This window comes from Poecile atricapillus, chromosome 1, assembly GCF_030490865.1.
Source record: "Poecile atricapillus isolate bPoeAtr1 chromosome 1, bPoeAtr1.hap1, whole genome shotgun sequence".
In the NCBI taxonomy this organism is placed as follows: Eukaryota; Metazoa; Chordata; class Aves; order Passeriformes; family Paridae; genus Poecile; species Poecile atricapillus.
In genome coordinates this window covers 136,478,845-136,580,674 of record NC_081249.1, presented here as the reverse complement: position 1 = coordinate 136,580,674, position 101,830 = coordinate 136,478,845, and the positions used below count along the sequence as shown (strand labels likewise).

The following is a 101,830-nucleotide window of genomic DNA, read 5'->3' as shown; positions in this document are numbered from 1 at the left end:
TTCTTTTGGGTACTCATGCTTTTTCCAGGGAGCTGTAGCTGATCATGTGGTGAACCTGGAGCCTGAGTTATTTAGAAATGACACTGATTCTTTCATGAAATGCCCCCACCTTATCAAAAGTTGAGAGGGGTGGTGAGGTCCTATGTCTCCTTCCACTCTCTGCTGAGCCTGCCAACACAGATCAGCAAGGGTCAACTGCAGTAGGAGGCCTGGTAATGCAGAAATCTGCAAGTTGGGAGCCATACAGATTTTCCTGGCAGTGGCTTGCTGGCATATGTACAGGAGCTTTTGTTAGCTGTCAGCCTGAATGGAATGTCAATCATTCCCTTGGAGCCTGATCTTCAGATCACTGCTCTCTGAGAGAGGGCTTTTGCCTTCGTCCTCATACAGCAATAACTCAGGTCTTTGGAAGCTGGAAGCCTTATTTTTTTGTTAAGAAGCCCTTGTGATATTTAGTCCCCATGTGATTTTCTTTTTCAAACTCTACAGAAAAGTTTGAGCCCTTTGCAACTGATATGCTACCAGGGATTTTTATGGGACAGTTTGGATCAGTTACCATGCTCTGGGTCATCTGTCACTTTTGCTGGCAGGAGCCAGATTTCCAGAGTGGAAGTGGGATGAGTTGCTAAGGGATGTCTTGCTCTCTATATCATTTCTGCATTCACTGATGTGCAACAGATTTATCTGTGTAGTTCAAGGCCTCTCTGAACCAGATGAGTTTGTACTGAAATTTCAGACCATCCCACATGTTCTCCTGGAGAAGACCCTGAGATTATTGGTGTTCTTTTTAAAACAGTCTTCTTCTTCATCAGCTAGTGCTGATTTTCTTCCCCTCAGCATCAAAGAACAATTGCTAACTACATCTCTTTCTTGCAGAAATTTCAAAGCAGTGTTGCATAGCATGATTCAGGCATGCACACATGGTAGAAATAGATAGAATTAAAGACATTGGTGTTTATCCAGTTAAACTACTGGTTCCTTTTCCTTTGACTGTTTTTTAATAAATATACTGGTCACAGTATTATATAATGTAATTATATACATGAAAATATAATTTTAATATACTGGTCACACATTGTCTCTAACCCTGCCATGCAGCCCTCCTTCTCATCATTATGCTCAAGCTGCTGAGCCTTTTCTTTTCTTCTGTTAAGCCCCTCACTAAATTCTGGTTTTCCTTGTACTATAAGGAGATGTCCTGAGCCTTGGTTCCTATCTGCAAGAAAGTAAAGCTGATGTGAAGCAGAAATAAAATAAAATAAAATAAAATAAAATAAAATAAAATAAAATAAAATAAAATAAAATAAAATAAAATAAAATAAAATAAAATAAAATAAAATAAAATAAAATAAAATAAAATAAAATAAAATAAAATAAAATAACCCTGTAGACTGGAGAGGAGGATAGAATCCAGCCTTCCTAGAATCTCTCTGCTTCTTAGTGCTCTTGACGCTCCATTGTATGCTCTATTCCTACTCAAACTTAGTAAAGCTTGCTTATCTTATCCCTTTCCATTACAGACAGCTGTTTTCCTCTGTGGCAGCCTCTTCCTGATGCTCTTGTGCAGTGTTTCCAACTCCCCCTTCATCCCTTTCTGTGATTACCTCAAATCCACTCTGCTGCAGTAACCAAGTCCATAGGAGACCTCAGCCTTGATGTTATTCATAGCAAAGGTGGACACTGTCCTGCACTGCAGCTGCCCATTGTCAGAGCTAAAGATCCTGAGTTATAGAGCTCCCTGGGAGCTTATGGTGGTACCAGTACACATCAGGTAAGATCCAGGTTAGCTATTGGAAGGTTTTCTTGGCAGTTAGGCTCTGCTCTTGTGTCACTATCCTAGACTGTCCTGAGAGATAGTCCTCCCACACAGTTGCCTTCAAGAACAGCAGAGGCCTAGAAATCATCCCTTCAGTCAGAGACGTGACATAGTTGACCTCTCCAGGGTATTTCTACACCTATTTCACACAAATTCTCTTCTTGCTGACAGTTGCCCCTTTCCTTATTACAGACCTTTCCCACACTGAAGCCGTAAAGTTGACCACAGCATCTTGGAGATTTTGTCTGCATTTTGGGCATCCCCTTTCTTCTGCTGCTTCTCCATCAGGGAAGGTGAAAAGCAGAAAAGGACTCACAGACACTTGAATTTTTCAGGACTGGTGAAGGTCAATTGCATGTTTCTAGGTAACTTCTCAGGCAGATGCTCATGGGCTCATGGGCTCAGCAGTGGTGTGACTCTGTGTGTGTGTGTGTGTGAGTGTGTGTGTGTGTGTGTGTGTGTGTGTTTGTGTGCAAATCACCCAGATACTCCCTGAGGGCTTTCAGGGGACCAGTGCTAAACATTTCAGAAGTCTGACCTCCTGCAAGATTCCTAAGCTGAGATGTCCAAAGCAACATATTGCAAATTTCTTCTCTGGTTTCAGACTCGTGACTTTGTGTTTCCTGCTTTCAGTCAGCAGACTTCAGCTGGGGAAATATTGAGGTTAACATACGAGGACACTGATCACAAATGTTACATGAATCCAAGTGATTGATGGCATTTCAGCCATTGACTATCATAGCTTGTGTTAATCTACAGATGTTGTATTAACTCTGAGCCATTTCCCAGTTCTCATTAGCAATATGCTTTGATGGGGTAGAAGGTGTTAGCTGTATTTTCCCTTCAGTGAGCTGTTTAATCATTGGAGCTCACTAGCAGTGGGATTTGGGGGACTTACGTGATCACAAAGTGAATTAAGAGTAAAACAATACTCTCCCTCTGGCTTCTCTGGGACAGCACACAGGGGAGGAAATGGGTTCAGAGCTGCTCTCTTTCCCCATTTAAGCAGCACTGGTGTGCTCCAGTGAGGACTAAGCAGGAAGCTGCTGCCTCCTTAGTTAAGATCTTGCTGGTTTTTGGGAGCACACTCTCAGACCAGCTCTCCTGCAGATCAGCACATGCCAGTGAACTTGTTGTAGCATGTTTAGCTGCACGTTCTTGTTGGCTTACTGAGGTCTGATCCAAAGCTTACTGCAGATACAGGGAAGATTAATGTACTTCTTCAGTGGCCTTTGGTCTTCTCTGTGGAGGCAAAAATACAACTGTGATAGATACATGGGTGAGTGAACCCTACATTACCACCACATTTCACTCTGAGGAGATGGCAAAAGGGATTCTGCAGCCCAACCTTGTGCATCCCAGAGCAGTAAAAGCAACATGAATCCTACTTAATAAGTAATTCAAAAGCACTTTCTGGTTTGTGAATCATCTGCATCCCACATTTTCTGAGACTCCTGGGTAATGAGACAAGAACAGTGCACCTTCTGTAGTCATTTCTACCTGCTCACTGGGCTGCCAGGCTGCTCTGGCCCTAATTTTGAGCTGTTCTTTTAAACTACTTTCTGCCACTAAGCAATTCTCATCTAGAGATCTCAGACATGAAGTAATCCTCCCAGCTTTTCTAATAAAAAAAGCTAACTACCATTAAACCTGTTTTACAGGTGGGTAGGCTGAGCTCCAGTCTGCCTGAGATCACAAAGTGTTATTTAGGACCAAACTGGCTGGGCTGACACATTCCTGCAGCAGGGATGACCGCTTTTCTTAGAGGAAAAGAGTGCCCAGGCAGAGGGAGGGCTGGCCTCTGTTTATGTGCATGCTTTGCACATGACTGTGAAGCACATAAGCCTCACTGGCTGCGTGGCTGGAATCCAGGTGTCCCTCAGACGAAGATGCAAGTGTAGGGTAAACTAAAATGCCGTGCTTGGCTCTTTGTGCTGAGCCATCCGGCAGGTGGGAATGTACAACTCTGCCTGATTGCTTATGCCTGAGTCACCTCCTTCAGCATTTGCCATTGCCTAGCATGTTAGCATGCTGCCTGCTGGATAATAAATGACTTCATCTGCTGCAGCAGTGAGGATACTATTAAAAATTAACCCTGGGAAATGGTCCTGCATATTTTTTTCAGTCAGACCAGACAAGGGGGAAGAAGAGATGAATGCTGTTGAAATGGGATTTGCAGAAAAGGCAAGTGGTAAGTTTTTAGTAATGGGGATGGTTCGGGCTTCAGTTTAATCACTGCAGATGTTGGCAATCGATGATCAAAATTCAGAGGGCTTAAGGCACTTGATAAAGTTAAAAGCAGTGCAGGTAGAAAAGACTCAATAGGCATATTGCAGAGGAGGTTAAAGAATGGGATAAATGGAGATTACTGTGCTGACATGTAATTTATGACCTGTTTGCAGAAATAAATGGATTTATCACATGGATGTTATTACCACTTGTAAGGAATGATGCCTGTAGATGAAACACTCTCCCATTTTGGTTTATGTATTGCACACTTTTCTCATAGTGTCACACTTAGAACCACACCCTACCTATAGCAGCATGCAGAGTATATTTACAGAAGTGAAGGATTTGTATTAAATATCTCAGGAAACAGAGCAACTGGCAGACAGACATTTCATTTTCTTGGCTTCTCTTGCCTCCAGCACCCACACAGTATCCATCAAATTGTCTGGAGTCAAATCCTCACAGGCTGCATTTGAAGCTTGGGCAAGGAGCCAGCCCGGTTTAGAGAGCAAAGTCCTGTCTGTCCGCACGCACTTAGCACTGTCTGTGTGCTGCAGTCTGGAGCAGGGGAGCTCAGCCTTAGGCTCAACAAAAAATACCCCTTTAACTCCCTTTGAATTGTTCCAGGAAAGGGATTTGGTCTGAAGCCTGCAGACGCATGTATTAATGGTTCCATTGTTGACACGAAAATTGCACCTTGTTCTGAGACGTCATTCAGCTGGCTTTGGTACAGCAGCAAGCAGCACGTCCCATGCTGAGCCCATCCTGAGGGACGGCCCAGCTCCTTGAGCTGCTCCATTCGTGGATGGCTGGTACCTATAGATGGTCTGGATGGCAACGCAGGCTGTAGTGCCAGGTGCACTGACTGTGCAAGCAGATCTGCCCTCTGGCTGGCATGCTTTCTTCCAGAAGCATATTGTGGCTGTTGATTTCACAAATGTACTGTGATATGACAGCACCTATCCAAGGGCCAAGCTGAAGTCTGCATGTTTGTCCTGAGTCACCTGCTCATCTCCACATGGCAGAGGTGTTTTAAAATGTTGGGCTTAAGCAACATTTCCTGCTGTAAAATGGAAAAATGATATAAAGTTCCTTCATAAAAAGTGTTACAAATTTGCTGGATAAAAAGTACTCAGATATTGTCCAAACTGGAGACAATTCTTACTCTAAGATCTTTCCTTACCTGTGATATTTACGGAACCATGGTTGAAATATTCCTCAGGCTAATTCCTGCATTTTATTTATTGTCTCTCTCTCTCCATCCAGAGAGAGCTTTGTCATTAGCCCTAGTCCCTGATACCTACATACAGCTCTTTCTGTAGCCAAGCATGCTGCTGGAACAAGGACTTTATTTTCATGATTATTGACCAGGAGTTATCACAACAGTTGTCACCAACACAACACCAATTTATAAACATGGTCTTGGTGGAGGTTTTGGAAAGCCCAATAGCTTAGAGTTAGTTTGGCACCTCTTTGCGGAGTAGACGGTGCATGTTGAAATCACTTCCTTTAACTTCAATAGATTTGAGATCACACCCATGGTGGGGTTATTTATTTCCCTCCCCTTCACCCCCACACCCCCTGCCCCGTCTCTATATTTCACTCTCCAGGTTGCCAAGGGCTGTGTGTGTTGCTCATGTGTTGTGAGCTGAGTATCTCAAAGAAGAAAGAAGTGACCTGTGCAAACAGCTGTAGACATACGTCCAGCAGCCCAATTCTCTACAAAAGGAAATTGTGATCTACGCCTGGAAAATGTGCTTCCACAAGCCAGGAGCTAACCAGTAAACAGTGAATATATAGTTGCATCCTAGACACTTGTGCTTCCACTGGCTTTTAAGGAGAATGACAAGGAAATGCCTTTTTAACACCAGCTCAACTTGTAACTTGATCTGCTAGTGCAGGGAGGGATCAACTGATAGCTTAGATATTAGCCAGCTGCCAGTGTTTGGTACACAAGATTACTTGGAATGGTCTTGGAACGGGTTAGTACATCCACAGCATGGCGTAGCAAGTGACCATTGTAGGGCAGGATAGGGGAAGCTTTTGTGTATTCCAAGGAAGAGAGGTTCTGCCAGTGGTGATGTCAAGAGTTGCTGGGGAGACACACATTTCACTTTATCAAAAATCCATCTCCATTTCTTGCAGTGGGAAAGTCTAGGAGTGAAAGGTCTTTGCTCAGACTGTGAAGGAAGTGAATGAAGATGTCACTACAGGAGCTCCACAGTACTACAGGAGCTTCATGGCTCCTACAGATATCAGTAGTTTGTGGATATGGGAGGATTCTCATTCTGAATTTCTGTCTTCTGAAGGGATTTGCTCAGCCATATGCCCACCACCCAGCTCAGGCACTAGGAGTTTCTGTTCAACCAATATAAGTGTTAACCCAAGGTCTCTTTTAAGGTGTTTCAAGAAAAGAGGATGAAGTGCTCAGCCAAAAGTACAGACATTCAGGCCACAGAGCAGTGATAATGTGCAGGTTTTCATGGCCAAGGAGTTGGCCTACAAACATGACTGGAGTCCCCTGTGGAAGACAACATGCCATGTTCACTGTCATGTACTGTCACCAGACAGTGGGGCTGCTGACAGATCCAGCCTTGAAAACTGTTGAGCAAGGCTATTGAGGCAGGTGTGAGATTTGTGTGGACTGGGATGTGTTTTATGGTTTTCAATACTTGGAAACACTACCTGAGCATCTGTCTGGGTCTCAGCCAGCATGCTGAGTTAGATAATGAAGCTGAATTTTTACTGAAACTTCTAGACAGTGCATAAAACATACAGAAGCATACCAATAATACATCTTTTTTCATCACTAATCTAACTTAGCTGCTGGAATGTAAGTACACAGTCCTTTTTCTAAGCACATATTATGCAGAAGCAGAGCCAAGGCTGTAAAGAGAGTGCCTGGAAATCAGGTCTCTCCTGTCATTTTGGGGACAGGGAAACATTCTTCATTCCCTATGAAGATGGGATTCCTTCTAGTAGTCTTGAGGAAGTTATACATGACAATGACCCAAATATAGATTAATCCCAAGGCTTTTCAAAGAGGCTATCCATGGAAAAGGCAACCGGAGCTGCTTAAATTATAGGGAAAATCCAAGTATGGTATGGTGGTGTCTTGCATCTCAACTCCCAGCTGCCTGCAGCAGAAGCAGAGGTGTAAAGTCAAGAGTCCCTTTGACAGAGCAGAGAGGACCATTTTTGCCTTTGCTCAGTTCATTCACTGATGCTGAGCCAGAAGGAAGCACAAATCACCTCGTAGAGATGAAACAACCCTGGGGATGGGCAAGTCACTTGAGGCAGAAGGAAGACTTCGGCTCTTAGAATGTTAGGACAAAGCCGTGTCTTCCAGGCTACCGGTGCTGGCCTTAGGATTACAGGGGCGAGCACAGGGATGGATGCACAGTGCTTGTTCCAGCCTGCAGAACTGCCTGGCCCCATTTATCTACCTGCTGATCTCCTCCTTCCACATCTGCAGACTGCACTCCAGCCACCCTATTTCCTGTCCTGCAGGACAGGGATTTGTTGAGGACTTTTGTTGTTGTCTGCAGCATAGCTCACAATGGTGCTGTTGCTTTGATGGCTGAAAGCCCCGGTGTACATGAGTTGCATTCAGAGTAAGCTTGGAGCTGTGCAAAGTGCATGCAAACTGGTGCTTTGACCTGATTAAATTTTGTTAAAGCCACAATTTCACCACTGCTTCACATCATATGTTGTCACAGTGATGGGAAGTGAAAATAACAACGCCTTCTGATTTGCTGACAATTTATGGTGGCTTTGCATTGGCACAAAAAGTAAGTACACATTGGAAAGCTCCTGTTTTCCCTCTCTGAAGACAACTAGATGAATTTCCCAGCTAAATCCTGCTTGGAAAAACAAACCTAAAAAGCGCAGTGAGGCCACGGGTTCCTTTACACTGCAGCAAGCAATGAAAAAGAACAAATGTTGCTCCTGAAAAGCTATGGAGAAAAAGTCACTGACTGTAACTCCTTTCCAACATCAATTAATTTTCCCCTTAGTTTAATGTTGAAAACAAAGTTGTAACTCAATCATTGACCATGGAATTCGTCCCAGAAGAAACGCAAGGACCACCAACAATGTGGTCCAGGTGTGGATTATAAGTATCATCAGGAAGAGACATTCTGTGTCCCAGGGGCATTAGTCCCGCAGCCAGTGCTCTTCCTTTTATATTTTGATTTTAAGCCTGCCATTTTTAAGGCTTCTCAGCAAGACTCTCTCTTGCAGAGGATTCCTACCACAACAAGCACAGTGATACACTTAAACTGAATGAAGCCTATGGTGGTACTATACTTGCAACAACACTGGGGTTTGTACCCACCAATTCTTTGGTAAAAACTACCATCTGGCAGCTGCAGAGAAGCTTTGGACTTGTCCCATACCATGGGACAGGATATCATACACTGGAAAAGCATATGTGGGCAGCCAGCATCCTTGAGCTTTCCAAAACCAGGAAATAGTTTGACCCAAAAGAAACTGGGAAAGGTAGAGGGCCTTGAACAGAGGCACAAAACAATAATAATTTATATACAGGCATTTCAAGTTACCATTGATTCATCTTAAGTCAGGAATTATATAAACAAGGGAGTATAAGCATACTTTTCTGGCTCTCAGTATTTTATTTTTTTTCAGATAAGAAGGACTTGTTTCCTTTTTCCTGTAAAAATGTAAAGGGAGAAAAATATTACATTTACTAATTTATTTATTTACAACTTTTCATTATAATTAAGGTAGAAATAGGAAATAATAATTCCTTCTGGAATTGGACAGTCCTGGCTCAGTGGCTCAAATACTAATACAGTGCCCTATCTCACCTTTGCTACCCCATGTCTTTCATCCCAATCAATCATCTTGACTGCACAGTAATGCAACTGCTTCTGAGTAGAATCTCTTGGTCATGAGCCAGAATCTGCTTTTCTAAAGCCGTAGTACAAAGAAAAGAAAGATCCCTCTGGTGTGGCATTTACACTGGGTATTGCTTAAAAGTAAGTGGGATTCTGCCAGAGTTCTTCCCTCATAGCAGATCTGAGTCAGGGTTTAAGCTAAGGAGATATCCCAACACAACTGAAGCCTGTCTTAAGCTTAGCTTTTCCCTAGGAGACCCTGCACCATGACAAAGTACCATTTGCTGGTTTGATTACCTTCTAGTACCCCAAAAATTTACCAAGCCAAGAAGGGCGTTCACTTTCTTGAGCGAGCATGCAGCAGTGAGAGGAGACAGGTTCTGTCACTCAGCACTGGCTCCAGACCTCGGAAGTGTGTGATCACCTTCAAAGGCCACACACAGTTTCTGTGTGACTTTGGTAACATCAGTAGTTTGGTTCCCTTGTTTATAGAAGCAAGGGCAACATAAAACTATGAATGCCCATCTTTCAGTGTGAGTTAAAATACTCTATAAAAACTGTTATTAAAAGTTTTTCCAGGTCTAGTTCAGTTTGAAAAGATACAGCTTTGTACAAAATGCCAAATGTTTCCTGACAAAGCTTTCCTTTCTGATTGCAGTTTATGAATTCACATGAGCCTGTAAAAAGGAGCAAAAACAAATGCCCAGATTCATTTAATCGGAGATGTTTTATTAATTGGATTCTCTCATTGCCCTTTCTTTTCATGCCAGGTGCAGCGACAGAAAAATATATTCAATTCGCAGACTTCTGTCATCCCCCGGATCTTTGGATCAGTTGTTTTTCCCTCTCAGCCTCATTCATTGCTTCTGAGGATGAACTTCTAAACACCTGCTGTGGTCGAAACTGTTCTTACATCATCTCCTGAACACAGTGACTTTAATCACATGAAATCATGAGGTTAATGCCACAGTTGAGACTTCAAAGCTGTTTCTGCAGACCTGAGCTGATTTTTTTTGGAAAATGCTATGGTAGCTGCTGGTTCTTAACCAATAGAAGAATTAGAAGAATTACCAAAGATGTCAGTATTCTGCTTAACATGCAATACAAGAAGATGGGAAAATTTTCTAGCAGAACTGCTGTCTGGGTGGGGGTGGCAGTACCGTAGGATGAGTTCTCCACTTAATCTCAGATTAGTTTTGAATTTTGTCTTTTTGTATAAAATGGAGATGAATATCCTTGTTCTGTATTACCTACTTGAACCAGATGACCTTTAAAAGGTCCATTCCAACTCAAACTATTATATGATTCTGTGATTCTATGAAATTGTTAGTTGTGCTATAAAAGGGATTCTCACAAGAAAAAAGGTGATTACAGGGCTTACTAATGAGAGTAAGAGATCAGGCTACAAGGGGAGCTATCTTCAGAGAGACACTCTGAACAATCTTTCAGAAGGGGGGAAACACCAAGAAACATCTAGATGACTCTGATGGGTTATGTGCAATAGCAGAAAACTTTCCTCTGACCAGAAAGTCCCTTCTGGTTCTGTGTTTCTGAGTTGGAGGACAATGAAATTCTTAAATTTTAATTCTGCCAGGAGCAACAGCAGTTATCTATTGATTGATAATATTAATTATAGACTGGATTGATTGGATGTTGCTTGTGACTGAATAAAACCAGAAGAACAGATGAAATATCTTCTTGTAAAATAAGACTCACAAAGAAGAAGCACGTTTATCTTTGCTTGGCTTTCAGAGGAGGCTTCACCCAGTTCCTGGTCATTTGGGTAGCACCAATGGAATTCATCCAGAGTAACACATTTTGTGGAGTTCCTGTAAAGGTGAGATCAGAATCAGGTCCACTGTCTCCAGGTAGGTCCAAGGTATGCTAATTGTCAATGTTAAGATTCTAAAACTTTCTTGGATAAACGGTAACATAACTTTTCTTTCCTATAAAGCTTCGTGAATGTACAGAGTGGTTTCTGGGTAGAGATCACATCAGCTCCACAGTCATTAATTTACGTATTTCTCACTGACCTTAGCTCAGCTCTGGGAATGGTGCCAGCACAATTACGGTAACTCTGAATAAAGACACGTAAAGTTTCTGTATCTACCCTGAAATTGTGCCAGAATTTTCTCTTCTTCAGTGATGGAAAGATGCGTTTCTTCAATTGGTTTCAAATCGTTCAGACTGTGTTGGCCATACATAGATTATTTCCAGCAAAACAAGGAAAAGAAGAAAGCTACCATGCAGATGTGTGCGTACACAATACATGTACTCCTCAGATAATCTTGGGGAAGTGTGTCCCAAGAAGGTGTATGTTGGGAAACTGAGTCAAGGAGATTTGAGCTAGTAACCCAGAAAAAAAAACGGCAGAATTGGGAATAAAATTCCAGGGGCAGTTGCTTGATTCAGTATTGTTTTCACTGAATCACACTACCTTCCTGGAGCAAGTCAAGGCCCATTGCCTTCCTTCCTGTGAAGATGGGCAGCTGGATTGCAATGACACCAGGTGGAGCTGAGTGTGCTCATCACCTTGGAAAATCAGGCCCCTGATGATTCTCTGTGATGTTAATTGACCATCACACCCTGCAAGAGGGGAGTCAACACATTTCCTGACCTATGGTCTAAGTGTTTTCCAAACCCTAGAGTAAATTGAATGCAGTTATAGAGGAAATGCTGATGCAATCCACCAGCAGCTGCTGCTCTCCCACATCCTCACGAAGAAGGTGTGAGTCGCATGAAATAGAAACCCCAGACTCTTCTACATGGCAGTCAGGACTCTATGCTTTCCCTCCAGACCTCTTGCCTTCCTGCCTCCGAGAGAAACTCTGCTAAGGGCTGCTCCCAAGAAAACCCTGGAGACCATTCTGAATGTAAACTTCTGAAAAAGCTTTTCATGTGGGAACACTGAGCATACAGTCACATCCTCCTATGTGACTGACTTATGAATCCTATATTGAAATGTGGAAATGTAGGTATCTTCTAAGTGTGAGTGAGGATGGTAAGAGCTGCACAAAAGTTGCACTCTTGCACTGAGATGTTTGATGATGTCACCAACAATAGTTGAACCGCATCTCTTGGATCCAGATTATGATAAATTTCATTCTTAGGATCCTAATATTTTGACAACTCTGGTTTGGAAATTTAATCTTTTAATCTGTTTTGTTTTCAGTTGGTTGTTTTGGGGTTTGTTTGTTTGTTTTGTTTGGGTGTTTTTGATTTTTTTAAAAAATGCAAAATCATTTGGTGAAACCAGCCTTGTTATCTGCCACAAGCTGCATTTTTTGGTCTTTAACACACTGCAGGCATGTGGGATCACCTTCGTGTATGATGATTATGTATGATTAGTTTTTCATCGGCCAGCAAAGGTTTTGGATGTTGTGTGGAATAGAGATGTCCCCAGCCCCTCCTTCAGCCGGTGATCATCTGTCTCCCAAATCCCATACAGGGTCCTGCTGCCTTTCCCGTCCCATTCCTGTCCTCAGTGCCGTGCCCTCCCCTGCTCCCGCTGCTGCCTCGCCACTTTTCCCACTGCAAGCACGCCCCTCTGTTATTCCCAGCCGTGAACCCTTCTTGCCTCCGGGAGCTCCCCAGACGCTCCCGGTGCGGGCAGCGGCCGGGGCGCTGCGATGCCGAGGACGGACGGACGGACGGACGGACGGGGGCCGGGCCCGGGCGCCGCTCCAGGTGCCGGGGCCGCGGCGTTGCCGGGCGACGGGCGGCCGCTGTCGCTGTCGCTCCCGGCCCGCCGCTCTCCCGTTCTCCCCGCGGCCTCGGCACGGCCCGCAGGTAGGAACCGGCCCGTGGCAGAGAGGGAGGCAGCGCTGGGAGCCCGGAGGTGTCTGTGGGTGTGTGGGGAAGGGGGCTGGGCTCGCCTCCTTTCCCAGGGCTTGTGCCCTAAGGCCCGGGTTTAGGGGGCGTTGAGGGAAGGCCGTTGTGGGGACCCGTGTGGGACACACGGACTGGAGCGGGACACACGGACTGGGACAATGTGGGACACAGTGCCTGATGGGGGACAACGCCAGTGCTTCCCGGAGCTTGAAGACCCCACAGTGCATCGCTGTGGCAACCCAGCCTCTGTGCAGGTGTAACACACACACCTGAGGTCTGAGACTGAAAGTCTCTGTTTATGCTCTGGTAGATGTAACAGAGTGTTTCAAACTTATGTTTTGGTGGAGCTCTGAGGAGAACAAAGTTGATGAATAAATAATCCTGGGCAGGTGGAAGTTGTAGAAGTATCCCCAGGTATTTCACACCGAGAGAACTCCTCCGTGGTGCCTCCTCAGTTTCTCTTGAAGGGCTCAGATGTGTCCCTGTCTTGCTCATCACCTCTCTGTGGTATGGAAAATGGTTTCTGTCAGCAAGAAAATCGCTTTACCCCCTCATAGGTTTTAGCAGTCAGTAATTAGTTAATTGGATACCTTCAGCTCTCTCTTTGTCTTGTCTGTGAGGCCTGTGCTATCCTGGCTCTGCACCTGTCTTCTATAGCTATTGATTCCTGATGTAAATGTTCCTGCTCACCTATTATTTTCCATTTTGACTACTTTTACATGGCAGTGTTTTCTCACACTGACATGGTGAAAGCATGCTAAATATTGACATAAACCTTTTATGCCATGCTACCCCAATGGTGATGTTTTCTCTAACACAGAATCAGCTTACTCCTTACCAGAAAATCAGTGTTCTTTTTGTTCAGTAAAAAACTTTTTCCCCAACTATGTAAATTCTTCTCTATCAAGTCCTTCACCTTCTCATGGTCTCTTTGGGAACTCTAATGAGTTACGCTTTCATTAAGCTTTTCTAGGTTCTACTGCTTCATGTCCTTTTCACTTTTAAGCCCTATTGAGCCTGGACTTGTGCTGCTCAAGTGAATAAAGTACTTCTCTTTATTAATTGCTAAGTGCTCAGATTCCCTTGGGTTTGTTTTGTTGTTTTGTTTTTTGTTCTCTTGAAGATTGTGTTCTTACTGTTGTTTTAGCAGGACATGGAACAATTAAATAACACTATGAGCACCTGTCAGACAAGATAAACGAAGATAAACGGCTGTGACTACTAAATTAAAATCTCTGTAGGAGAGGAATGGGAAATGATGCAGAACAGCAGTGGCATTGGAAGAAAAGGTAAAACTATTTCAAACGTACAAATTACTGAAACTGTTTCAGAACTTTTTTAATTACTCTCTCATTTGAAAGTATTATTTTTCTTCATGTTATTCTTGTCTGGTTTCAATTTGCCTAAAATTTTGAACTAAAGGTACAGTGTTCAGGCATGTCAGATCTGAGTGTTGCTAGTATTAACAGGTTTTGTTGTGGAGGTTGTGGTGACTTTTTTTTCTGGACTTCGTGCTCTCTCTCTTGGCTTTAACAGTGAGAATGACTGTGCTCCTGTAGGTCTGACCTCTCAAGGGATTGGTATATGGATACATCTACCTGTGGGCAGCTCGATTTGTCAATTGTACACTTCTGTCAGTAAAAGAACAGGCTCTGCCCATGGTCTGGGATGCCATCAGCCTGTTCTTACACAATTCAAGGGACCTGATCCTACATAAAGCAGGATGCAGATTGCTTGTGAGACCAGATGCAAGTTCAGCACTGGACTGGAATGATATTATTGATGATCATGCAAGTGCTTTTCTAACTGAAGTTCCTTAGGGGACACAGTTAAAAAAATCACATTTATTCTCAATGTTTGAAGTAGTGTAAAAGTGCTGCAAAATAGTAGCATTATGTAGCATATCATGAATTTGGATTGCTATGTTTGTCACTAATGGGAATGGATTTAATATTTATTTGTGAGGGATTATGAAGAGGTTATTTTTTTAATTGGAAAATTAATTATATTTTCACATAAATTAATATTATTATTAATTATTATTATATGCATAATTTTATTTCACTATTATAATGGTTAGTGTTTTTATACCTTCCATGGAGTCACATGTGGGCTTGAAAACAAACTGGAAATGAAACCTATTTTATATCAGTAGGGTCACAAGTACTTGCTATAATACAAATCAGAAGACCAGATTTGCCATGGCAGATGCAATAAATACTAACATGTCTGTATTAAAAGGAAAAGACTGTGGACTCTGGCTACTTCAAAGAAACATCATCTGATATTAAAAAATAGAAATTAGAAAGCACGTGTTTCTTTGACTACAGTTTCTCACATCTGGAAGCAGTATTCAGAGTATAGCAAGCTGGCTGTTTATCTTGCATATTTTACATCTTTAGTTTAAAATTATTTTTTAGAATGGAGTTGTAAAACTACCTTGTTTTCTTTTTTTTATCTTTTTTTTTTTTTTTCCAATGTTCCTAACATATGTGGTCATTGGGCATGGTTTTGCTCTATTTTAATGGTGCATCCACCCAAGTTCAAAGTGGGGAAAAGAAACATCTATAGAATGAAGGGGCTTAAGTAAATTATTGATACTTGGGAAAGAGCATTCAGCTATTGTGTTTGTTAACTGAAAACAAAATCTTGCAGCTGGTCAAACAGACAAAGTGTTAAACTTCTGAGAATAGGGGTTGAAAACAGTGGAGGTTCATGTACTGTCTCTATGGCCATATTTTGAATTTTGTGTGCAAATATGATCATCCTGGAGAGTAAATGGCAGAACTGAAATTCTTTACATGAAATGCTTCAGAGAGCAGAGGAAATGAAATGAGATGATGCAAAAGAAAGCTATAATTTAATGAATGGCATGGACAGTTGGATGTATTCTCCATAATTCTAACTGCTGTTGACCTAATTTCTAATTTTAGCCTCCAAGCAACGTATGCCTGTCTTCCCCAATTTAAATAAATACAATGCAAAAATGCACTTTCTCAGTTTCTAAAACTAAACTAAAATTCTAAAATGTCCTGAGACATGACAAACAATTGCTTCCCTGTACACCTCCCCAGCTGTTGAACACAACTCACCTGTTGGAAGTTACTGCCAGAAATTACAGCAGCATGCCAGGGAAAGGATCACTTTGGACTATCTCTGCTTCTGATAGTGTTTTTAAAGGATCTCTTCCTGACTACAGTGGTTGCCTTGGCCCAGCAGGACAGTTATAATGCCACCTCATCAGCAGCCCAGATTGATTTCCCAGGGTTTCTTTTCACTGTGAGTCTTCTGCCCTTCATAAAATTTTGGCAATGTGTGTTACTAAATAAGCTCCCGTGGCATCACCCACTGTTCAGTGTTTTTCTACAAGTTCATCTAGAATCTCTCTCTTTTTATACAATCTGTCCCATGTGAGCAACACTCTGGAAATCAGAAACTTCCCAGTGTCTCTTCTAATGGCTTTGCAGGCCAGGAAGGAATCTCTTGCTTCAAATAGCTTAATTACCAAATGAAATGGACTGAAAATTGTTTGAGGACAACCATAGTATGTTGAAACTCAGAAATGCCATATATGATGCATTTTCATCCTGCATAGAAGTTTGTATTTAAAAAGGCTCATAAATGCAGTGCAATTCTAGCTGGGGAAAAAAAAAAGGCCGGTTTTTGTTGTCTTTTTTTTAGCTGGAATCTGGAAATTCTTCTAAATGGTAGATAAAACTTAAAACTGCTATGAAGAGTAGAGTTTTTCTTCTCTGCAGCTTTGGACTGTCACTCAGTTCTGAGTCCATGGTTTAGAATATATTTGTTCATCTTGAAAAGGTATTGATTCTGCAAAACCTTGCTTTGCTTCAGTTCTTCTTTAGTATGTCTAATAACATGCCTAGCATCTGAATTTTTAAGTAATTGCTGAATTATGCCTTTTAAATGCAGGGAAGGTAAATACATCTTCCAGTGGCATCTACATTTAAGGCAGGATCTGTGTGTGTGACAAGCACAGATATGTTGATTCCTGTGTACCTTGTCATTAGCTATCCGTGATAAGACCCCTACATAAGGACAAGAGGATTTTAACTAGACCGGCCTAATTTCTCCCTTATTTAACATCTGGACACTGTTGGAAAAAAGCTTGTGGCCTTGAAGGGCCAAATGTGGTTTCCTGATCCCTGGCTACCTTGATAAAATGGTGAGGGATTTACTGTTATCAAGTGCACTGAAAAAAATGAAGTGCATTTGGAAAGCCTCTGGGTGAAGGTGTTGGTACCTTGGAGCTCTGTTTTTCCATAACCCCTGTTGTTCACCAGCTATCCCCAAATCCTGCTCTCTGCTTTGCTCTTCTAGGGCTCATTGACAGATAGAAGGGTGTCTTGAGACGTTTTCTTATGGCAGGAAGTTTACCTATATAAGAAGAAAACCCCTCAATATGTAGCATCTTGGAGTTTCATCTAAGGATTTAGATAATCCGTACTCATCCATAGCCACTGTTTGGAGACTTGCAGTACAGATAGAATCAATGAACATTTGTAGCCAGACCAAAATTACCACTGACCACCTTCTACCACAGGACTCTAAAACAAATTCATTTGACTTCAGTTTATTTTTCTTGGACATAGAATAGAACATGTGACCTGCTTTTGTATCTTGCTGTGAGGATGTTTTGTTGAGGAATACACTTAGAGCAGGTACTGGGTGTGCAGCTGCAGTGGGAGCTGCAGGTTGCACCTGGGTGGGAGCCCCAGGCAAGGGGCTGTGACCTGGTGCTGTCCCTTCAGGCAGCAAAGGGCACAGGGACCTGCGGCACCAGCCAGGGAACTGGACACTCAGGCACAGCAGGAGCTCAGCAGAAAGACCCCAGACTATTCCAGGCATGGAGGGCACAAAACCTGGGCATTCCTTTGTCAGGAGTCCTACTGCAGAGACAACAGCTTGAGCAGCTTTTGTGCCACTGCAATGCAATTTAATTACTTAGAGAATCCAGACATCTGAGACTCTGCTAGGGGACACTCAGGGCTGAGCCAAACCCTGTCTGACTGTGAGTGTGGGGTGTGCAGGGACCAAGAGGGCATCCATGGGGTCACCAGAGCCATCTGCTGATGGGACTTTGGTCCCAGCAGTGGAAGTCTTGGTTGCTGGGAATGTGACTGACAGAGTGGCTGCTGGATGGTCAGACAGGGAAGTTTCCTTAAATATTTGGCAAGCTTGCTCAGAATTATGTAATAATGAGACATTGCCAGCTCATATGATAAAACATTTCTCATCACCCTGCTCAGCAGGATCTCAGGGGAAAAGTGTTATATATGCAACTGTAATTATGAAATAGTTATTTTGTATGTCTACATCGAATCTGTAGATATATAAAGGAGAAATGGGTGACATTTAAAGGCATTGCCTTTTTATTATTACTGTTAGGGTTGTAGAGAATATTAGACATCTTTTATCTCAACTGTGTCTGGGTTTGTGGCATGCATTTTCTTCTCTGTGTTCACTGCTGCTTTGAGTGACAGCAGAGTTTGAACTCAGCTACATGCATGGGGGTATTACAATGTCCACAAAACTCCCAAGAGCTTTCCCTGAGGAGTCTGTGGGACATAGATCCCAAGGCTTACCTGCCATGGTTGTGGTAATTGTAGAGCAGGATTTATATTTAATAGCAAAGAACTGTCAGAACATTCTTACAGCTTTTAAAACTGTAAATAAGGAAGGTAAACAATTATATAAATCAGTACACTTGCTTTATATGCACATTTGGATGCTTGAACCATGGCCTCAAATTGACTGAACAGTTACACAAAAATATCATTGTAAGCATTTGAGTCATTCAGTGTCATAAAAGTCAGCGAATTTTTAATTATATTAAATGGGATATTGTTATCTTAATATTTCAGCTTTCCCTTAAAAGCTTTTTTTCTTTAGTGAGGCACAGAAGTGGAATATTTATGAATGCTCTTTATAGTGTTTGCATGATCCCTTGATATTAAAGTAGTATTACTGAAGTAGTTATTTTGTTCTGCTTAACAAAACCAGAAGATTACAATCAGATTGTTTAGTCATACACACACACAAAAAGTCATATTAACAGCAGGACTGGTGTTTTATTTTTCAGTTTTTTAGAAGCTGCACCTGCTAAAATAGACTAATGTGTTGCAGGATGCTTAATATTACATGAATGTTGCAGGAACTGTTTTTGCCATTATGGGTGGATTATTGTAACAGTAGTTTCCTGATGACATCATAGTAAATTCCAGCTGCCCAAACAGTTATTTTCCAGAAGAGGTTATCTGCAGTGCACTTGTGCAAAATTACACTTAGAAAGGGCACTCATAGTTCCGTTGGGACTTGTAAACCAAACATTTTGTCAAATCCATAGTAAATACAGAATTCTTTGTTTTCATTCTGTGTCAGTGGTAACAGTATGTGCACTACTGTAATTTGTGATTCTGAATTAAACAGACAAAAATTATATTATGCGAGACGAGAAATGGAAGTCTGCAGTGCAAGCTTCCTGTCATGAAGGGATAGATAGCACAATGGTTCTCAAATGGGTGTTTTTTCTAGAGAATGTTTTGGGTGGTGACTAAAAAATATGGATAAGGGCCCAGAGACTGCAGTACCCCCATTGAAATGGTACCCTTCATGTCCAGTGAAGGCAAGAGTAGCCACAGAGCAGGAGAGGATGCTGGTCAAGAAGCTGGCCTGAAGCAGTAGAGATTCCTTTTTGTATGGGATGTTAATATATAGAAATATATGCCTTTCCTAGAGTGAATTTTGATTAATTACTGCTATTTGGGTTTTTTTGTTTTGTTCTGTTTTTAAATGGTAACTTAGTTGCTTGAACAAGCTGTTTAGGTAATGTGAAGGCTGCATTAGAAATTATCATGCCTAGTCACACAATTCAGAGGTTCTTTCCCAGTCTTAAGCTGTAATGAATATTGAGTCAAACATTTCTGGCAATTGCTGAATTTGAAATGTGTATTAATATATATTTAATGAAGAATACACAATCTTATCACTGACTCTTCGATAAATCTTGTAGCAGGAAAATAAAATCTTGGAGTCCTACCAGATTGTCGGACCCTAAGAACATCAAATAACTCTGCCAATTTCTTTCTAGCAAATTACGGTATTCTGAGGGGATTTTAAATAACATGTTGTTCCAAGGATCATTTAATTTTAATAATGGTTTTTATTACTGGTACTAATGTATGTTGAAAATGTCCTGCAGTTTTTAATGAACTGTCACAACATGTCTGTGAATTGAATAACTTACCATGATTACACACACTCACTTGGGTAGGGAGAGTGGCAGCAGTGGAGAAGGTTGGCGGATTAACTCTTTGTAGAATTCAAAATCTTCCATCTCACTGCTCTGGTCATTGACTTCTCTTGCACCCCATGATTATTTGCTTCTAGTTATCAACACAAGTAAGAACCTGCCAAGTTAAGAATTTTGATGTAAATCCTGCAAAAAACAATCTATTGGTTCCCTTCAATCTTTTATTCTTCTCAGCGTTCACATGCAGTATAAAAAAAACTCCATTATTTCCCAGCCATTTCCTCTTCCCCTGACACACTCATGTGCTTACTGGTATTGCTGTGCTGTCCCACTGGACTGACTGCAGGTTTGTGGTGGGTGCAGTTAGCTTCCATCCTTGTGAGTCCCACTAAGCGCTACGGGAATGGTTCTGGTCAGCACATGGATCCAACATACATCCAGTGCAACCACATTCTCTAGGAAGGAAATCTTCAGGTTTATGACTTTTCAGACCTCTTTAGTGACAACAAAAGTCTTTGCAGTCCCTGTAAACTGTCTCACTGGAGCTAGTTTGGGTCAGTGTTGGCTTGTCCTGTGCGTTTGGCAGAGCTGTAGGTTTATCAGATAAACCTGATGAAAATGAGCAGTGTGACTCCTGTGTCTCTAGGACACATGTTATGCCAGGCCCTCTTCTTGCTCCTACATAGTGCTGGAGATTTCAGAGGTTCCTGGATTTTATGAAATATTGGCACTTAACCACTCTTAAATTTTTCTACAATCTCATTTTGATCCATGTTCAAGAGGAGATTCATTCTTCTCTGGAGAAAGCTTTGAAGTGATAGAAACATGTAAAAAAATAGTTTTGCTTGCTGACAATAATTCAACTTGATCCCAAACAATTTGTAATGAAAATATTTTTCTTCTCACTAATCCAATGTTACAAGAATTACAAGAGCAGATCAATACCAGGAAGTATAAAACAAAGTATTACTTCAGATATTAAGCCACAAATTGATCTCCTTTTCAAGCCTAAAGTAAGTGCTGCATCAACATGTTTCAAAAATTTGAGGATGTTCTGAAATGTGATAGTGATAGCCCAACAGAGGGAGAACAGTAATTTGTTTTATGCAAGCATGTTAACTCTTTGCAGTCTACATCTACAAAATCCTGTTGTCTCATTTTGCACTCACACATTACATCAGTTACTTATCATTAGTTATTAATAGCTCTCTGACTATTGCTCCACTTGGTTCTGATAACATACAAGATTGTCTCTGGATAATAACAATCCTTACTTGAATTAGAAAGAACCACCAGTACTTGCACACAATCCAGCACAAGTCTCGTGCAACTGGCAAAGGATTCCAGAATTTATGACAAGAATATTCTATTCCAAACATATTATTGACCAAAATAATTCCTTCTTAGGAAAATAATGACAATGCCAGGTCTTCATATCACAGAAGATTCTTTAATTTTCTTAAACAACTGATGACTCTTCCAAATCTATACTGACTAAATCATACTGACCTGTTCTAAAGAAAGTAGAGGAAAAATGTCTGAGAAATTCTAGAATTCTTTAGAAAAAGAAACAGGTAATAGAAATTTATGTATTGTACTTTTGTTTTAAAATGCAAGACACAATATTTTTGAGGTCTCTTTTCCCTCCTAATGGGCAGATGTATGAAAGTTGTCTTTACACTACTGCAGGCATACAGAGCTTTTAGAAGCTGCAAATATCACTACTCAATTCACTTTTTGATGATTCTTTTATAAGCCAGTAAGAAAGATTGAAAGGAGTTGTGTGACTCTGAACAATTTGTTCCTGAACGTGCTTTTTGGGCATTGAATATTGCCATGGCTTAAGTGTAGAATATTTGAGCAGTCAGCTTCTCCTGTAGGAGTGTTTGCCAGGTAGGTGCAGTGACCTGGAAAAAATAGGGTTTGCTTTTTGTGGGCTGCTTCTGCCCTGATGAGTGTGCAGAAGGAGCACTCAGGAGTCTGGGGGTTTGGTTCCTCCCTTCCTAGTGTAGGAGATTGTGCAGGGAGAGGTTTGGTGTAGTTTTTTGTTTTTAGTTTTTTGTTGCTGTTTTTGTTTGGATAAGGGCTGCTGTTTTTTCCTGATCATATAGATTCTTCTGAATTTCTTTTTCTTGTGCAAATGAAGAATTTTGACTGGACTTGAGTAGTTTGAATCAGTCTTTTTGATCCAAACCTCTTTCACGTTCTAACAAGTCACTCCTCTCAAGTAGAGATGACCAGCTGAGCAGTCAGAACTCCTATCTACCCTAACAGAAGTTACTTCTGTGTTTAACTGTTTATTAGTATGAGGAGGAAGGAAAGTGGTAATTCTCAGGTCTTGGCCACCACTGATGCTTTGTCAGCCAGTTGTGGTTAGCTTGATCATTTAATTACTTTTCCAGCACTAAGAGTAAATATTGCTTTGCAGTGGAGAACAGAACAAAACTGCAGGTGTCCCTTCAGCAGAGCAGGACAGCTTTTCTCTAGTCTAGCCTTTTGTTGTTAGAGCAGTGTTTCCAGCTGTGATACTTCCTTGTTGCCAAGTAGTAGTAAATAGCTGTATAAATCACAGTAATGCTTGCACCATTTGGGTACAGCCAATTGCTTTTTTACTCTAATGGGTGTACATATGCTAACTCTCATATTTCAAAGTTAATTGTCAATATTTCTGTGAAACAGATATCTTTGGGAATTGAAGAATGACCACATTTGCAGTGCTTCGTCTTCAAACTTCATATTTCATTCCTCACTTGAAACATACACAATTTTATATAAATTCTATTTTTAATTTATTTTCTCCAAGATTGTCTTCAGAACCAGAAGTCAGTAACCATTGCCTGCCTAACCTAGAGTCAGTAACAGTGGTGGGATGTTTGATTTAGGACAGCAAATACAGATAAGTTCTGTCGATGCAACCTGCAGGCAGAGCTCAAAATGTTTGAGAGATGTGGTGTTGTGACTTGGTACTGGCACTTGCAGTGTGGAGTCCAGCAGAGTTTTGCTGAGTGTTGCTCATGCTTCTCAAGAGGAAATGGGTATGCAGGGAACCTGTGTGGATGGGAAGCTCACTGACACTGGAGAAGGATGAGTGGAGTAGTGAGAAGACTGGAAAGGACTAGTGTCCTGAGTTGTTTGTTCTCAGCTTTCTTCTCTGCACAGAGCTATAGGCATGCGCAACTTCTTGTAGACCTGCAAACAGCAGTTTGCAGTAAAAGCATACACTCAAAGCTGAATGAGGTGTGAGACTCGGGTAGCTCTTTAGGGTGAAGAAAAGGAAGAGCATGTGTTACGTAATGGATAGCTTTGGGTTCGTGCTGATTAAAGAAACCTGTATCTCTATGGGCATTTTCTGTCTTGCAATTGGAGTCAAAATAGATTTTGCTGACAGGAAAATAATAAATACAGGTAGAAAAATCAGACTGCTTGTTATCCTTTTGTTCAAAGCATGTTGAGATGGACCTGAAGTGGAATCCTGACAGAGTTTCTCATCCAGGCTCATTTGAAGACCAGGAGACTGATTTGAATTGGCAACGCAACGCAAATCCCAGTCCGCTGATTAAAGATGATGGAGAGCTGCTTATGGATGAGCATCTTTCCCCCAGGAAACTGGTGAGTAGACATCCAACTTTTTAATGAAGTGGAAGAGGCAAACTGGCATATACAGAGCTGTATTAACCTTCCAGCTGCTATTGTACTGATTGTAGATTGTTGCCTCTCTGACATTTAGATTTCTGCGTAAAGTAGATTCTGTCTTATGAAAGTATATCAAATGTTTGTCCTCCTTTTACCTTGTTTCATATCAAAAGTATTCCCAGCATGAGTGTGGCTGTGTTTATTGCCAGGGTTCTTGAAGCACCATGAAGAAAAGCACAGGTAGCATAATTATAGTCTACACAGATCTCATTAATGCCATCTGGAATACCTTGGATCTCAGCAATAGAAAAAGAATTTACATTACTCTTGTTCTAGAAATTGGAAATATAACTTTAAAGCACAACTTTTTTCTGAGTTAGTGAAATCCTCTGTCCTGTTAAGAAACTGTTTAAAATATTCTGCAAATGATAGAAGTACTTTCTATACATGTTAAAGTGGGAGGAATTTCAAAGCATATTTGAAAGCCATGTTCCTTTTAGACTGGGGAAAATGATTTTCATACACAGCCTGTTGTAAAAGAGTAACATGCTGAAATCTTCATGAAGGAATTCACTTTATGAAATATTTGTGAAAGAGTACTTGATTGCACACTGTATTGCACTTGCTCAGTCCTAATTAAGGGTGAAATCCTGTGGGATGTGTAGGAGATGACCAAACAACGTCACTTTTCCATGCTAAAGGAAGGGAGAGTTGAGAGCAGGTCTTGAGGAGAGAGGCTTTCTGTACTGCAGACCTACAGAAGAACCTCTCTTCTGCTGGGGAACATTTGTGAAAGACAGATGGGGCTGCCAAGGCTGTGGCTCATGTGCCCCAACAGCCAGGGGGGTGATCGCAAGCGTCCATAATCCCCCGTGTATCCACTGCACCAGCGGAGAGACGTGAGCTTCTGCAGGGAGCATATTCCAGCTGCTGGTTTACACCACTCCCTAGCCACTCCCAAACTACATTCCAGGCACCATTTTGACCATGTGCTGTAGATTAGACAGAGCTATTGTTCCCTAATTAGCCAAGTCTTTTAGTGTTTGTAAAATGGTTGGAGATGCAAAAACCTCCTTCTGCAGCGTGGATATTTTAAGCATTCTGGAGAAAAATTGCTGCATGGTTGTATGGTCTATGCCATTCACTTTCCTTTGGCTCATGAGAACCTCCAGCCACTTCTTGGTCTTTTTTTAAAATCTGGCATAGAATTGGACCAGTGTAATGTGTTTGTGACCTACAATAGCCTGTATAAATCTGATGGGAACCTCTCCTTTTAGTCTGTATCATTAGGGCACGAACCAAAACCCATTAGAGTAACCAAAACAGCTGCCCTCTGACTCAATCAATTCTGAAAGAAGCCCTTAGGAAGTTCTTTCATTGGCATGAATTTCTCTTTCTGAACCTCTGCTGCTTTTAGTTCACAGCAAAAAGTAAGCAGAAAAATATATGTAAGGCAATGTTACCTACATCCCATGAAGTTACTGTTTATTATTTGTAATTTTTTTTTTTTTAAATGCAGATAAGAAGTTAAATAATTGAGGTTTGTGGGCTTTGAGATTGTGGGTTTTAAAATTTGTAAGGAATCTCATTTCAAAGATTCTTTTAAATGAAGTACACTGTCCTGCTAATTTTTCTGGACACAGTTATTTCCTGCCCTGGAACCTGACATTTTTGTTGGCATAGCTGGGATACTTCCTGCTCAGAGGAAAAACTACATGACATTGTCAAGGAAACATTTACAGTGTTTATAGCTTGTTTTAATAACATGCCCCATCTATCTATTCTCTGACCTTTGTGTTGATCAAATGGAAAGCACTGCTGCCATAAATTTACTTCCTCTGGATTTGCAAATGTTCAGAATGTTCAAACATTTAATACAAAACAAGTCTTCACATGTATAATTCTTTGGGGACCCACATGCCATTGACAGTCAAATGGTTTGAAAGTTTGTCTTGCTTAAATCAATATAATTGCAATATCTTTTTGATTGTCTTATTGTTGTGAATATTTTAGGAGTTATTGATTGTATCCGTTGAAGTGCTCTGAGAAGGAAACTAATAGACTTTTATTATACAGGCTCATTAAAGTAAAATTGTTTTACATTCAAATAAGGGCATGGGCCACACTTCTGTAGTGTTGTGCAGGCAAATTTTTGCACTTCTGATGGATGTTCCTGAGGAAGGTTTTTTCCCCGAGACACATACTCAGCTTTACTCCTTGTCCTCTCAATGGTCTGTCTTGCACCAGTTCGGTTTGAGTCTGGGGAAGCTGCACAGTCTGGTTGTGCAGACTCTGGATTGGGCACCTTGAACTGCAGCCTGCAGTCTCATTTCTGCCTGCACATTTGACTCATTTTGCCCTTTTTCCAGGGGGATGGTGTCTATTTTGTAGTGAAACTGCTACCAGTCAGTCTCCATTAACAGTCTGCATTATTAAGAGCTCTCTAAAACTTGTGACACTTGTGTTCCTTCACTTTTTTATTCACTTGCTGCATTGTTTTCCTCCAACAAGAGAGAAGTTTGGCTTAGACTGTTTTTTTGGGTTTTTTTTTGCCTTTTTGCCTTCTTGAACCATGTAGAACAAAAGACAATATCTACAAAACCATTGGACCATTTTCTTCCTCTCCATTGTGAATCCCCTCACTTAGACTTTGTGCTCATTCACCACAGTTTGTAGTTTTCTGTAGCCTTGTTTCAGCATAATGTTCACTTTTAATCCTGTATGGTTCCATATTGCCACTATGTTAACCACATCTTCTGTTTTCTTCTTGCTGCCAGCTCTTTTGCTGCAGTATCGTGTAACATCTTTTTATATTTGAATGTCCTTCATCCAGGCTACAGTTCAAAAGCTTTTGATACAAGGGTTGGTATCATTAGATGTCATTTTTATTCTTTTGAGTATCAATAGTATCAATATCAATTTTCTGGTGTATTTTTAAATTTTCCTCTATATGAATAGGCATTGTTGCTTTTCCATTTGTATCTGTCCTATTAATATTTTCAGCTCTGTATTTACCTAATTATTTTCCTATTAATATTTTCCTGCTGTGCCCGTTCTTATGCATGGTTTTCAGATATTGTAGAATACCAGGGTGAGCAAATTCTCACTTTGTTCTGAAAACTGGCTAACAATGGGCAATTAATTTTAACTCTATTAGGGCTGTGACACAGATTTTTCATTAAATGTGGAGAAACTGAAATTAAGGGTGCCACCTGTCTTTAATCACTTTTATATTTTTTTCTATCAACCCCCATCCTCTCCCTGCTGTTTGCAAAGGATCTTTTCCTGACTTCCACTAAAAGCATTCCACTTCTCAGAAGAAACTCATTTTACAAGGTCAAATGATCTTCCAGACATTGTCACATTATAAAACCCAATCACGTTTGTGTGTGATCTTTAGAGAAGAAAGGAAGTATTCTCTAATTTTGCTTTTTATTGATCCTGCTCCAACTAATCATGTTTTCCAAACTTAGCAACACGTGTTCGGATGTGGTGTTCAGTTTTGTTGCTCAGGAGGTTAGGGTGTATTTCATATGGTATGCACTCATCCTCATGGGAAAAAGAAAATGCTGGAGGGTCCTGGAACAACAGATTGGATTCTTGCTGAAATGGCTCAGTTGTTTCCTTTTTCTTTTGCAGGAAATTTTCTTCACAGTTCTAAGATAAATGGAATTGAGGAAAAAACTGGACATCCAGAAAGTGCAGAATCTTGATAAATTAGGTAGAGTAAGGGAATGGAAGCAACTGAATTTGATCTGCTGAGTCCTTCATTAGAAATGTATAATATTATTTTTTTTAAGTTTGAGGGGTCCTCTGGAGGTCTGCCAGTTTGATCTTCTGTTCCAAGCATAGCTAGTTTCAAAGTTAGTTCACATTGCTCAAGGAAGCAGATAGTAGAGGTAATACTGTGAACTGGAAAAAAAATAGATTACCAAGCCTCTTTTAGTTTTAGCGCTTTCCTTCTATAAGTTCCTCTCCTAACACTGATATCTCCACAGTAGTGAAGTTGTCATATTAGTGTTCATCCTGCTACTTAGGCATCTGATGTTTTACATTCAAATTTTCACATCAGGAATCTTTATATGCATGCACATACATATACATGCTTTTGTATGAGAAGACTCAGATATTCATTTGCTTACAGCCACCAGTGCTTAACTAGCATTAAAGGACATTGCAGTCTTGACTCTTCCACGTTCAGTGGCACAATCTTGAGCAATGATTGTAGCTACTGTCTGTGTACCTTATTCCTAGATAGGAAAAAGAATTAATGTTGGGGTATAACTTTTTTGTATCTCTGTGAGAGAAAGTAAATCCTTAAAACAAATCTAAGCAAAAACTGCTGTAAGAATATCTACTATCCTGTCCACTCCTGACCTGTCTGTTAATTCAGCACGCTGGTTTTTTCCTCCTACAGAAGTGACATGGGGTATTTCTGGGTGATCAGATCTCCCATCTTGGTTCTGGTCCCCTACATGCCTGCTGAAGTTTGCAATAGTTAGATTTTCCAGCAACTTGCCACATCAGATCCCTAATACTAGTTTAAAAAAAGGTGTCAGAACTGTGAATCCCCAGCATGAGTCAGTGAGGAGCTGAACTGTAGATAGCAAGACTAGGCAAGGGCATATCCATGTGCATCTGCTGGCGTGACATGGGGCTTCAGCTCAAGAATATTTACTAATGCATCCCCCACTACTTAAATTTCATATTTACTTCCCTCATCTACACTTCCAATGTAAGCCAAGAAAATCTCTTTTTGTAGCACCTAGCTAATCTCTTCATCTGAGCTGAGAGAATGTATTTATATGTATATGCAGAAAGTAGTGAAATACAGCTAAATATTTTAGTTATGGGCATTTGCAGCGTTTAGCCATTTTGAAAGGAAATTTGCGCGTGGGGCCACAGAGAAGTTCTGTTCCCTTTCATTTAATCACTTAAGGCCTATTAATTTGCTAATGTTTTTCTTCTTGGAAGAAATATTTTGTCATGCTTTTAGCAACTTTTTTTTTCTCTTTTTTTTTTTGTGAAGGAGAGATTATACTTGAGTTGGGAATTTGAAAAAAAAAAGCAATAAACACATGAATGGACATGAATCTAGAATTTGCATACAGGTGTAGTATTCAAAGAGAGCAAGCTCACCACTCAGGAATTCCTGTCTTAGCCAAATTAATCAGGATCAGCAAAATAAACACACAGCTGGAAATATTTCTCTGACAGCTGTATGCAACTTGTTCATCAGCAACATGCTTACTTTTCTTAGAGTATGTGAAAAATCTAGGGAAGGGAGAAGACATCAGTTGTGTATGCCAACGTTGACTGAGCAGATATTATTTGCCAATTAAGGAATTTACAGATAGCTGCAAGTGAGACTTAAACTGGATTTCCCAGCATCCACAGGTGACTCTCTGCCCGTTGGGAAGCTCTGCAAGCACAGAAGTATTTTTCGCTTGCAGCTTTTTACAGAATACTTACTGGCTTTTCTTGTCAGTCAGAGAGAAGCTTTTCAAACCAGTGCACAGTCCCCAGTTGGCCAGACATTTGGGCAGACATTTTGCATGGTGGGAATGGTTTGTGAAACATCATGGGCTTGCTTCTTAAAATACTGGCTAAATTATTTACCAATAGCTTCTTCATGAAAAATAATTTTACTCCTATTTTGAAGAAGGTGAAAAAACATAAAGTGAACTTTGTTCGTCTTTATTTTACTTACCCTGTATTCAAAGTACCTTCGCAGACTTGTGCAGTGCTTTACCATGGAAAAATGTGTCCTTTCAAATAAACAGATTTACAGTGGAGGGTAAAACTGCTGCTCAGAATCAACCTTTCAGGCCACCTTCCTGAACATGATGTGCCAGAAAGATTTTGATCTTTGATCCTTCAGAAAACAGCTTTGCCCAACTGATACCTACCTTGCAGGACTGCAGATGGGTGGCAAGCAGAGTCCTCTCTAAACACCAACACTCAGCTTAGAATTGTAATTTTTTTTTGAGGTATCTTTTTGATCTAAAATAACTGCGAATATATCCTACTCTTCACCTAGAACTGATCCTTGGTCCCTTTCTGTTTGCTCTACGTGGAGGCTGAGCAGCTGGAAGCAGCCAAAGATACACCTAGGTGCTAGGGCACCTTCATGTCTATAAGCATTCTTGGGGCACAGGCAGAGACATTCTGTCCCTGGCTGTCAGAACAGTCCACTGAGCTAGGGGCAGGCAGTCATTACCTGAAAAAACAGTGGGACACCTCTGAATTAGGACAGGAGCCTGTCCTAGACCTGGGATTTCCCTAGGAATGAAGAGAGACAGAGCACTGTAGCATCACTTCTATCCACATGGTGCCAGACATCTCTCTGTCCAAGCTGTGAGCTGGGTCATGATGTTTTTTTTCTCTTGCAGCAAAATTCATCCAAAATATCCCTCCTTTCAAATTTTGGTGAAGGTTCCCATGCTTTTGACATTAAACAACAGCATAAATAGAAGCTCCTGCTAAATAGGTTTCATCTTTGTTTAGATGTTTCCATGTCCTTCCCTAAATGTCCCCCATTCCTGGTGTCAGAATTTTAGCTGTGACATGAGAAGTATCACACTTGAAGGTGCACCAGCATGCCAAGAATGGTATCTGGAGAGTAGTAATGTCCTGTCTTCCACAGGAACCACTCCTCACATACCCTTCTCTTGAACTGCCACCCTGGCCTTTGTTCACTGACTGGCTTGCAATCAACACCGGGGTCTCAGTGCTTTAGTGCCTTTAAATGAGCTCATGTCCTCCATCCAAGAGCATTTCCCAATTCCTTCATGTACTACACTAACTTGTGCATTCCACAGCAAACTGGTTTCAAGCTGTCCTAGCATCTCCTCACCCTCAGCAGATGGAAGGACAGTTATTGTCATAGAGGCTCTTGGAAATACAGAACAGGGAGGTGGGCACCGAGAATATATGGAGTTTGTCGCATCTGGCCAGCACACGCTTCAAGGCAACTATCTATAGCTCAAAGAGCTGGTGATGACAGCCAATAACCCTTTCCAGCACTGGAGTCACAGTTCTGCCTGTTGCAGTACAAAAATACGGGTGCTCTAAGCAGCTCATCTCTCAGGCAGTGGAAAAGGTACAAATAATGCATCAGAAGAGGAAAAGGAGGGCAAGGAATGACACTGGTAATCCCTGGTATGAGAAAAAGGAATAGGGAACCCTACACAAGGAGAGAATGTATCTTCATGCAGGTTTTATAGTTGCATTTTGAAAAAAAATATCAGGGAGCAGAACGGTGAAGGGAGGCTGTCTGGAATACAGCAGGGGAAGGACAGCATGCAGGGAACTTGCAGACAGCAATGGAGAAAAGGACAAAAAAATGGAGCAAAGGCTCCTTGGGGTGTTAGGACCTTTTGCTACTCAGCTGACAAAGTATGTGACCCTAAGCTTATTACTTGTTCTGAGACTTTTTCCTGCTCTGATGTAGACTCGTAAAACTCATAAAAACTATTTTGATGGGGAGCAGGGAGGTATTTTTCAGAAGCTTCTTCCTTTAATGACAGTGAGCTTGTATCCAAATCCAGCAATCCGAGTGCATGGTTTTATGCCAGGACATCAGCAAGCTCTCGTTTCACACATAATCTTGTGCTATGTGACAGACAGTGTCATCTGCTGAAAAGGGTTCATTTCAAAGACATGCAAAATGCATCTTGCCATGAGGGATCTTGTGTTCACTTGGAGGGAGAAAGCAGTCTGTAGCTGTTAAGTTCGCTGCCTTTGCAAGAGTGAAACACAATTTGTGGTGGCTGCATGGGGATAAAGTCTTAAAAGTTTTCTGATGTTCAGCCTGCTTAAAATCACAGTTTACAAAAAAATTAAAAATAAGATAAAAAGTAATTTTAAACATAATGTTTTAAAAATAGTTCAAAAGCAGTTGAAGATATTGGATAATTCTGTTTCTTAGGAGAAAAAATCAAGACCTTATAAAAGGGGACAGTTTTTCAAGAAGGTATGCTTAGCTTTTTCTGGAAACCATGTCCTTTTGAATCGCCATCTCAGTCACACTCAGACTGGTTTTGGTCCTTTGTAAGAGGATATGGAACTTCAGAGGAAGTTGCAGCCACTTGCACGCAATAAGTGTTACCTAATGAGCAGGAATGTCATAACCACCATTTTTTCCTTGCAAAATTAACTGGATATTCTGGTGGTTATTTTTCCTTCCCAAAACTCATAAACAGAGATCATCCTACACATTCCCTTCTAATGAATAAGTTCTCCCTTATTAAAAAAAACTAAAGAATGTTGTAGCTTTTTAACAGTGAGAAATTTTTTCTCCTGTATGTGGTGGTTACTGAATGACTTTCTGCCTTCACCTTAACTAAAGGCCTAGAAGGTTGGTGATAATACTTTCAACCCCTGCTCTTGGTTGCATCATTGAGGAGAAACCGATGCCAGGGTCAGACGTCATCCATTTCTTTGAAATGGACATGTTCAGCCCCACATCCTAACTCTTTTAACACAGGAAGGTGAAAACTTAGAAGTTCCATCACTATGTATAGCATCAACAATTTCAGGCAGTCAGCATGACAAATAAACCTCTCTTCTCATTTCTCAAGGATTGTTTCAGACTCCACTATGAACTACTAACCCATGAGGAGGAAAGGATAGAGTTCTTGTGGTCTGCTTTGTTGAATTCATGCAACTTACCTGATGCAAAGGAGGTGGTGGGATATGCACCCTGAATCCGGGAAACTGGGGAGAGAAGTTGGATCATAGCAGGAAGAAATAGCAGATGAGAGCAGTAATGATATTGCTTCAGCTCCTTGTGGAGTTGCAGTCTGGCATCTTAGGATTTCACATCCTTGCTGTAGTTTTCGCTGCCAGTCTTAGAGCTTCCCTCTCTCTTCTGTGTATAGCTTATGCTTGTTTTATTCCTCCTGCTTACCTCTGTCACGGCAAAATGTACATGCATGTATCAACACAGACTTCAGGATATTCAGAAAGATTCGGGAAGAGTCTACATTCACACACACATCCTTGCTTAGTGCAATGGTTCATCCAATTACTACAATTTTGTCAAGATAATGAAGAATTTTGAAAACCTCTATTTGCATTGCCTAGATATTTTCAAAGAAATTCATAATTCTTGTAATTAGTGTAGTCTTCTTACAGAAAAGTGAGCTGCTTGAGCTAAAATCACATATCTTTTTTTTGGGTTAAAAAGGAAACAGTGTGTTTTGTTTAGTTTTACTACCAGCACCTTTTGAATTACAAGTGATGTTTAAGGTTAACACTTTCTGTCTGTTAAGGATTAGTGCAAGACTTGTGCAAATCTTAAAGCATGGACATATTGTTTAAATGGAGCTAGCTGGCATGTAGGTATGTTGTTGGTTTGCAGCTTGAATGTAACCCTGAACCGTGACTCTTTAAGCAATGTGTAAGTTTTGGGAGACTAGAGTATTTTTGGGCTACAAGGAAGAAAGTCTTTGAATACTACATTCATTTCAATGTGATTGCACATCTAGCCATGCAGACCTGGAATATATGTTGACAAAACACTGGTTGAAAATCTTTCTACACCTTTTTGCTGCTGTGACACCTGGTTTATTGCATGAGAGTACACATACATTTCTGCTTATCTTCACAGAAAATTTTGGCAGGGGTAGATGATCTGCAGCAAGTGAAGGTCCTAGAGATGCGAGTAGACACCAGAGAGATCAGCTTGGGGAACTTTGGTAAGAAAACATTTTATTTTCTACTCATCATCTTGAATTTTCCTTTATGGTGAAGTAAATAGACTTTATGGTGAACTGAACAAACTGTTTAATTTGCATATCAGGTTGCTCTTGCTAGAAGAGTACAGTGACTGATGATTCTCTAACCAACAGCCAGTGAAAACTACTGTCCTCAAGAGTTCTTGAAACACGATCTCCTTGTACCTCACACTCTTTGATCTTTGTCTTCTTGTGTGAGCCTCTGAATAGGGCCGGAAACTCTGGCAATGAGATGAGTGACATGACTTCTGTCTAAAGCCAATTAGTTTGGACAAATTTTTCCTGTATGATATGCTAGGCCCTAAATGAGCATTTACTCTTGTCTCTAACAAAACAGGAACCAAAGGTCAGCTTCTCTCCACTATGAGATTTCCCTGTGACTAAGGAATTGCCAGTGGTATCAGGTGGCTTATGCTTCCAGCAGCCTGTCTTTGCACCCTCTGCAGCCTCACTGAGCTGTGCTGTAAAATGAGCTGGAGGCAGATCCTGTAGATACATCATTTTAATGAGCCCCAAACAGCCCTAACACTTCTCATTCATTTTTATGTCATCATCACTGAACCAGGGAAGTGAGAAGTACCACAGGAATTCCCTCTGTAGCAGAGTTAACACTGAGAATATAAAGCCTTGCAATTTTTTCCAGTTCTAGCAGTCATTTTCTGACATTTGAATTCCTACCACACCCCAGTCCATCTTCTGCTACACTGAAGCTGAGTAACTACTGCAGGGTAATACTTTCTGGGCTAAAAAGAAGCCACGTCCCCAAAAACTGTGTACTGGTGCTTTCAGACAAGCAGTTAATTTTTCATATGCAAATGACTAATGCAACAGCTGACTAGCTTTAATGTGTCTTTTGATGTCTATTTGTCAAGAATGGTTGAGCAAGAACAGTGAAGGGGGCTTTTGCTTTGTATATATAGCCCTTTTGTACTGGTTATGCTGCTTATTTCCTGAATTAGTCTCTTTCTCATAGGCACTTGATAATTTAAGGTAAATTATATCAGTTTCTTTCAGAGATCATAATCTATTCAATCATGTTCCCTTCAATTGATAAGGAAATCTCATTATGCCATTTCTATAATGCTCAAAAGTGGTGCTCCCATTCCTATGCCATTTTACATTAGCTGTGACTGGCTAGCAAAATGTTCCACCTTCATGACTCTTCCCTTTCCTTTCCATTACTGGAATAAATCCATTCTCCTCCCCATAGTTAGGCTTTTGCAACCTTTACAGAATATGAAATACAGAGCAATATGTCCGTGATGCAAATAATTTCCATCTTGTTTATCTCCCACTGTTCACATCAAGAGTTGGCCCTTGAGGGCCATAAAAACCAGCACCTGCGGGTCCCCACTGCTTTTTAGAATAACAGAACATCAAGACTGCTCTGAATTTCCTTCTGTTTTGTTTTTTTTTTAAGGTGTGTTTCTGATTTTTCTTCCTGTGAAAATCTCTTTCAGCAATGTCAGCAGGTGGCTCAGGCAGAAAGTTTACTTCTGTTTCTTTCCATTTTTTTCACATGGCAGATGATTTTTAGGCACATGGAGTAAGGCCTAAATGTTTAGGGGTTTTCCAGAGCAGTTTGCACCCCCACTGTGAATGTGAGCAAGACTGCTGTTGAAGATGTTGGGCTCATTGCTTGCTCCCTGCTGGCTGCCTGCCCCTGGTACTGTGCTGCTGACTGGGTCTGTGGTCACTGGGGTCTGGAGAAATAGCTCTAGGAAAAGAGTAGGGTAAGAAGCAGAACAGCTGGAATGACAGACATTCCAGAGTGACAGGATGTAAAGTTTTCCCCCCATTACGACAGTCAAGCAATAGGAGTATCCAGAGAGGTTTGGAGGCTCCAACCTATCACCATAGGTTTTCAAGTGGGAGAAGACCTGAGCACCTTGATCTCACAGACAACCTGGCTCTGAGCAAGATGCTGGGCTTGAGACCTCCAGCTGTTCCCTCCAGCCTGGACTGCTCTGAAACTCGGTATTTCTTTTGCATTTAAAACCTGGCTAATAAGCTTTCTGTATACAAATATTAAACTACTTCACCTTTTACATCACTTAAATCACTTCACCACTTCACGCCATATTCCTTAGTTGTGGATGGTAGATAAGAGCATCTTTATCATCAGCAAATTCTTTAGATGATTAGTCCACACTCAGTAAACAATATTGCTTTGACTGTTTTTATGTGCAAAGACCTATTTTAGGTCATGCAAGGTCTTAAATGGCCAGGTGAAAGTGTTAAAAGCTACGAGATTGCACATAACTCCGAGTCATCTGGAACCTTGCAGCACTCAAATCCCAAATTTACACCACAGTTTTCATTTGAAAAACATTTCAAGGTTCCCAGCCTGTGTAACAGACTGTTACACAAACACTCAAGGCCTAAAGATTTCCAGAGTGATTTAAAACTTGTTGCTTGATGTTTTTCTTGAGACCATTCCACTTTGGGATGTGCTAAACTTTAAAGCACCATCCTGTTAACCTTGCCCAGTTTGTCAGGTCTGCCTCTACAAAATGGCATGATGTGGTAGGGAGGATAAGTTACTTTTCTTAGGAACAAGGGTGAAAACATGAAAAGACTGATATTGAAATACTTTCATGTGATCAGTTTTAAAATTAAGGAAAGACTTCATGCCAGAGCTTAAATCTGAATCTTTGCAGGGCTTGGGGTAATTGCTGAATTCTCTAGCTGTTTTCAGTGCACCTTGCTGAGTGACAGATGAAACCCTGAACGCCTTGGCAAGTCTTGTATGCAGCTTTGCATATCTTTGAGTGGATTTCTGTGCTCCTCAGCTGCATGTAGACCTCAGTTCATATTCAAACAGAGGGACTGTTTCCTTTTCATTAGCTTATGCTTTCAGTTTTGATTGTTGACAGGTATGGAATTGTATTCATGACTGGCTCATAGAAATTCCTGTTAAAAATAATGGTGGGATAGAGTAATTTAAGACACTACATAGTCCTCTTATTTCAAAGTAATTTTAATAGCTCCAAATCAAGTTACCCACAGTGCTGTTCGCTGGCCTTTATTGAATTGTTGCCTGCTGGTGGCCAGGCTAAGTTGATTACGTGTCTGGAGATTGCCACTTCCCTTGCAGGCGTTTTATCAAGGCAAAGCTCTGCCAAGGGTTCAGGAGTAGCCATGTGCTATTTCTCACACAGGGTCATCATCTCTCTCTCCTCTTGCCCTGTTTGCTGGTGCTCCTGGTGCAGAGCCGGGACACCTTTGCTGTCAGCCAGCATGGCAGCATCAGGTGCTTGCCTGGTCACGGAGCAGCACAGAGGCTGAAGGAGCAAGTCTAGCACGAGTGTTCCTGCCCAGGATGGTCTTGGCTTAGCTGGTACTGACAAACTCGCTGAGCAGGGTTTGGACAAGCCCCACAGCAGAGCTTGGGCAGGGTTTCCAGGAGTCACAAATATGTACAGGAGCTGTGTGCTTATGTGAAACCCTGCACTGATGTGTTTTCTGTGAGATCCCCACCTTGGGTAGCTCTTCTGCAGCTGCCTTGGGTTTGTCTGAAAGGGCTGTGGTCTCACCTCCAGTTGTATTGCCCAATTCATCCCAGAAATGTGAAGAAAAATGTGTGTGTAGAAATAGCATCAAAATGATGTATCTTACTTGATCAAACACAGCTCAAGTGAACTAAATAGGCTGTTTAATTTGCATATCAGGTTGCTCTTGCTAGAAGAGTACAGCCTGTTTCCATATGCCTGTTTTGTGTTGTAAGATCAACAAAGCACAATGATTGCCTGATGCCAATGCAAGTGTTTGTCAGTAATTTCTTTTGTTTGTCTTTCGCTAATCCATATCCAAAAGACACAAGTCAAGCCACAATGATTTTTTGTTAACAACAGCAAAACAAAGATATATGATGCTACCTAAAAAATACTTCATAATGTAAACAAGAAGTGTTTGAAGTGTTTTAACTTGTAGAAAATAATAAAACTGCCATTTTGGCTGCTTTCTCTTTAGTCCTAGTCAGTTTTCTAAATGTCACCTGCTGTACCAGGGCACCTTGGAAAGACACCTACATTGCTACCCTGCTTGTGAAGTGCAGCGCTTCAGGCAGTGTTGTTGCGTGTGTATATCTATCACTTTTATTCACCTGACTTGCACTTTAATTTCTTTCTGCCTTTCATTTAGTTTTGTTCCAGAGGTACAGTAGAATAGTTTATCACTATTACAGTATTGGTGGTTAGTAATTTCAGAACCATGTAACAAAACCAGTCTTTAGTGGAAGGGAATCGTAGGCAGATGAGATAACGCTGCTCGTCATTCTGAATTCTCAGCCTTGTCCTGCAATCATCAGCATTTTTGCAGACCATTCTTGTTTTTAAAAATCAAAATAATACAAAGGGAGGCAGTTTCAGGATAAGGAATATATTGTCTGTACTTCTAAAATTAATATTAGAAGTTAATACTGTTGCATTTTAGACTTTTTATATGTTAGTATCATGTGTCCTTGCTCTGAGGAAAGATGCCATGAGGGTTAAAATTAAGAAAATTAGAAATACACTGTTACATTGGAACAAGTATCTTGTCACCTTCATTTTACAATTTTCTCTTCCTAATTTAAACTTCTGGCCTCTAATCTATTTATAAGGATTTGGGACTCTAAAAACCAGGAAAATCAATGGAACAATGAATTCTTAGCACCAAAGAACAATTACATATTGATATGAAACTTAAAGGAGGGAAGAACCTGCAGACTTGCAGAAATTGCTGGCAGAATTTTGCACTACCACACAATGTATACTTCTATTTCAAGCTAGAAAACCACACATTAAAGTGTAACACTTCACAAGTGTCCAGGGATACATTCTGCCAAAGTGCAAAAAAATATCTGAGATGGAGGATCAAGTGACAATAATGAACTAACCAGATGTGAATATTATATTATCAGCCTGTCACTGAGCCTCTTTGGATCCTTTAATAGCTGCTTCTTTCCTGAACCAACCCTAAATGCATTCAGTGAAAAGCTTTTTCTAGGGCAAGTCTCTCCATTTCTCTTGACTCCTCATTCAAATCTTCTGCTTAACCCTAGTCCTTAAAACTCTTTTGCCTTATAATACTTTGCAACAGCCTTTGCTTGGTAACCCTTTTACCTCTCCAACAGAATCCATGGCACTATTGCTTAGTTTTGAGCTGGGACTGGGGAGGCTACTGCATTCCTCTAATTTTTCCCTTTAACACTTCGTGGGATGACATGTAATCTCTCCGTCCTTGTCAGAAACAGGATAGAAAATTTTTAGAGTCTAGATGGTTTTTTTTTAATTATTATTATTTTTTAAATTTTATGGGGGATGGGGGAATTCCTTAAAGCATGATTTGTATCTGAGGAAGTCTTTGCTCAGTAGCTAGTATGACTGCTGTGAATAATTAACAGAGATCCTAGTATTTCCTCTGTCAGAACTCCAAATTATTTTGTTGCCATATATGCATATAAATGTATAAAACTTGTTTGACATGAGAAAGCATACCCTGCAGGATGAGGATTATGTGTTGTAATTTGTTCTCCAATTTTTGTGGATTGTGGAAAATTATTGAAAAACAAGGCTCAAACAATTGCATTGTGTGTTTTGAATTTTTTGTATTTTCAAAAGTGCTTTGCAAAGACATGAACTTAAATACTTGCAGTACAGCATGAAGATCAATATGTGCATTATGATCACTCCAAAATAACATGAGATGTAGATAATGCTTCTATTAAAACATGATTTATTAAAATATTTTTGCCATAAATGCTCTTGTTCTGTTTGGGGAATGAACAACATGACCTCCTTTCTTTGCTTTTGAGATCCCACTCCCCTTTCTTTTTTTTAATCCTTTGCAAAGCACTCAACTGATGTTCTGGACACTGGCAAATCACCCTTGCCAGACAGTGATTACTTAGAGAACTCATAAAAATATTTGCCAAGAATACATTTTAATGTTTCAGCAATGATCCGATTTGTCTAAAATTGGTATTACTTCTACATGATTGCATGTTATAGGAGGATGCTCACCAGCCTTGAGTCAATTCTGCCAGTGGGAATGGGTAAACATTTGTTACTGTCCATAAGAAATGGTTTCTGAGACTTGAGCTTATGTCCAAATTATTCTTTAGTTGGGAAAGATTTGGTGTATGATTTTGGTTCACAGATACCTTTAGACTGAACCAAAAAGGCAAACGTCTCTCAGGGATATGACAAAAAAAAGCCTTAATTAAAGTAATAACAACAGAATACTGAGGGTTTTATAGATATGAAACTTGTACAATTCAATGGTAAATGATTGTATCCAGAAAATTAAGAGAAGAAAGCAATGCTTTGCAAAATGTACCATTTGGGGGACCTGTGAACTATAAAAGATGATGTGGTGACATGGAACATTGTGTGTTTGCGGTTTGACTCCAAGTTATATTTTGAAGAAGTTACTTGGCTGTGTATCCAGTAAGTTCATCATTATTTGCCATTAAATAGGTCACAGAATGCTAAACTCTAAAGTGTTCCTTAGCTCTGCAGAGTATCACTCAGTTCAGTCAATCAGGATGGAGAATCAGACCAAAGAAAACAGACACCCATCAAGCCAGTTTCTTTTGTTTTCTGTCTGGCAAGGTGCCATATCAGAATTTCCAGAGAGAGGTTCAAAAATTGTAATTGGGTAGTCATGCAGACAATACGTATATGTTTCAAAAATGCAAAGGATGAAATATTTTTTGAGTGAAATAATCTCATTGATTTTTTTAGAAGAAATCCAGCACAGGCCTATCAGAAACAGCCAAGAAATGCTTGTAAAATTAGATGTTTCAACTTGTAATTGTCAAAAATTTCCTTTACTCTATCCCAGGTCCTCAAAGTGATTCTTTATTCTGTTCCCACAGGTGTGCATCTGCCTAATCTGAGAGAACTGAAGTTGAACAATAGCTTGCTTACATCTGTGAGGTAAGAAATGAATGATTCTATGAAATAAATATAAAGCCCTCCATTTTATTTAAGTGATAAAAATCTTCATTTGTGCTGCTTTCATTCCTTCCATTTCTTCCTGCTATGATAATGGATTAGGTCATGAATAAATGTTCCACTACCACAGAACCTTAAGGACAGGAGCTGATCTGGAGTAAAGCCATGTAGCTGCAATGGTGCCAATGAATTAGCCCTAATTTGCCACCAGGGAAGTTCCTGCTATGCTGAAGTCCATGGAAATTTGTTGCACATTTGAAAGGAGCTAAAAATTCCCCACTTATCTATGTCTAGGTGCTTGGATTTCAGTGTTTCAGCCTTTGGGCTTTTACTGTGCACAGTAGCCTGTTCTGTACAGGTCAGACCAGTTCCTCAGCTGATGAAAATCACTTTGGCTTTACTGAAGTAAATGGAATCAGGTTTATGAGAGCTGCTGTGAAGCCTGCATGTCCCTAGCTTGCTGAGCTGCATGAAAACATCACGTTTTCTCCCAGACGACTGGGGGGAGTTGGAAAGGTAGAAGTGAAAACCATCACAATGAGGAGGCAGAGCTGTCTTCTCTCTCCTGTGCTGATATCTGTATTACCCTTGCTAATTAATGCAAAGTGGAAAAATACAGTTGATGTCAGAAAAGGGCTGTTTTAAAGGCCCTGTTTTAAACAGGTCTGCTCTCTGGCTTTGTATGGCTATCTGCAAAACTCATGGGGCAGAAAGTAGTGGGCTTGCCAGTTCTTGTTAAGAGAACATGTCATTAGAAATGGCAATAAATTCTTCTTGGTCTCTCTAAAGTATTCAATGAGCTTCAGTTGCTACACTTCGATTTTATTTTCCCTTGTTCTGGTGATGAGATGAAGTATTTGCAGTCTAAATTTTGTTTTTCTCACCTTCTAATCCATAACATGTAAAAGTGGTGATCCTACATTGCTGCAATTATTTTAATAGCAGCTGACCATTGTAGCAATGGAGGAGTAAGTAGTAGGTGAAAAAAATATAAATTTTGACAATATTAAGAGATAGTATATTAAAAAGAAAAATATAAAAAGTGGTTTTTAGTTTGATCAAAGCTCCATATTCTGTAAAAAAGTGTCAGCAGAAAGCATTTTGATCAGTTCTGTTGGTACTGAATATAAGAATGCAGTTCAGGAAAACTAAACTGCTTGACTCAGGGTTTTAGCAGGATTTTGCACTTCTGTATTCTGACACTAATTTCTGTCATGATAAGTTCTAGCAAACGATTTTCTTTGACCTGACACTCTTGTGGACCTTGATGCAGGGAATGCTTGGTCTCAAGTTGAGTTTTGATTTGATCTACTCTAATGTAAATATGTTTGGGCTTGGATATCAGGTCTAATATTGTGATGATTCCCAGGCACTCCAGCCCCAGGAGATGCTACCTGCTACTCCTTCTGTGTGCCAGTTAAATGCAATTGTCAGGGAATAGGTAAAGGAAGAAGAAGACTTTGTTAGCTCTCCCAGATATGGACTTAGTCTGTACAGTTGCAGCAGTAGCTTTCCTTTATTAATTCCCATCTTTGACAATCTGTCATTGATAAACACAGATCATTTAAGGGCAAATCCCATGCAAACACAGCCTTGTACTTGAACTTTATTTTTTGATGTCTGCATCATGTCAATTTAATGCCCATTAGAGCAACACTGCTGCCACAGCAGTAGTGATGCCTGCTATACCTAATGTAACATAGCTGGTCCCATTCTAGAGGCTGCTGCCATTTACTCCAAAATTCAGAATCTTATTTCTGAATTAATCTTGTTGATATTTGAATTCTGTCCAAAAAGTGATTATTTTGTTTTATTCAATCAAACCCTTGCAAATGAGGCCTTTGAGGATGACAGAAAAAAATGTTCTTCCATATTACTGAAAGTAATTGTCACAAATTTTGCCAGCCATAAGATCAGAGTCATTGTGGTTGTAATTTGAAAATGGGCAGCAGACAGTATGAAACATCTTGTAAGGACTGACTGGAAGATTGATTTTATTTACTGAAAAGAAGGCAGGGATAGAAAAGCAGAAAAAAAGATAGAGGGTGTTTTGTCTATGTTTAAGATGTTAAAAGCAGACATTCTTTTCATTCTATTTTATGTTAGAAAAACATATTCTGGTGAATCATTACGAAGAAAAGGCTGTCAGTGTGCATACATGAGTGGGTAATAAGATGGGAGATTTTGTGTTTTGTCACTTTATTTTTGTTTCATCTTGTCTTGCAGAGTAGGATTACCTAATTATTTTGGGATGAAATGGAATTAAATTTTTTTTTACTTTTTTTTTTTTTTTTTCATTTTGAAAATGGAAGAAGAATTGACTTGATAGATGTCAAAATGCAGGTTTATCATCCTGACTTTAGTTCCTGGGTTTTTTTGAGGCATTTATTCCTGTCAAACTCACATAGGAACTTAAGTTGCGAGGATGCTGAGGTGTGTGCATTGCCATGCACTGTTCAATGGAAATCAAAGGAGTCATGTTCTGGCAGTGAGGAATCAAGGTGTTCTTGGATTACAGTTTTCTATGGCTGGCTAGGTCAGTGAGTTTGGATATTGGCTTCTCCTGATAGTTCCTCAAGAAGTTGTGATTCCTTTGATGGGGAATGTGTTTGAGCTTGTAAATTCAAGGTCCTTCCCCAGTCCTCCTAAAGTTTGCATTACTTTTGAATACTTGAAACTTTGAAAGGACACCATTATCAACTATTTAATTTAATTCAAAAGGAAAATATATCCAAGATTATTTGCAGTGATCGATCTTGGCCGTTGAAAGGGAATTTCTTTCTTGGCTGTTTCTGGGTTTTGGTTTTCTACTGGCCCTTTGCTAAAGGGAACACCTCTGGAAAATACAATATATTGTGAAAAGAAAATAGTTCATATTGTTGTTAATTTTCTAAATCACAATAATTTCATTATGTCCTTGTTTGGTGACCTTCACCCATTTGCTAGCAACTGAGAAATTTTAGATTTATGAACTGATAATTGAAGATGAAAAGTCAAGCCTATTCTGAAGAGTGCCTGCTAAAATCTGCCGTTTTGTTATTGTTTTGTGGGGGGGTTTTTTTGTTTGTTTTTTTGTGATGGCTATGGTCCTTATTTTTGAAATGCTTCCAGTAAAAGAACTATATTCCAAGGCTAATGAATTACTACTTCTGCTTTGGCATGTAGCCTGTGTATTTTTTTATCAGATTGTTTTTATTCTCAATTCAGGGATGAATGAAAAGATCTGTTTAAAAATGTTTAGATAGCTATCTCTATGAAAGGGCTTTTAAATCAGAGAAGGGAATCTTGGGTCCTGGTTCCCATAAGTTTCCAGAAGAAGCTGTTTCAGCAGCTGAAGTTCATTTCCTCCCATTCACCACTACACATTGTAGCCAGCAGAAGAGTGATCTGCTCTCAGGGCCTCTCAAGCAACTCCTTCAAAAAAGAGAGGCTGTCATATTTTAAGTGAGATGAAATGCAGAGACTGCAAAGTGCGGGGACAAAAGTGAGTATGGAGGATACAGGGAAAGGAAAGCAGATTTTCTTCATCCAGATTGAGTTAATAGTTCATTGCTGGAGTTCTCTAATTGGTCTTGCACTACTGCAGAAGCATCCCCTAGAACAAGAGAGAAGTAATCCTGGTCTGTTTCAGTCAGTAAAATCACCAAGAGTTCAAATTAGCAAGGTGCTGAGCCCATTCAAAATCAACAATTCTTATGCTTTTATGAGCCTTAGGTTTTTGATTTGTTTTTTTTTTTTAGCACCAGCCCCCAGAAACAGGACTAGCAACACAGGAGTCCCTGTACTCACATTTTGAAATGTTTTGAGCCTGCTTGGCTGTGAAAAAAACAACTGTAAATATGAGCCAAGTGATTTGAGTAAAGATTTTGCGGATCATTTTATGGCTTTAAGAAATCAGAGCCAAACTAACTCTTTCTTAATTTGGGGTAACGGCTCTAAAGTAATGTTTAAAGTATTTTTTGAGACTTGAATCAAGATCTTTAGGTATTTTAACATAGCAGTGAACCTCCCTTTTACCCAAAAAGAGTTTAAGGAAATATCTTGTATTTTTAAAGCCACAAGAAGTTTGCCTTCAGTGGCATTGCTTACAAGCTGAAAATTAAACATTGGTCCAATTGCTTTGCTGGATCTGGATCAAGTTACACCATCTTGTATAAGACTAAGCCATGACACTGATCATCTCAAAATTTGATGTACTGATAGTGTGTCTAGGCACCAATATTTTCTGGATAGTTTTCCCTCAAAAAGGAAGAACTGGGGGTATCATTCTGCTAAATTTGCTTTTTTTCTTTGTCATTTTTACTTATTCCCTTCCTGTCACTTTTTTCTTTTTCCCCCTACACTTTTTTCCCCTCCTTTTTCTTCTGCTTGTCATTTCCAATCTTTTGCACTTACTGGATTACCATATTTGATGTATAGTAACATATGCATAGGTGTCACATGTAAAAGCAATGGGTTTTGTGCAACAAGGATCAGCATTGCTGTTATGATATTTAAAATCCCCAAATGTTTTCTAAAATCAGTTCAGTTTGCATTACAGGTGCAAATGTTTGATATATTTGTGTTACAGCAGTTTCTTACTGTGTTTAGCGAGGAATCAGGGTGCTCTTGCTCTAGGTTGTTCTTACACATGTAGTCAGAGAACCTCTGCTCTGATTTGGTTGGGGTGAATCCCTTCATGCCCTTATTTCAGCACCCAGAGTGTTACTGTTTACTTTCATATTCACATTTCAGGATGGGAAAGCATTTAATTTCAAATGCAAGCTAGTTTCTGTAGGAAGTGTTCCTGTTAATTCTTTTGTGTAGCTGGACTGAAAGTCCTTCAGCAGTTAAAATTGCTATAAAGTCTATCTTAAGAACATGTTCTGTGAGGACTTTGAGTGCTTTCCAGGAGCCAGGAAAGCATTTAAATTGAATCTTAATCTCTATTAATGAGTCTCCTCTGTATTTATGCCTGCTGTTCCCTGGGAGTATTACAGACCTGGGCAAAATTGCTGTGACCTCAAGTTTTATTTAGCATTGATGGTTTTAGGGATATTCATATTATTGGTAAAAAGTAATGATTTTGGGACAGAAATACAGCTTCTTTTAGTTGAGTGGATTATTTTCAGTAAAGCATAATCAGCCTGTCTGCCTTTGGCCCTATGGAAATCTCATTGTTTTGACCACTTACCTGTCCTGCGTAGACCTCTGGTTTGATTTCATCAGGTCAGGTGCCCAAAGTAGAAAATATAAGTGTCTTTGTGACCTTAGATCTCAGGGAATCTGACAGGCTGATTCCTTAGCAAGGGAAGCTGAACTTTTTCTGTACAAATGCACAGATGGAGCTCAGGCTCCATTCTGCAACAAACACAGAGGACATCAAAACAAGTTTGTGGCCTTGCAGTGCCTTTCCATGGTTCTCACCATCAGCACCCCATTTTCTAAAGCCTTCCCCCCACTGAAACTCCCCTGCCTTCTATTTCAAACTGTCAGGTACAGGGTGTACCTGCAAGCAAGTGGATGATAAGGCAGGGCCCGCCCCTGCAGCTCCAGCTTTAAGTCTCCTGGCCGTGGCAGGATTGGTGAGGAGGCTGCAGTGCATCTCTCTCTCCTCATAGAGCAGAGAGGATCTGTTCCCTTTGTCATCTGAGCAGTTCCATGGCAGCAGGTTTCTTTCCCCAGGACACCACTGTCATGTTTCTATTTTGTGACTGCCATACAATGCAGGACAAAATCCACCAGAGGATCATCATAGACCACAGCAACACTTTTTGCATCATGAACATGGCTAGTGAAAAAGCAAAGTAAGTAAGTAATAGCTAATGTGTGCAGGAAGGGTGCCAGTAAACTCCTGCAAGGTAAGACAAGCCCATTAAAAATTTGTGCTCCTTCTCTGCCCACTATTTGAATAGGCACTCCACTTTTAGTTATTTGGTAAAAAGTAGCCTTTCCTTTCAGGATGTTTTCTCATGCCTTGCACCTGTCCAGCTGAACCAGGTCTTCAAAAAAATACAACTCAGCTTCTGGGTTAGCTATTTTTTCTACAGCATCCTGGGTAGGTGTATAAATATGCTGTATTTTCCATCTCAGCTGCTTATTTTATCCTGGGCAGACACAGTCTTTTGAATGAGTTGTGTATAAGGCTTTTCCTAATGGTATCATGATCTTACTTATATGCTCTGGATGGATATGATAAATAAAAATGTCAGTAACAACTAGTGGATTTCTGCCAGCAAATAAGTACTTACGTGCCTGCCTATTAGGCAGTTTGCAGCTGCTCTGTTTCAGCTGTCAGTGTCAGGGTTCACTTAGGAAAATTTACACCTAGATATTCATTTTAGCCAGTGATGAGAAAAAAATGGTTATAATGATGGTGTGAGAAACACCAAAGAACAGGCTTGGGGAACAACAGCAATTAGCCCGCTGCCAGTGGAACTGTGAAGGAAGCTTTCCTATCTGACCATCCAGGAGCCAATCTGGCAGAAACACACCACCCAAGATTTTTGCTGCTGGGACTAAAGTCCCTTCACAGTGCGTGACTCCAGTGACCCCATGGGTGTCCCTCTTGGCTCCCTGCACACCCCACACTCACACAGACGGGGTTTCCTTACTGGTTCAGCCCTGGGTTTCCCACAGCAGAGTCACAGATGTTTGGATCCTTAGAGGAATTTAATTGTGGCACAATAACACAAAAACAGCTCAAGCTGCGTGCCTCCTTTCTGAGTGGTATCCAGCTATGAAAAGATTGTCTTCATGGAAATAAGAAAATAATCAGCATTAGTTTAATGGGTTTGTAGGTTGTTTTGATTCTCTTCTACAAGGGAATTGCTTCTCCACAGCTTGATTGATTTTATTTTATTTTTTTTTATGGAAAATAATTATGTTCAGTGGGAAAATACATTCTTGGAATGCAAGGTAAATGCTGATTTTAAAAAAGGGAAGGAATCAGGTTGGAGGGGAAATTATGCTAATGGTTGTATTTGTCAGTTGTAACTGCCAAGTGAGAGGAATAAAAATTAATAAATAGTTTCAGTGTACAATCAGTTGCAATAATTTCTATAGAATATTCTCCATACAGAAGTTGATTTAGTTGTTCTTATTTTCTGCAGAAATTTGCTGTACACCAAGGGCCTGTTACTATTTTTCCCCTAAAATACATGCATACTTCCTTTTCTCTAGCTGTGTTTCTCATTTGTTGTGTGGTGAAATTTTATCCTTCCATCATGAGATCTTTAAAGGCTGCATGAGATCTCTCAGATGCAACAACAGCTAGATCAATAGCTGGAAGAAATAAATCCTGAAATACCTTTGTGTTTTAGGATGTGAAGCTGTGATTTTGTCAGCAAGTGTATGCATGCATATTCTTCACCCTTTGCCATATGCTGCACTATGTGTTCTTCTTGTGGGGATAAGAACCTGAACACAAAGGCCTGATAATGAAACCTACCACCTACACTTTTGGTAGCAGAAGTTTCGTGAAAGACTTTGTTTTTGAAAGACCATTTGTGGTATCTCCTGGTTTGAACTCCATCAACCTCACAATCCTACCACTCTACTTCGAACCGTTGCTTCTCACCATAGGCAAGAATTCAGAGAGATTTGGTTAACTCTGCTTACTGTTGCAACTATAGTTGCCTCAAAAGCAAGGTCAAGATGATCTACATTCAATTAGCACACCTGCAGTAGATTTGGGATGTCTACTGGTGTGCTGTGAAGGAAATGCTGAGGTTCTGCCTTGTAGTATGGAAAACTATAAGGTCCTGTGTGTCTTGGTAATCCTGTGATGGGCTTTGAGATCCCCCAAGCTTCTCTTCTGCATCCTGTTTGCTTGTTGTAAAAGAACATCTGGAGGCCAGTACAAACGGAGAACATCACACTTGAAGCTATTGTTTAAGGAAGAAGTCTTGATTTGGGACATGCAGAGACAAGTCTGCCATGCCAGATCTGTAGTGAACATTAGAGGCTGAGAGAGGAAAGAAATTTGGAGGAAATCACCTACCATTCGCAGATCCAAGTTGTACCTGTATCTTTTTCTTGCAAACTTATTTATTTTTTGCTTTCTTATTAGATGTATACAGAGATAAAAAAAAGAAAAGTTAAGAAGAAGAAATGGCCATCAGCCTCAGAAGGAAATCATTAGTGTCATAAAAATTTGCCTGATCTAAAGAATCTCAAGAACCTGCATTTCCACCATTGTATATTCAGACTGAATCACTTTCAACTACATTCTCTCTCTAGGTTTTCATATCAACCACTTCTGCAATATTTCAAGTACTTTTTTTACTGTGAAAACTCTATAGCCATTTACATGATAAAAATTGAATAGCTACACCAAGCTGATCCAATTCTGTAGTTGTGTGTGGTCAGTTAATCTAGAGTTCCAGTTTTTCTGATACAGAGAAAAAAGATGATTCAGGGGACTTTTTTTTTTTTCTTCTTCTTTTGGTGGTATGTGTCTTAACACCACTGAATCTGTCAGATGATTTGGATCTTTTACAGAATATTCCTTCTGCTTACCCTGAAGCATTAGAAGTTTTAAGTGTTGGTTTTGAAGGATGAGATCTATATTAAAGCAAAGTTGGAGTATATCTGTCTTACTCTGCCAAAGCTCAGACCTGGAACATACTGTGAAACAGGCACACAACATGTGGGAGACTGAAAAGTTATTTATGCAGGAAATTTCAAAGCACTGTGGGATTCAATTCTTCAATGTAAGTAACTCATTCTGTAACCACAGTTTCGTTATCCTTTATTTTTTTATATGTAAGCTTTCAACAGTGAGAATGAACAATTGCCAAAGCTATAGGAACTCTCAGTAGCTATGGGGTTAAACTGAGGGGCAATGGATCTGTGGGTGTGAGAGTTTTATTTACTGTGTGCCTCAACTTTTTCCTATTTGAAAAGCCGTTTGGTCTTGTGGAAGATGTAGTGCACCCAGTGGGATGCAGCCACGGTGTGTTGGGTTTCTACAGTTTCTCTGGGGTGCAGCTTTATGCCAAGGGTGGGAGCTAAAGCAGGATGGAAAAAATGTAGTCAAGGGCAAGTCTTGTTTGACAGGACCACACTTTGGCAATCTCTGCTCCTTTGAGATTGTGGGAGCAGAGTTAAAGCAACTGTTCTTTCATTGTGAGAATGCTATAGCAGTAACTAATCTGACAAGCAGTTTTAATGATCAAAAGGAAATTAACACAAAATTAAGTTATCCTTCCCACACATGTTATATATTTGTGTGTTAAGGAATTGCTGTTCCTGACTCCATCAGCATTGATCAAGCCCATTATTCTGGTTTAGGGGGTTTTTTTGACAACAACTAAAAATGAGAGCACTTGAAATTAAAGCTACGTTTCATGTGTATTAACTTTAACAGAAGTAAGCATCTCGGTTACCTTAGGCACAAGTATGATGGGTTACAGAAGTGAACATATCAGTACTCCCACTTACAAATATCTCTCTCCTGTTCATCTCAGAAAGCACTTTTTGTTTAAATCTGACATGGAAAATAAAGTTCTTGCAAGTAATAGAGCACTTGATGTAATATTGCAGTTGCTACAGTGGTTTCAATGAGAAGCAACCATGATGAGTAAAACAGCTATAAATCAGGAATGGCCCAGAGATGTATCTCACTGGGTGTGGGTTTTTTCATCTGTTGTCATCTCCTGTATCCAGATGCTATCCTTGCCTGCCAGTGCTGGAGGGGGAGGCAGGGGGCGGTGGGCAGTGGTGTTAGTGCAACAAGGGTTTTTATGCAGTATCTCTGGTCAAAGCATGGCTACAGATGTGTCCATGGCAGAGCTCAAGTACTCTTATCAGGACCACCAGAGTGGTCCCTGGCTTCTGTCCTGGAAAACTGCCTTGGATGTTATTTTTGGCTGCTGAAGCCAGGTAGTCTCCTGTCCTTGATTTCAGGCTTTTGCTTTAGTGACAATGCTGGCCAAAAGCACATGGCTCCTTGATAATTGTAATTTGCCTTAGTAGGCCCACAAAAGTTGTAGCAGGTGTCTCGGCCTTTGACATAACAAAGATGAAAAGACAGAGTCACAGGCTGGATGAAGTGTGATACCTTGAATGTTCTCCCTGATCTATTTACCCCTGGTGCAGCACTAGGCAGTTGCATTTTCTCCCAGACACCTATTTCGTTGTCAATGAAGTGTACAGCAGAGATCCACAGCTAAAAAAAGCAATATACGAGATCTTTACCCCTTTCCAAACTTGGAATTTAACACACAAGCAACCAACAAACAAAATAAAAAACAACCCCACAACCCTAGAATGAAATAGTGAGATTTGTTTGTTGGGAGAAATATTACCAGGGGCATTAGCTCTGCAGACCATTTTGAAAGCAACTTCTTATTCATAGTAAGGTTGCCTCAAAAATTTGGGACAACAGAGACATGCTACTGCAAAGACCTTTGGCAACAATAACTTTTTGTTCACACAGAAGTTCTTCATTTGCATGTAAAAGGGAGTTATGAAAACAGAATTTCATAGGCACAATTTTTATTTAAGGAGACATTTGGTAAATGCATGCTTTCTGTTCAGCCTAAGACAAGCTAGCCTTCCTCTGATGTATTTAAGAATTGCCTAGCGAACTCACTTTTTGCTTAGTTTTTGAAGTCTCCAACAACATGTCTCAACAGGATTAGGAACTCTTTCTCTTGAAAAGTTGCACAGTTCAGAAGGCAGAATGAGACCAGATTATTAGGTGCTTCATTTCCATGGTATATCAGCTTAAAAGTGGCCTTCTGGCAGCAGCAGATGAGACATGATCCTCATTATCTTGCACCTTGGGCCATGGTTCACTCTGGCATAAGAAAGCATAAGATGCTAAAGGCAATCTGTGATGTGAGACAGAGGAGAACCAAACCAGCAGTTCTCAGCATATTGCTACTTGAATTTTGAAGAGTGAATACAAAACCTACAAGGACTGCAATGCTGCAAAGCAAGGCAGGTCATCCCATTCACATATTTGTTCAGCTGTAAAAGGACACTGCAGGGACAATAAGGACACGGCCTCAGCACTGCTTGCAGAGTTGGGGGCTGTGTAGTGGATTTGATCAAGTACAAGGAACACATGCATACAATCAGTTTTACAATTTTGAATATAGCTATTTGAGAACACAATGAAACTTTTATGTAAGCTTCCTATTAGAGCATATGTTACTGATTTAAATAACATTCAGGCTTTAAAAGTTTTTGTTTCAGATGTCAGAATTATCTGTACAACCAAACCATTGTGTGCCGACACCAACCATATTGATGTTGTCACAGTACAGCTTGATATTCACTTGATTTCTGTGGATCAGAGATGGGATTCTTTTATTTCTTTATTTTGTAAGACTGTAGTTTGGTCACTCTCTTACAGTCTGAATTTCTCTATTTACCAGTGCATTCATTTTCAGAGTGATCTTTAAAATAAATAAAATCTGCATCAATGACTATTTTAAATGTATTTTTTCTGAAGATTTATTCAACAGATGCAGGTGTGCTTTGAGATAATGCTTGCAAGTTCTGTGGATTTAGTGCTTTATTTCTAGGTAAATGATTCAAAACCGACTTCAAGAAGAAACGATGGGGTTCAAACTGACAAATGTGTTCAGGGTTTTGCTGTTGTGTTTACTGGGTAGCTTGAGCTCAGTGGAGCTATTCAGGATTTATTGTCATGAAACCGAGAGTAGAATTTGGCTCTCTAGGTCTGATATTCATCCAGTAAAAATTTGGCAGGATCGAATCAGTCCCTGAAGAACAAGGATGTTAGATTAATGGAAGAACACATTATTTCTCAAACTTGTTATTAGGCGCTGTGAGCCAAACTGTTCATTGCCCCTCTGCTCTCTCCCCAGCCTTGGGGAGTGATGACAAGATGGGAGCATCAGATTTCATGGGAAAAAATACTAAATGGTTGTGCACAAGTGGGGAGGGTGTTGCCAAGACCCTCACAGAAGCACTGGGCTGTTTGATGAGTTCCCATCCCTGCTGCAGTTATTTTGAGATAGTTGGAACTCAGGCTTCAAAGCCTTCGGTTTATTAATATTATTTTCTCAAAATCAATTATAAATGCAAATTTTTGGGTTAAAAGTGAAACTAGGGAAGTCTATATTGATTTCTTGGCACTTTGGGATACTGAAAACATGATCTGATATTCAGTGTGTGTTTTGCAGGCAAGCGTGTGTGTAGGAGTCCATGTGGAGTAATTACTCAGGAGGACTCTGGTTTGGCAGCTTCAGGGGCTGTAATCCTCTTGTTTATCACAATCAAACGTTATGATATACATATCCCCACCCCATGCTCCATCTCTCTACCTCAAACCTGTCTTGAATGAAGTATAGCAGGGGTGAGGAAGATATATAATGGCTTTGGTTATTAATTCTTTGCCTTTCCTGTAAAGTTCCCAGCTTCCACGTCACTTGGGACAGGTCACTTTTCCACTGGATTGGCATTATTCATTGTATTAATGAGAGCTGTGTTTCCTCTACAGTGTCTTCTCTTTCCTTCTATAAAGTCTTTGCTGTTTGCACATCACTGAGCACTCCTGTGCTGGATCATATGACCAACTGCCACCAGCCTTGAGACCAGTGTCTCATCTTTTTACTTTCAGCCATCAAACTTTTCAATCCTACTTTCTGTTTTTGGAATAGGTGCTGTAATTTTCTGTATGATCATGCCCAGTACAGGAGAATCCTCATCTCTTATGTGTCTCATTAATTACAGCCTTGGTCAATGATTATTTGGGTGGGAGTGTTCTGTTACACTGCATGTATAATTACAGTGGATTTTCTCTTACTAGCCTGATAAATTGCTATTAAGAATTTATTATTACATTAAAATAGTCTACCCTAGTAAATCATTATCAGAGTGCAGATTCCCATTAATTCCATTTCAATAAAGGTCAATAGATGTATCTCCTCAGTTTGGGCTGATCTCACCCTCTGCACTTACCATAAATGAAAACATGCCTGTGTGTACACTTGCACGCCCGTGGTGGTCATGTGTGCTCAAACAACTCCTCATTTTGCTCTCACCCCCTCCAAGGTGGATGTGCCAGATGCTTTAGAGCTGTTCCCAGAGGAGACACTCCCATCTCTTGCAAGCTCTTAAGTTCTCATCTCACCAGCCAAAATATTTCAGAAGAATTTTGAGAAATGCAGGTGCGTGCAGTTGTGAGAAGCAGCTTGCTTTAAGCTACATGGCTGTTTCACCTTACAGCATCCATACTCTCAAGGGCAATTATCTCTACAGTAATTAACAAGGGAATTTTCTCTGATGCTGCAGCATGAGTCATGCAGCTTCCAAAAGATTAGTTTGTTAGTTACTGAATAAAATGTTTGCAGATGTACTTTGCTGTGATAACATCTCTGACTGGGGATGACTCATTACAGATGCAGGAGTAAAGATCTGCAGGGCCAAAATGTGACTGCATGATCCAGAATTTTAGGCTCCTCTAGCAGCTAGCATGACCCCAGTGTCAGCAAGAGGAATTTGGTTCTACAGTAGGGCCCAAAGGGGAGAAAGTCCTTTTGCCTCTTCTCACTGCCTCTACCTTAGCAGGGAAGGAGAGGTGGCAGTCATTTGCTCTGCATAAGAGCTGGAGTGCCCTTCTTGGGCTGCTAAGTCTCTTCCCAGAAACAAGAGAGAAAAATTAAGCCAAGTCGTGCCAAACAGTGCAACAAAGTTCATCCTTTCTTAGTATTTTTCTTCTTGAGTTAAAGATGAGCTTTGGGACAGCCAACTTCAGCCTTGTAAGAAACCATTGCCATTAATATCTGTATTTTTTTATTTTTTTTTTTTCATATTCTGAAGTGTCTGTTTAAGCATTTTTTTAATAACAAGACCCTTTTATCAAACACTGGGTTGCATTGCAAACATGCAGTGGTTCTGCCTTCTGCAAGTACCCAAGACATGGGATGCACAACATAATTCCTTTGTCTGGAATACAAAGCCTCATCAACTTTGATTAGCGTTAACCTTGAAAGTGCTACTCCTGACTGGTGCCAGTTAGCTGTAGGAGAGTCAGAGCTGCAACCCATAAATGAAACTGAAATGGATTTAAGACTAAATTTAGTAGCACAAATTGTGAAGAGTAAGGTAAGTAGGCTTTAGAAGTAATTTCAGTTAGGGTCCTCTTCTGATGGTGTGCACAGCAGGAGAATGCTTTGAGGACTTGTGAGCTAATAATTCCTAGTGAATGTGTGCTGTGCATGAGCTAGCACATAGTGTGAGTATGGACTGACCCTGTCTGTGTGCACTGGGTTTAACCACAGTCAGCTCTGGAACTGCGACAGAAAAAGAGAAATAGGATTTAATTCTGAAAGTCTTAGAGTATGAGCAGGAAGCAGCTTCCACAAATGCATGGAGCGATCAAGGACTAGAGGGAATAACTGTTTGTTCTTGGGGCCCTATGTAAGAATTGCTTGGGAATTAATCCTCTGCTTTGCTTCAGCATTCTTCATATTGATAGAGACATTAGGAACAAGCATATTACTGCCATCTTCTGTGGCAAAAGACCTTCAGTTAAAAATTCAAGACAAATTTAAAATGGAAATAAAGTCCATTCACCGTATCTTACTCTACCATATGTAATCAGGTTAGGATTGTCTTCAGTTTTGCTGGCCTAATAAACAGAGCTTCTATCAGAAACATTGTTTCAATGACACAAAAATGAGAGTGACTACTTCCCTTTATCTCTGTTCAGTGGTTTACAGAAGAGAAAATTCTGCACCAAAATTAGCCCAAAATTTTAAAATCTCATCAGTGCTTGAGGAGGGTCATGAAATGAGCAGTGCAATCTCTTCACATTATTCCTAATGCCATATTTGTGTTTATGGGTGTGTTGGCCTTGCTTGATGGTAGGTTCTGCTTTTGTAATCTAATTTAATTTCTTTCTTATTATAGGCATGTAGCTTGCAAATCTAATAATAAATTTTCTGTAAATATTAATTTGGAGGGAATCTGTTCCTTAAGGAAGCCTTAGAACCAGTTTTTGTTTTATTTAGAAAATATACACAATGTAAATAGACCATGGACGATCTTGTGCAAGGCCAGGGATGTGGTGATATGAATTCGGCTTTCTTTGTTCTAGTGTTACTGGAGGCAAGATTCCTGGGTGCACAAAATTCACTGCAGCTCTTGTGGTTCATATCAGTTGAGGGTTTTCTCCTCAAGGGAAGACTACCCTTAGATGGGAAGAGATGTTCAATGAGACTGAGATTTTTTTTTTAATGTTTAGTTCTGGCCATTGAGTCAGATGCACTGTTTGTACCTCAAACGCTATCAAGTCTTACATAAACACATTGTGTGGTGTGTCTGTTGTGAGCTTATTTAAATGGGCAGCATCCAGGGAAAGGGTAATTAGAGACACCCAATGCCTGCAGCCCCTGCAGTGGTAGAGGATGGATGAAATCAGATAGGTGTGAATGATTCCCATGGACATACCAATCCCTAGGAGGCAGAGGGGTGAAAACCCCCAGCTTCACCTAGAAACTTCCATTCAACCCTGTATTTGGTCCATCACAGAAGAGAGGCACCTGGGAATATTTTTCCTTGCACTCATCCTTTATTCAGGCATACACAGACTCCTTTCTCCTGACAAGGTTCTTCCCAAGTATTCAGATGGTAGAGAAACAACTAAAAATACAGATAAGAATATGTCTATCCCCACTCATAAAAGCAGTCCTTCCTGACCTCTGGGACTGGCTGGATGCCCAGTATCCCTGAAGCAGGCAGCTTGACTACAGGGGTGTGCTGCAAAGCTGTATCAAAGCTGCATGAGGCTCTCCGAAGGCAATGCAAAGCTGGTCTTGTTCCCTGTCATCCACAAAGAGAAGACATGAGTACAATAACTGCTAATTTGATATTTCAAGATTACAAGGGCCCCCATGACTTCTATCTTCCACAATTTCCTGTAGAAAACTTACAGTTCTCTGTATTATAAGAATAAATATTGTAAGAGATAGCTAATCCAAAATTCTGAGAACTATTTTAGCTTCTTATGTGGTCCTGAGAAACTGGCCTGGCTTGAGTATGGATGTTGGACAACATGACCTTCCTTCCAATTCAGTCATTACTGTGTTTCTGTGAACTCCATGCTAGTCTCCACCTCCTCTGTCTTTGAATTTAGTTACCCACTGTTTTGTTCTTTATTATTCAGATACTCTGATATCATGGCTACAGTCGAGAATTCTGAGTTTTTGGTTGGTTTGGGATTTGATAAAGTGTTGTATTTTGTTTATGGTAGACTAGGGGCTTTATGCAATATAATGTTACCAGCGATGGCAGATGATTAAGCCCCCAGTTTGATTTGCCACCCTTTTTGTGTTATCTCTGTATTGTGCAGCACTGTAATGTCAGTGAAACATTACATAAGCATGGACTCAAGCAGGTCAGTGTGTGATTTTCTGGGTTATGACCAGAAAGTTTAAAGTTCATATAAATGATCCCTTATGGATATTTTGCTACACTCAAAGGGTGGAATAATAGGATGGAAAGGATTATAATTTTCTGCTGATTCAAAAAATGTTATTTGGCAAAAGTGTTATTTCTTTCAACTGCAAAATCAGAACAGAGGTAACTCTGTAAGAGGGACAGAGTGAGACTGACCGTGCAGTCAGCTCAGATATGTTAATTTGGGTTATATGAGTACAGCTAATGATGCCAGCATAAGAAAACCCCACTTAATTCTTAGCAATTGCCTGTGATTTATGGCAGAATTACCATGATGTAGCTCTTGGAATAATCTTAATCAAACTGAACTGGGGTGACATCTTGTCATACCAGAACACAGATGGCAGTGGGATAAGTAAAGAGTGGTATAATTTTATTCCTCGCTTTCGAGGGTGAACGTTTTTAATGGAATTTCTTGTGAACAATGTGAGATTTGAAAGAAGTCTCAGTGGCCTAGTAAGCAAGTCTTGATTTTTTTCACTCATTCAAATAGAGCTTGAATTGTTTTTTGTAAGGGATCTTGGAACCTCATTGTGCCATCTCCGTGTCCTGTGGATGGCTCGGTGTGGGCTCTCAGATTTAGATGGGATCTCTTCCTGCAGCTCTCTAAAAGTAAGTATAGATGTGTCCTGACAAAAGACAATCTCAGAACTGTCTTCAGTTGATTTTCTTTACTTTTAGTCTTCATTCTCCTCACCCTTTCCTTTTCTGACTGGCTTTGGTTTGATGCCTTGAATTGCATGTGTTAGTTTAAAAGATGCTACAATATAGCTTTTTAAAATGAGGTGTAACATTCAGGTCTGATCCTGAGTATGCCTAAAGCAGTATATGGCTAAATTAGCACTTGTTATTTAAGGCTGCAACAGCCACACTTTATAAAATGTTCACTTCCTTGTTAGTTTCATCCATTTAGTATTTCAAGTATTAGAAAACATTTTGCAAAGCTTTGGTGTTACTTGTGCAAGCCCATGGTTTACATGTCTATTCTGTTTACTTCTGCTGAGGAACTCTACATTGCTTATAACAATATCTCTGACCTGAGCCAGCTGACCTGGCTGGACCACCTTGAGGTTTTGGACCTGGAAGGGAACAATATTGAGGACATCAACCAGGTGCAGTACCTGCGACTTTGTTGCAAGTTAAGCCACCTGACAGTGGAGGGCAACCTTATTTGCCTGAAGCCAAATGCAGAATCTGCAGAGGTGAGGACTTGGTTTGCACATACTGTGTTAATTTTTTGTCAGTGGTATTTAACTGTGAGTTGGAAATGAGAAACATTTCTGCATCTTCCTGTTGCATCATTCTAAATGATGGCAAGGGATGCATTTCCCACCTTTCATTTCTGTTGATTTTGTGGTCTCATCAGTATGGTCTCCAAGATGACCACAGGCAAACTACAAGGCTGCTAGTAAAGACTCAGGCCTGTTTCCCAGCAATATGAGGAAAAACTTCTTCTCTTGGAGTATGAGCACTGGAACAGGTATTCCAGAGAGGCTGTGGAGTCTCTTCCCCTGGAGATACTCAAAACCCATCTGGATGCGATTCTATGCAATCTGCTCTGGGTGAACCTGCTTTAGCAGAGGGGCTGGACTAGGTGATCTTAAGAAGTCATTTCCAGCCCCAACCATTCTGTGAGTCTGTGGTGAGATAACTGTTTTTGAGGGGTTTCCATTTCTTTTGGAGGCTCTCCAGTCCAAAAGCAAGTCCTCCAACACCACCATGCTCAGAAGTTGAGCTCCTCAAAAAAGGAATGCTTGAGGTAACTAGGAAAAGCTATAATGTTGGAACTGCTTGATAGCTTTTCCCCCGAAAGGTTAAAATCAAATAACCAAAAAGACCTTCAGAAAAATCTGAAGACACAAAACACAGAGATTTGCCTCTTATGTACTAAAATGATAGAATAATTTCTGCTGAAGTATTTTGTTGAAGGCATGAAAGAGCCTCCGTGTCACAAAGATGAGAGCACAGTAATACACGATCTGATTTGGGTTTCAGGGCACTCAACAAGCAAAGCAAGGGAGATCTAATTCTACATGAACAGCCTTAGAGCTGTATTACTCTCTTTCACTTTCTCCTGCTTCATAAAAAAGCATTGTTGGGATATTAAAACACCAACATATTGCCATCCAGGTCTTTTGGAAGGTCTGTGGGCACACAGAGTTATGTAAAACACACGTCTCACTAAGGATGGTGCAATTCCCAGTGGCAGCATAAACAGCTGATAATGCATGTCCAAAATCAGAGCTGATGCTGTTAACCCACTGCAACATATTCCATAGCTTTCCTGTGTATTTTAAAGAAGTCATGCTGCTGTTAATTTGCCTAAAAGGTTTGGTTTTGATATTCTTCCTGGGTTTGGTCTTGAAAACAGGTATTAACACTAAAACTCCATCATGCAATAGACATAAATCTTGGCACTTCTTAAATATATGAGTTAATAGCATTTTTCAGATGTAATTGTTGGCTTGATCTTATTGCTCAGTAAAAGGGGCCATGGACGGTAGCTCTTTAGCTATCATAATTTTCCTCTCTGGAATTCAAAAGACAATATTATATACTTGCCTTTCTAGTTTGAACTGGTGGAAATATCCTTGAAGGACCACATTGTAACTGCTTGTAACCAAAATAGTTTCTCCATTCTGGAACATTTCTCCTAATGGAAGATGCAATCATGAGAGGAAAAACATATCCCTGCAGTAAGGAAGCACTGCCTACTTGTGATGGACAAGGCATGCCTGCTTACTCTTTCTACTCCCATGGAGATAAATACAGCTACTAACGCTTCCAATCATAGCTTCCTACTATAGAAATGGTGCAATGTATCCTAACAACACAGAAAGTCTCCTTCAACTTCCCTGTTGTTCCTGCTCAATGAAAGTGGGATTTTTGGAGGGTTTGGCATCTTCAGTCCTTAAGTGTACTTCTAATGGAGAAATGTCAGATTTCCCTTGGCTTGTTCAGGTGAGGAAATCAGTCCTTGGGATGCTCTGCATGTTGTCCCGTAATGGAAGTACAAAGAGCAGTAGTATGTGATGGTGTGCCCTCCTGCTCTGCTCCGTGCAGAATGGCTGTCTCTGCTCCTGTGCAAGTAGGTGCTAAGATCTGATTAGTGAGAGACACCTCTGCTGAATTATGGTGCAAACCTTATGCCAAAGTCAGTGATACAGATTTTATTTAACAGTAAATGTGAGGTAGAGAAATAAAAACAAATAGAAAAGAGAGGAGAGAAAAGAATGTTGTCACCCATGGATCCAGTGGCGTCCCTGTTGATCCTTCTTCAGCTGGGGCTTCTTGGTGGTAGGGTCCCAGGGTCATTCAAAACTTTTCATTCTTTATACATTTTAGCAAACAGGATTTAATGCTCATTGGCTACACAGTTCTCTTATGCTGTTGGTTAAGTTATTATCTCTTGCCTCTAATGCTAATTAGTCCACATGCTTAGCCTTTCTTTTCTTTTGAGCTGATGACCGAGATCTTCCCCTGTCAGAATACCTTTTACCCAGTGGGGACTGACTTTAGCAGAGCTGCTGATTAGTCTTTCCCTGTGGTGTGGCCTGTAAATTTTTTTGTTTCCATTATCAGTGATACATTCTTCTTCCCAGCTTTGTTAACCTCCCGCTAAGTATGTGATAACAGCCGGACAATAGTGCCATCTTTATCTTATCTACAGCCCGAGTTCCAGTTATCCACAGAGGAGTATCTGGAGGGGCTTCATTGGTCGTTGGTGGTCCCAGATGCGAATTTGCCTGGGGAGTCAGCACAATTGGTGTGTTTTACACTGAGTTGTAGCAGAGGCAGACTGAGTTCCCTGTAGTCTCCCTCCCAGTGTCTGTGCTGGGAAAATGATTTGCTCTCAGGTTGTTACAAAGTGGGGCCTGCCCTTGGCTGCTGAGACCTCCTCCATGGACTTCGTTGTTTTCTTGATTTCAGTGGATGTTTGCATTTTTTTGGTGTATAGAAAAGAGTAGGTGTGGGCTTATTTTAGTGTGCCCCTGATGGCCAGCTCTAATACCTCAAGCTCCTTCTTGTAGTCTGGCCCTTTCTAAAGGTCTGTAAAAGCTCTCCTATTTATTTACTTTTAATCTACAGAATGGTCCAGCTAAATTTACTGCTCTTTCTTCAGATGCCCTGTTTGCTCCCTGTAATTTGATTTTCAGATGAGCTCATCTTCCCTTGTTATCTAAACCAAGAGCAACAACTTGATGATAAATTCTGCAACTTCTGTTGCTGTAATGCAACATGAGTGTAACATGATTCTTCTCTCCAACAGGACATGGCTGGGAATTGGCTGTAGCTGAGAATGGTTGGCTCATTTTCTAAATTAAGATTAAAGACTTAGTTTGAGAAATTAGTGTCCACCTCTTAACAACAGCTAACACATTTTATTTAGTGAGTTCTTTCTGCCAATGTCAGTGCTGCATTGTGCAGGGGGAGGGGGCATCCAGCCAGCCAGGCCCCACAGAAAGACTTCTGTTTGTCATCACTCCGTATTGAATGAAGACTTGGCTTTGTGGGGGTTTCTAGTATTTCATGCAATGCCCTGAAAAACGTAAGATTTCCCTGGGTGAAGCAATTGATTGGTGGGTAGCTGTCCATTTGTATTCTGCCACTATCGGTGCACTCTTGTTTTATATGTCTTTTTTGTGGCGTGACTAAAAACACAATCCATGGAAGTGCTCTTTCTTTCTCCGTAAGCAGGTGTTGCAACACCCTTAACATATTTTCAAGTCTTTCTATCACCTGAGTATTGATGCAAACACCAGAGAATCGCAAAAGCAGGGAGACAGATTGGCTGAATGCTGAGGGTGCCCCAGCTTTCTGTGGGCATCAGTGGCCTTCTATGCTTTTGTACATTATACATAATATAACAAAGACAAATGGCAAAGTCATCAGTGGGTAAATAACAAAGGAGCCTTTGAAGGACATGTCTTTGCAGTCCTCAGGACATTTTCATGATTAATTCAAGTAGAAATTATGTGAGAAGCATTTCAAATTATATGGCGGTCATACGAATTGAACAGTACTGTGCTACTGGAATTCCACAAACTGTTAAATACACTGACCACTTTCTCAATTTCTCCAGGACCCAGACTATAATTACAGAGCAGAAGTAAAAAAACTCATTCCCCACTTGAAGTATTTGGACAGAATACCAGCAAGTCAGACTGCTCTCCTTCCTTCCAAGAAGATGCATGAGCATTCTCTAATCATCAAGAAATCCATCAAGGAAGGTGGTTTAGTCAAAGACATTTCACAGTTAGGTATGACAGGTTCCTTGTTGGGGTTCATTTTTCAAGTTATGATATGTAAAAAAAGAAAGATGAAGAGCAAGCTGATCTCTTAAAAGCTGGTCTTTACTTATAGTGAAGGGACAGACAAAGGATGTTGTCTTCTTCACCTGGTAAGTAAGAAAGCTGGAATTCAGCAGATAACAGTGCAGATTTAAATGGAAGTTGTCCTAAGCTGGGTATCAAGATCAAAAAATACAGACAACTTCTAGAGCATCAAGCAAATGCAGCAGTAACTGGGAGTCTGTACTTAGGGCTTGTTCTGCATGATGGGAAGAAGCAAAGCTTGGAAAGGAATGTTTCAACAACAGCTGTTCACAGCTCTTTCCATGGTAACAGTCAATCCCATGTAGCATGGATGTAGTAGGATTTCCCATTCCAGTTTAATAAAAGGGAAGGCAATCTGGTTACCACTCTTCACTGGTAGCAGCATCCAAGGAAGATTGCATGGTCTTGTAAGAAATCTGTTCCACTTTCTTTGTTACTATGATTAAGTTCATTACATTCATTAGTAGAGAACAAATGTTGAACGTAAATCGTTGTCCCCTTGCCTGCAGCCTTGGTAATAGTTCAGATGTCCATGCTTTTATGTGTCATGCTACATGCACTTTACCACATACTATTAAATATTGCAAAGTATTTCCTATAACTGCTCATGTTGCTTCCCATTAGTGTGGGCAATGCAATTGGCTTCCCAGCCCCCTCCCCAGGTTGTGGTTTGCCTGCCAACTATACTCCATTAAAAATTTAGTTTGTTTTGGAATAAGTACATACATTTGTCATTTATTGAATCCCTATGGGTCCAAATCATTAGTTGTAATAGTAGTCGTGGTAGGGAAAAAATCCATTACAATCTGATCCCTCAGTGATTGTGCTTTGGCAACATCACCTGAGATTCAGAAAACTAGTTAACAAAGTTTGCTGACAGAAGCAGTAGGGGCAGAGCACAAAATTATGAATTCATGTCATTTCCTGGTCTAACCAGACTTATATTCTTGCTGGAAGCTCTAAACCAGTAAGTTCATCCATTCAGGTTCAGACATCCCAGTACTTTTTTTCTTTCCAGCAGCAGTGTTGATTTCAGTGTTTTTCACATGGTGTGTGTTTCATGGATTCATATTAACAGCTGTGCCCAAGATATAGTAAAGGTCCCTAACACTCAACTCTTAAGTAAATGTCCATATTATCACAGACCTGATGCTTCATTTTGGAGCTGGTAGATGCTCAACATTTTAAAAAGCATGTTATTCATCAGGGCACTGAAATTAAATTCTCTCTCCCATGGGTTGTTGGCTGCATATTCTGCTCTTAGAGCTGTGCTGTGCTCCCAGGACAGCCAGCAGTGGGGCAGGCAAGAGGACAAGGCTCTGTCTGCCTTTGCTAGTTTTTGTATAATCCTTCCTGTCCTGTAGCATTACAAAAATACTTTTCACCTTTCTTTCTGAGATAGAGAATTATCTGTCTCTGAGGCAGTACTGGAAAAATCTATCACTGCCATTCCCAGATTTCTGTAACTCCTGGTACAGTTTCCCCTGGTAGCTGACTGGTAGCTCTGGTAAGGTGTCCATCACCATCTGCATTGTGCCAGGGCATTTAAGCAATGTGTTTTGAGACTGGGCTTAAACTTTTAAGACTAGGCTGTGCCTGCAGCAAGTCTGTAATGGTTCCCCTGTGGGCAGGTGGGCAGCAAATGAGAGGCATCTTACAGTTTTCCTGGGCTTGCAGGCAGGGAAAGTAGGAGAGCCCTGGATACATCCAGGCTCACGTGTGGGACAATCTGCTGGGTGGTAAGCAGAGAGATTTCCTGACCCATAACCCCAGCAGTCTGTCTCTGGTGCCGAGGAGCAGAAGGGTGAGAAGGGGTATCAGTTTGATTAGGGGATCCCCAGATTCTACCATGACTGTGAGGCACTGGAAGACCTCTGTCTCTATGCTGGACCCATTCCAGCATGTTTCTTTTAGCTGCAGTTACATACCTTTCTGTCCCCTATAGCTCCAGGTGTGCAGCAGCGGTTACCATATTGGCAAGGTACAGTGATGGTGTGGTTTGAAGCCTTGCACAACTGTGCTTCTACTAATGAAATCTCTCTTCTAGGTCTGTATCTTGGGGAAGTAGCAAAGCCATCTGGATGCAGCCCAAAACCCCCAACACCTTCCAGACCTGGAAATGCAGAGTGTTCTGCTAATGCAGGGACGTGTAGTGATGCCAGCCTCTTGTCTGGTAGCTGTCCTCTTCCAGATTCCACTGTTTTTCCTGATAAGCTGTTCACAGAAGATGACTCTAGTGATTTGACACATGGTAATGTATGTTTTTTTAATCCTGTTCTTTCCCACACCTCCACCTCCTCCTGAATGTTATTACTGATTAAAGCCAGGGTGCTTTGAATACCACCCACCCATGGCACTGCTAATCAAGTTCAGCATATGTTGTCTTCCACGAGACTCACCTGCTCTAGCGTAGGCTTTCCTTTGGTTTCCCCCTGCAGCAGAAGGTGCGAGTCACCTGGGCTGCGCACTCCTCAGCCCCCCGCCCCCATGCACCAAGTGCTGCTGTCGCTTTTCGCAGCCCCACACTGCAGTGCTGCTTCCCTGCTGGCAGTGCCTTTCAGACCTCATCACAGCTGTCCTGCTTGAGTAACATCAGGCTCATCCTGTTGAGCCCCACGGGAACGTGGTCCGAGGTAGTCCTCTGGAGAGGCGTGGTAATGCCCATTCACTCCCCACTGGATCATGTGCTCAGGCTGCGTGCTGCAGTCTCATATTGCAACAGCAGCATCGCTGCTGTCAGTGAGCGCTTTGGTTTGGGTTTCCAGAGGCTGGTTCCTCCGCAAGAGGAGTCAGTTCCTTGACTTCACATCCTGGTCCACAGGATCAGCCCAAAACTAATCCAAAACACAGGTATCCCACTGCTCTTCTTGCCCTAGTCACTTGGAAATACCACCCATCCTCCCAGAATGGGAATACCACCCTCCTGGAAACACCTTGACGGTGTAACTCCACCAGCCCACTGACTGCAGATTAGATAGAAAGATGGCATTTGTTTCCTGGCATTGTGGCTGCTTTTCTCAGATGCCAATCTTTCCTCAGTTCCCTGCCTATAGGTAGGACTCAGGATGATGGATTAGATGAAGCAATGCAGAGTCAAGAGCTGAATGCACATTTGGAAATGTACATGGTAATCAAGTACAGCTTGTCAGGGAATGAGACCGTGATTTTACACACACTTTTAGGCAGCTAACACTACTCATAGAGACAGTTTCACCCAATGTTCACTGCTTCTTCTGACCTTTTGCTGCCTTATCTCTTGTTAACCGGATTTTGATCAAGATCCAGCTGAAAAATAATCCAGCAGAACAAACAAAAAAAGACCCACAAAAATAATTTTTTTTTTTTAATCTGAATTTGTTCCCTGAACTGACTGACCATGTGTCCACACAAATATTTGCACCAGCACAACTAAGGAGGCAGGGCAGGAGCAGAAGAAGACAGATTCTGGTGAAAACAGAGAAGCTGCCTCTTAGCAGCAGTGTCAAGCCATGCTGGCTGATACTGCAAACCTACACTATGAAATATTACAACTTCCTGTCTATGGGAAATTATATTGACTGACTTCAACGACAGCACCATTTGTTAAATGCTGGAGTAAAATGTTTTCTTTTTCCTGTTTTTCTTAGGACTCCGTCAAGTTATATGTGGGAACCCCGCCAAGGCCCTCCATGCAAGGAGGCAAAAGCTAGGTGTATGTTCTTCTTGTATACTTCATGTTCCTGCTTGGTGACCCCCATAACTCCTGGGATAAACTGAACTCCCACTGTGGCTTGTAGCAGCTCACTCTCTCCTGTATCCCAAGAACCCCCACCATGCAGCTGCCTTTGAGGAGGAGAGAGGGTCTCCTGCCATGATGTTGCATGTGCCCATGTGTTAGCAGCAGTGAAGGGAGTATGTGAAAATCACGTATCAGTTGCTGGGGGCAGACTTCCTATCGTCCTGCAGTGAGCAAAGTACAAGGCAGGATTGCAAAATTTTATGGTATTTCTGCAATAGCTACTAAGAAAAAGTATTTTTTCAGCAGTGTTTATTTGATGTTGATGTAAACAGTCACCTCGCTAATACTGTGAGGTCATTCCTATTGACGAAACAAACACAAAGCCAAAGTTTGTTCCTCTTGGCGGTGGGGTGGTGCCCCTGCCTTTCGGGTCAGCCTGCTCATTTTGGCAGTAATTCAGTGAGAGAACACCTCTGTGTGTAAAGGGGAGCAGCCTGGTTTGTCATGGTCAGCTTTTGTGGGCTCTGACATTCAACACAGCACAGCTGTACATGAGTAGATTTAAACAGGCTGGGGTAAATCAGGGAGATGCATAGGACAGGCTTAATGCTGACAATAGATGTTAAAGAACTGCAGGGAAAAAAATATGTACTGCCCTTGTCTTTCTGCTGCCACTGCCTCAGCATGGGAAGCTTTTCTGAAACAAATTTGAACATTTTAGTGAATTATTGTGTGCTAAAAACTGGGATGTGGAATCAAACTGTGGTCATATACTGAGTGATGCAGTTTCTGTGGTACTGGTCTTAATATGCTTATTGGTATACGTGCTATAGGCTTATATCCAGTGAAATATAAATCAACAATTTTGCAACTGCTATCCTGGTTCTTCAGGCTATAACAGTACATGACTGGGGAGGGGGACTTCTTAAAACTGAGGAGTTAGAAAATTATGAGGAATGATCTAAAAAACAACTGTGGGCTTTGATGCCATTCTAAAATCCACATCTAGAAACGGAGCTGGTGAGAGTTCCCAGGGATATCTATATAACTTCTGCCATTTCCACAGCCACCTCCTACTGTGAGTCCTTTGAAACCATCCAGTCTGATGACAGAAAACCTCTGTGGCTCTGGAGGAGGAAGAGATCTGCACCAGGAAAAGGTGTCCCCTGACCTGGGAACATGGACCGAGCAGCACAAGGGGTGAGGCCGCCGGGGGAATCTTGCCGTGCAATGAACTGTGCATTCATTTTCTGCTGCAAAAATAAAATCATCGCTTTGGCCACCTGGTGGCGGTTTCGAGGGACAGTCTCGGCCTCCTGCCTTCCTGTGCCCGCTTTGGGCGGTAATCCTCCCTCCCGCCTGGAGCATCCGCGGGATGGCAAGGAAGAATAATCCTCTTCCTTCTCTCTGGAGCACAGGGAGGATGGGCTCCCTTCCTTAGCAAGAGCAAGGAAATTACTTTTCATAATTGGCGAGCCTTTCTTGGGCCTGACAGTGTCTACCTTCAGTCAGTAAAAGAGCTGAAAGGGGATGGATGAGCTTTTCTGCAAGCAGCACATTGGCCAAAGCAAACAAAAGGCTGAAAGACAAATATCACCTTGCTGAGATCTCATAGATCTCACAGACAGGTAATGGTTGTTATGGAAGTTAAAATGCTTTTATTTCTCTGAGCTTACTTCACTGAGTAGTATTCTAAATCTGCCCCACTTCACATGATTAACTTTAAGATGCTTGAGATAATCAGACACAAGAATCTTAGATAGGTGATCCAATTAAAATGATTTTTCATATCTCCTGGAAGTTGTGAAGTAAGAGTGGGTAACTAAATCCACTGCCTGGGTGTTAGCCTGAGTGGCCATGCCAAGCTGCACTTGACCAGCTGCATAAACACACTCAAAAGCTAATTAAAGGTGTGATACTTGATGTTGTCCAGGTGCCTGCAAGCAGGTCAGCAAGGACAAACCAGCCAAGCAGTGAAGGTGAATGAGGGTGAAGACTGGAGCCTGACTGATAGCTCGGAAGATTACTTGAGGGAGGCCTGTGATAAGGAACTCATTGAAAGGATTCCACCTGAGCCTACTTCCCACTCCTCTACAGGTACTGGACCTAAACCCCTGGGGAAGGGTTGGCATCAGGCAGTAACACGTGGTGTTTGTAGATGGGTGCATTGGTAACCCCAGTGTTTTATGAAATCTGGTGTCTGTGCTCTAGAGCAGCAATTGGAAAATGCAACTGTAGAGCCATACCCTAAGCAATCCATTCCAGTTTTCAAGCAGGACATTGTGGCCAGCTGTGTTGACCATCAGATGATATATTTTGGCATGAATATGTAGAATCAAGAGGAGCAAAGGTGATCTTACACTAGATTAGCATCAAGTCTAGTAGGAGGACATATCTCTGTCTTTTACCTTGTGTCATTAATTTATGATAGTGCCAGGTGAGTCTAAAATCCTGTCATTCCTACTGAGCTGTATTTGAACTCAGTTGGCAGTGATGTAAATAATGACTGAGCTAATGATTAAGGTTTAACTGAGCAACTGGGAATTCTGGAAAGATATGCAACCAAAAGGATGTATTCAATAAAAGGTTTAAAAATGGAACATGCTCTTCTACTCAGGAATAAAGCCAAAGGCTTCTCTGAAATTGCATTTACATGAATGAAAGCAGAATTCCCACTCTTCACTACTTGTTGAATATTGTCTTTAAGAATATTTAAGAACATTAATAATGGTTATTCCAAACATATATCAAATAGAGGACCATACATAATTACAACTTCAATCTTTCTTTCTGTTGTTAATAAAAACAACTCTTTTTTTCTCCATAAGTAAAACCATGTAAGTTCTCGTTTTACATTTCTTTCTAGGGCAAAAATGGATCTACTAAAATTTAGAAAAATATAGTCAGTCTATTTTGAAAAAAAACCTGGAAATATAATTAAATTATTCAAAGCCTATATGTGTATTAACATGTACTATAAACAGTATCCCCCTAACAAGAATAAAAGCTGTTTGGAAAAATCTGAAGGAATGGCCTGTTGTCCAGTGACCACAGAAATCTTAAATTATGATCTTGTGGTCTCTTTAGATTTAATCTGAACTTTTTCAGATTTTATATGATTTCTTTACATTGAGTATGATGGTCTCATCTTCTTTGAGGATTGACAAGACAACATCACAAACATCTCACAGTGTACCTGTGTCACGCCCTGTAGCACTGTGTAAGTGAATGGTCAGGAATGAATCTGTCCATCTTGTAAATAAATCTGCTGGATGATGATGAGGATGGAGTGGTTTGAAATTTAGAATTGTCTAAGGTGGCAGGGGGGACTGACCAGGATCCTAATCTCACACAGAAGTGTGTCCAATCCAATGTGAGTTTCTCACAGAAGAACTTGTTGCTGGAAGCAATCCTTCTGACCAGAAAAGGACAAGTCATCTGAGCAAAGCCACTCGCACATGAAAATGTTTGCAGCATCAGATCCATATAAACCACATTTTTTGGAAGGCGTTGAATGTTATTTCAGGCTCTTGAGTCAGACATACCAGTCTCTCAGAGTGGCTATACTTAAAAACAAATAATGAAGTTTAGACATTTTTAAAGCATATAGTATGATGCAAACTATTCCATGAAAAGTTTTTATCAGCTTTACCTCACAGCAAAGTACACCCCCATCAGTTGGGAGCCACAGATACCAACTTTCTGGGCCTGAGTTTTGGTGGCACATTCTTTAGATTATGTTCCTGCCCTGGACCCTACACATCAGGCACTTAGGTACGGTTGGTTCTTTTAATAGACAAGAGCAATTGGATCCCTGCTATTTATAGAATGGTTGGTTCTTTCAATAGACAAGAGAATCAGATCCCTGCTATATTTAGAATGGTTCTAAGCATGTGTGCGTGCTGGTTATATTTATAAGTGAGCAACAAGTTTTTTCTCTGTGTGTTGCACATATTACATGGAGAGAATTACATAGCTGAAAAACACAAACAGCCTGAAAGTAGCCCTGCATGCAGTGCTATATCTTCCCCAGCAGTCAGGCACTTATGATGAGATTCCATAATCTCTGCCTCTGTTTTATAAAGTGGATCCACTCATCTGTGATTATTCCTCTGCCTTGCACTTCAGATCACTGGAAGGAGTCCTAAGGTATTTAGAGCAAGTCAGTGCAAACACTGGTGAGGAATGATGCAGGTATGATCCTACTGAACAACAGGAGGGCAGGTGAGCTGGTGTGTGCCCCATGAGCTTTGCCTGTGAGCTGCTCCATGCTTGGCACATCACCAGCAGTGCTGGCAGGGAGGCTGCCAGTGAACCCAAACCAACTGTCAGAGGAAGCAATTCAACATGGCCAGCATCGAGACGCAGCTGCTCACCCTGCTCCATCACACAGCATCTCCAAAACCTTCCACTCCCTGGGTTAGTCATTTAGCAGTCAGATGAACTGGTAAATCACTGTGCTTTCCACTCTGTTTCAGGTTCATCCCAGGCTCAGGACGGTGCAGTGCCCTCCAACTCAAAACGTTATCTAATTCCATCCCCTCCAAAAAACCCTTCACCTGCCTCTGCAGTGGATGTTGCAGCAAGACCCTGGAAAACAAGGAGCCACAGGGGCCTAAAAACACCCAGCCAAGAGGAAGACAGGAAGTATACAGAGCAATGCCAGTCAAAGGCTCATCAAGAGAATTCAGCCCAGCCCCTGGACAAGCAACCTTCTCTCCTGGGCCTGCACAGCACACTGGCTGCCTCTGGATCCCAAAGGCAGCACCAGCCTGTGGGCTGCATCAGCCAGCAAAGGCCCATTCCCGGACCAGCAGCTGTGGGGTCATCAAAGATCAGGTATGTGCACTGGAATGTGTCTGGGGAAAATGGAAGGGACTTACTTCATGGCAGGAAAAGGCAGATTTCTCTGTCTCTCTTGGGTCTCCTGCTTCTTCTGTAAAACAAATTCCTTTTATTTGTACTGACATTTACCTTTGACTTTCTAAAGTTAATGAAACATTTTCCCATGTTCCTTATAGCTTAAAGTATTGTAAATTTTGTATTTTCTTGAATAATAGCCCAGAATTTTGCTGTGTTCTTACTGCTCCATTCTCATGTTCCCCACCCAGAGCCAATGCTATGTCTGTTGCAAAGATCTTGTGGCACTCATTCAAAAGTCTTCTCCAGTACACTCCAGAAAGAGTTCCTGAAATCCCATTTGGGTTTTTTCCCCGCCACAAATTCATGTTAGAATGAGCTCTGGAAAATAAAGTAGAGAAGTGTCACATGCACCGAAACATGTTTATTTCTGAACCTGTTTGCTGCAAATTTAGTATCATATTGCTGCTTCTTTGAAGAAATACAACTGAGGACCTGTGACACGACAGCTTGGGTTGGAATTAATATAGTCACTTTGGAGTCAGCATAGGCAGAGAGCATGTGCCTTGTGTGGGAAGCTCATGTGCCTGGGGCTTCTCCCAGGCCTGGCAGCTTTTGGTTCAGTTTTCAGAGCTGCTGAGGAGAATGGAGATACTCAAATATGGAGTGCAATCTCACCACAGTTTTCCTCTTTTTCCCAGGCCCATCATGGATGAGAGCCCTTCTAAAGAGATCAACCACAAGCACCCAGCTGCCTGCTCATCCACAAAAGCTTCGCAGAGGTTTAGGCCAATTAATTCTGCTTGGTCACTGACTGCCAGGTCCCTTCTGCAGTCATTGCCAAAAAAATCCACTGCCACAAAAACATCTCGGAACAGAAGTCCTCAGTTCTAGAAGATACCCAGTTGCCAGCACGTGTTGGAGCCATGTACACAGTGCAGCCATGAAGGATCGATGCTGTCCTGCAGCTTCTTCTGCAAGCTAAACACAGAGCAGTTCAAACAAATAACGTGATTTGCCTCAATCCAGGATACAGCTGCTCCAGAAATATTTTAAGAGCAACCACTGATCAACCAATGAGCTAATGAACTTCTTTACAGAAAAATGTGGTTATTTTTGCAACCTATATGCACTAAAACAGAACAAATCCTGTCATACTTCCTCTCATCCACACCATACCCAGCTCTGTGAGTCAGGCAGGGACACCAAACAAAGCAGACCATGGAGCCTGCTGTCTGCGGAGTGGGCTGGAGGAGGTGACCTACCAGCAGCCAGCAATGTGTCTTTTGCAGTCCTGTATGTTTAACATGTGAGGGCCAAAATCATGGGCTTGAGAGGAAGTGTTGACCAGAGCAGGTTCTAAGGGAGGGGTGCATTGCCTGAGGAGGAGCCCAGGAAGGCCAGATGGTTTCAGAGTTTACGCCCCCACAGGAGCTCACCCTATTCATGGGCATTGGAGTTTCTTGTAGGATGCATTGCTATGGGAGCAAATACTGGATGAGTGGCTTATCCCAATATTAACATGTTTGCTTGCTCCATAGCTACCTGGAAGGATTTGTCTCACTTTCTCTGAATAGACACTGCATTCCAGAATTTCTCTAGCAGAGCTGGCCTCTGTCACCAGGTGTCAGAGCACCCTCTGCATGTGCCTTTCACCTCCATCCCATTTCTAGCATTTTCAGATCAAATAGAATTTCCAATTTATTATAACTGGATAATTTTAAGAGATGATGCAGCAAAGCAGGGAAGTAAGGGAATAATCTCTTGTTTTTTCAATAGGACGTTTGCTTCATGTCCGGGTAAGATCCAAAACATCTGTTTTAGTGACTGCAGTCTGTGAGATGCTGTTCCAAATGACTGTGTCTTACAACTTTATGGATGTTGCAGTCTGAAACCAAGCATCATCACATTTTTTCCAGTTTAAAATACTATGTTAGATTACATTTTTAAAATCAGTTTATAAAACTGTAATTACACAATGATTTAAGGAATTAGTTTATGCTTTCTTTCTGCTGGCCATCTTAACTTAGAGAAGCAGAATAATAGACAAAGCCCTAAAACTTCCTTTTTCATGGTGCTCCTTGCACCACTTTATCTTATAAAACAGTCTGGAGCTTGAAGCAAGTTTGCTCAGTTTTGGTGTGTCCTAGCAGAAATCATGTATCAAAAATCATTTCAATTTATGTGGTATGTGATTTTTTGCAATACTATGGATGCAGGCAGGATTTCACCCAGCAACAGTGCCTGTATCCTTAAATAGGCTCCTAAATTTGACTTTTTGCCAGTGCCACTGACCATACTATCACACACCAAAAAAAGCTGGCCTTGTAAAAGAAAGAAGACACTTACAGCACTGACCCTGCTCTATATCCAGGGTTGTACCAGGGGGTGATGAGTAGGACTGTGTTCTCCATATATTCAGAGCCTCCTTCTCAATCGACATCTTTCATTTCAAAGGGGTGGATGGGAAAAAAATGGTCAGTGGGTGTGTAAACTGGGTCTGGACATGAGCATCTGCAGAGAGAAAACTCTTGGTACAGATCTGGAAAGTCTCTCAAAACCATCTGTGGTCTCGTCTCGCAGCAAACTCCACTTGGCTCTGTATGTGCACAGAACAAGAAGCTTCTCTGAACTGGCAGAGAGGATGTGGAGCACTGGTCAGAAAAAAACAACTCTGCCCTGGTGTGGGGGAAATCAGTACCTGAGGGCTTCATCAAAACCATTTAACTCAGGATTTCCTGTTGTATTTTCCCATCAGGCACCCCAGGACACACACACACTCTCAGGGCTGCAGGCTGTGTGTAACCTTCAGAACAGCCACCCCACCCCTCATTAAGCAGTTCTGCCCCACTGGTGGCCTAACCAAGGCAGTCACATGCTGCATGGTGGTGTGGTGTGTTGCCAGGGGCAGGAGGAGATGTCTGTTGATGTGCCTGCTGATCACTGCATCAGCTGGTGGCCCATCACCTCCTCAGGTGTGTATTGGGAGGGATGGATGTGTAAGACAGGCTGGGTGCCCTCTGCTCTTGTGTCTGTGGGGATTTAGTGCACAGAACTGAGTGGCCAGCCTGTCACTCATGGAACAACAGAGAGGCTTGCTAAGAAAGCAAGTTTGTGGTCACAAAGTCCATGATTTGTGGTCGCCCAGTCTGATGGGGAAGAAGGGCTGGTAGCCTCCTCTCTTCTCTCTGAGGTACTGGGTGTACCTCAGGGTTTCCCAGGGCTGCCATGCTGCTGTCTGTCGCAGTTTCCTGGATAAGGAAAATAAACAGGGCCATTGCTGTCTGGACAGCTATAACAGCTCCACAGGGAGAATGATTGCCCTGGCTTAGCCTCTGCTGGTTCATTTTCCAACTTTTTCATCTAGAAAATGGAAAAGCCAGCCAGGTCTTTAATAGGCTAATTAGGAGATGTAAGGCATGATGGGCTATTTGTGAATTCAGTTCACTTGGCCCAAAAGGAAAAAAGGGGAGTTTCATTGTGTGGGCTTTTTGTCACCATTTTGTCTGTTAAAATCACGCATTGGTCCCTTGAACATAGACAAAGTCCTTTAATGAATGAGCTTATTCCCATCCCTGCCTCTGCAGACTCTTAATATTTGTCTCAGTAGGATCCTTGCTTCCAGTTGGATGTGACCAAGTTTCAGATGTGCATTACCAGAGTCCATCCCCTCATTCTTGTAATGGGCCAGGAGTTGCTGATGCCTTTAAGTATCTCACTGCCTTAATGGGATTTTCTGCTGGCTGCCAAATTGATATCCAGTGTGTAAGCTGGAGAGAGGGGCGAGAGCTGCTCCCCTCACCTATTAATAAATCAGCACTGCAGGGAAGAGTTTTCTGCTAGGAGCCAAGTCTCACCAGTACACGCTGCTAAGGGAGGGGGTGGTTAGCTGCCCTGCAGGGAGCTGGGCTCAGAACAAAGGGATTTGGCCCAAAGTGAAGATGCTGCAGCATTAGCAGAAGCACTATCCATCCAGGAGGCCTCTCAGCATCACTTAGCTGGTGTCCCACAAACGGCCCTGCTGGAGTGGCTGGTGGTGCCCTGCATACTGAAAGACTCCACTCAGTCAGAACTTTAAAATAAACATGGGAGAAAGAAGTAGGGATCTGTGTGCCAGCCAGTTATTTAATTGACTAAGAATCATCCCTACCCCTGAAAGGGAGCATGTCTGGGGCAGCATCCCACCCTGACAAATAGGCCCTGACAAAGGTGGCTCCTGCTCAGACTTGGATTGGGTTCTGCACCTCCCAGCTCTGCAGAGCCCAACCCATTGTGGACACTTTAGCGTCCCATTTAGGAACAGGCCAAAGGGGATGCTCACCCTGTCCAGGGCCCCCACGGCAGCTGCGTGCACAGCACAGGGCTTGTGGCTGTTGTGCTTTTTGCCAAGGCCATTACTCTCAGTGAAGGCCTGGGATTGCTTTGCACTTGGAACAAATTAATCTTCATTAAAGGATGAATAGAAGATATTTTCTTTGGCTGTCAAGGAGGAGAAAACACAGGAGATGTTCAGGAAGGAAAATGTCGTACGTATCCCTTCCTCAAATACACACAAATGACAGGCCAACTGAGGATCATTTCCTACACGGTTCCTTGGCTTGTTCAGAGCCTGAGAGGCTTGGGCTCCCTGCAATGGGCACTATCTGCACCCACAGTAGAACACAGGTGCTGCTGGAGTATGAGTCAGATGGCTCATGCTCCAGTAGTGCCAGTCTCTCCACCGATAAAACAGGGTTTGTGATGGCTTACATGTCTGGTCCATCTGTACCATCTGTTGCCAGGTGAGATGAATCCTGCCCTGCAATGGCTTTCTCATTACACCAGAGAATCCTGGCCATGTTTTTATTGTGTTTTGTTCCTCTAAAATTACCCCAGGAGATACTGGAAATGTCCTGGCCAAGGCAAAGGATCAGCCTTGGAGAGTGGAGACAGTTTATGAGCACTGGGGCAGCACCTCAGTGCGTATGGCTCTTTGAGCCAGTCTGGGAAGCTCTTGGACCTTCCAGAGAGGTAGGGCAGGACAGCTGCAGGACACCAAGGAGGGCTTGTCCTGGATGGAATTCAAGGAGCCAGAGCAGACTCTCAGCTGGTGGAGAGCTGGCCTGGTGCAGGTGCATCTGGGAGGGTGGATCTGCTGCCCCATCCCCAGAAGAGGGGGATGTCTCTCCTCAAAGAGGAGGATTATGGCTGGACTTTTGGAAACCGGTTCAGCCAGCTGGGAGGTGACCCAGGTGATGGAGATCCTACCTTGGAGGTCTCTTGCTGTCACCAGAAATAACAGAACCTTTCAGTGACAGTCTTGATCCAGCCTTAGGGCACTGCAGTAATTTCTGATCTCCCAAGGAGAAATTATGTGATCTGAGAAGAGGTGTAGCATGATCTAACACAGGCAACAAGTGCAGGGCCTCACTCTCACCTATCCCTCAACAAAGTGTCCTCTCCACACTGCCATCAGAAACCTCGTGGCTGTGCATCCGCAGCTGGAGTTCAGAGTGATCGTGCTAAAATTAGAAATTGACATAATTTTTCAAGCTGCCAGAAGACAACGGCCTTCCAACAGGATCCTCCGGCATGACACAGCATAAACCAGAAAAAGAAAACGTCAGCTGACTGGGTGGAGAGTTGTAGTATCATTTATAGATATAAAACCTGTGCGTGAGTGCAAATGCAACCAGGCGGGTGCCGCTTTTGCTGGGTTTGAAGAGCAAGAGGAATGCCTCGGAATGGGCGCTAGAGGGAAGAAGAGAGTCTCACAAGTGCAACTTTCAAAAGCAAAAAGACTCGGAAACTAACTAAAGCAGCTCCAGGGCATTCAAGAGGTGTTTGGGACTCAGTGGGCTCAAAATCCTCTTTTTACCTATCCAGCATCCAGTGTGCTGGCCTCGTGTGGTGTCCCAAATGCACTATGCTGGCAGTGGCTTGCCGCATCACACGCCACTTTGATGTATTTGGAAATATTTTCTTAGGAAACCTGCAATGCCCACAAAGTGTAGTGGAGAACATCCCAGACCCACTTTGGCACTGGAAAGCTGAGGTGCTTTTGAGATGTTATGTCCATATGATAATGCTGTGTGCAACCCCAGCATGTCTTAAAGATATGGTCTTTGTCACAGCCTGCAGCTACAAGCTGCAAACAGGCTCAGAAGCACACATGGCTTGTGTTCCAGCATCTCCTCCCTTGGTGACCAAGGACCTCTCATCTCTGGAACCCAGCAGAGCAGGCAGAGCTTCCTAGGAGACTGTGCTCCCAGTGCCATTGGGCAAGTCCTTGCTGCCAGGCCTTCCAGTGTGAAACCAGCCCTTTCCCAGCCTGGCTGTGTGAAAGCTCTCTGCCACTTCTCTCCCCTTTAACCCCACCCTTGTCTCTTCTATCCCTCCCCTGCCCTGCTCCTGGTTCTCGCCAGCTCAGCCACCACCTGCAAGCCATTGCTGGTACCCCGGTGCCTCCCTGGCAGGACCTCTCTGGAGAAGTGGTGTGACGTAGGCATGGTTTGCATTTGTTACTTCTCTCTTCTGTGGCTCCATGTGCAGGGATCTTGGCCCTCTTCCTGATGTCAGGATAGTGCTGGAAGACCCTGGCAGGTCACAAGGGCTGGTCTCAAGGCCTCAACATCTGCCACCACCAAGCCCATGTTCTGTCCCAGCCCTTTCCCCATGTAGAAGCTGGCAAAAATCAACACCCACATTCTTACTGCTGCTTTGTGGGCAGAGTCAGACCCTTCTTCCCCAACAGAGAGCAGCAGCCCAGTGTCTTGTCCATCCCTGGGCCACTTTGCTGCTGCAGGCTCCTGTCACCTGCATCATCTACCCCCCAGGGGACACTTAGAGCCATGACGGCGATCTGAAGGTGAGTACCACAGCACCTGCTCTCTCCTCTCCAGACAAAACACATCAGCCCTGGCTGTGCTGCCTGTAGGGACAGTGCTGAGCATGTGCTGCCTCCTGATCCTGCCCTGGACTGACCAAGGCTGCCCAGAGCAGGGCTGTGCTGGGCATGTACTCACCGAGGGTACAGGCAAACGTGGCTGTACCGTCTGCCACGTAAAGGACGCACAGAGATGTCCGGTTCAGGGCAGAGAGAAGAGGTAAAACTGCTGTGGGAGGAAGTGGTGGAAACCTTTTGGAGGTCTGTCCCTGCAGGAAGGCACCTGGTGAGCAGAGGAGGGAGCACGCTCCAGGGGGCAGCACAGGGGAGATGGACACACCAGCAGCTGGGGTCAGGTTGGGAGCACCAGCAGTCCTGGCACAGGAGGAGAGGCTTGTTCTGCTGGATCAGAGGTGGAGGCAGTAACCAGGAAGGGGTGATGGATCCCCCTCCAGCCCCCTCAGGAGTGGAGGAGTTAGAGCAGATCTTGGTGTGCTCGGGCCACCCAAACAACTGCTATGTCTTGGCAGGGCAAGCACCCTCCAGGGTCTGGGCATGCACCTGTCAGCCCTTACCAGAGAAATGCTGCACACCGGAACAGCAGGCACGATTGGGAGAGGTCGTCTTGCCCAGGAGAAGGGGATTTCCTGGGATTAGTCACCAAATCTTCCCTCTTCAGAAGCTCAGCTCCAAAAGCTGCTAGGATCCTCCAGGGAATGTTTCTTGCTACCTCCCCAGGTGGGGCTTCATAGTGATAGCAAGGAACTAAAAATACTTAGAGGTCTTGTTGAGTCAAAGTAACAAACACTTTTTTCCCCTGGATGATCACTAACAAAATTAATTTTTAAATAGCAAAAAAAATAAATCTCAAACCCTGTATTTTCCCTGATATCTCCCATCCCTTTTATCTAGTCTCAATTTTGGTGGTTTTGAAGAAGAAAAAGAGAGGTATTGCTTTTCCCTTTCAACTGCTATTGCCCAATCCTGATTTTTTTTTTTTTTTTTTTTTTATTATGAACAGTCCAGGGGAAGCAGGAATCCAAACACAAGCCTGTGGATTAGATTAGTGGCATGTAAAAACAAATGAGAGGCCCTTGCTGCTGTGGGAAAAGCAATTACCTTAAAATCAAACAACTTTGCAAGTGATGTACAGAAGAAGGGAGATGGATGGGGCTGCCATGTCATGCTGGCATATGGGAAGGTGGCCAAAAATGCAAGACGGAGATTGTGTGTGTGCACCTGTGTGTGTGTGCTACCCACCAGGTGCTAAGCCCTGGCAGGGATGGCTCTGGCATCACTGTCAACCTGCCTTGAGACGAGAGCAGAGGGCATGGGAGGTGAAATGAGATTTGCAGGGTTAGTTTGAGATGCAGGAGTGTTGCAGGCAAAATGGAAGTTTCAGACAAGGTCTGTCATGGAGACCCTCCTTTTGAGTCACAAGGGTCAGAAAGGATCCCCTTGATTTCTAAACTCCTTCTCAGAGAGGAGTCTGGATCCAATCCTTCGTCAATGGTTTACGTCTAAAGAATTATACAGGTGTAATTGAGCCTTTATACAACTTTGTACTGCAGAATTAAGGATGGCTAACCAAATATATTTATATGAATGAAATAAGTGCTTTATTGCAATTGATGAAAATAATGATTAGACTAAAAATCTTTAATCAGAATTGTTTACTACACAATACAGATAGTTTTAATTACTAGTGTAGTGCACCATTTTTTATAAGTATTGAAGCAATTATATTAAAGTTGGCAAAATAATTATTAAGTAGAGACAGATATTACCCATTTCAATGACTGTGAGCAAATCTCTTCTGCTCAGTCTTGAGGTGTGACTCAACTCAAGAGAGGAATCCCCAAAGAGACCCAAGAAGTGGGGTATTAGAGGACCCTGCCATTAAAAAATGGGACTGGGTTTTTATAGTATTTTTAGTATTTTCTTTTTTCTTAATTTTATTTTATGATTATAGTTTTTGATAGTATGAAGTGATTATCAGCCATATGTTTGTAGGTCACCCATGTCAGCTCTGCAGCCTTTAGCTCAGCACCATTAGATAAGTCATCAGTACTAGCACTTGTTGGCTTCTTTATCAGGAGCTTTGTCTGCCACCTCCTCACCAGTGCCAGTTTCTGTCAGGAAACATTGTTCTTCACATCCTCAGAATGTTTAACTTTGGGCTCGATGAGTCAGCCTCCTCTCAGCATTCTCCAGCACCAAAAGCAGCCTGACCCCTCCTACTCCATTTGCCACTGATAACTTCTGCAAATAGGGTAAAGTCTGAGCTGTTTTACCCCCACCTAGGCAGAGCATCCTGCTACAAGGAGGGCTTAGCCCCCAAGACCCTGATGGTGTCTGTAGCTCAGCCACTGCCAATCCAGGGCCAGTGTGGAGATAGCAAAGAACTGCAAACACACTCCTCCTCCTCCATTTGCAGCTCTTGGCAGGCTTTTTGTCTCCTCCTGGCTGCTTGAGCCAGCACGGTCTCCCAGTGAGTCTCTGGCATAAAGACCGTGAGAATGCTTTCATTCTAGATCATAGAATGGTTTGTGTTGGAAGGGACTTTACAGATCACCTAGTTCCAACCCCATGCCATGGGCAGGGATGGCCCAAGCTGTGTCCTACTCCAAGGCACATTCCCCATCTGCCCTGTCACAGCCCTCCCCTGCTCCGGGTCACTGCAGAGAGAGGACATGAGGCCCAAGCAGCTCTGCAAATCTCAGCATTTCTGTTTCCCTCTGTTCTGAGGTGTTGGTGCAGTGGGGAGCACCTCCAGGTTCAGCTGTGTGGTGAAGTCACCCCACACATGCAGTCAAGCAGCATTTCAGCCTCATGACGAAGGCAGCAGGAGTCCCTTTCTGCCACCCATGGAGGTGTCACCCAGGAGAGCCCTTGAGCAGCAACATGGGTGCACGGGATGGGGTCAGCCCTTCTGGCAGGGACAGTGGTTTATAAAGCATCAGGCCAGATTTCCATCTGGTGCAAAAGCGTGTTGGCTCCCTGATTTTCACCTAGGCTAGCTTATATGTGCTAGCTGCAGAGCTGGCCCTTCAATCTCCAAGCACTGTCTTGGCAAGGATCCTGGGGCGCTGGCAGGGTTTGGCTGGTTTATTTAACCGGTGCTGGGGCTGTTGTCTGCCACATGCAATTCACTCCTGTTCTGGATCACAGGGTTTGAACCATCTCCTGTTTCCAATGCCTCTGTCCCAGCTTTCTTTGCAGCAGCATTGCCATTCAGCACCTGCCTGTGCTATATGTCCAAGTGGGATACCAGAGCTTAAGGACATCTCCCAGGCTCCCATGAGACTAGAAGGTGCTCGGCACCCATCTGTATCTGTGTCCTGCTGACCTCTGGGAGGCACTGCTCCAAGCTGTGGCTTATGTCTGGGATAGGTGTTCTTTGGTCCTGACACATGAGCCCAGGGTGTCCAGAGTATTCCATCTCTTGCTCGGACATATATTGGTGCTTTTCACTGGAGCCACAAGCTCTTCATGAAGGGATCAGGTTGGCTTGGGATGAGAGACCCAGGGATGAGCTAGAGTTCACCTAGGTGAGCAGGCAGGTGCCAATTCACCTGCTCTGAGTAAATTCATGATACTGCCAGGGAGAAGGCAGTAGTAAACAAACAAATATAGCTGAAAGGCAGGAGAGAGGTGAGTATAAGAGAATATAAAAACCTCTCTGACAGAGTATGTTCTAACCCCTTAACTCTTTGTCCCCAGTCCTGCATCATTTCCAACTGTAGCCAGTAGCAGATGCCCAGAGAAAGCGATCAGAGCATAGGAACAAACAGGACAAGTAACATCATCTCAAGTAACACCTCACTTTGCCTCACCTCTGTGGCTACATGCCTGTTGCACAGGACAAGTAAACATTAAAATGGGCCCCAAATGCTCTCTGGCTCTCAGGAAAATCTGTAGCTCAGTGGCAGTGAATTTCATCAGTGAACTTAAATCTTTGCATTTAATACACAGCAGATATGGTTAGATTTTTCTTCATTAAGTCTCCCAAGCTTTTTCCAGGGGTGTGAGCAGGGGTGGCATCCCCTCAACTCCTTGTCCCCATACTGGGATGTGGCTGGTGCAACTGCCAATGGCTCCACATTTTCACTTTTCTTTCTAATATTGAAAGCCCAGAATAACAACTGCCACGAGGGGATACAATGTTTGTTTTGCTAGTGGAGTAGAATTTAGGAGAGACTGTCATTGCTACTCATGCACAGACTGTTATCCTAATTTCTCTACTCTCCCTCATGCTGCTGCATGTCACTTCTTCCCTTCTCTGTGTATTTCCAGGAGCAGGCTCTCTCGTGCAGGGCTTGCCCCTGAAGCTTTCCCCTTTGGTTTACTGGGGCACTTTGTGCTCCAGCATTATCGCTTGCTGTGCGTGGCCCTGCATCCTTCAAATTATGCAGCAAGAAGTAGGATTTTGCATGGAGAAGGGAGCACACCAGGCTCCATCCCTCTGTAACACCCCAGCACTGTCATCCTCTCCCCAGTATATCTATGCTCCTGAGCGGGCAGTGGGCACCCTGGGAGATGGATGAGCCCTTGGTGCTGCAGGTGCAAATATTTGCATCCAAATTCCTGCCGAGGCTATGGAGAGGACGAGCTGTCCCCCGATGCCCTTACCCACCTGGTGGGGACCCGCCGCAGTGCTGAGTGTCACTCTTCCCATGGCTGAGCCCTGCGGCAGCCCGCCTTTTCCTTATTTGTTTTTCTCCCTTTGAGAGCTATTCTTTCCCTCCCATATGCTGTAATAATTACAAGTGATAACTTAACAGCTGCTCTGCTATTCCGGGCTCAGCAGAGCCACGCGCCTCCGCCTTCCCTCCCTCCCACAGCTCTGGGTCAATGTCTTGGCTCCAGCAATCAGGGATTCCTGCAATTTTTGCCACTCAGGAGGATCTGGACTCTTCTCCCCTCCATTGCCATCTGTCTCCCACCCGCCTGCCCTAGCATCATGAAGGGGGATGGGACTGCGACATCCATCTGTTACCATGGAGAAAGCTGAGCCAGCGAAGGGACGCACCCTGCATCCTGGGTGAAGGCCAGCAGAGAGGGGGTGAAAGGGATTTTCTTGTCTGCTTGTTTTATTATCACGTGTCTGTTGTCACTCTCGGGGTCTGCTGCAGGGAGCAACCACCACCCTTGGTCACAAGGCACCTTGGGAACCCCCTAAGCCCCCTTGCTGGAGAAGGGGGTGGCCTTAGGCCTGGCGTGGCAGATGCCACCATCCCAGATTGTGGACCAAGTTCACATCACTAAAATGAACCGTTTGCCATCCTTCCTCCTGTGCAAGAGTGGTGGTGGTTCCCAAGGAGATGATAGACCCCCAACATCAGCCCTGGGGCCCAGAACAGCACCCAGCTTTCCCATCATCTTGGGTGTGAAAGGTTTTTTTCTCCTTTTACAAGAGAATATTGCCTCCAATTTCTCTGATTGCTGAAAGCCCAGCATAAAAAAAGTCAGGATGAGGTGTTTCCGCTTGCTCCTCACAAAGGAAATGCTGCATCCTTGAACATTCCAGTCCATCCCCGGTCAGCAAGGCTCCCAAGGCCAGAAGTGCCTCTCCAGAACAGATGAAGATTCCTAGAAATGTGTGAAGACAGCCTGATCCCTGTCGATGGTAGCGAGAGACACACAAGTCTGTGTCAGGCGGTGCCATCCAGCCTACAGAGGGCTGCATTTTGCTTCCCAAGCACTGGAAATCTGACACCTGCCTGCTTGCTCCTGTGCAGTCCCACACTGGTCACTTCCCATGTTCCAAAGGCAGCAGTCCCGGCACCTCTGCCTGCAGCAGGCTCAAAATTGTGGTAAAGCCCCACACAGCAGCCTGAGCCAAGTGCCTGCAGCATGGCCAGCACCTGAATTCATTTTTGGCAAGCTCCAGTGCAGGCAGGGTGCCTGTGTTGCCTCCCTTATGTGTAGCTGGCCTTTACTGACATAGTAAAATGCTGGGAATTAAAGACAAGATTTTACGTAAGGATGGGATTTGCTGGAGCCATCAGCCCACAGTGGTCTTGGCTCTTCTCACCCTGCACAAACATGGCATCTGCACACCTGATATATATCACAGCAGTGACATCTTCCCCTGCCACCTGCCAGTTGTCCTTGTAAGGCAGCAGATCCCACAGGATGCCTCGGGCAGCTCTTTCTAAGGGACAGTGGTGGATAATCTTCCCTGTGGTCCTCTTAAAGTTGTAAATGGGAATAAAAATTGGGAGTGTGCAAGAAGGTGGGCCTTCCCAGGAATTTCACTTCTGCTGCTGGCACCATTTCAAAGCAATGGTGGGCAAGGTCAGGGTCCACAGACGGGGGTTTTGTGCATGCAGACAATTTTCATGCATCAGGGTGACCACAGAAATTGCAACCCTTGGCTTTTGGGGCACCAGCTGCAATGCTATGCCTTGAATTGTGCCCCATTTGGAGGGCCTTTGGAAGAGGTGACATGGTGCTTATGTGAGCTGGCTTTGATGCTTGGCAGCTGTGCAGGACCACCAAGCAAAGGCTTCAGTGCTGGCACTGGTGGCACTGGGACATGCTGGAGGAAAGCTCACCAGCAGAAGCAACACGTGCCTCGCTTGCACCTCCCACACAGGAGTAGGCAGCCCCAGGAAGAGGCGGCTTGGAAAGCCTGTGCCATCTCGTACAGGAGAGCTGGCAGCTCCATCTGGCTCTGCTTTGGAGGAGCTCTCCATGGAGCTGCTGAGGGTGGCCAGAGCGGGGCCTGTAGGTGGTGTGCCAGGAGCAGGAGAGGAGGAAGAGAAAGAGGAGGAGGAGGAGTGGGTAGGTGGGATACATGTGTCCCACACTGCCAAGTTTCCCTTGCAGGGAGGTAATTCTTCAGTCCCAGGAGAAGGGTGGTGCATTTAGGGGTTTGTGTGGTGTGATTCTGGTGCTCAGGTGCAGGGGAGGTGCTCCTGCACAGTGACCCCAGAGACCTGGGGACACGTAGGGCTTTGTGTGCGGGAGCTTCAGCCCACAAGTGCTCGAAGCCACCATGTGCATTTGCCATGTGGCAAAGTCTCTTTGCAGCTCTGCTCATTTTCATGGGTCTCGCACCTTGCTTTTGCTCTCCAGAAAAGCAGTAATTTTTCTCTTGAAGCTAGCAATGTGCTAACAGAGTTCTCATTGAGACAGGGCAGCCAGGGTATTTGTTAGGATAAAAACACATAGGGTTAGCACTGTGTTCCTCACTTCTCTGAGCCCAGGCTATTGTGCAGCAAAATTACAGTCCTTATCTACACCCAAGTTTTGCAGCAGTGTAACTGCAGCCATTTGGTTTTTGGTTTCTTCATTTCAATCTCTTTGATCATGTGCCACGATTAATCTGATCTCTACGAGGCGGGATGAGTAGGAGTCAGAAGAAAAATTGTAATCGTCTGTGCCTTTGGCATGCAGGAACAGAATAATTTTGTAGTCTCAGCTCCACGCTGGTAGCTCTAGGAAGTCTCCATCCCTTCATCAGCTAGCTTCACCATACTAAGGCTAAGGGATACTGATCTAAATGGAAATATTCAGAGCTGGGTACCATCACTGTTCCTTGTTCCCTAATGTTTCAGGCTGCAGCATCTCTGTGACACAAACCACATGGTCGGTGGCTGAAACCCAGCTGGCAACGAGCTCCAAACACAAAGATAAGTTCATGATAAGCTCCTTGCTGTTGTTTGCTCTCACCTGCCTTGTCACCATACCAGGCAGCTAATCCCCTGTGTTGTTTCCTTGCCTGAGTCAAAAGAAACATGAGGTTTTGTTGGGCTGGGAGGAAAGGAGCAAGGGCAAAGGGCATGGGGAGGTGACATCATGATGCCCAGCCCTGTCCTGGCTCTCCTGGCAGTTTTTCCTTGCCAGTTCCCACCAGTGTAGCACCAGCACTGGTTTTTGCTATCCTGACAGCTACATAGAGGTGTTTTCGCTCTCCTAGCCCAGAGTGCCTTTGCCCACACTGCAGAACATTGCTTTAATTCTGACTGTACCAACCCTGGTGTCCATCACAGCCATTTCTGTTTTGAAAGCCCTCCCTTTCCTGGGAACAATTATCCAAATTCCTTTACCAGCACACCTCATGGCTTTACTCCCCATCTGATTGCACAGTTCTCTGCAGGCATTGCTTGATTTTATTGAAAAACTTTACCAGCACAGAGAAGAGATAACCATGTAAGGGACTTGTTTTAAACTGACCAACAAGGCATTATTAACCCATATCACATATTATGATCAAAATCATCTTTTCATATAAATTCTTCTTCTTGTCCAACTGACTATTCCAGCAAAACCAACTCTCTCTGTCCTTCATTTGTCCAAGTGATTATCCCATGTCATGTCACTCGCACTTCTGTAGAATTATGTTTTGCATTGGGTTTTTTTTCCCCTCTCCACACACCCTTAGGGAGCAAGCAATTCCTTTCCTAAGCTCCATCAGAGGTCAACAGGTGCTTGGGAGGTGGGAAGTTGTTGAGACTGGAGGATAGAGAGCCCAAAAGAGCCATTTTTCTGCTTAAGTGCTCGTGCATCTGTCCACAGCACCACGTTTAAAAGGAAAGACCTGGATGGGTTATCTACACTGTCCCCAGGTCCTCTCGCAGACCCTGAGGGTTTCTTGGCTGCTCAAAGAAGAGGAAAACTCAGATGCTTCTGTTCTGTTGTAATTATGACAGGCAATTTAAAATCAGCCAAGAGCCGTATTGATGGTGTCATTTGGAATATAATGGACAAATGGTCCCTTCAATTTCATTAAGGATTAAAAAAAAAATTATAAATCAACCTGAATCAAGAGTGTATACAGAAAGACTTAATGTGGTTCCACTAATTTAGATTTGCAGTCTTAATTATTTTGGATTAATTTTCCAAGAGGACACATGACATTTTTATTGGTGTGAAGACCAATACAAAATGTAGCAGGTGTTTTGGAAGGGAAAGAGTTTTGTCTTTTAAGGGGTGCAACTCCTGATAGCACATCTTTTAAGAATCTTTTCTGGTACCTCCTTCCCAGGCAAGAATAAGCTATGGCAATTTAAAGGATCATGCTTCAATTTTACAGGTGTGTGTCTGCATATATATATGGGTGTGTGTGGGTGTATGTGTGTCTGCCTGTGTCTATGTGAAAAAACAATGACTGGGAAATTTGTTCCACTTTGATTACTCCAACAGCTTTAAATCCATGTAACATCTAAATGGTTGCAAGGTTTGAGGCAGTGGCCAGAAGGTGATGACAGAATCACCTGTGGTGGTTTATGACTTGTTTTTCTTCCTCTTTCTTCACCTCTTCCTCCTCTCCAAGCTGCTCAGTACTCTCTGGCTGCTCAGGTTTAGTGTGTCCATAGCAGAGGCGGCAGGAGGCATTGGAACACCTCTTCTCATCTCATAGCACACTTGACTGGGTTTAGCTTGGACAGCCATGGTTCTGAAGTTCCCTCACTGCCCAGCTGAATCTCTTTAAGAAAAAACCCAAACAAGTCACTTCTCTTTGCAGGAGAAACTGCCCTGGAGCCCCCCATCCAGTGCAGCTGTTGGAACACTGCTTCACAAGGTGAATAGTAACTGAGTCATCAAGCTCTGCCTTGCAAAAAGATCCTTAAGGTATCATGTTTTGCTCTGCTGTCCTTAACGCCATTGATGAGAATGGGTGGTTTTGGGAGCAGGCCAGGGCAGCCTCCGGCCCTCTGCACAGCAGGATGGGGAGAAAGAAGCCACTTGTGGTGTTTGAGCTGTGGTGCCACCCAGGTGATCAAACAGGAACCACCACTCCTTTGGGAATGTCACCATGTCAGCACACACCAGAGGATGGTCAGGGGAGGGTGAAGACCTTTGCTTTGGAGAAGAGACTCCAGAGCCAAGAACTCGATTACACTTCCGCAATACAAGGAAATCCAAGGGTGGCTGAGTCAGGCTGTGAGCAACACGCCTGGCATCTCCCAGGAGATCAGCTCCAGAGGCAGGAGTTGAGGCCTCCTTTTCTCCACACAGCTCAGGTGCCTGCAGACATTTGCAGGTGCGTAGGAGTGAGCTTATCCTGGGAAAGGGAGACCAGTGGACTTCAGATGAGAGAAGAGCCATGGATTGCCATTGCACCCAAATCCTGACACTCATGGAAAAGCAGCATATAATCTGGCTTTCAAACCCAGGGCAGTTTCCTTGCAAGAAAAGGAAAGAGACAGGGAAGAAAGGAAAACTGCCTTTTTAAAAATGTTTGCTTTAGGTAACCCTCCTGCCTCGGGGTCTCAGGACTGAAAGGCAGGAAAAAAGGGCTTGTTGACCTGATGTTAACCTTCAGCTGTCAGCCATTCAGCTCCATGATCCTCACATGCCGCTGCTTAATCCAAGAGGAAAAAAAGCACAAAGCCTGCCCAGAGCCTGTGCCATCTCATTAACATTTGGCTTAGACAAGATTTCTATCCTGCACAGAGAGTGCAGCAGCTCCAGCTCAAACAGCTCTCCTCTGCTGTGTCCAGGGACAGAGGTTTGTCACAACTTCTGCAGTGCTGTGCTGTGGGATTGGGCTCCTTGAGCTGGCAAAATATCATTCAGGCAGAGACACTGACATTTTCTGGCTTATTGAGAACTTGAAAATTTCTCTCTGTGAGGTGTTTCTCTGTGCCAGAATGAGGTGGTTCCCAACAGGCACAAGACACAGACCCAACATGGTGCCTCTTATTGGCATTGGGGATCCCACAGGGCCGTGAAAACCAGAATGCAGTTTCTGGTTTGGCATCACATCCCGCACCCACATCATGCGTACTCAGAGGAAGGTCATAGGGATGATTGAGGAAGAAATAATATGGGAGGGACACAGAGCACATGGGCATCTTGACCTACAGCCAGACATCTACTGCCCCCAGGCCCTTGCAGCTTTCGCTTGATTAAACATGAAAGCTCTGTGGTTGGCCTGAGCTGGCAAATATGGTTCAGCACACCTGAAGTTGGCAGGGCAACCTGTTGTCCTGTGGTCAGCATGGAGCTGGCAAAGGTTTCCTCTTCCCAGCTGGGAGCTGGCAAGTGCTGTGTTCCCATCTGAGAAGCGGGTGGGAGGAGGAAGGTGGGTGGCTTTGTGCTGACTGATGTGAACAGTGTGTTTTTGGTGGTGGAGGAACACGGCCATGGCCATGGGCTGAGTGGTATCACATGAGCTTGGAGATGGAGCTTGAACCGTGTGAGAAATGGATGATTCTTTGAAGGCATGGTGGGATTCTTCAGTAGGAGGACCTCTGTTCTAAGTATAACAAGTCACACTTCAGAAATAAGTTGGTTGAGACTGTGGCTGAGTTTCTTTGATGTAGGCTGAGGACACACTTCAGGGAGAAATCACTCAGTGTTCTGCTTTCTTGTTGATAAACTGTAGGACAGCTCTGATCCTGGGACAAGGCTGAGATCCATGGGGCTGTTTAGCCATGAGGAAATAGAAACTCCTGCACTAAGCCAGATCAAAGGTATGAATTGCTGAGCCTCCTGAGGCTTCAGGGAGCAGTAGGTGTTCCCAAGGGCATGTTGATTAGCACTCCCTCAATTCTCATCCTTTGTCACTGCCTCCAGGAGTGAGGTCTGCATGAGCAGAGTGTGATCCATATGGCCCCTCACCATTAGTTACTAACACGGGTCAAGAGCAGAGTCCCACAGGCTTCATAAACAGCATTTGTCTGAATTTATTAATCCAGATTATGTTTTTTCCATCTACTGGTCTAATCTTCTCTTGAACTCATGCAAATACTCACAGCTGACAGCATACTTGAGCAAGGAGTTCCCAGATCTGATGCCCACCGCAGGAGGGCCTGATGCTCTGAATTAGCCCCAGTTTTTGCACTGGGAAGAAGCAGCAAGGTCAATCCCAGTCAGCCTTCTTTGGGCCATGCCTGACTTTGTAGCTCTCTACCATAACCTCTTCCAGCCATGTCTTTTCCAGACTGAGAAGTTATGGCATTCACAAGTCCTTGCTTGCAGGAAGGCTCCTCCAGACCTTTGATCGTCTTTCATCACTTTCTCCGTGTTGCCCTATTACATTTTGGGTTTGATGCTTCAAAGAGGTGCCTTTTGGGGCACAGGTCAGTGCAGTGGCTTGGCAAGTATGCCTGCCCCACAGCCCCTGCTCTCTCCAGATGCTGCTGTTTCTTGGCTGCAGGCTGTGCCAGCTCCTGTGATCCCATTTGCTGAAGTAATTGGCAGTGCATACCATGCACAACCAGCTTTGAGTTTGTGTTGGGGTTTTTTTGATCCAGGGCTCTTTCTCTTTTGGAAGGGTAGACGTGTCATTTGGGTGTTTTATGAGTGGTGGGTCTCTCTCCTGACTGAAAATCCATCCTCCCGGCATGAAATCTGCTTGGTTTTCCTGCAGTGACCCATGGTGTGTAAGGGACTGTAGGTGAGAGCCTGGCATTGTCTGAAACCTGAAGGGAATGCTTTGGGAGCTGTTCCAGCTCCTTCCCTTTGCTTTTATCCAGGTAAAATATATTTACATGATAACATAGAAAGGCAAAATAGGCAACCAAACCTCACTGTGGTCAATTCACTCCTGGCCTATTTCATCCCAATAAGGCCATGATGGACTCAAACTGGAACTTCAAACTTCTTTGAAGACATTCAGCCAATTACAAAGGTGAGAACCAGCTGCACAGTTTGGGTCCCGAGATGAACTTTACTGTAGGTGAGGCTGTAATGTGAATTTGCTGTGTGAATCAGTCTTGAGGAATAATAGCTCTTTAAATTTTTTAAAATTGTTTTTCTTTGCTACAGTTTTTTCTTCTTCCTGGCCCCACCACAAATCTGCTCTCACTCTAATCTTTTCTTTGGCAGCTAAAACTATTATCTTTATTGTTTCAGGGCTTGGCTTCTTCCTGTTAGATCTCCTAATTGGATTTTTATTTTCCGATCCATTTACTCTCTCCTGTGCTTTCACTAAAACCCTTTAACCCTTTGGCATTAGCTTTGCTAACCAATTACCCTGGAAGGTGCTCCTCTCCCTGATTTACACGGGACAGCTTTCCTAACCTGTGGGTGTCACCTCCAGGGTCACTGTCTGTACAGTGTCATCATCATCTCCTTCATTCTGCAGACTGCAAAGGCTTGTTGGGTTTTAACCAAGAATAATGAAAACAACCCACATCACCCTTTAAAAGGAGGTCTGAAGTCACCATAGAGCCAAAATCATCCAGAAATATGACATTTCAGCTGTGGCTAGGAAAAGTCTGCTGCTTTGTCCAGATTCACCTCCCACCCAGACCAGGTGCCAGTCCTGTGTTTCTGGCTGTGTCTAGAGCTGTATAGCAGCTAAAAGAGCGGTGAAACAACACTAGGGCTGTGACCACTTCTGGCACAGGGGTTACTTAACCCTTCCACTCCCCTTCATCCTCTTTGGAAAATGCTGTTCACAAAATATGCTTTCTTCCACCTCCCATTGATTTTGTTCTTTTGGCCAGCAAGCTCTGCTGGACAGGGCCTTGCCCATGCAGAGCTGCTTGTAACAGTGCCAGAGTCTTTACTGGAGGCTTTCAGTGTGCCAGGAGTGACCTGATTGCATTGCAGGTGCTTTCTGTCCAGCTGAAAGGACCTCTGTGCTCCATACTAGCAACTATCTCTGTCCTCTCCATGAGTAAATCAGTGCTTTGGTTTCTCCAGCTACCAGGTATGATCCAAGCTGTCCTACGAGCACAGCAAGGTGGTAATGGAATCTGGCATGGAGGGGGCTTGGGTGCCCTGTATCCCAAGAAGGGGCTGCTGGTTTCATCACCTGAGCCATGCAGCTTCTCTTACAGGAGGAGGGTGCAGCTGAGATGATGGCATCTCATCATAGGTCTGGTCTTTCCATCAGGCCATGCAGTAATGCAGCACTATGATTTTTCAGCGAGCCAAGATCTTCACTTGTAACATTTCTTTCAAACAACTCAGGGCACAAGGAAGGAAGCTCCCCTCCAGGTCAGTCAAGCCCAGCACAGGCAGAGGTGATGGAATAGCACCTCCACATAGCAAGATGTTAAAAGGAGATGTAGGTGCAAAGGGAGGAAAAACAGGGAGAAGAGGTACCAACCCTACTAACTGTCTGCTCAACTCAGATCCAGCTGCCTGGCCCTTAACAGGCCTCAATGGACCCAGTCTCTGTCCTCTTTTTGTTCCTCTTTCCAGCCTTTTTGCAACCTCAGTGCCTTTGTGTTTGTTACTGGAGTGCGTTGCCATGGTTAAAGCTGTTATTCTCAGCAGGGTTTGCATCTTACCTGTGAGACAGATAGATATGGAGATGGAGACGTGCATGAATATGTGTGTTTACCTTCATGTCAGTTCCCACTGGCCACGTGGGAAAACAAATCTGATGGGAAAGGAGAGCCCTTCAGGGGGAATGGGGAGAGAGGGAGCCACATTGGAGGAGTTTCTCCAAGGAATACACAGGCTAAGCCAAAAGCATGGGATAGAAAAAATGATCACCTGAGAGCAGGGGAGGGCAGAGATGGACATAGGTTTGTTGGAGGTGTTGTTAGACTGAGAAAACACACAACTTCAAGTCAAGACTATTGTAAGGGTGCAGTGTACATGTGGAAAAGTAGGGATCGCAGTTCCCTCCCTGCAAACTGTTCCCACACTGGCAGTGCCCACACAAAATTCCTCCTTAGCCCTGTCATTTTCCTTGGCTCTGGTTGCTCCAAGTGCTAAAAGGGGCTTGCAAGTGTTATTTTTTTAATTTTTATTGTTTTTTGAATGTGCTGATCAGATACATATTTTCTAAATTTTACTTTACTCTTATTCTTCTTTCATAATATTATTCATTCAAGGAACAGGGAAGGTGGGGAGCTGATTCTTTGGCACATTCCCATAGGTATTCTTGTCCAGAGGAAAATGATAACAAAACCTTTGGCTTTTAGATTTTTAGGATTTTTGGCTTTGGTGTATCAGGCCACGATAATTTTATTGTTGTTCCTCGGGGAACGATTCAAAATAATAGATCTGCTAGAAAAGATGGAGTTCCTGAGTTTTTTGGCTAATGTTATTATGCAAGTTTGAATTGATGGAACAGTTCTGGATTGCTTCACTCAAACATGCATTGAATGAAGAATTGAATCAATAGTTGCTGGGCCCTCTTCCAGCCCCTCCAGCTCACTTACACAATCCACCAGTGCTGCCCTTGCCTGGACAAAATGTGTGGGGCTGGTTAGGGGTGGCTCCTAGCCAAGAAGTGAGGCCCAGGCCCTCTGGCTTATTTTGGTATCTCACATCCTTTGATTCTGCCTGGAGGCAGGACTCCTCTCCCATCTAAGATGAGGCACTTGCCTATACCTGGCTCCTGCCTAAGCAGAGGAGGAAGATGGCACCTCCAGGGGCTGAGTCAGTCGCCTGAGAGAGAAATCACTCTCAAGTGGGATTTTTCTATTGACTGAAAATCTCCCCAGGTTACTGGGGCCCAAGATTAGCCACTTGCTTTAAAGCCTGAGATAAGAGATGGTGAACTTGGGGGCTGGAAATTCACTCCTCTCTCAGGTGAGGACCAAATGGGTTGGGGATAAAGGGGAGCACAGCTAAATCATCTGCAAGAACTGTAGAAATGGCTTTTTCTCCATGGGAGAAATTCTGGTAAAAACGCCATCTCAGTATTTCTGACAGTCTTATCCCCAAGCCCCACTGCTGGCCAGGGCTGCTGTTTGCCTTTCTCATGGGTGTTTCTACACCATGGCAGTGCCCAGACAGCCAGGTCTTATTGCCTTGTTCAGCCTTCTAACCTGCTGTTAAAAGCACTGACAGCACAGATAGGGATGTCCCTTCATACCCACCTGGCTCCATGCTGACACACACCTCATCTCCTGCCATTTTGTCTATTCCCTTTGGGAAGGCTGCCAGAAATGTCAATGTTTTCAACCTCCTGCTCTGTATGGCAGCAGAGCTGCAGCCCTGCCTGACAGCTGACACTCTCCCCAAGCTTTGTAATTGGGGTGATGGAGCTAATGAGGGGGGTGAAATTCATCCTATCACTTTCTGTGATTGTCATTCACCTTCTCCTCCCTTATCGAGTCAATGGAGAGATCTGGTATTTGAGCCAAACAAGGGACATCTGGAACTGTGGTCCAACCAGCACTGCTGGAGGCTTGGTCCTGAGGATGAACAGAGCAACCTCAGAGCCACATGGACACCTCCCCGTGTGCTTGTCTGCTCAATAAAGTCACCACAAATTAACTGCAGGTATGTCCTGAAAATTAATGAGTTCAAGAACTGTCCAGCCTCACACGAGCCATCTTCTGCAGAAATAGTGTCCTTAATTAAATCATACCTCTTTCACAAGGATCTGTATCGAGCCCAAAGGCAGGGAAGGCAGTCAGGCTGCCTGGCGCTCTACTGGCAAGATGTGTGTCCACTGGGAAAAGGCTGCTACAGCTCATCCACATCCACCTTCAGGGCAGAGTGGGGTGAGGAGCCAGCCTGGATTCATTAATTGCTGCTGTGGGGTGGCAAGGAAACCAGCCCAAGTGCTGGCCATAGGGGTGGATAGCACCTCAGCAGCATAGCTAATTAATGGAGTGAAATAGGTGTTTGGGACGTGGTGTAGTGGAGAGGTGAGTCAGGCATAGCACCACATGTAGCTGATCCTATGGTTCCACCCTCCAGCATGCTCAGACCCCTCCTTAGGTCATCTCTTGTGAGCTGGCAAAACCTCAGTGGTCTTCTTCTGGGGAGAATAAATGACAGGGAGCAGGGTTAGCAGAAGCCAGGCACACTTATCCCAGAAGTTCAGCACATGGTCTGGGTGTGGAAGATGTTATCCTACAACTATTTCCCGAGCAGGAAGGAAATCCACATGGATGCCTGGGTTGCAGAGTCTAGGGAACTTGAGGGGAGAAACTTTGCCAAAACACCTGGGTTGCTGTTATCTATCCCTCTACCACCACCACCAAGGTGATGTGGAGATCTCTCTTCAGAATCTTCCCAGGCACCTGTACCTACCTCACCTTGGGAAGGACCTGGTGGGTTGTGAAGAACTCTCTCTGGCTCTGTGGAGTCAGGATGCACCAGTTCCCACCTCAGGCACCGCAGGAAACCAGGTGATGGCTGCATTTTTCATTCAGGTGTGCACCTTGGCAGCAGCTGCACGTGTTTGAGCAGAGAAGCCAGAACCAGAACTCTGACCGTTTGGGAGTGTGATGGCCAGAGTGCTTCCTGAATAGTCAGACAGGAAAGTTTCCCTTCACAAAGGATGGACTGTTTGCATTGTGCACCTGAGTCCCCTGTGCTCACGAGGGGCTCAAGGCTCCAGTTCTGGGCTCCCTAAAAAACATCTTGCAGGGGCTGGCTGGGAGGAAAAAATACCCCTGCGACTGCAGCCAAGCCAGAAGGCATCCCTGGAGCCGTGGGTCTGCGGGCCCGCACCCAGCTGCACTCCCTAGGGCAGAGCCAGGCAGGTGGAAGCGGCCGCGCTGGGGCACAAGGAGCGCACTGCTGGTGCTGGGGAAGTTCCATCGCTCCCGGGCAGAGGTGACCTGGGCGCAGGCTCTCCCTGGTAAGGTGACCACCAGGATGTGGGCTGGAGGTGGAGAAAGAGGCCATGCAGACGAGCCCAGGCTTGCGAACGCAGTTCTGGCAGTTTGGGAGAAGTGCTCTTTTCCCTTCCCCGCGTCTTTTTTGTTTTCCGCAGCCCGACAGAAGAGGCTTCCAGTAAGCGGCAGGGGTGGGGGCAGAGCCCACCCGCACAAAGGCAGCTCCCCACGGGCTCTGTGACCGCTGTCACGCTTTTTCGCTCAAATCAACGCCAGCAGTGGATGACGTGGGGCTGGTGCTCCCCAGCCCCGGGGCTGATTGGTCCCAGCTCAGGTTTGAACGCCAAGGTGTCCTGGCAACGAGAAGCAGAGGAGCCAGACTTTCCCGTACCCACTGGGCTCCGGGAGCACGGCGGCTGGGAAGCGGCAGGCACCGCGGGCGAGGAGCAGCGCGCAGGGCCACTGGCCCTCCTCCAGGTACCCTGGGCGCCGTCCCGGGCAGTGCCGCAGCCCCGGCCGGGGGCTGGGATGAGCTTCAGCCGCTGCGGGGCTCCGGTGGCCGCCGGCAGTGACTCCGCACGGGGGCTCGGCAGGCACCTGTGCTCCCGCACAGACACGGCAGCGGAGCTACTTTCGGCTGCGAGTAGGAATGGGGAAATCACTGATGTGCGGGGGTCTTGAAAGTGCCCGTTCGGTGGGGTTGGGAGGAGGGATGCCTGGGGAGAAGCTGAGCAGGGAGTCAAGGAGCCTTCCAACAGTTGTGTGGTCAGCTCTCTTGCCCCAAGAGGACAGAGCAAGTGATTTTGGCTCTTTTTGGGTTCCTCTGATTAATCAAACTTACCAAAGCCCTGCAGGGCACCCGGGGCTCTGAGGTGTGCTAGAAGAAGATGGCTTTGCATTGAAATGAAACAGCTTTTCCTGCTGACAGAGAGCTGCTCTGCTTTTGCCTCAGCGGAACCCTCTGGATGTCCGTCCCTCTGGAGCCCGGGGGGTGAGGAGGGAAGGGAGCCTCAGGGCTCAGCTGTGTGCAGGAAAGCAAAGGGCAGTGCAGGGGCGCGCTATAAAGAAAAGGCTTTTTCCTTCGCATGGAAGATGCGAGCAGAGCTGCGAGGAGCTGGCTGGGGGAAGATGTTTGCCGGCACGGGGAGGCAGCACTCAGCACCCAGCCCGTTTTACACCTGTTAAAACTAGCAGAGACATATCTGTGAAAAGATGTGCCAGCCGTTGATGACACGGCACGTCCAAGCTGTCCAAGTTGAAAAACCCCCTCCACAGGGTAACAGCCATCCCGGAGGAGCTTCCTGGCTCAGTGGCAGGTGGTGACCTTGTGGAAGGGCCGGTGTCCTGCGTGGATTCAGTGGCACACATCAAAAAGCAGCGCCACGACTCAGGTCTTGCTGCTGCAAGTGGGGGGTGAAGAGGGATAACAATACCAAGAGCTTTTGGACCACAGCTTGTGTTATTTATTAGAGCACAGGGCCGAGACCTGCCTGAACAATTCTTTCTCACAGACCCAAAGGCATGATGAGACTTGGAGATCCCTCCTAGTAGAAGTAATAGAAGAGCATTTTCTCAGCATCCCAGTGGCAGGAAAAGGCAGAGGGACATCACAAAATGAGCAGGGAGTGTTTTCCTGGCAGCATGTTATTGCTGACCTGGATTCGTACTGATGACCTGGAGGGGTAAGATTAGTATAGTCAGCTTGTCCCAGGCTGTGGGGGGATTAGAGAGAGGGAAAAGGTCATGCCTGTTACATACATCATTTTTCTCTGTTTAAATGGGAATATGTAGCACAAGTTGTCAGTCAAAAAAAAAAATATTTAATTATACTGCATAGTGAAATGTTACCAAAGTTACAATCTTGGAGTGGTGGGCTTACAACAGTAGAGGCTCTGCCTACAAAACCCAGTTACTGGCTCTGTGAGATTCAGTAATGCTTTTTGTATCTAAATGAAAGTTAAGAAAAAATCTCTCTCCCATGCTATAAGAAGAGGTTTGACCTAGGTGAACCTGAAAACAAATAAACATGAAAATTCACTAAAAGTTAATTAAACGGACTGGGTATTTTAATTATTTTTTTCAACAATCATGCTTTAAAATTGAGCAGCTTGGGACTGGAAGATGTTCCTACTTGAACCAACAGCCCTCCCTGATCCAATTAGCTCAAATAAGACTTGTTTCTCTGAAGGGTTAAGGCCAGTACATTCTTCAGGCTTTATTAAACCCATGAAAAATAATGTCAGTCTGAAACCCAAGAGAGGGGAAAACATACCCACACCTTGCAGGCCATAAACAGGAACAAATTCGGCTCACTCTGTATCTCCCCAGAAATCCAGCCAAGGCAGTTTATGAACTGGGAACATTAGCCCCAGTGAGGCAGGACTTTCCCAGATTAAATAGCATGTCAGTCATTAAATAACTCATCTTTCCTGGTATTTTATGGAATAAACAGTGCCTGTTTCTTGCTAATAGCATCTGTTTTTATTTGAGTGGGATTGTATTTTATAATGATCCTTCTGTTCTGTTTGCATGTTTGCAGTGACCCCAGCAAGCAACCACTCCATGGCTGATAGTAAATTCACTCCCAGAGGTTTAATGATGGTATTTACTGTAGGAGCTACCAGTTTTAAGGCTGTAGTGATTAGGATGGGTTGATGGGACACGGGGCAGTTGGGTAATTGCTAGTGATGAGCCAGTGAACTCCCAAATAATTGCACCTTACCTGGAGAGGTGTGCTGGCATGAGCGGTGTTTTAAAGACAAAGCTGTGAGGAGGATAAAGGACAGTCATTGTCTCCACATGACAGCGCTGAATCATGAACAGGAAATTATCCCTTCTCCTCACCAAGAAAAATAATGCTCGGTCTATTTTCTTTCCTGTTGCTTTCTTAAAGAAAAGACAGTCATGGTAGGGACTCGTGTGCCACTTCCTTCTCTTCATACCATTTAAACATTGTTGAGAAGTAGAGATGCTCTGCTTGAGGACACCTACAAGTGTTGTGAAAATGGGTTTTGAGGGAAGGAAAGACAGTCATTCGCTGACTGACCCTGGGAAGTCCTGGCATAGACCAAACCTCAGTTAGACACCAGAGAGGTCTGGTAACAAAGGGACCCTGTCAAAGCTCACTCACCAGAAGGCTTCAGCATAAGCTCAGATTTCCTCCACAGATGTGAGGTCCAAGCAATCCTGTTTCCTAGGACAGCAGACATCATTAATAATGTTATTAAAGGGAGACAGTAATTTTACTTTTAATGAATGTGGGATCTACATAAGTTGGTGTGGTCACTTGCTAGAGCTCCATTGGCCCTTGGGCAAGATTTCTCAAGTCCCAGCCATTTCCATGTATGTTTGGGCTCCTCAGGACATTACTCAGCCTGCATGTATGTGGATTTGGTAGTCCTCGCCTGGCCCCAGTGTTTGAGGCTGTCTCCAGTGCTGCTCCAGGCTCCTCAATGCCTGCGGTCTCCAGCCTTGGCACTTTGTGTTTGTTTGCCCTGCATACCCAGCAGTGGAGAAGCCAAAATTGCTTTGCCCTCCCTGATCATGAAGCAGAGGGCTGGAAACTTAATCTTTTTCATTCCCTTTAATTTCCTACCCCGGAAAGGAATAATGCCCAAAGCAATGGTGACACTAGAGTCCTCTAATGCTTCTTGAACCTTCATCAACAGGTTCTGGAGGGCTTTGGGAAAGATGTTGTATGCCTCACATCTATTTTAGATCTGGGAGGGTTGAGGCAAAGCAAGGAGCAGAGCCTTGACACACAATGACAGGAGTAGAGCAAATGGCAGGTTTAGGTAGGGGCAAAGGGGCTGACAGTGGTGCTCTCACCCCACCCCATGGAGATGCTCCTTGGTGGGTCTGGGACCACAAAAACTCTGGTTAGGTGGCTCTTTATCTGCTAGAACATTTTCATTTTTCCTTGTGATTAAAAGACTGGGAGTAGGTCTCTTCTCTCTGTGTTAATGAGCTTTCCTCTCCCTCTGTAGCAAGAGAGAAAGATTGCAGCAAAACCAGCAAAACAAACTTCAGTACAAGATTGTTCTACTGATGGGGAGGAAATAAGTAGTTTGTGGACCCAGAACCTCCCAGGAGAGGGGCTGCTCTTGGTCCAGCAATGATTTAAGGGGCTTAGCAAGTTAGAAGTGCCATCAATAAAGCTGTGGCAGGGTTATCAATATATTAATAATCTGGGGCAATTGGACCAGGTATTTCCAGGTACAGGCTGATAGAAATGATAGTGCTCATCCAGACTGCTGAAGCTCCATTGACATGCTTGGAGCTACTCTGCTCTTATGGCTAGCAATGGGAAAAGAAACTTAAGGTGTTCTCATTCCACAGCCTTCTCCACCTTCTTCTTTGTTGGCACATGTATTTCTCCAGCTGCTTGATGCAGAGTCATTGGTCGGGCAGAAAAAAATCAAACATTTTCTCCCCTGGGGATTTTCTAGAGCTGGACAGTCCTTGATCCAGTCCTACTCTCTGCACCAAGAGTAGTGCAGGCACAATGAAGAGGGGAGTGCAGGCTGTCAGTCCACCACTGCCTGCTTTAACCAGTCCAAAATACAGCTCGGATGAATGGAGGAATCCTCTCCCTTCTCTTACATGTGATGCTCTTAAGGGAAATGTGCTGATCATGGGTTTACAAACCACTGCCAGATGTTTGAAATTATGTAGTTTAATTGTTGGTGCAGGACCACTCAGTCCAGTGGCTGTCACCTAAAGGAATTCCTTTGAAACCTGCTCTCTGGTACCAAGATGAGCTTCAGGCTTCTCAATACCAGTTTTGAACCTGAAGGTAGTGAGGTACCGGCAAAGATCAGAGCATGAAATTCAGAGGCGGGAACTGCTGAGTGTTGATCCTGGATCTACTGCCAGCTCTTTTTGCTCCAGGGCAAATTATTTAGCTTTCCTTTTCCCTGATCCCATTCCATCCCCTGTCCAAATCTTTTGGCACAAGAGAGTTGGGGGAAGAAGATTGCAAAACACCTGCTGAAGTGCTTTGAAGACAGAAAGCAGAATGCACAAATGGTAAGTTGTATGGGCAATATAAACAAACACAGCTATATATTTCCCAGGCTAAATGAGGAAGGAGGAGGGGTGAACTGGTGGGTGACACCCATGTCCTAATTACAAGGCTTGTTTCTGGATCCCTTCAGTGTGAAGCATCCTCTTGGCTGAAAAACAGCTGATATAGTCACACCAGAGCAGAGGTAGGGGAGGAAAAACTTGTCACACAAGTGAACCAGGGTGAGTGGAAATTTCCTTTGGGATGAAGGGGAAAGTGGTGGTACCAGCAGTGGGTTGGAGATGGCCTTCTGGACCATCTCCAGACCTACTGGTTCTGCTGAGCTTCCTCTTTCTTGTCTGGTGCATTTTTCCATGTGGTTGCTATATGGTCTTGAGAGTTCTATAAGATCTAGGAAAGTCCTTCCTGTAGCTGCCATTAGACCCTGTTTATCCTCTCTGACACCTGATTCAGGGGGATAACTTCTGGCATTTTAGTAGTCTCTTTGTCCCACACCAGTTTGCCAACTCAGAAAGTAGCACAGCCCCAAGGTTTAAGATTGAATAAGTAAATTGTGAGTGCACTTTGCTTTCTGAACCTTCACAGCGTTTCAGGGCCACTTCTCTAACATGTCTTTGCAACAGTGGGAGTTCAAATCTGATGGTTCATGTGCATGTGCTAAGAGAAGTGAGATATCCACACAAACAGCTACGGTTGAGGAGACAAGAAGCACAGCAGATGCCATGAGGGCTGATAGACCTTCCAAGCTTAACCCCTGACAGGTGTCTTGGGCCTCTTCCACAACACCTGAGGCTCCCTCCTTACTTCTGTTTTTTGCATTTCACTTGTGCTTATGACCTTGCCCTAAATCTTGGTTATTCTTGCAGGTGTTGCACACTCTGAAGAGCACCTGGAATAGGTTTGCAGGTCTGGCCCCTTGTTTTGGCCAAGTGATTTCTTCACGACCAGGGAAGTGCAGGTTTAGCAGCCTGGGACCAGGGAAAGTGATTGCAATTCACACCTCTGTCTTTGATTCTTTGTAGCTTGGGAAAAAATGGGTCCAGTTGGGATCAGTTGCATGAGGACATATAAGTGCCTGAAGACGCAGGTTGATACCTGCATGCCATTTATTTTGCATTTAAGCTGTATCTGGGAGTTTTGTTTCATGTTGGGGAAATAGGAAGCAGTATTTTTTGTCTCTCCTTTTATTACTATTCTCCAGCCTGAAAGCTGCTGGGGTAGGAGATGTCCCCATACAAGTCCCTGCAAGTGCAGCTGCAGGCCTTGATCTCAGCTGGAGACCAGTGTTGACCCACACTAAGCCAGCCCTGGAGCTGAGCAGACAAGATGCTCTCTAAGCCCTGCAGATCTGCATGCAGTGGAGGGTATTTTTTTCCCCAATGAGCATTTGATTCCCACAGTATTATGGGAAAAGGGACGTATCTGCACCACCTGGGTCTTCCTCCATCGCTTGCTGGGGCCAAGCAGCACCTGCTTATAACCAGTGCTTTGCCTTGGAAGCCCCTGAGAGCTACTGAATGTATCTGTTGCCTGGTTTCTCCTTTAGTTAGTCTGCATGTAACAGCCTGGGAGATGATTGCCCCCACCCATCCAGCTTGCCAGACAAATGTTAGAGATGGTGATGGATATATCTGCTCTCAAATTAAAAAGCAGTTTAAAACACATCCCCTGCCAGGGCCCTCTGCCCTGTTAGCTTTCAGGTGCTCTCTGGAAGAATTTTTTTTTAATTTTTTTTTTTTACTCAGCCCTACCCTTTCCTGCAGTCTTCTTGTGCTCTTTTCTGCCTGGCAAAGCCCCAGCAGCAGCCCCCAGGCAACGTGGCACGTGTAGTGGAAACGACTTTGGC

At 43.2% G+C, this 101,830-nt stretch overlaps 1 protein-coding gene across 2 annotated transcripts; it reads left to right on the top strand.

Annotated features, from left to right (window-relative positions):
* Positions 1-3,934: 3,934 nt before the first annotated feature.
* LRRC56 (leucine rich repeat containing 56) lies at positions 3,935-72,984 on the top strand. 2 transcript variants are annotated; one of them, XM_058829043.1, is made up of 15 exons: positions 3,935-4,007; positions 9,675-10,772; positions 13,886-14,024; positions 23,499-23,614; positions 33,252-33,339; positions 40,241-40,301; positions 57,254-57,350; positions 57,743-57,940; positions 61,822-61,999; positions 64,122-64,325; positions 65,701-65,765; positions 66,859-66,992; positions 67,726-67,889; positions 70,271-70,631; positions 71,354-72,984. In XM_058829043.1, exons 3-15 carry the CDS (start codon positions 13,991-13,993, stop codon positions 71,544-71,546), a joined length of 1,893 nt encoding a protein of 630 aa, XP_058685026.1. In that variant the 5' UTR covers positions 3,935-4,007; positions 9,675-10,772; positions 13,886-13,990; the 3' UTR covers positions 71,547-72,984. The 2 variants fall into 2 exon arrangements, with proteins under 2 accessions (XP_058685026.1, XP_058685025.1); XM_058829042.1 differs by lacking the exons at positions 3,935-4,007; positions 9,675-10,772 and having other exon boundaries at positions 13,891-14,024; positions 23,450-23,614.
* Positions 72,985-101,830: the final 28,846 nt, after the last annotated feature.

What these genes read in the sequence shown, in the direction of transcription:
- LRRC56 (XM_058829042.1), top strand. Translation starts at nt 23,459, where the DNA reads ATGGACCTGAAGTGGAATCCTGACAGAGTTTCTCATCCAGGCTCATTT. An exon ending in ATCTTTCCCCCAGGAAACTG is followed by an intron (nt 23,615 to 33,251) that starts GTGAGTAGACAT and finishes TTATCTTCACAG; the next exon opens with AAAATTTTGGCAGGGGTAGA. An exon ending in CAAGGAGGCAAAAGCTAGGT is followed by an intron (nt 65,766 to 66,858) that starts GTATGTTCTTCT and finishes CCATTTCCACAG; the next exon opens with CCACCTCCTACTGTGAGTCC.